The sequence below is a fragment of the Bufo bufo genome, chromosome 7, assembly GCF_905171765.1.
Source record: "Bufo bufo chromosome 7, aBufBuf1.1, whole genome shotgun sequence".
Lineage (NCBI taxonomy): Eukaryota > Metazoa > Chordata > Amphibia > Anura > Bufonidae > Bufo > Bufo bufo.
In genome coordinates this window covers 206,751,460-206,895,638 of record NC_053395.1, presented here as the reverse complement: position 1 = coordinate 206,895,638, position 144,179 = coordinate 206,751,460, and the positions used below count along the sequence as shown (strand labels likewise).

At 44.8% G+C, this 144,179-nt stretch overlaps 2 protein-coding genes and 1 long non-coding RNA gene across 4 annotated transcripts in view; 2 read left to right on the top strand and 1 right to left on the bottom strand.

Moving 5' to 3' along the window:
* EPC2 (enhancer of polycomb homolog 2) overlaps positions 1-50,622 on the top strand; it is a 72,145-nt gene extending 21,523 nt beyond the window's left edge. The window contains exons 2-14 of one of the 2 annotated variants that reach the window (XM_040440712.1): positions 33,715-33,874; positions 35,513-35,658; positions 36,366-36,572; positions 36,698-36,846; positions 36,970-37,102; positions 38,557-38,748; positions 38,831-38,920; positions 40,328-40,464; positions 40,900-41,225; positions 43,958-44,088; positions 45,025-45,187; positions 45,596-45,929; positions 49,503-50,622. In XM_040440712.1, coding sequence (XP_040296646.1) covers positions 33,715-33,874; positions 35,513-35,658; positions 36,366-36,572; positions 36,698-36,846; positions 36,970-37,102; positions 38,557-38,748; positions 38,831-38,920; positions 40,328-40,464; positions 40,900-41,225; positions 43,958-44,088; positions 45,025-45,187; positions 45,596-45,929; positions 49,503-49,575 — 2,241 coding nt within the window. In that variant the 3' untranslated portion in view covers positions 49,576-50,622. Of the gene's footprint in view, positions 1-33,714; positions 33,875-35,512; positions 35,659-36,365; positions 36,573-36,697; positions 36,847-36,969; positions 37,103-38,556; positions 38,749-38,830; positions 38,921-40,327; positions 40,465-40,899; positions 41,226-43,951; positions 44,089-45,024; positions 45,188-45,595; positions 45,930-49,502 lie in introns of both variants that reach the window. The other variant, XM_040440711.1, reaches the window with a different exon arrangement.
* A 201-nt stretch (positions 50,623-50,823) lies between these two features.
* On the bottom strand, positions 50,824-52,719 carry LOC121008208. The gene is made up of 2 exons (XR_005780529.1): positions 52,045-52,719; positions 50,824-51,869 (listed from the first exon to the last, which is right to left on the bottom strand). It is a non-coding gene; the product is annotated as an uncharacterized LOC121008208 (long non-coding RNA).
* An 8,361-nt stretch (positions 52,720-61,080) lies between these two features.
* Positions 61,081-130,823, top strand: KIF5C (kinesin family member 5C). Its single transcript, XM_040441378.1, has 26 exons — positions 61,081-61,206; positions 77,206-77,296; positions 87,609-87,682; positions 88,356-88,460; positions 91,313-91,361; positions 91,554-91,609; positions 95,458-95,545; positions 96,938-97,062; positions 97,578-97,682; positions 98,134-98,282; positions 98,360-98,508; positions 101,826-102,001; positions 106,082-106,150; positions 109,407-109,613; positions 110,361-110,507; positions 111,048-111,236; positions 111,674-111,791; positions 113,815-113,891; positions 115,155-115,264; positions 119,089-119,190; positions 120,332-120,392; positions 122,445-122,516; positions 123,172-123,276; positions 124,153-124,369; positions 124,729-124,842; positions 129,649-130,823. Exons 1-25 carry the CDS (start codon positions 61,081-61,083, stop codon positions 124,833-124,835), a joined length of 2,874 nt encoding a protein of 957 aa, XP_040297312.1. The 3' UTR covers positions 124,836-124,842; positions 129,649-130,823.
* Positions 130,824-144,179: the final 13,356 nt, after the last annotated feature.

Here is a 144,179-nt window from a genome sequence, read left to right as displayed (position 1 = left end):
TGCGTTTTTCACGCAGCCCTGGCCCCATAGAAGTGAATGGGGCTGCGTGAAAAACGCATTGCATCCGCAAGCAAGTGCGGGTGCAATGCGTTTTTCACTGATGGTTGCTAAGAGATGTTGTTTGTAAACCTTCAGTTTTTTATCACGCGCGTGAAAAAAAGCATCAAAACGCATTGCACCCGCGCGGAAAAAACTGAACAACTGAATATAATCGCAGACAAAACTGACTGAACTTACTTGCAAAGTGGTGCGAGTTTCACTGAACGCACCCTGAACGCATCCGGCCCCAATCCGCAACGCCCGTGTGAAAGGGGCCTTAAACCGGAACCAAAGTGACCACGGTGCTGGTGTCTGGTGGCATATATGGAACTCCTAGTGTACCCTATTGTTGGGTTCCCTGCCTATCGGAGGGCTAGGGGCTGTTCTGCACACCTGCCTAACAGACACAGAGCACCCGCCCCTGGTGGTAGAATCGGCCATTAAATAGGAAATAGTTCCTTTTCAATGAGAACTCAAGTAATTCAAGCACAAAAGCATTATGTGCCCGAAAATGTCTTCCCCTTGTGGATAGAAAGTAGGACACTGCATGTAATCCCCACTTGTGTGGGATAGCGGCGTGCGTTCCACAGGCAATGATGGGCACTTGCGCCTTTACAGACAGGTGAGATGGGTGATTAGGGGGGCGTAAACCCACTGAAGGTGGGGTAATATAAGGAGGCGGAGTAACAATTACTAGTTGCTCACCCAAATCACCACCATTTGAGGTGAGACACAGGCTACCATGGGACACTTCCCATGATATGGATAAGACTAAGGCTACTTTCACACTTGCGGCAGAGAGATCCGGCAAGCAGTTCCGTCGCCGGAACTGCCTGCCGGATCAGGCAAAATGTATGCTAACTGATGGCATTAGTAAGACTGATCAGGATCCTGATCAGTCTTAAAAATGCCTGATCAGTCGAAAAAATGCATTGAAATGCCGGATCCGTCTTTCCGGTGTCATCCGGCAAAAACGGATCCGGCATTTATTTTTTCACCTTTTTTTCAGTCTGCGCATGTGCATACCGGAAGGACGGATCCGGCATTCCGGTATTCTGAATGCCGGATCCGGCACTAATACATTCCTATGGGAAAAAATGCCTGATCCGGCATTCAGGCAAGTCTTCAGTTTTTTTAGCCGGAGATAAAACCGTAGCATGCTACGGTTTTCTCTTTTGCCTGATCAGTCAAAACGACTGAACTGAAGACATCCTGATGCAAACTGAACGGATGACTCTCCATTCAAAATGCATGGGGACATACCTGATCAGTTCTTTTCCGGTATAGAGCCCCTGTGACGGAACTCTATGCCGGAAAAGAACAACGCAAGTGTGAAAGTAGCCTTAGGCCTCTTTCACACTTGCGTTGTTGGGATCCGGCATGCACTTCCGTTGCCGGAGGTGCCTGCCGGATCCGTAACAACGCAAGTGTACTGAAAGCATTTGAAGACGGAACCGTCTTCCAAATGCTTTCAGTGTTACTATGGCACCCAGGACGCTATTAAAGTCCTGGTTGCCATAGTAGGAGCGGGGAGCGGGGGAGCGGTATACTTACAGTCCGTGCGGCTCCCCGGGCGCTCCAGAATGACGTCAGAGCGCCCCATGCGCATGGATGACGTGATCCATGTGATCACGTCACCCATGCGCGTGGGGCGCCCTGACGTCACTCTGGAGCGCCCGGGGAGCCGCACGGACGGCAAGTATACTGCTCCCCACTGCACTTTACCATGGCTGCCAGGACTTTAGCGTCCCGGCAGCCATGGTAACCATTCAGAAAAAGCTAAATGTCGGCTCCGGCAATGCGCCGAAACGACGTTTAGCTTAAGGCCGGATCCGGATCAATGCCTTTCAATGGGCATTGATCCCGGATCCGGCCTTGCGGCAAGTCTTCAGGATTTTTGGCCGGAGCAAAAAGCGCAGCATGCTGCGGTATTTTCTCCGGCCAAAAAACGTTCCGTACCGGAACTGAAGACATCCTGATGCATCCTGAACGGATTACTCTCCATTCAGAATGCATTAGGATAATCCTGATCAGTATTCTTCCGGCATAGAGTCCCGACGACGGAACTCTATGCCGGAAGACAATAACGCAAGTGTGAAAGAGCCCTTACCTACTATCTTCATCTTTCAGTAAGTAATCAATCTGAGTTTCTTTTTTGCTGATTAACATCTGGCACTCGGTAGTTTACATGTGACCAATACTTAGTGTATGTTTGTAATTTGTTTCTAGTGATACCTGAATACTTTTGTGAAGTCCCCTGATGATGTCTGACAAACAAGACTGAAACATGGCATGTAGGGCTTTGTAATTGGGGTTAAGTGTAGTACTAGGCCCATACTAAGGGAAAGGTTCCGTATGGGGTCGCCCCTGTCGGGGCGGGTGCTCTGTGTCTGTTAGGCAGGTGTGCAGAACAGCCCCTAGCCCTCCGATAGGCAGGGAACCCAACAATAGGGTATACTAGGAGTTCCATATATACCACCAGACACAAGCACCGTGGTCACTTTGGTTCCGGTTTAAACCAACTACCAGGACCTTCCTTCACTGGATGTGGAACCCACAAGACGTGGTAAGATCCACCCTTTATCTTCACTGATATGTGACTTTGAAATAGTGGAGTTGAACATTTTTGTTGTGTCTCACCGAGTGGTACTATATATATTTAAAATAATTTAGTAAAAGTTATGTTTTAAGAAACCCAGTTCACATATCAATTCTGCTGTATAGAGGATTGACTGTATTGTCAGGGAGATCGACGTACCAGCGGATTACTCCTCACTTAATAGTCGGTGACTGTCCTTTTACCTGGTTTTCAGCAGAAAGTGAAATCGCGTTTTACAGGTGGTTACCGGGTGCGTTCGTCCACGGCGTCTGTCGGTATCTGGTCACTTTGCATACATCCGAGGTCGGGCAGGGACATGCAGTGTTATAAATCAATATAATGGCGCAGTGTCCGTAACTGAATATCGCGCTGCCACACGGAACATACCTCCCTCAGTGGACACACTCGTCTGAAATTAGCCTTAGGCTACATTCACGCGACCATGCCGAGCTTTGCGGATTGCAGGATCTGCACAACACTGATGCCGCCCATGTGCGTTCCGCAACTTACGGAACCGGCGGCCCATTTTAGAAATGCCTATTCTTGTCCACAGACAAGAATAGGACATGTTCTATTCTTTTTGCAGAGCAACGGACGCGGACAGCACAGGGAGTGGGACACGCCACGCGGACAGCACACGGAGTGGGACACGCCCCAACTGGTAACAGCCAGTTAGTTTCTTAAGAAAACTACTGGGAGGGATAACAGAGGAACGGGACACAGTAAAACGGACCCAACTCTGGAGGATCATTTCTTAGTTATAAATTATGATGACAGATCCTCTTCATAGGGTGTCATATACGCAGCAGTGTGCATGGTGGACTTGTCGTTCCATTTGTGGGGGGACGGGGGGCACGTGACCCCCGCTGTTATGAAGACCCCTATAAAGCTTCATGTCTACTTCACATGGTATACGTCCACAATCAGCTGCACCTTTTATTCAATGTTTGTGACCTTCAGAAAAACCATGGTGTTATACATTACCAGCAAAGCGGTTTACCGAATCCGAGGTGCGATTTCACTCCGTTTTTGACCTGCTGTGAAAATTTTGACATCTGCAGTATGTCATTTCTTTCTGCAGATTTTTAGTGCGGATTTCACTCTTTGCAATGCAGAGATTGGGGCAAAATCTGCAAGTAACATGTGTGGATTTGTCTCGGAAAAGCTGAGAAATTCGCACTGAAATTCTGTTGGTAAATCTGCATCGGTGTGCACACGAGTGCATGTGAACATAAGATCCGTTGCAGATTTATGTGCATTTCTCCATCAAAAATCCACAATTTCTAATTGCAGATTTCATGCAGTTTTGCTGGAGATTTCGCCCTTCATTAGGAAAGGGTAAAATAATTGACATGCCGCAGATCTGGAAATCCACACAGCAGGTCAGTTTAGGCATAGAAAAAAATCCACAAAGTACAGGAGGTTTAGTGTAATGCTGGGGCTGCTCTACACGGCAACAACCACATGTATTCTGCAAGGTGCCGGCGTCCTGAGCGGCTGGACATGAATCGCTGGCAGATTTTAGCTGTGTGAACGCTCTGAGTAAAGTCACTGCGGTTTTTGATGCTTTTTTGCAACAAAATAAGAAAAAAATAAAAATTCACAATATTACATGGGCTTTTGCTGCAGAGGATGACACCTGCCATATAGGGCTGCAGCAAACGATTATTTTAGTAATGGAGTATTCTTCTACCCATTATTTTTACGATTATTATAGTACTAGAATAAGAAACAGAATTAATAGACTGTTTTCCTTTATAAAAACTCATCAGACCCCCTGCCATCAGCCCCCCCCCCCCACCCCCACCTTCAGCGCACTTCGCTCGACGATGCCATTACCTGTAGTCCGCTCGCGCAGGATTTCAAACAGGCTCTTGAATATATTATATTAGAGGCGGTGCTGGGCACCGGACCGAGGGGTGCTTCTGGGCACCAAGTTAGGAAAGGACATCCCCTCGGGCACCTTATGTAAGTCATTAGCATATCACTAAAATCGATTTTATAAAGAAATAAATAAAGACTATTGGTTAATAAGGGCATCATTTAATACAGCTCAGGGACACCTACAAGTAGCTATGTTTTACTGTAGGGGGTAAAATGTGGTGACAGAATCCCTTTAAGTAATAGAAAGCTCTTCACTCACACTCTGTGGTCACATGGCACAAACGAATCTTCGATTCGAGGATTTTTTGTGTCGAGTTAATCGATTTAATTTGAGTAATTGTTTCAGCCCTACTGCCATATAAATTGCTAAACTGCAAATTTCAAATCAGCAGTACCGCAGCTTTTCTGCTGTATTTATTTATTATAATATATATCTCCTTCACAGTAATATATATATATATATATATATATATATATATATATATATATAATATATAAAATCTCGATCCCTCGTCCTCATACTGTGAAGGAGATCGCTCTATGTAAATGCGCGGTCTCCTTCATTTAATGAGCAGCCGACTGTCAGGAATGAACACTGTTACATTGTGCGGTGTAAACCCACCTTAACTGTACATAACCACTTATTTAAGCCACGTTCTTTCAGTGAGATGAGACCAGAGCTGTAAGGCTACTTTCACACCAGTGTTTTTGCTGGATCCGGCAGGGCTCAGCTAAAAACGCTTCCATTACTGATAATACAACCATCTACATCGTTATGAACGGATCCAATTGTGTTCTCTTTAACATACCCAAGACGGAACCATTTTCTATTGACAGAGAAAACTGATCCCTCCCCATTGACTTGCATTGTGGGTCATGCTGTCTTGCTCCGCATCCCATGACGGAAAGCAAACCGCAGCATGCTGCGGTTAGCTCTCCGGTATGAGAATGGAACGGAATGCATTTTGGAGCATTCCGTTCTGTTCAGTTACGTTTTGTCCCCATTGACAATGAATGGGGACAAAAAGGAAGCTTTTTTTTTTTTTTTTTTCTTTTTTTCTTTCTTCGGTATTGAGACCCAATGACGGATCTCAATACCGGAAAATATTAACGCTGGTGTGAAAGTAGCCTATGAGTGTTTATAAAGGGCCGTTTTACACAGGCCAAGAATCACATAGATCATCACTAACTAGTGTTCATTGTAACGCTTGTTAGCGATGACCTGGCAGTGTAAAATTACCGCCGATGAGTGAAACCCTCATTCATCAGGTAATTGGATGGTTTGTGCGAACACAAAAAAAAAATCCTTGTTCCCTGACAGCAGATTGTGCCTGTAAACATGACCTCCTCCCGGGAAACATGGGGAAGAGCGATGGCATCCGCTATCGTTGCTCCCCATACTCGGGAGGAGATGGCTGCATGTAAATGCAGAGGTCTCCTCCACCAGCAAGCAGCAGATTGATGGGAACGAACGCTTCCTTCTCATCAATCTGCTTTAATATCGTCCTGTGTAAAGGGACCTTAAGTCAGTTGAGCTGCCTGACAGAACACAGTGCCTGCTTCTAGAGAATCTCAAGGCTGTACAGAGAAAGGGACTAAAAATGTTTAATAAAGACCAATTGAAAACATGATTTTTAGCTCAAAGCGAGTAAGCAGTAATACAAAAATGACACCAGAGATGTACATGGTCCTTAGAGTGTTTATCCCTTATTTACAGGCTTAGTAAATCTGCCTGTATGTGTGGCAGCAGTCTGAGGAATCTTCCTTCATGAAGTTTTCTTTGGGCTTTCCAGTGTCCACCTTCTGCATTTCCGAGGCTTTCTCATCAAAAAAGCATTTTCAGACGTTTTCTCCGAAGCATTGTGCGTAACCCACGAGTCACTTTGACCCAGGACATGATAAACCCGCAGTGATCAGGCAGGTAAAGTAATGGTTATTATGAAGAGAGGAAAATTGCATTTAAAGAAAATATCTCAGAAATGAAGCTTCGTGTCGGTTATGGCCAAAGCATCAGAAGATTTTTATTTTTTATTTTTTTTTCTCTGCTTTTATAAACTGCTGCAGTTTTGCATCTTTTATGATTCATGCACATGGTCACATTACAGATCCATAGTAGAGTGCTCCCATGACCACGTTACGGATTAGTGACGTATGGATCCATAGAGCGCCCTTTTAGGCTTCGTGCACATGGCCACGTTACGGATTAGTGGCGTACGGATTCATAGTAGTGCTCTCGTTGACTGCTGTGGGCCCATACTGCATGTCTATGTGCCTTCGCCATGTTCTACATGGTTGCACAGGGAGTAATGTTCCATCACGTGCCATATTATAGGGGTAGTCTCCCCCAGGATTTTGCTGAAAACCACAACTATTTCCACTGCAAAATCCTCTTAGAATTTGAAGCCGTGAAAGTGTGTTACGTGGATTAGAAAATTTGCAGCATGTTGTTTTGCACGGCATGTCAGTGGGTTGTTGAAAACCACATCTACCACTTTTGGACACCCTAAGGCCAGGGTCACACATCACTGCGTAGCTGCGAATTTGCCGTCTCAGATTTTTGTGCGGCAAATCCGCCATGTTGTACTGCACCAGCAAAGTGGATGAGAATGTCAGATTTTTCATCCACACTTTGCAATGAATAGGGTGAAGCCCGCTGGGTTTTCTGCGGCTAAAAATGCATGTAATACAAGCAGTTTTATTAGTTTCAAACCTGCCGCATTTTCACTTGTGAAACCAGCCGAAAACTGCCTGGTGTTGGACAGGGCTGTGTCGTGTCCTTCCACGCTGTGACACAGACTGCAGATAATCTGTAGAATGTCAGCATTTGGGATCACGCACGCCGTTGCCGTTTTTGCAGTCTGCAAATTCTGGATCTGCAGAAAAATGTAAACTGGCTGGTCCCCTATAGAAGTGTCCTAACCTGGTCCGTTTTGCAGAAAAGAATAGGACCTGTTATATATTTTTGCGGGGCAGCGGATCGGACATACGGATGCGGACAGCATACGGGACCTGCAAAAAATGCGGCTTGGATGCGGGCCAAAAAACCTTCCTGTGCATGAGCCCTTTATGAAAGGGGCAGGCCTCCAGTAATAACGGATCTATTGCTGCTAGCGGCTATGGGGTGTTCCTGATAGGTCAGGTCCCACAGATGATCCGCTGATAAAATGTTGTGCAAAGTTTCATAGGGCGGGTTTAAGGGCTCATGCACACGACCGTCGGATGTTTTGCGGTTCACACAACACTGATATCTGCTGTGCATTCCATATTTTCCCTAATAGAACAGTCCTTTCCTTGTCCGTAATGCGGACAATAATAGGATATGTTCTGTTTTTTTGCAGAACGGCCATGCAGACATACGGAAACAGAATGCACATGGAGTCATTTCTGTTTTTTTTGCGGCCCCATTGAAGTGAATGTTTCCGTATATGGGCCACAACAAAAAATGGAACGGACAGGGATAATTTTTATATATATTTTTTTATTAAATTTTCTTTCTGGCATCGTTATTGGGGTTAAGCGGTGTATGGTGCATTTTTTTGAGGAGAAATGGCCTTTTAATGATTTGAGGAAAAATAAAAATAAAATCACAGCATGCTGTTGGTCTAGCGTTTTCATGTTGTAGAGGTGCCATAAAAAAAAATTTAAAAAAACACTGACACATTTTTCCTGCAGGGGCTAAAAACCAGTAGATTTCTATTAGCGCTTGGTCAGGGAGCTTTTGATGGCTAGTTTTGGATGGAGCCAGAATCTGAGTCCAATGTACCAACTGACTGCAGATTAAAATATTATAAATTTTGTGTAATTTAGTAACTTTCATATAAATATAAAAATGTTAATCATACTTATTATTTATGTTCTATCAGTCTAAGGGCTCTTTCACACTTGCGTTGTCCGGATCCGTCGTGTACTCCATTTGCCGGAGGTGCCCGCCGGATCCGTAACACCGCAAGTGAACTGAAAGCATTTGAAGACGGATCTGTCCTTAAAATGCCTTCAGTGTTACTATGGCAGCCAGGACGCTATTAAAGTCCTGGTTGCCATAGTAGTAGTGGGGATCGGGGGAGCAGTATACTTACCGTCCGTGCGGCTCCCCGGGCGCTCCAGAATGACGTCAGAGCGCCCCATGCGCATGGATGACTTGATCCATGTGATCACGTCATCCATGCGCGTGGGGTGCCCTGACGTCATTCTGGAGCGCCCGGGGAGCCGCACGGACGGTAAGTATACTGCTCCCCACTACACTTTACCATGGCAAACAGGACTTTAGCGTCCTGGCAGCCATGGTAACCATTCAGAAAAAGCTAAACTTCGGATCCGGTAATGCGCCGAAAGGACGTTTAGCTTAAGGCTGGATCCGGATTAATGCCTTTCAATGGGCATTAATTCCGGATCCGGCCTTGCGGCAAGTGTTCAGGATTTTTGGCCGGAGCAAAAAGCGCAGCATGCTGCAGTATTTTCTCCGGCCAAGAAACGTTCCGGTCCTGAACTGAAGACATCCTGATGCATCCTGAACGGATTTCTCTCCATTCAGAATGCATTAGGATAAAACTGATCAGGATTTTTCCGGCATAGAGCCCCGACGACAGAACTCTATGCCGGAAGTAAAGAACGCAGGTGTGAAAGAGCCCTAAGGCCCTTATTTATGAAAATGAGTTGATAAGCAGGGTGTTCTAGTGATGATAGACAATCAGTTCTCGCCTCTCCTATGTTCTCTCCTGTCCTTTAGGCCTTATGCAAAAACGGATCTTCAAAAAAATACGGATGTCGTCTGTGTGTATTCCGTTTGCAGAACAGCTGGCTTCTAATAGAGCAGTACTATCCTTGTCTGTAATGCAGACAATAATATAACATGATCTAATAATTTTTTATATTTTTTTTTAAACTGAATAGACACGGAATGAAAATGCATTCGTGTGTATGAGGCCTTATACTATAATAAGTGATGAGCAGGATGTTCTAGTGGTGATAGACAATCAGTTCTCATCTCTCCTGTCCATTATACTGGGTATCTTTGTGCTGCTCCAAGGCCCCTGAGTTACAATGCCTGAAACTGTGCTGCACATGCGCAGTAGTAAGTTTATGGGGCAGATTATTGTGACTTCACTCCGGAATTTTGGCTTCACAAATCGCAAAATAAGGCTTTTGCGACTTTGCACTCGCTGGCGCAAAAATATTTGCATTTCAAACCACTCCAGTTTTGTAATGTTGGTGGAAAAGTGGTTGTGGTCAGCTATGGCAATCTCGCTCCAGGAGGAGGGTGGAGTAGGAAAACTGGAGGAGCTTTTCTAGAGAAAAGTGTTAGGTTTAAGGCGGCTTTCAGACAAGTGAGTGTCGCGCTGTGGACTCACAGCGAAGCTCCCGTCCTGACCTTCCAGCACTGCCGGGGTCGCATAGCAATATATTGATTTATGATGCAATGTAACCCTTACAGTTCTGGAATATATTGTATAACAGTGACTTAATGCTGTGCAGCCCAGGAATAAGTAACTTTTCACGGGAGCCCGCAGCCTGCCTCTTCTATGGAAAGAGTCATATACTTGCCTGCTCCCCAATGATCTGATTCTTTCCATAGCGGAGGCTGCAGGCACCTGTAAAAAGCGATTTTATTCCCAGACGACCCTTTCATGACAGCCCTGAATCTAGCGGCTGCACTACAGGTTTCTTTTATTTCCACTTAGACTTGCACAGGATTCTCTGCATTTCCAGGACATTCATAGATTTCTTACAATAAGGCTCCATTCACACGTCCGCACTTTATTATGCAGAACGGGTGCGGACCCATTCATTTTCAATGGGGACAGAAAAGATGCGGACAGCACACAGTCTGCTGCCCGCATCCGCATTTCCGGTCCGCGGCTCTGCAAACAAATAGAACATGTCCACAGCTGCGGACAAGAATAGGCATTTCTATTGGGGTGCCGGCCAGGTGTATTGCCGATCCGCAAAACACTGTGGACGTGTGAATGGACCCTTAAGTGTATAACGGTTATTAAATGAATTGTACGTTGCATATTTACTTACAGGAACTTGGAGAATTTTAGGAATTTCAGAAATTGCATTCCAATAAATATGGTTTAAGTTCTATCTAAGTAGAAATGAAAAGCCCAATGTCAGCTTTTTACTGCAGTAAATTATTGGCCATTGATGGAGTTGGCGTCTGCTAAAATGCGGAACTTTGCGTCCCCTGTCCCCAGGAATCCCTTGAGTTACGGTATCCCCGGATATACATGGTATGTGTGTATAGATCCATGTTGGATAGTCTTCTGCACTTTCCAGTTGGCCACAGCAAAAATGCATGCACTGTGTGATATCCCCTTCTAACATGGCCGCCTACGTATGTGACATATGTTGTGGAGGGATTGGTAGGTTATTCCAGGTTATACGCAGCACATAAAGGGAAGCGCATGTGACCAGAAAATCATTTAAAGGGGTTATCCCATGTAGGGCTTGAAACGATTACTTGATTGAATCGAGTAATTCGACACACAAAAAATCCTCCATGCAAATTTTTTTGCATCGAGGATTTGTTTGTGTCATGTGACCACGGAGCGTGAGTGAAGCGCACTCCATGGTCGCCCGCTCTGCACTTTCCTCCTCACACATCATTAGGACATAGTGCAGCGCACTGAGAAGAAGATGGACGAGCTGTGGAGCGGCGCCCCTACAGGAGAGGTAAGTATTTTATCTCACTGGTGCTGGGGACATGGCTAGGAGGGGGAGATGGTGGCACTGGGTGGAAGCTGATGGCACTAGGTGGGGCCTGATGGCATGGGGGGCAGCTGATGGCGGGGGGGGGGGGGGAATGATTTTATTTTTTATAAAGAGAAACGTTCTTTTAGTAAGTTTTTTGTTATTAGAGTACTCGATTAATTGATAGAATACTAGAAAAGAAAAACAGTCGATAGCTGCAGCCCTAATCCCATGATAATGTGTAAAAATAAAAATAAAATTAAAAATATAGAGATTCAGACATCATATAGTACAGGGATCAGAAACCTTCGGCACTCCAGGGCTCCAGATGCAACTTAGAATTAGCCGTCACCCGACCTCTATGACAGGGAGCTGCGATCAGCGGCAGTTAACCCTTCAGGTGCGGTACCTGAGGGATTAACTGCAGCTGATCGCAGCTCCCTGTCATAGAGGTCAGGTGCCGGCTATTTGATTCCGGCACCCGCCTCCTGTATTTGTATTAACAGGTCAGTTATCTTCATTGGTGGCGCAGTGCCCCAACACCCCAGTATAATAAACATTGGTGGCGCAGTGCCCCAACACCCCAGTATAATAAACATTGGTGGCGCAGTGCCAATGAGGGTTTAAAAATAAAATAAAAAATTAACTCGCCTCCTCCAATTGATCGCGTAGCTGCCGGTCTCCTGTTCTTTCTTCAGGACCTGTCAAAGGACCTGTGGTGACATCACTGAGCTCATCACATGGTCCATTACCATGGTGATGGATCATGTGATGAGCACAGTGATGTCACCACAGGTCCTGAAGAAAGAACAGGAGACCGGCAGCTACGCGATCAATTGGAGGAGGTGAGTTCATATTTCCCTTTTCTTTTTTTTTTATACCCTCAATTGACCTTCTACTAAGCATTCTGTATTAAGAATGCTATTATTTTCCCTTATAACAATGTTATAAGGGAAAATAACACAGTGAATAGACTTTCATCCTAGCAACCATGCGTGAAAATCGCACCGCATCCGCACTTGCTTGCGATTTTCACGAAGCCCCATTAACTTCTATGGGGCCTGCGTTGCGTGAAAAACGCACACATCATAGACCATGCTGCGATTTTCACGCAACGCACAAATGATGCGTGAAAATCACCGCTCATGTACACAGCCCCATAGAATTGAATGGGTCCGGATTCAGTGCGGGTGCAATGCATTCACCTCACGCATTGCACCCACGCAGAAATCTCACCCATGTGAAAGGGGCCTAAGGGTGAATAGGACAAGGGTTCCAGCCCCTAAGGGGGCTGATAGTAAGAAAAAAAACACAAACACTAAGGTTACTTTCACACTTGCGGCAGTGTGATCCGTCAAGCCGTTCCGTCGTCGGATGTGACTGAAAGCATTTGTGAGACTCATCCGGATCCATCTCACAAATGCATTGCAAGAACGAATCCATCTCTCCGCTTGTCATGCGGACAGACGGACCCGTCTTGTATCTTTTTACACATTTTTACCGCTCTGCAGAAGGACGGATCCGGCACTAATACATTCCTGAGGGGAAGTCTTCAGTATTTTTCACCGGAGATAAAACCGTAGCATGCTGCGGTTTGCTCTCTGTCCTGATCAGTCAAAATGACTGAACTGAAGACATCCTGATGCATCCTGAACGGATTACTCTCCATTCAGAATGCATGGGGATATGCCTGGTCAGTTATTTTCCGGTACTGAGCCCCTGTGACGGAAATGAAAAACGCTAGTGTGAAAGTTCCCTAAAATATTAAGTTTAAATTCCCCCTTTCTCAATTTTATATATAAACTATAAATAAATAAACATATTACATAGCGCTGCGTCCGAAAAGTCAAAACTATTAAATTATTAAAAAATATCTCCTATGCGGTAAGCGCCGTAACAGAAATAAATAAATAAAAAACCATGCGGTTCGCCTTTTTTTAGTCACCTTGTCACCCCAAAAAATAGGATAGGACTGTCCCCTATTATGGGCCGAACGTTTCATAAAATGTGAAATGCACGCGGCTTTTTTTTTTTTTTTGCGTGGTATTGAGTATCGCAATACTTTTTTATGGTGACGAAAGCTAATCCAAATTTTGGTATCGAAACAACCCTACGCCGATCTGGTCGGCGTAGTGTTGTCATGATACCAAAAAAAAATTCGGTTTCGATTTGGCGCCTAAAAATTTAATTTGGCGACTAAATTTTTCAGTTCAGGAGCCAATAGCTACTAGGTATTTTTTATTTTATTTTTTTGTCTGGAGCACTGCACTCCAGCTGTGGTGAAACTACGACTCCCAGCATGCACGCTTACTTGTCTGTTCTTGAATCTCTCATAGAAGGGAAAGGAGGATTCTGTGAGTTGTAGTTTCAGAACAGCTGGAGTGCCGGAGGTTGCTGATCCCTGATATAGCACATGACGATCTTTCTAACAAAGCTAGAACCAGCCCTGCACCTCACATGGATCCAGAGATCTCCACATTCATTGCTCTGAGATTTATATCAAGCAGACAGCTCAGAGGTGTCTTTGCTGCTGCAGCTCAGGGGGCGTGTCCTTCCTGCTGCAGCTCTATCACAGTTCGGGGGGGTGTCCTTCCTGCTGCAGCTCTTTTCCCTCATGGCTCAGGAGGCAGTTGAAGGATTGAACTAAGCATGTGCATCCACCTAGGCAAAGTGAACTGAGAAATAAGAAATAGCAGGTGGCGCTATACAGATACTGTACATTTTATTGAATAGCTCACTGGCTATAGTACATTTTTAATTACATGCAATTACAATAGTATTCAGATCCAGGGGCTGGTTTGAAAACTGCAGAATATTTCTCATGGGACACTCACTTTAACGGTCGCTTGCACCCATTGGCCTAATGTATTAGGTGCTTATATGCCTATGCTCTGTACTTACCTGCCTTATATTTTTGACGCCCTTTTCTTGACTTTATGCTTATCGTAAAGAGAAAGTCTGGCACATGGCAGGGGAGTTAATGTACAGGTGCATCTGCATTCTTCAGATACATAAATGAAAAAAGGAAACTAAAACAAGGAATTACCAAATTAAAAACAAAAGAAAGAAGGAATATGGAAGAAGATAAAGTACTAGCTGACTGCCTCAATGAATACTTCTGTTCAGTTTTTACTAAGGAAAATGAAGGAGAAGGACCTCAGTTAGGAAGGAAGACTAATGAATCTTTTGATGCATGTGTCTTTACAGAGGAAGAGGTTCTAAGTCAACTGTCTAAAATTAATACAAATAAGTCACAGGGGCCTGATGGGATACACCCAAAGCTATTAAAAGAGCTCAGCGGTGAACTAGCAAAACCATTAACAGATTTATTTAACCAATCACTGGCAACAGGAGTCGTCCCAGAAGATTGGAAATTAGCAAATGTGCCCATTCACAAGAAATGTAGTAGCGAAGGAATCGGGCAACTATTGGCCAGTAAGCCTGACATCAATAGTGGGGAAATTAATGGAAACCATACTTAAGGAGAGGATTGTGGAACATCTAAAATCCCATGGATTGAAAGATGAAAAACAGCATGGGTTTACTTCAGGGAGATCATGTCAATAATCTTATAAAGAAAATGTGATTGGGTGACTAAAATAATAGATGGAGGAGGTGCAGTAGACATCGCTTATCTAGACTTTAGTAAGGCTTTTGATACCGTCCCACATAGAAGGCTTATCAATAAATTGCAGTCTTTGGGCTTGGACTCCCATATTGGTGAATGGATTAGGCAGTGGCTGAGGGACAGACAACAGAGGGTTGTAGTCAATGGAGTATATTCAGACCAAAGTCTTGTTACCAGTGGGGTACCTCAGGGATCTGTTCTGGGACCCATATTGTTTAATATCTTTATCAGCGAAATTGCAGAAGGCCTCGATGGTAAGGTGTGTCTTTTTGCTGATGACACAAAGATTTGTAACAGGGTTGATGTTCCTGGAGGGATACACCAAATGGGAAAGGATTTAGGAAAACTAGAGGAATGGTCAAAAATCTGGCAACTAAAATTTAATGTTGATAAGTGCAAGATAATGCACCTGGGGCGTAAAAACCCAAGAGCAGAATATAAAATCAGTGATACAGTCCTAACCTCAGTATCTGAGGAAAGAGATTTAGGGGTCATAATTTCAGAAGACTTAAAGGTAGGCAGACAATGTCAGGCTACTTTCACACTAGCGTTCGGAGCGGATCCGTCTGCATTAAAACTTAGAAAATTTTCTAAGTGTGAAAGTTGTCTGAGCGGATCCGTTCAGACTTTACATTGAAAGTCAATGGGGAACGGATCCGTTTGAAGATTGAGCCATATAGTGTCATCTTCAAGCGGATCCGTCCCCATTGACTTACATTGTAAGTGTGGACGGATCCGCTCGCCTCCGCACGGCCAGGCGGACACCCGAACGCTGCAAGCAGCGTTCAGGTGTCCGCTCACTGAGCGGAGCGGAGGCTGAGCGCTGGCAGGCGGATGCATTCTCAGTGGATCCGCCTCCACTGAGAATGCATTGGGGCCAGACGGATGCGTTCGGGGCCGCTCGTGAGCCCCTTCAAACGGTGCGCACGAGCGGACACATGAACGCTAGTGTGAAAGTAGCCTCATAGAGCAGCAGGATATGCTATCAGAATGCTTGGGTGTATAGGGAGAGGAATTACCAGTAGACAGAGGGAGGTGCTCCTGCCGCTCTACAGAGCACTAGTGAGACCTCATTTGGAGTATTGTGCTCAGTACTGGAGGCCATATCTCCAGAAGGATATCGATACTTTGGAGAGAGTTCAGAGAAGAGCTACTAAACTGGTACATGGATTGCAGGATAAAACTTACCAGGAAAGATTAAAGGACCTTAACATGTATAGCTTGGAAGAAAGACGAGACAGAGGGGATATGATAGAAACTTTTAAATACATAAAGGGAATCAACAAGGTAAAAGAGAGAATATTTAAAAGAAGAAAAACTGCTACAAGAGGACATAGTTTTAAATTAGAGGGGCAAAGGTTTAAAAGTAACATCAGGAAGTATTACTTTACTGAGAGAGTAGTGGATGCATGGAATAGCCTTCCTGCAGAAGTGGTAGCTGCAAATACAGTGGAGGAGTTTAAGCATGCATGGGATAGGCATAAGGCCATCCTTCATATAATATAGGGCCAGGGGCTATCCATAGTATTCAGTATATTGGGCAGACTAGATGGGCCGAATGGTTCTTATCTGCCGACACATTCTATGTTTCTATCTGCTTATGGAATTGACCATCCACGTATTAATAGTGATTTATTTGGTGGAGCAATCAATCAGATGTGCATTATTCATCGTCCACCTCCCCCTCCGAGAAACCACGCTGTATATGAATGAGACCTGACTCCAGGCCGAGCCCGCAGGATCTCCCTGCCTTGGGATTAGTGTTCATTAGTACAAATGCTAATTTCGATTTTTCTTTCTCCATTAGTCTTCTCGGCACCTGAAAGGTCATTTTGACGCGGCATCTTATTACCAGCCCTTCGAGGAGCGCAGCTGCTGCTGCTGCCTGTTGTTTAAGGGGGGATCGTGGATGAGGACTTAGGATTCCTACCGATCATATTGATTATCATTGTCTTCTTATTTAGTGGATCCACGTTGTTTGTTTTTTTTTTTTTTGGGGTCCCTGGGAGTCGGATTATCACATGATCCGTATTGCGTTATTTGAGCGTGTCTTTTCTGTTTGTACAGCCCATATGACTTCTTTCTGTTTACTCCAAAGGCCAGATACATCTGTTTCCTCGTGGGGGGAAATTTTAATTAAATTTCATGCTTCATCCGTTGTGGAAATTGTTCCTTGTCTGTTTCACTTCATTTACATTTTATTTATTTTATTACTTTTATATTATGGAAAGGCCCAGGGCAGGCGTAGGAGTTGTATTAATGGCAGAGCGGAGCCTGTACGTGGCACGTGGAGTCCCTGCGGCGGCGGCATACTATGGTGCTGTAGTGACTCCGTGTAGAATACAGGGGTGGCCCTGGAAAAAAAACTAAAAGTGGCACTATTGTGTAGTGGGGCCCAAAATGACAGAAGACATGCTGAACACATATTGTGGCACATTATCCATGGCACTTACCACCCCAGCAGAGCCAAATACCCAGCAGAGCCCTTCTGTGGTGGTCAGTGGCCACGTGCTGTCCTCCTACTCCAGTTGCCTTAGGATGGCAATATAGTTAAATTCAGGAGGGGATAGTTAGATCATTACTTACCACGACGGGCGGCTGTGAGGAGGGCTCAGGTGGCCCCCTGTGCATTGGCCCGCCGGGAAATTTCCCTGTAGGGTTTATGGCCAATCCGCCCCTGGTAGAATACCTCAGTAAGACGCCATTTGATGGATCAAACTTGCGCCATCGATCATCTACCTTAGGTCTCATGCACACGACCGTTCTTGTGTTACGTCCCGCAAAATGGCGTTCCGTTGTTCCGTGATCCGTTTCCGTTTTTGTATGCGTGTGTCTTCCTTTATTTTTGGAGGATCACCAGACATAAAGGAAAGTAAAAAAAAGTCTGACAGGTTTGCCATGCAAATGACAGGAAAAAAGCGGACGCGGATGACAATCTTGTATGCCTCCGCGTTTTTTTTTGTTTGTTTTTTAGCGGTCCCATTGACTTGAATGGGTCCGCAAACCGTTTTCCGCGAAAATAATAGGACAGGTTATATTTTTGTGACGGACTGGAATCACGGACACGGATGGCAAACTGTGCATTAGCCGAGTTTTCAACGGACCCTTTAAAAAACAATGGGTTCGCAGAAAATCACGAAAAACGGTGCAACGGACACTGAATAAAACAACGGTTGTGTGCATGAGGCCTTACTCTACCGCATTCCTCTGATCTCTATACAGGCAGAAAGAGAGAGTAGGGCCCTATATCATTTTGGGGGGCTTTACTATGGCCGTGTACAACCCTGGGCTTCTACATCTACAAAATGGGGCACGACGCAGGAATACAGGGATCACGACATCTTATAACAGGGCGGGATAAGTCACAGGTGCCACGTTGTCAATGCAACTTAACAGGGTGTTCCAGCTCGATTGAAAAGAGTTCCCTCGGGCAGCAAGTTAAAGGAAACCTGTCATCACTTTCTAAGCCTATTCATCCACTCCCTTTTCTATAAATACTTTTTAATACACTAAGGCTACATGCACACGACCGTATGAGTTTTGCGGTCTGTAAATTGCAGATCCACAAAAAACGGATGATATCTGTGCCTTCGTTTTGTTTTTTTCTGTTTGTTTTTTGCAGATCCATTGTAACAATGCCTAAAACGGACAAGAATAGGACATGTTATATTTTTTCCCACCCCTTCTCTTCCAAGTCACGCAGCTGGGCAGTAGGGATCGACCGATATTGATTTTTTTTTTAGGGCCGATACCGATAATTAGTGAACTTTCAGGCCAATAGCCGATAATTTATACCGATATTCTGGGATATTTTTTTTTTATTTTTGAGGGGAAAAAAAATCCTACACAAATCTGCTGAAAATTAATGTTTATTGTTAACGTGTATTTTTTTTTTTTGTAAATCTTTTTCATTTATACTTAATATTTTTGTGGTTTTTTTTTACTAACTTTTAGCCTCCTTAGGGACTAGAATCCTTGTCCTATTCACCCTGATAGATCTCTATTAGGGTGAATAGGAGCTCACACTGTCCCTGCTGCCCTGGGCTTTGTGCACACAGCAGCATGGAGCTGAACATAGCAGCCAGGGCTTCAATAGCGTCCTGGCTGCCATGGTAACCGATCGGAGCCCCAGGCTTACACTGCTGGGGCTCCAATCAGAGGAGGAGCAGGGGAGAGGGGATCCTGTGGCCACTGCCACCAATGATTAATACTGGGTGGGGGGGCATACTGCGCCACCTATGTTTTTACTATTGGGATGGGGGTGGGGGGTGCACTGCGCCACCAATGAAGATAAGTCTCTCAATTATTCATATACAGAGCTGGCTGCAGAATCACATAGCCGGCTCCCGACCTCTGAGCGTTAGCTGCGATCCGCGGCACCTAAGGGGTTAACTACCGCGGACCGCAGCTACCGTTCATAGAGGTCGGGAGCCGCCTATGTGATTCCAGCTCCCGCCTCCTGTATATGAATTAATGAAAGACTTATCTTCATTGGTGGCGCAGCGGCCACAGCCCCTCCCCTTCTCTTGTCCTCCCTCCTCTCATTGGCGGCAGCAGCAGCAGCACAGGGGGAGGGAGACACTGCTTCCTTCTCCCCTGTGCTGCTGAGGGAACACGGAGAGCGCTGAGAGCAGCGCGTTCTGTTTTCCCAATACGTTATCGGTATATCGGCAAAATAGATACCGATAACGTTCAAAATCCTGAATATCGGCCGATAATATCGGTAAAACCGATAATCGGTCGATCCCTACTGCGCAGTATACATTATATGATCAGCGTGAGATGAGGAGTAGTGTTGATCGCAAATATTCTAATCGCAATTTTTTTTTTTATAGCAAATATCAGCACTTTGTGAAGATGTAGAATATAGTGCTATATCTTCGTAATCTCGAATATTATAGATTTTTTCATCAGTAGTGAGGTGACTGGTTCTGCACATGTGCGAGATCTGGGACGTGAGTTCGGGAGGAGGGTAGGACCTTTAGATTCCGTCACTCTTTTATAACGGAAGGTGGGGTTAGGTATGGGAAGTGATGAGGTAAGCGTTTAATTTATATACTGTGAAAGAAGTACTTGGAGGTGTTTAAAAAACAGACAAAAAAAAAAACAGGATGATGAGGGTGGGGGAGAACTATCTCAGGATGCCGATGATTCTTATGGTTACAAACCGGTGACAGGTTCCCTTTATTAGGGGAAAAAAAAAGTTCTTATCCTGACAATCTACTGCTGCTGCCAGTCTGATGGCACCAGGGTCTCTGCTGCTCGTCACTTCCGTCTCCTATCCTGACATGGCCGGGATAGCCAATCACTGGATGAGGCGGGTCTTCACCGCAGCAGGTGATTGGCTGAGTGGCAGTCCCAGTTTTTTCCTGCCATGTTGAGATAGGAGTCAGAAGTGGCGCACAGTGTGGCCCCCAGCACCATCAGTATATGCTTTTAGTTTGTGGAGGTATATCTCCTGTCCGACCTAGCTTTCTAACGGGACTCCCAGGACATTCCTCTGGTTGCCATATAGTAGGTCCCAATCATTAACTTCTGTTATATATTTAAAAATATATCAGTTAGGGCTCATGCACACGAACGTATTTACTTTCCGCTTCCGTTTTATTTGCCAACTGTATGCAGAACCATTCACTTCAATGGGGCTGTAGAAAATACAGAAGTTACTCCGTGTGCATTCCGTTTGTCCGCATGGCCATTCTGAAAAAAAAAAAATAGTGCATGTCCTATTGTCCGCAAATCACAGTCCGAGGCCCCATTCATGTCAATGGGTCCACAAAAAATTCGGAACACATCCGTATTTTGCGGATCCGTACTGTAGAAATGCTATGCCCAGCCCATATTGCTCATGTGTTTGGTGATTTAATAAGTTACTGTTTCTGTTTCCGATCCGCAAAAAAAGGATCAAATACGGAAACCCTACGGATATGTTTTGTGCAATAACTGAACGGAAGAGGACTTGAATCAGAGGGGGGGAAAAACTCGCATGCGGAACAACGGACCCGTGAAAAACTGACCACAAAACAATGGTCGTGTGCATGAGCCCCTAGGGCTCGTTCACAGGACCGTGCCGTGGCCCAGCCGCATGGGGATTGTGGACCCAATAACTTGAATGGGTCTGCAATCCCTCCGTTCTGCAAAAAGACAGAACATGCTCTATCTTTTTGTGGTGCAAAGGCCACGGAACGGAACCCCACGAAGCACTCCGTAGTGTTCCGTTCCGCATCTCCGGATTTGCGGACCCATTGAAGTGAATGGGTCCGCCTCCGTGATGCGGAATGCACACGGAACGGTGCCCGTGTATTGCGAGCCCGCAATACGGCAACGGGCAGCACACGTTCGTGTGAACGAGCCCTTACTTATATCAGACTATTATTTCCCATGCTCTCTGGCCGACCAATGTGAGGCTCCAGGTATAGCGAGCGCAGGGCCCATGGACACAGGAGCTTTGCTAGCGCAGACCTTGCCTGTGAAGTAAGAAGTGGACGTAGCCAAATTTACACCAACTTCCATCGGAGACCTGACCTGATGGACATCAGGGCTTGTAGACACTGAGGTTCTGTGGAGAAAACCCCGAGGCCGTAACATCTCCTGAAGACCTCATATGAAGCCTTTATGTCCACTTCGGTGGCATCACTCTGGGTGGCGGTTCAGTTTTTGCAGTCGGGCAGTGATGAAGCTTCGTTCTTCACCAGGACTGCGACGTGTGAATGCTCCCCTTACGTAAAGATCCGCTGATATTTCTTATGTTCTCGGGGTGGGTGTAAGGGTCTTGTGCGCTGTGTATTTTGCATCGGCTCCCATGCAGATTTTTGGCCAATTTTAGGCTTTATAAATGTCACGATTGTGAATTTAGCAGCACCAACAGTGAGCGCACAGCCGGCCGTCCTCTGTTCTGGTCCTGAAAATGGGATCTTGGCAGCATTACCAGTCTACGGTCACAAGATAGGACCTCTTACGCTGGCCGAAGCCGTCGTCTCAGCCCGGCTTCTGTCTTTATACAGCACTTCTAGTTTGGCGTCATTTTTCTAGCTTTTAACTATAAATCGGAGCAGGTATCGCTCATAAGCAGATGGGGAAATGCGAGGCTGTAATGGGAGTACCATCATTGTGTTCCAGCCTTAACGCCAGCCGGTCATTTAGTCCTAAAACAACAAAAGTCCTTAATCTCAATGAGGAAAAACTACAATTGTGACATTTTCACAAGGAATTGCGATGCCGTTCTGTGACTGATCCGACGGTGAAATTGCTGCTTGTTCTGCGAGGCCCTCAGATCCGTGGTGTCAGGGTGGGGGATGGGGCCGCTACGTGCTGGGATTGAAGAATAGCTTATTTAACTAGAAGCCAGCGCTCTGATGCCGGCTCCTGCGGGGGGAACGCGGCTGCACAAATCCAATCGCTCGGTCCGCAGGGCTTAGCTTTTCAGTAGATCTGGACGATGGGGGTTGTGTGTAAAGTGCCTTTTCCTCTTCAGCTTTGGACGTAGATGAAATGGTGCAGATCCGTCTGTGCGGCTCCAATCCCTCTGATGCTCTGCACGTGGACATGTCTCGCACATTGCCAAATATTCCATAGGAATTGTATGTAATGTATAGGTGAAGGGCGCTAGTAGTAACGCTTTCATGGTACCGCAGAGCATTGCATTGTGGGAGCTGAGATAACCGCCACCTGCTCCGTACACCGTCTCCCTGAGGCGTACCATTCTTCACGGCTTCAAGGAGAGAGAATTCCTCCATAATGTGACGTTTCTCGAAATCTATGCAAAACCACAAAAACCAACTTGTGGGGGCTATCTCCTCTCAGACAGTGGTGGCGTTTCGCTAGGCTATGCCCCCAATGTCGGATAGGTCACACCTCTGAGACCTGCTCCTATGTCCTGAACTGGCTCCCCCGAGCAAGCGCAGCCACCCTGCATTCACTTCTATGGGACTTCAGAAAATAGCCGAGCGCACTCGCTTGGCTATTTTCGGAAATCCCATAGAAGCGAATGGAGAGGGCACTGCGCATGTTCACTCACTTAGATATTTTCGGAAATGCCATAGAAGTGAACGTATGGGACCACCCACTCCTATTGGACATTGGTGGCATATTTTAGCCATAGGCCACCAGTGTGTTAGAGGACACAACCCCTTTTAATCCCACAAATTGGTAATACTGTATGAATGTGTTCATATTGTCTAAAAATATAAAGGGGGGGCCCCCCCCCCCCCAGAAATGGCGCCATATCTGTCCATTGGTTGTGGCTGGTATTGCAGCATTCAGACTAATCTTGAACAGTTATAAAGCAAAAAACCCCATCGCTGTTGCCTGAATTATTTCCTGGCCGACCACTTCCCTTCGCAGCAGTATTTGTCCGGCTGCCTCTCTTCATATTTGCCGTGCTGCGACCGCATGTCCGTCGGCCTTCAGGCAGCGCACGGTAGTTACGGATCCAGCAGGGTATTCCCCTGCCGAAATGAGTAATGCCAGTGAGAAACAGGCCTTGGCCAAGCATGCAGGTGCTCTCAATAGGGAAAGGAAGCCATTGTCAGTCACCCCTGGTGGCAGCTTGTCTCTCTTGTCGCCCCTGGTGGCATGTTGAGATCCAAGATGTTCAATCCCTCTTTCCCCCCCATATCTGCCATCGGAGGAGAGTAGGGAGACCCCTATACGCACCATAATAATTGGGCTTATAACGATCTAAAATCTCCACGTAAAAATAAAATTGCCAAATGCATCGTCGCTATCTGGTGTCAGCCATTGTGTCAGGTGCAGCAGGAATGTGCTGCCATACGTCGCCTCCATGCAAATAAATCAGAAGAAACCCTGGCGCCTGCAGTAATTGATCTTGCCGCTGGCGGTTGGATCGCCATGTTGGTTGCCCTCATGTATTTCTAGCACATCAGTAGGTCTACATTTATATTGCTGTGGTGATAGGGGACGCCGTGCCTGCGCATAGAGGCAGCTGATTAGGAAGAGGGAAGTCGATACTGATGTCATTTATCTGCTCTGAAATGGGGTTTTCTCTGTTTACTGAAGAAATTGAGTTGTATTTTTTTCAGGAATGGAGGCGTTTGCAATAATATGTGGTCAGGTTTTTTTTTTTTTTTTGTGTATGCATGTTTTTTCCAATATATATGAAGCCAATTTAACAAATCTAGAGACGACAGAATGCGTAGTGGCTCTGCAAAAAGATTTACACTTCTTTAGAAAACATCACAAAAATACAAAATATATATATATCTAAAATCTCAAAAATCAGGGCTGCACACCTTATTTCTCCGTAGTGATAAACCTAAAATAGGAAAACACCGCAGCACATCCAAATGGTGACAAATGTGTGCTCCGTTATTCACCCATGCAACGTTTCAGTCCGCTTGCTGGGACCGTTCTCAAGCAGTGCGCCTCTTATTTTCCAGCCCCGACACTGGTTATTTAGGCCTCGTTCACACAGCCATGTCCGCTTTTCGGTCTGCATACCACAGATACACAGAATACAGATGCCTCGTGTGAGCATTGCACATTTTTCTCACTTCCATCAATAGAAATTGCTTTTCTCGTCCGCAGTCCTGACTAGAACAGGAACATCTGCAGAACGGCCACACTGATCGATATAAAAATGCGGACGTGTGCATGGCCTCATGGAAATCGATAGGTCAATGTGCTGTCCCCAAAAAAATGCATGTAGCACTTGAATGAGACCTTTAGGCCCCTTTCACACGAGCGAGTATTCCTCGCGGATGCGATGCGGGAGGTGAACGCATTGCACCCGCACTGAATACTGACCCATTCATTTCTATGGGGCTGTGCACACGAGCGGTGATTTTCACGCATCACTTGTGCGTTGCGTGAAAATCGCAGCATGCTCCTCTTTGTGCGTTTTTCACGCATGGTTGCTAGGGGACAGTCTATAAACTGTATTATTTTCCCTTATAACATGGTTATAAGGGAAAATAATAGCATTCTGAATACAGAATGCATAGTAGGTGATCAATTGAGGGTTAAAAAAAATAAAAAAATTAACTCACCTTCTCCTCTTGTTCGCGTAGCTCCCGGTCTATTCTTTACTTCTCAAAAGATGAACTATCGGCTAGGACCTGTGGTGACGTCAGATTACATGCTCCAATCACATGGTCCATCACCACGGTCATGTACCATGTGATTGGAGCATGTGATCTGATGTCACCACAGGTCCTAGCTGATAGTTCATCTTTTGAGAAGTAAAGAATAGACCGGGAGCTACGCGAACAAGAGGAGAAGGTGAGTTAATTTTTTTATTTTTTTTAACCCTCAATTGATCACCTACTATGCATGCTGTATTCAGAATGCTATTTCCCTTATAACCATGTTATAAGGGAAAATAATAACATCTACACTAGGGATCGACCGATTATCGGTTTGGCCGATATTGAGGATTTTGAACGTTATCGGCATCTATTTTGCCGATATACCGATAACATATTGGGAACACAGAACGCGCTGCTCTCAGCGCTCTCTGTGTTCCCTCCGCAGCACAGGGGAGAAGGAAGCAGTGTCTCCCTCCCCCTGTGCTGCTGCCGCTGCCGCCAATGAGAGGAGAGAAGAGAAGGGGAGGGGCTGTGGCCGCTGCGCCACCAATGAAGATAAGCCTTTCAATCATTCATATACAGGAGGCGGGAGCTGGCTGCAGAATCACATAGCCGGCTCCCGGCCTCTATGAGCGGTAGCTGCGGTCCGCGGTAGTTAACTCCTCAGGTGCCGCGGATCGCATGCTACCGCTCATAGAGGTCGGGAGCCGGCTATGTGATTCTGCAGCCAGCTCCCGCCTCCTGTATATGAATGATTGAGAGACTTATCTTCATTGGTGGCGCAGTGCGCCCCCCCCCCAAGCCCCCCAGTATTAATCATTGGTGGCGCAGTGCGCCCCCCCCCACCCCAATCCCGGCCAATAGTAAAAACATTGGTGGCGCAGTGCGCCCCCCTCCCCCACCCAGTATTACTCTTGGTGGCGCAGTGCGCCCCCCTCCCCCACCCAGTATTACTCATTGGTGGCAGTGGCCACAGGATCCCCTCTCCCCTGCTCCTCCGATCGGAGCCCCAGCTGTGTAAGCCTGGGGCTCCGATCGGTTACCATGGCAGCCAGGACGCTATTGAAGCCCTGGCTGCTATGTTCAGCTCCATGCTGCTGTGTGCACAAAGCACAGAGCAGCAGGGACAGTGTGAGCTCCTATTCACCCTGATAGAGATCTATCAGGGGGAATAGGACAAGGGTTCTAGTCCCTAAGGGGGCTAAAAGTTAGTAAAAAAAAAAAAACACAAAAATATTAAGTATAAATGAAAAAGACTTATAAAAAAAAAATACACATTAACAATAAACAAAAAAATACACATTAACAATAAACATAAATTTTCAGCAGATTTGTGTAGGAATTTTTTTTTTTTTCTCAAAAATGAAAATTCCCAGAATATCGGTATAAATTATCGGCTATCGGCCTGAAAGTTCACAAATTATCGGTATCGGTATCGGCCCTAAAAAAATCAATATCGGTCGATCCCTAATCTACACAACACCTAACCCAAGCCCGAACTTCTGTGAAGAAGTTCGGGTTTGGGTACCAAACATGCGTGATTTTTCTCACGCGAGTGCAAAACGCATTACAATGTTTTGCACTCGCGCGGAAAAATCGCGGGTGTTCCCGCAACGCACCCGCACCTTTTCCCGCAACGCCCGTGTGAAAGAGGCCTTATACATAGAAATTTGCAACTGGATATTTTTTTTAAATTATTTTTAGGCAGGGCGCTGAATCTCCTTAACCACTTCACATCCGGGCCATTTCCCCCTTCCTGACCGATTATGTGGTAATCATTTTGGAACGCTTTTACTAAGGGTACTTTCACACTTGCGGCACAGGATTCTGGCAATCCGGACGCAAACTGATGGCATTTGTCAGACGGATCCGGATGCGGATCCGTCTGACAAATGCATTGAAATACCGGATCCGTCTCTCCGGTGTCATCCGGAAAAACAGATCTGGTATTTATTTATTTATTTTTTCTTCATTTTTAAAGGTCTGCGCAGACCGGAAAGCCGGGTCCGTTTTGCTTGAAAACTTAATGCCGGATCTGGCACTAATACACTTCAATGTAAATTCATGCCAGATCCAGCATTCCGGTAAGTGTTCAGTATTTTTGGCCGGAGAGAAAACTGCAGCATGCTCTGGTATTTTCTCCGTCCAAAAAACGTAAGAGAGTGAACTGGTGCATCCTGAACGGATCGCTCTCCATTCAGAATGCATTAGGATAAAACTGATCAGTTGGTGTGAAAGTTCCCTTATCCAGGCCATTCTGAGATTGTTTTCTCGTGACACGAACCATCTCACCAGCCCCACCTTTTGGAAGTAGCTCCCTATGAGTCAAGATCCAGCATTTCAACAAGCCTTGGGATTTCACAAGAGAATATAGCTAAGCCAGATACCCTTCCGTAGACATCGGTTTCTGGATCCTTGTCCCTGGTCAGTGCGGAGTAGGATTCTGGCTGGCTCCGTGCGATGCCTTGGCCTAGTCAGGGTGCTGAATCTACTTATGGCTTGTTGTGTTCCCTTGTCAAATCCCGAGGCTTGTTGGAAAGTCGGATCTTCACTCATAAGGAGTCACTTCCAATAGGTGGCGCTGATGAGGTGGTTCTCTTCCTTGGGAGATACCTCCTTTGCATGTTCTTATTTTTGTAGTTTTGCGTTCGCCGAGTAAAATAGTAATTGGACTTGTAAATAGTCCTGTGTTTTTTTTGTTTTGTTTTTTTTTTCTCCCCACCCTTAGGTCTCATGCACACGACCGTATGTATTTTGCGGTCCGCAAAAAATACAAATGACATGCGTGTGCCATCCATATTTTGCGGAACGGAACAGCTGGCCCCTAATAGAACAGTCCTATCCTTGTCCGTAATGCGGACAATAATAGGACATGTTCTATCCTTTTGTGGAACGGACATACGGAAACGGAATGCACACAGAGTAACTTTCGTTAGTTTTTTTTTTTTTTGCAAACCCATTGAAATGAACCGCATACGGTCTGCAAATAAGAACGCATTTTCTTTCCGTGTCCCTTCCGTGTGCACGAGCCCTTAGCCTGTACAAGCTTTTAGTGGCTTTAGGATTGAATCAAGTGCATCTGGCCACACTACCCCTGGCACATGCCAGAAAGAAGCTGAGACGGTTAATGTATACACTTCTTCTCCTCCACGTTGAAATTCCAGCACCAGGAAGGACGAACCGTAATGTTATGCAAATTGAGGACGTAGCGGGGGTCGCCAAGATCTGCTAAATTTTCAAGCTCCAATCTGAGCCATGTAGGAGGGCCATAAAAGCCAGATTGAGAACAAAGTTTTTAAGCCACATGAAACCTCAGAAATCTGATCAAGTCAAGTGGGATGATTGTGTGATGCCTCCTGTTTATTGACCTACCAGTTATCGCCACTTGTGCCAGTTGTCACATACTGGGAGAGACAGAGTCCTTGAACTGAGAGACCTTGGTTTATCAGTCTGGCAGATTAGATGCCGGCTCTGTTCAGTGTTGCGTGTCCCGATGGCTGGGCGGACAACAACAAACTAGAGTGACAGCAAGAGGTGCACAGAGGACAACCTCAGCATGGGACGTATTGCCCGGTTAGAAGAATGGCGCGTAGTGATCCATTCTGTACTGCAAGTGAAATTGGTCTACACCAACCATCCGAAGGTGTCTGTACGACATTGGACTACAAGTCAGATGTCTAGTTACAGGTGTTCCTTCACCTGACGCCACCGCTTTCAAAGGCTATAATGGTGCATAGCAAGATGGCAATAGAGGCTTGAATGAGGGTCTATCCTCCTCAGCGATCCCACACAGTGATTGGTCTAGAGACCACATGGGCAACGCCATGAAGTGGCCTTCACAAGGGAACGTCACACTGGTCCTACTCCTGAGACTATGGTGTGGGGTGACATAATGTACAGTAGCCAGACCTCTCTAATCTTCATTTCATGACTAACAGCTCAGCATTAGATTGATTTGGTCGTGAGACCAGTGGTACGGCCATTTCTCCAAAGTGTCCCAGGAGATGTTTTTCAACAGTGCAACACCAGGCCACATGTTGCTCTTGCTACTGTGAGCAGCCTGCGTGGCCTAAACGCTCTACCTTGGCCCCCAATGTCCCCGGACTTGTCTGCCATCGAGCACATCTGGGACGTCATTGGTCAGGAGTTGCAAAGGAAGTTGCCAGCAGCAGATCTTGATGATTCGCGTGCCCAAGTGCATTCAGCGTGGCAGAACATTCCTCAGACGACCATTAATGACCTGATTGAAAGCAGCCAAGGTGTGTACATGTGTGTATGAGCGAGGCGTTCGTACTACATACTGAATACACAGATTTATATTTAGTTTCTCTTTATTTTTTATATTGATTTGCATGTACACATCGAATCGATCCTGTTATTTTAGTAATTCCACTACTTTTCGTTCTTTGTTGCAATTTCAGTGTTGAGAGGAGTGAAGCTTTTGTAGTAAAAGATTCAGTATAACGTGTCATTTGCTGATCAAAAGCTCGGCTCATTTTGGCCTTAGTAGCGCAGTGGGTGGTCCTGGTCCCATCAGTGATAGGCTTTCCTGTATCCGTGTGCATAGGGGCAAGGGTTGAGTGATTGCTTCATTTAAAAACTTTGTTAACCCCTTCAGGACCCTGCCGTTTTTCACCTTAAGGACCAGGCCATTTTTTTGCAAATCTGACATGTCCATTTATGTGGTGATAACTTTAAAATGCTTTTACTTATCCAGGCCATTCTTAGACTGTTTTCTCGTCACATATTGTACTTCATGACAGTAGTAAATTTGAGTCAAAATATTTTATTTTTAGTTATAAAAAAAATACCAAATTTACAAAAATAATAGAAAAATTAGCAATTTTCAAAATTTACATTTCTCTGCTTTTAAACTAGATAGTGATCTCTCCCAAAATAGTTATTACTGTACATTCCCCATATTTCTACTTCATGTTTGGATCATTTTGTAAATGACATTTACTTTGTTTAAATGTTAGAAGGCTTATAAGTTTAGAAGCAAATCTTAAAGTTTTTAAGAAAATTTTTAAGGACCAGTTCAGTTATGATGGCCCAATTTTAGACACTACACCCCTTAAGGTATTCAAAACTGATTTTACAAACTTTGTTAACTCTTTAGGTGTTCTACAAGAATTAATGTAGATTAAGTTTCCGAATTTCACTTTTTTGTCAGATTTTACATTTTAATCCATTTTTTCCAGTAACAAAGCAAGGGTTAACAGCCAAACAAAACACTATATTTATTGCCCTGATTCTGTAGTTTACAGAAACACCCCACATGTGGTCGTAAACTGCTGTACGGGCATACGGCAGAGCGCAGAAGGAAAGGAACGCCATATGGTTTTTGGAAGGCAGATTTCACTGGGTATGTTACATTGCCATGTTGCATTTGAAGACCCCCTGATGCAGCCCTAGAGTAGAAACTAAAATAAAAAAAATTACCCCATTTTGGAAACTACGGGATAAGGTGGTAGTTTTGTTGGTACGATTTTTGGTTGCTCTATATTACACTTTTTGTGAGGCAAGGTAACAAAAAATAGCTTTTTTGGCACAGTTTTTTTTATTTTTAGTTTTTTACAATGTTCTTCTGACAGATTAGATCATGTGGTATTTTTATAGAGCAGGTTGTTACGGACGTGACAATACAAAATTTGACTGTTTCTTTGTTTGTTTCAGTTTTCCATAATAAAGCATTTATGGGGGGGAAAAAAAGCCATATTTCTTTGTTTTGTTTTTTTGGGCGACTGTCTTATGTAGGGGCTCACTTTTTTCGGTATGGGATGACTGTTTGGCACTATTTTAGGGTGCATATGACTTTTTGATCGCTTGCTATTACACTTTCTGTGATGTAAGCTGACAAAAAAATGGCTTTTTTTTTACACCGCTTTTATTTTAATTTTTTTACGGTGTTCACCTGAGGGGTTAGATCTTGTGATATTTTTATAGAGCAGGTTCTTACGGACGCAGCGATACCTAATACTTTTTATTTATTTATGTTTTACACAATAACAGCATTTTTGAAACAAAAAATCTTGTTTTAGTGTCTCCATATTCTGAGAGCCATAGTTTGGTTTTTTCGCCTGACTGTTTTATGTAGGGTCTCATTTTTTGCAGGATGAGACTGCTTAATGGGTACTATTTTGGGGGGCATACGCTTTTTTGATCGCTTGGTGTTGCATTTTGTGATGTAAGGTGACAAAAAAAAAATATTGTTTTAGCAGTTTTTAATTAATTTTTTTAGACGGCGTTCAGGTGAGTGGGTGGATCATGTGATATTTTTGTAGAGCTAGTCTTTACGGACGTGGCAAAAACTATATATATATATATATATGTTTTTTTACAATTTTTTTTTTATGTGATTTTATTTTGGGAAATTTAATGTTTTTACTTAAAACTTACCGTAATAACTTTTTATAATGAAAAACTTTTTTTAACTTTTTATTTTTGTCCCACTCTGGGGCCTGATCCCCTCTGCAATGCATTACAATACAACCTGTATTGTAATGCATTGGCTGTCAGCTTTTATGCCGACTGCCTGTGAGGCCCAGCCTAAGGCCTCTTTTACAAGAACGATACAGATTAGCTCTGGGTGCATTCATGGAAACTCGCACCATTTTGCAAGCAAGTTCAGTCAGTTTTATCTGCGATTGCGTTCAGTTGTTCAGAGTTTTCCGTGTAGGGGCAATGCGTTTTGATGCGTTTTTCACGCGTGTGATAAAAAAACTGAAGGTTTACAAACATCTTTTAGCAACCGTCAGCGAAAAACCTTGCTTCCGGATGCAATGCGTTTTTCACGCAGCCCCATCCACTTCTATGGGGCCAAGGCTACGTGAAAAACGCAGAATATAGAACATGCTGAGATTTTCTGGCAACGCACAAGTGATGCGTGAAAAACAACGCTCATGTGCACAGACTTTTTGAAATGAATGGGTCAGGATTCCGTGCAGGTGCTATGCGTTCACATCACGCATTGCACCCGCGCGGGAAAACTCGCTCATGTGAAAGTGGCCTAAGGGCTGGATCTCACAGGCTTCCGTAGAAGGCAAGCTCCGATGCCTATGGAAGGCTTGCCTTCTCTGCCATCGGGTCCAGCGCGGTGAAGCGTAGGGCACCCGTTACTTTTGCATGCTGCAGTCACCTTTTGACCGTTTTCATCGATGCCGCGGTATGCAGCAGGATCCCGGCTGTCAGTGACTGCCGGGTACGTGCCGCTGATTGGGCGGGCGCAGCTCCTGCACCCACCTGGTTAACCCGCCTTACATGTACGGCGCAGGTCTTTAAGCGGTTAATAATATGGGCTTCATTTTACTGTAAGATGTATGACCTCCGCGGAGGAGTCTGGTTCGGATACAGTAATCTGAGCCCAATTGGCTTAACCCTAACAGAGACGGATGTCAGTCACTGGGTAGGATCGCCCTCTGGACCCATCAGGAAAAGATAAGTTATACTGAATCTCTGCCCACAACATTACACATCGATCTGCTCCGCTCCTCCTGCTCTGTAACCTGCGGATTGAGCAGCATGTGGAACATGACAGGTTCCCTTTAAAAGGGGGTGCCCGCTCTCACACCCAATCTGATGTAGGCTGTGGAGAGACACTGTGTCACAGTTGCCATGGCAACCATCTGATGCCCAGCTACTTCTGTGCATGTGTTTTATACCAATTAGGGCTCATTCAGACGGCCGTATGCTGTCCGCAAAAATACTGAATGCTATCCGTTTTTTTGCGGATCCGCAAAAAAACGGATCTGCAAAAAAACGGATAGCATTCAGTATTTTTGTGGACCCATAGACTTCAATGGGGCCATGTCCTGATTTTCACGGACAAGTATAGGACATGTTTCATTTTTTTTGCGGATCCGCAAAAAAACGGATAGCATTCAGTATTTTTGCGGACAGCATACGGCCGTCTGAATGAGCCCTTAAAAGGATTTTCCTCTGGATAGATCATCAGTATCTGATTGGTGGGGGGTCTGGGACCACTGCCGATCAGCTGCTTGTGAAGGCACCAACGCTGCTGTAAACCCTGTGACCGTCTCTCTGCTAACCAGTCACGGCGCCCGTACATTGTATGGCGGCTGTGCTTTGTATCCTGCTCGGCCCCATTGACTTCTATGGGGCTGAGCTGCTCCTTGGCCACATGACTGATAAACGTGACGTCACATGGCTTAGGGCTACTGCGAGCTGATCAACGGGGGTCCCAGGTGTCGGACCCCCACCAGTCAGATACTGATGACCTATCCTGAGGATGGGTCCTTAGTATTAAAGTCTCGGAAAACCCCTTTAATAAACCTCGGACTGCCCTGGTTCACATTAGAGCATTGTACCGATGCCCTACCTAATAACAGGATCACACATGTCTGGCCACTTGTGTTCCTCCCCTCTGATTTCCAAAATGGTTAGCTGCATGCCACAGATTTATGCGGTCTAATATGTGGGGGTCTCCTAACTTTATTTTATTTTTATTGGATTTCATTATGTCCAGCCTTTCCTCCCCTCTCTAAATACTCTCCCAGCCGGCAGCAGTCATCGAACTGAGCCCAGATGGATCCCCCAACATGATTATTTCCGGCCTCGAAATGGAGGCGGGGGAGGGGGAGAGCGTGCTTCTTCAGGCAGGTAGTGCCGAACGAGCCATAATTCAGCATTGATGGGTGATGGTGACTGGTTTCGGGCTCTTTTGTCCTATGCTCGGAGAGGAGATTTTTGAGTTGTCCTCTGCAGGATATTTATGTGAAGTGATGAGCTTTGCTGGTTACTTTAGCATTGCATTACACGTTGGTTTATCATTCCTCTAAATCTTCGCTTCTGTCCGTTCTCGTTTGCAGGAACATCACTTACAGCGCGCTATCTCGGCACAGCAAGTTTTTAGAGAAAAGAAAGAAACCATGGTCATTCCTGTCCCCGAAGCCGAGAGCAATGTCGTCTACTACAGTCGCCTGTACAAAGGAGAATTTAAACAGCCCAAGCAGTTCATTCACATTCAGCGTAAGTAAATCCCTTAAAGTGGCGGTGCGCCCTCCTTGTCACCCGTCCAGTTATCACACTGCTGCATCTGTTGCTTCTGAGCTCGTGAGCCACCTGGCCGCTGACACAGGAAGCCAAGTCTCAATGCCCTCTGTATAGACGCCGATCAGTTACTGACTCTTCACAATCTAGTCTCGTCCGTTTCCCCAGTTTCTGTGTAATATTATACCGTGCCATCCAGATGAAGAGCAACTTTGAACGCTCATTTGATGTGCCAACTCTGCAAAAATGTTGTCACTGGGTTTTTTGCTAAGCTAGACCCTTCATAAGGATTTCCTAAAAGATTTAACTATTATTTATGATGATGTCGGAGGACCCACCATGAGAAATTCAGAAAATGGCCAAAGCCTTCCTGCTTGCACCTTGCCTCGCTTCCTCCGCACATCCTTTTGTTCTTTAATCTTCCTCCTTAGTTTTCTTTTTTTCTTTAGTGACTTTTTGCATCACCCATGTACGTTCAAGATGGAGGATGAATGGAGAGAGTGGCCTCCTTAACTCTCATAGAAGTGAATAAAGAGCCATGTGCCTATACGGCCGCCTCTCCATTTACTCCTTGCCTGGATGCAGCGGCTGCATCTCCAAAAGGGATCGGGGGCTTCCACATAGGTGCGGGTCCTTAAAGAGGTTTTCCCGTGATAATTACGTTTTATCTAATGCCCGCAGCCTGATACAGATGGAGATAGTGGAGGATCGGAGCGGCGGGGAGCAGGGCCTTATATAAAGTGCAATTATTACAGGAAACCCCATTTTTAAGGCGGGACTCACATCTATCAGACATTTTATAACCCGTCCTTAATTGTCCGAGGCGGGAATAACCCTTTAATGGCAATTTAGATATGTGTATTTTTAAAGGCGATATACCGGTAATCTCTTTTACTATGTTTGAGGTGGAGAATCGGAGCACTTTCCCTGCGCTGTAGCGCGCAGGACAAGGACTGTTTGTTTACTGCTGTTGACGTCCCCGGCTTATTCTCAGTATGCTAGGCAGAGGCTTCTGCCTAGCAGTGATCACGGTGACGTCCCCTGCACTAATGGGGGTTCTCTAGCCCTGCCCTAACCTGTAAACCAGCCTAGCGCAGCGCTAAAGACCGCCCATTTGTGCCTTTGACGTCACCAGGCTTACTGCTAGGTGGAAGTCTCCACCTAGCATACCCATGTGAAGCCCGAAAATGAAGGGCAGCTTTTGTCCGGGTTCAGCTCTGAACCTGACAACCTCTTTAAGTTAGTATAAGGGTGCATTCACACAACCGTATTTTTGGCTCCGCATCCGTTCCGCAATTTTGCAGACAAGAATAGGCATTTCTATCATGGGGCCGGCTACATTCACGCGGCCGGTATCCGTGTTTTGCGGATCCGCAATTTGCAGACCGCAAAACGCATACGGTCGTGTGAATGTAGCCTAAGACAGTCTGGTCATTGTAATAGACCTGTGCCATTATATATATTGAGTAGCACAAAATTAAAATCCTAATAATCAAAATAATTTACCCAGTTACAAATGTTTTTTTTTTTTTGTTATAAATATTTTGCACCTCCTGTTAGTTTCGCCATTTTGTTTTAGTATTATATTAACCCCTTTCCATTCATTTTAACTTGTAGCGTTTAATCTGGACAATGAGCAGCCAGATTATGATATGGACTCGGAAGATGAGACGTTGCTTAACCGACTCAACAGGAAGATGGAAATCAAACCACTGCAGTTTGAAACTATGATTGATAGGCTGGAAAAGGCAAGCTCCAATCAGGTAATTGGGGGAAACAGTACACCATTGGTATTAGAGGTCATCTTCACGGGCGTGCCAAACGTATCAAAACCGGAGCAATCCAAGGGGTTTCCTATGATATGTATCAGTTACATATCGAAAAGATATAGCAGATTGGTAGAGGTCTGACCACAAGTTTCTCTCCTGATGCCTAGAACAAAGGAGCCGTGGTCCCTTCTGTTTTTTTTTTTATTTCCAAACCAGGGCCAGTTTTTACCAGCCACGGTTTTGGGAATTGCAACATAACCCAATCTAAAGGGTTTTTCTGAAGGAAGGGAAGCTATCGGTATAATATTTTATACTTTCTGTCCTGAAGCACTTCCCACCGTCCCATTGTCCTGACTACAGCAGTGATGTTTCCGTATACCACATGTGACCTCTGCAGCCAATCACTGTGCTGGAATCAGTGATGGGCTGCAGCAGTCACATGTGGTATATCACTGCCCCAGCTAAAACATTACACTATGGGTGCCGGACCGGAGGGGGCTCCAGGAGGTAAACATGGTTTCTTTATTCCGATATCTTGCCTTCATTTAGAAATCGATCTGATAACCCCTCTACCCTTTTAATTGACACAGAAATGGTTTGGGATAATTACTGGGGGGGAGGGGTGGCTGTAGTGAAATTTGTATAATATCATTTTACTGCTTATATATAATAACTTCTTTATATTTGCATTACGATTTCAGCTTGTCACTCTTCAGGAAGCAAAGTTGCTGCTAAACGAGGATGATTACCTTATCAAATCTGTGTATGACTACTGGGTAAGAAAACGGAAAAACTGCAGGGGGCCTTCCCTCATTCCCCAAATCAAACAAGAGAAGCGCGACGGGTCCACCAACAATGACCCGTATGTTGCATTCCGGCGGAGAACTGAGAAGATGCAGACGCGGAAGGTCAGTTTTTGCCACAAGAGCCTCTTCCTTGTCATTCTGAATTATGGGTTGTCTGTTGTCATTCCTGTTTTTCCGATCTGTACAGTTTCTGTTTTAATGTAAAATATTTGTACAATTTCCTGCAGAATCGGAAGAACGATGAAGCCTCTTATGAGAAGATGTTGAAGCTCAGGAGGGAGTTTAGCCGAGCCATTACTATTTTGGAAATGATCAAAAGAAGAGAGAAGACAAAGCGGGAATTGTTGCATTTGACATTGGAAGTGGTTGAGAAAAGGTGAAATCTACCTTCTTTTTCTGATTACTACATCATGCCATATGCAACCAAAGAGCCAACTATACCCGCCCACTCTGCTGTTCACCGTAATTTCTTATATTTTCCTTACCTTTTCTATGATAGGTATAATTTGGGCGACTTTGGAGGTGAAATTTTGAATGAAATTAAAATTCCGAAAGTCGAGAGGGAGGTTCATCCCATTCCAACATCTCTTCACAATGGCAACCATCACCGAGTTTCTGAAAGCAAATCTAAGGTATGTCATGAAGAAATGTTACTTTCCCACCAGTATTAAACAGGGCTGTGGAGTCGGTAGATAAATACTCCGACTCCTCAGTTTTATGTACTTCCGACTCCTCTGTATTAATATGCGAATGTATTTTATACATTACTTGAGGGAAAGAAACGCAACCTACCACAGGACTACTGGCTGGGAAGCCAACAGTCTACTGTATTGCACAGTTTAAGCATAGACAAACACAATGAAAACAAAGGAGGATCCAGGAAGGGGCATTTATTCTAAAACATGATTTTCCTAGGAGAATCCCATAGTCCTGTTTAAAGTTTAAGCTAACAATCAGAGTTTACAAGTTTTTCTAGCCTTAGCTGAATGACAGCAGTTTTTCCAATGGTTTACAGCTTCAGTCTTGAACTATTGGCCCTCCATTCCCTTCACTTATACAAGTGTCTCACTCTCTAGTCCTGCAAAAAACATATTTATTTAATCCCTTATCAGTGAGAGGCTAGGTTACACATGGACGCTGCGTTCCCTGTAAAAGCAGAACACAACATTATGGAAAGTATAAGTATTGCAGCTCCTAATTGTGCGTTGCGTGCCATATAGTGAAGCGCATGAAAAGCATGCTTCTTCACGGTCACTTAACGTGTTCGTTTTGCGGTTACGTGAGGCACTGCATGCATTGGTCTTTATTCTTACAGTAGAGAAGTCATTAATTATAACTTTTTGTGAATTGGGACATTTAAACTTGCTTTTTTTTATTTTTTTTTATTCCAATCTAAATTTAGTCGGAGTCGGTGCATTGTTTGCCGACTCCGACTCCAGGTACCCAAAATTTCCCCCGACTCCGACTCCACAGCCCTGGTATTAAATCACCTGCATCCTTCCATTTTGCACCATTTTATTTTCTCAAAGATTGCTTTATTGATTAAAGGGATTGTCCCATTAAGACAATGTATCCCCTATTCACAGAATAGGGGATGAGTGTCTGATCAGCAGAGATCTGACCACTAGGGCCTCCACCTATCACAAGAATGGGAGTCCATCCGCCATTTGAACAGGTCATGTTTGTGATCTTTTGAGACATTCAAACAGGGAGCAGCACTGCAGAGACTAGCTCAGTCTACTATAAAATGGATGGAGCTGTCTGCTTCCAGCACCGGACCTATTGCCGAACAGTCAATCGGTGGGGGTGCAGGGTGTCTGACCCATGCCGATCAACTAGTGATGGCCTATGCTGAGGATCGATCATAACTTAATAAAAGATGGACAACCTCTTAAAATAATGCGCTGTGATAGTCACCCCCAAAGGTGCACAACCCCTTTAGGACGCAAATAGTTATGCAGAATTTTTGGTTGGATATGAAGAGTTCATGTAAATGCTGTTCAATGCTTTGGCTGTGATGCAGAAGTTTTGTTCATTGTTGCAAAGGGGTTTTGGTTGCTATTAATTGTGCAAATTTATTTTTTAGAATAATCATCATCCTTCTGTGAAAGAGGATGTAGAAGTAGTCAGGATAAAGAAGAAATACCCAAAGAAGCCAAAAGCAGAGCCCATTGTGACCCCTCTGCCACAACCAGCCTCAGAGCCATTGCCAGTAATTAACAAGAGCGATATCAAGCAGTATGACTTCCTCAGCTCCGATGATGAGGAGTTTCCACAGGTTGGTCTTATTGCAGGGGTTATAATCTTTCAGATGGAGATCTGCAAGGCAAGAGCTGCTCTAATGTATGTGCATTCTTCAGGTACCCTCTCCAGTGTCTGAGCTGGAAGAAGAGAATGACCCCGATGGGCCATTTGCCTTCCGGAGAAGAACTGGATGCCAGTATTATGCCGTAAGACTGTCAATTTATTTCAAAATGTAGGAAGCTGAAATGTGACATTTTTGCCATTGTTTAGTTAGCAAATGCAAGGAAATAAAAAGTTCTGCAATGTTTAGTCTTTCCACCATGGTCTCAGGCTGTCCATGGGCTTTGTGCTAGTTTTGCAGCTTTGCTGTATTCAACCTGACACACATCCTTTTACATGTGTCAACGTGTGTTCTGCTAGTCAGTACTCCCTCTAAGCCTCTGTAGCAAATGAGTGGGAAAGTTCGGGCCATGGGCAGTGTTCCCTCTAAGCTGGATAATACAGCTTCCTAATAATTAGCATCTAAAGGGGTTTTTCCATCACCTACAATGGGGGCATAATGCTAGGATTTGGCCCAATTGTCTGATAGGTGTGGGTCCCACCTCTGGGACCTGCACCTACAAGGAGAAAGGAGCGGAGAGAGCTGTGGCTGAAGGACCCCAGGTTTCCCGGGGTCGGTCCACCACCAAGCGCTGCTCCCATACAAGTGAATAGGAGCGGCCCCTGCTCTCATTCATTTCTATGGGGCAGACAGAAATGGCCGAGCCAGCACTCGGCTATTTTCGGCGGCCCCATCGAAATGAATGGAGGGTGGCTGTGCAGTGCACCCTCCATTCATTTCCCCGCTCCATTCATGTTGTAGGTGCGGGTCCCAGAGGTGGGACCTGCACCTATCAGACAATGGGGGCATAGCCTAGCGATATGCCCCCATTGTATGTGATGGTAAAACCCCTTTAAGCAGTCAGATATACAGGGCCACATAGAATACAAGCAAATAGTACTACACAACATCCTGGTCTAGCACGGTTTAGATTGTATATACCTCTGGTGGTGTAGGGCAGTGAAGGGGCTAGTGTCTGTACCCATGGTGGTCTGTGACACTAGGTGTTCGTGTCAGCATCCCTGGTGATCTATGGCAAAGAAAATGTTATTGTCAATGTTGTTGGTGATCTAGGACAGCGAAGAGGTTAATGGCAGTATACCTGGAGGTCTAGGGCTTTGAGGGTTACTGACAATATCTTTGGTGCTTTAAGGGAGAGAAGGATGTTAATACTAAATACCTAGGGTCCAGTAGTTACTTGCCTCTCCAGGCTCAACATGGCCCTGGTTGTAACAAGAGCCAGAACACTAGAGAGCGAGAGAGGACTGTGTAGCTGTAGCTGTACCTCCGCACAGTTTCCTCTTTGTACAGGCAGATCGATTCGGGTGCATTGTACAGTCAGGTCTGCTGAGGAACACAGGTTCTCTGAGTAGGGGTAATTTCTGAGCTGCACAGTTTGTAGGGAACTGTGCTTCCAGTATATGGTCAAACAGAGTTAATGTTGAGGCTTTTTTTTTTTTGTATTTTTAATTTATATACTATATACTTATTGTTGGTCTGTGTTCTTCTTTAGCCACGATTGGACCAAATTGATGATCCTTCCGATTTGTCAGGATTGGCTAGGCTTCGGTATAAGCATTGCTTAACCACTCTTACAGTCCCCAGACGGTGTATAGGGTTTGCAAGAAGACGACTGGGCCGAGGTGGAAGGTAAATTATTTAAAAGTTAGTTCAGGGTGGTTAAAGAGGTATTCCAATGATGGATATGACCTTGTTTTACGATCAGTGGGGGGTCTGACCTCTTGGTCCCTCATCGATCCTGAGAATAAAGGTGTCGCAGCACTGCGTCCCTTCTAAGTTTTCCCTGCTCGGTGGCACCCGGACCACCCAACTGAATTTGGCTGTGCTGCAGTTCCCAGCACGGCTGGTGGCTGGTGCGCCGATGTGCAGGAAGAACTTAGAAGTAGACACGGCTCTGCAGCCCTTCATTCTCCCAGGCTGGATAAGTGATGGCTTATTCTACCCATTATAAGATGGGAATAACCATTTAGCCTGTGTGGCTTTATCTAAAATATCTCATCACTTTGAAAGAATTCACAAATGCACAGAATTAAAGCATTATTATGCTCTCTCATTGCGTTTCAGGGTTGTAATGGACCGGTTATCCACACAGCACGACTCCACCCTAACGCAGCTTGACCCCGAAATGTTGTCTACTTTTTCAAGCTCTTCCGAAATTGCACATTCGCCTCCCGATATCTCATGGACCAATGCTTCCGATAACCATTGTGAAAACAGACTGTCTCTATCTGAAATCTTAAGCAATATTAAGTCGTGTCGACTGCAGTGTTTCCAGCCAAGGCGAATACATTTTCAAGACGGCGATAGCGAAGAATGTACCTCAAGGCTAGTAGGACATGCCATGAGCATTAAGCGAGCGTTACTGAGCACCAGCAAGAACGGCCTGACAGGTAAAACTCTGTCCTTTCTGTTTCACATGGAGCTCTGTCGTGTTAGCTCAATGCTGATGGATAGTAATGTGGTCAGTGATTCCTGTCACTATAGATAGAGCCCATGTAACACGGTCGATCAGTTTTGCTGGGAAAATGTTGCATTTTAGTGCAGCCGTATGAACGAGGATGTCTTCAATGGTTATAGAAGCAGTTAGATGGAACACGTGTGTGTGTGCAGCCTGGGTCACTACTGGGGTACCTGCACGCAGTTGCGGGCTGTCAAGAGGAGAATCTACGATTTCTGTGTGTTTCAGCACCAAAAAATGCATTTGTTACTTTTGGTTTTTGGTGCAGATTTGTTGCTGACTTTCCGCAGATCTTACCCTTGCATTGGAAAGGGTGAAATCTGCACCAATAAAAAAGCAAATATAATGACATGCTTTGGATTTCTACATCTGTACAGCAGGTCAGTTTCCGCACAGAAAAAAAAAAAAGCAAAGTGTACATGAGAATTGTCAAATTCTGTTCAGTTTGCTGGTACTGTATTAGGCCTCCGGCACACGACAGTATTTTTTCACGGTCCGCAAAACGGGGTTCCATTGGTCCGTGATCCGTGACCGTTTTTTCGTTCGTGGGTCTTCCTTGATTTTTGGAGGATCCACGGACATGAAAAATGGAAAAAAAATCTAAGTCAAGTTTGCCATTGAAATGATAGGAAAAAACGGACACGGATCACGGACGCGGATGACAATCTTGTGTGCATCCGTGATTTTTCACGGACCCATTGACTTGAATGGGTCCGCGAACCGTTGACCGTGAAAAAAATAGGACAGGTCTTATTTTTTTCACTGCCAGGAAACACGGATCATGGATGCGGCTGCCAAACGGTGCATTTTCCGATTTTTTTTTTTTTTTTTTTTTTTTTTTTTTATTTATTTTTTTTTTTTTGAATTTTTTTTTTTTCCACGGACCCGAAAAAAAACGGAACCGCGGATGCACACAACGGTCGTGTGCAGGAGGCCGTACACTGTGGTTTTTCCTCTTAAGAATTCACATGGAAAAAAGACGCATAATCCGCAATGTGCGCAGGTAGCCTTAGGCCTCTTTCACACGGGCGAGATTTCCGCGCGGGTGCAATGCGTGAGGTGAACGCATTGCACCCGGACCCATTCATTTCCATGGGGCTGTGCACATGAGCGGTGATTTTCACGCATCACTTGTGCGTTGCGTGAAAATCGCAGCATGCTCTATTTTGTGCCTTTTTTTTCACGCAACGCAGGCCCCATAGAAGTGAAAATCGCAAGCAAGTGCAGATGCGGTGTGATTTTCACGCACGGTTGCTAGGAGACTATCGGGATGGGGACCCGATCATTATTATTTTCCCTTATAACATGGTTATAAGGGAAAATAATAGCATTCTTAATACAGAATGCTTAGTAAAATAGGGCTGGAGGGGTTAAAAATTTTTTTTTTAACTCCCCTTATTCCACTTGTTCGCGCAGCCCGGCTTCTCTTCTGTCGTCTTCTGTGAGGAAAAGGACCTGTGGTGATGGATCATGTGATGAGCGCAGTGATGTCATCAAAGGTCCTTTACCCAGGTCCAGAAGAAAGAAGAGAAGCCGGGCTGCGCGAACAAGTGGATTAAGTTCAGTTAAATTATTTTTTATTTTATTTTTAACCCCTCCAGCCCTATTGTACTATGCGTTCTGTATTAAGAATGCTATTATTTTCCCTTATAACCATGTTATAAGGGAAAATAATTACATCTACACAACCTTGAACCCAAACTTCTTCACTGAAGTTCAGGTTTGGGTCTTGGTACCACATTCAGTTTTTTATCACACGCGTGCAAAACGCAATCGCTGTCAAAACTGACTGCAATTGCGTACCTACTCGCGCGGGTTTTCCGCAATGCACCCGGGACGCATCCTGAGCCAAAACGTGACTCCCGTGTGAAAGAGACCTTTTGGGTATACTCGCATGCGGCAGATAGGTTGCAGAAAAGTCTGCAACTGTCCTATGGGCTTGCAGAAATCCAAATGCTTGCCACCAAAACAACTTCTTTCAGATGTAAGGAACGGATTTGCAGTTCAATATAACCTTTTAAAAAGGGTTTTCGAGGCCGTAAGTAATATAGACATTCTATGCATAGGAGCGGGTGAATTAAGTAGTTAAAGGCTATGTCACACCTTTCGGGACTTTTTATTATTGCACTGTACTCATTTTGAGCTTAAAAAAAAATAATTCGATTGAACCTTATTAAAAATGTAAAGCTTAAATAAGTGTTTATGACCTTTTTAAAAATGTAGAGATAAGGTTTATGAAATGACTGGCACAAAGAGAACACGCAGCTCGACAGCTAATCCTTTGTGACAGATTGGCTCACTTTTTTCTTTTTTTCTTTTTTTTATAAAGTTCAATTAAAGAATTTTTTTTTTAGCCCAAAATGAGTAAAATGCAGTCATTAAAAAAAATGCTCAGAAGGTGTACATAGCCTTTTATGCAGAATTGGTTAAGTAAAGTATAAAGATTATTACAAAAAATGTTAGTAAATGGAAAAAGTAAATAAAAACTACAGCTCTTCCCACAAAAACAAAGCCTTCATACAGCTTTGATAAGTTATGGCCCAAAATAAGCTGGACCATAAGATGCTCAATAGAATCCGGCCTGCGCATTCCCTGGCTATGACTGTCGTGATATCACTTCCTGACTTTTCATGAAGCCTTATTTCCATTGTTTTGCAGTCACAGGGGGCATCACAGAAGAACAGTTCCAGACGCATCAGCAGCAGTTAGTACAGATGCAAAAACAGCAGCTGGCGCAGCTCCAACAGAAGCAGCAATCCCAGCAGTCCTCACAGCAGATCAATCCAAACGCACAGGTACCGTAGCGCTCGGGTTCCCTGTGCTGTGCCTGAAGCATGGTTCTACTTCTCAGCACTAACCTGTTTGTGATGCATCTTGAACAGAAGGGGCGTCTTGACAGATCTCCTATCCCTCGTGGAGGCTGACCGAAGGGACGCTAACGAGCAATGGCTGCATTTAATACTAAATTTCCCTTGTAGCGGTCGCTGCAGAAAAAAAAAGTTGCAGACAGCACCTTCCCCCAGTAAAATGAGTGGTTGGTTTGTTTGACATAACACATTTCACCTAGAAAGTTAGAAATTACATTTTCAGTGATAACTCCCACCTCCCCCACCCCCACACACTCTTTAAAGGGAATCGGTCACCATGAAATTCACTGTCAAGTCAGGACCAGTGCATTGTAGGACCAATTTTAATTTGTATGAAAATGTGCAGTGAAGTGCACCGAAGGCAGGCCCAAGCCTCTCCATGCACCTATGCTCTTCCTGCTTCTTCTGCCAGCTCCTCCTTCTCCATTGACAGGCCGGGTTCCTGCATGGTCATCCTGCCTGCCCTGTCAATCAAGGGGAGGGAGGAGGAGCAAGGGTGCACAGAGTGCATTTAACTACAAATTTGCATATGGATTAAATGGTGCATATGGTTTAAAAGTACTTTTTCTTCAGAATTCAGGTATGCTAGCCCTAAAGGCATAGCGCCTTGTTTTAACAGTGAGTTTCCTGGTGACAGACTCCCTTTTGTAGTTTATGAATATTTGAAAACCGTTAATTGTGGTGGTAACATCCCTTTTGTGCACTGAATTGAGAATTCAAACAAGGTCTCGCTAGCACCATCTACAGGTCATCAGATGTACTATGCTTGATTTTAAAAGGGAACAGGGAGAGTTCAGTATAGAATGTACAATACATGAGGTCCCTTTTTTATTTGATTCCAAAAACTGATTTTATCATCCTTAGGGCTTTGGTAATTCTGACTGCATGTCCAAGACACTGGACTCCGCTAGTGCCCACTTTGCTGCATCCGCCGTTATTAATTCGCCTGCACCAGGACGCAGTGAAGTGAACAAGGATCAAAGTACCAGCCACAGCAACCTGAACGGCGTCGTACAACATCCAGGAGGTAAGCGTAGGCCACGGTGAAAGCTGTTTTCAAAATGTGGTCAGCTGTTTGTCTGCAAGCCATCACCTGCTTGTTGATGGTCTCCCAACAATCTACTTTTTAAAATCTATTTTTATTCTTTGTTGCATATAATAACCATATAATTTCCTGCAGTAGCAATGTATGTTTTCCATGTACCTAATTACATCAGGGTATAGAATTAGTAGTATTTTTTTTTAATGGCTTATTGTCATTGCGCAGTTGGTACTTTTTTGATCTGTATTCTGGGGGTGCTCTCCAGGTTTATGTTCAGTACATGGATGTAAACGGAGTCTCATCCTGTTCTTTAGAAATCCATGTTCCTAAAAATGATGTGTGTATCTCTGTCTAGTCTTTATGCTTACCAGATGCTATTCTTATGTTTTCCAGGGGCTAACAAAACGCTGTACTCTGCAAACGTGGCGCTATCATCCAGCCCAGGGATCTCCACCGTTCAGCTTGTTCGGACAGTTGGACACCCCACCTCTAACCACTTAATCCCAACATTGTGCACAAGTAGTCCCCAGACTCTTCCTATGAGTAACTCCTGCCTAACGAACACCGTTCACTTCAACAACCTCAGTGTTGTGTCACCTGTCAATGTGCATATCAATACAAGGACTTCTGCACCATCTCCCACAGCCTTAAAACTCGCCACAGTTGCTGCCAGCATGGATCGAGTGCCAAAGGTTACTCCGAGCAGTGCCATCAGCAGCATAGCCAGGTGTGTGTTGTGAGCTGAACTTGCTTTTGCCCCCTTATGACCAGTAAATGTAAGGCTCTGTTAACACTGCCATCTTTTTTTCTTCAGGAGTTCTGGTTCTCTAACAGCAATAGTAATGCCGTCCACATTGCCATTCTCGTCGCCAGGAAATGTAGCTGACCCCCACTACACATTAAAGGGGTTGTCTGAGACTTTTATCCAGAAGATAGTTCATCAGTATAAAAGTCTTGATAACCCCCTTTAAGTCCGTGGGTCACATCAGGACTCATCGGGTGTCTAGCTTGTCATGGATTTGCTATAAATACTCTAGGGTCAACAGAGCCTTAAAGGGAATGTGTCTTTAGAAAATGACCTATTGTTTAAATCACATTTTTGCTAAAGAATTTTTGTTGCCAATATTTATATTTAAATAAAAACCTGCAGTTTTCACACTGGCCAATAAGCCTAATAATAGGCGCCACTTGCTGTTCTGTACAAATCCCTTTTCTGCAGTTATCTCCTTATTACAGGCTGGATTAGAATGACAGATATCACCTCTGTGTATGGATAAGACGGTCCTCCATTCGCAATCGGTGATATCACAGCTTATCTACTACCTACTGACCTCTGCACAGGTCACAGAGCATGCCTAGAAAACTCCCATGGAAGTCACTGAGGTCCCCTCCAAACCATTGTGTCTATAAACCATGGGGCTGCCGTAAAGCAATTCTCTAAATGCCGTTAAAAACAGCTCAGGCAAGACGGCCACCTCCATAATCATGTTCAGGAAATAAAAAAATAAAAAAAACTGTAGTAAGAAAATATGTTAAAATCTGGTTGTAACTGGCAGAAAAGTAATTTTTGGTGACACATTTCCTTTGACTTCTGCTGCGGGTTTGCAGTTAATTGCTGCCGCAGGCCCATACACAGATTAGCCCTAGACAATGTGGCTGGTCCGCGTGTGGCCACCTGCTGTGAGTTCCTAGTGGAAATTGTGGTAAAAAGGGGTCCGCATCCGTATGTCCATTCCGTTGCATCCGCAAAAACATAGAACATATCCCGTTCTTGTCCGCATTATGGACAAGGATAGGAATGTTCTATTATGGGACGTTCCGTTCCGCCGAATGCATACGGCTGGTATCCTTGTTTTGCGGAATGCAAAACGGGCAACGTTCGCGTGCATGAGCCCTTAGAAAAATGGCTACTTTCCTACAAAAACAGCGCGACCCCTGGGTACTGGTTGTGTCGGCCCCATTCACTTCCATAAAGCCAAGCTGCAATTCCAGACAGCCGCTAACCCCAGACCAGTGTGGCTTATTCCATTCTCCTGCCTGGTTAGACCATGGAGCAGATTTAAGGAGACTGACATTTTGGAGCCCAGTCTTTGGTAAACAGTTTAGTGGAGTAAGATGCACCAAATGTAATAAGAAGCAGGCTCTTTAATAAATCTGGCACACCTTTGGGCTGTCTGCGCACCAGAAACGTCTATTCTGTCAGCTTTTAGTCCTACTTTACACCAGGATCGTTGTGGCCCTTTATACTAATCCACGCCATAATCTGTGAAAAAAGTCACCCTCTTATACACAAATGAGAGCTTGTGCCAAAAAGTTGCAACTTTGACACCAGATGACTGGCCCATGGAGAAATGAAGGGGCCACGCTGGGTGGTCCAATACCTGTGGGGTCTGTGGTTGCCTCGGCAATGAGAAGGATGACTGTGCTATACTGGTGCTTTTAATGGGATTATGATTTTGCTCCTTGCTGCCCCGTTCCTCTGGGGGGCGCTCTCCTTGCACTTATGTGTTCTGTCTGTATATTTTTTTTGTATCTATGATTACGGTTGGTGTATGTGAACCTGTAATTGCATTTATTTCTTGTCTTCACAGTTTATTTTTATTTATTTTTTTTAGTTGTGTTTTTTTTTTTTTTTTTATAAAAATAAAAAATGATTCATCAGATGTTTTGTATTCAGTTTGTTGGTCAGTGGGGTGCCGCGCTCCGCATGCTTTCTGTATAGATCATCTTAAGACTGTATGTAAGGGTTTGCAGGGAAGAGGGGGCCCTGAAAAGCATTAGTATAGCATGAGAATGCAGGACGCCCCCTATAGTCTTCTATGCAGCCATTCAGCTTCTCAGACCAGCGTGACCTCTTCTTTTTTTTGTTTTGTTTTTTATAGCTTTGTCAATTTTGGGTTGCTATATTAAACTTGAAAGGCAATGCAACTGCAATATTCCTCTTTGCTTATTTGTACTTGGCCCAGGGGAAGGCAGTCCTAGGGGACTTGAACATGCGATCATCTGGGCATTACCATTGCAGTCTATGGGAGTTTGCTATGTTCCTGTAGAGCCCTGCAGGTCTCCATAGGGACATTGCAGTGGCAGGCCTCGGATCCTTTAGAGCAGTGTTCCTCAACTCTAGTCCTCAGGGCCCACCTGCCGGTCATGATTGGAGAAGATCCCACAGAATGAATACCTCCAAAAGATTCAGTAAAACTTGTAAGTCATTTAAATTCTTGCTCATTCTGGGCTTTGAAGTCCAGGATTTGGTCCTATCAGTGATTGACAGCTCTCTGTGTATACGCAGTCGTAGAGGGAAGGCTGTCAATCACTGATAGGACCGCCTCCTTCACTTTAAAACCCAGAATGAGCAGGAATTTAAAGGGGTTTTCCAGGATTTTAATATTGATGGCCTATCAATATCAGATTGGCAGGGGTCCTACACCTGGCACCCCCGCCGCAGCCTTCCCTTCATTGTTTACCTGCTCACCGTTGACATTACAGGCCGTCCCATTCACCTTCTTTGGAACGGCTCTGTAGTTTACACTTGAATAGGAAGGAGCCGTCGCATAGAAGTGAATGGGACAGATTGTAATTACACCTGTACACGGAGCATAGCCTTCTATTCAACCAGCTGATCGGCGGGGGTGCCAGATGTCGGACCCCCACCAATCTGATATTGATGACCTGTCCTGAGGATAGGTCATTAGCATAACAAATCCTGGAAAACCCCTTTTAAATGACTGAAATATAGGTTATACTGAATATTTTCCCACAAAACTATATATCTGTCTGCCCGGCTCCTCCTGCTCTAGAACATCAACACTTCAGCTCAGACATCATGTTCAACCTGACGGGTTCCCTTTTTAAAGGGGTTGCCTGAGTCTTTTAACCCATTACTGACATGTACATTGCATTTCGGGTCTTTAAAGATGGCACACGTTCAGCAGGCACCACATACCCCCGGGTGCCTGCTGTTTTACACAAGACACCTGGAACAGTCGCTCTATTCATTTCTATGGGAGTTCCAGAGAGTACAGCTTTTGGCTATCTCCGGGATTCCCATAGAAGTGAATGGCCATGGGCATCTGCGACCAGCCGCTCCGTTCATTCTCATGATCGGTGGGGGTCTCAGCAGTAGGGCCCCCTCCAATCTAATAGTTATAATAACTTGAAACAACCGGAATACCCCTTTTAATTCTGCAAGAGCAACAGAATCTGCGTCAGTCTCCTACCCAGATGTGAACAGAGCCTGAAGAGATTATCTCAGAAGCATAGCCTTGAAGACCATACTAACAGCCTTTCCTTTCCATTGCAGAGAGAACCATGAACCAGAGAGGTTGGGCCTGAATGGAATCGCAGACACAACAGTAGCAATGGAGGTGACATAACTTCAGACCATGGACTTGACCTGACCTTTTTTTCAGACTTTATTTTTTATTTTTTTTCCCCCCTCCACCGAAATGCAACCTGCAATGCTCTTTGGACCAGAGCGTGCTTACCATGGACCTAAATGGACTCTCGAAGTGTATGGGATGTTTTCCCGATATACTATTCTGTGTACATTTTGTAAAATTGGAAGAAAGAAAATCACTACCTTGTAAAATAGTTTATTTGTATCATTCATATTATTTCTGTTACTTGAATAGTACATATTCATCATCATGCTTTTGCACTTGAATTTGCAACTGAATGGATATAAAAAAAACAAAAAACAATCTTTAATGGGATCATGAGCATGAAACGGGGTCCTGCATCACTTGTTTTAACTATTTATTTGCCATGTTTACATTTTGTATCTTGTACAAATAAATCTGACTTTTGTGTCTAAAAAGTTAAAGTGCCCCCGTCGCCTATGCCGAGTGTATTTGCAGGCCGGGCCGGGCCAAGGTTTGGCGCCCCTACCCAAAAGCCAATGACGTTAGGGAGGCGCCTTGACGAGTTTCAGCTCTGATGGCTGCCTCCGCCTATGGCAAAGCGATGGGTCCACTTTAAAGATTCATAGGTAGAAAATTCTTGTACTTTTTTTTTTTCTAAAGGAAATGTAAAGTTTTCACATTGTTCATTTTGCTTCACAATTTGGCTTTTTTTTTTTCTTTTTTTTTTTTCTCGTTAATAGTGGCACTTCACTGTCAGACATGAAATTTGAGGCAAAATGGTATTTTCTACAAACTGCGCAAGGGAGGGATGGATCCAGACAGCGGAAATACAATTTATGTAGAAACTCACTTTTTCCATATATTTTGAATGTATATTTCTATTTATAATTCCAGTTTATAAGAGCAATCTACACAAAGTCTATGAAAGGAGAAGGAAAACAATGCATCCGGCGCCTGAGCGGGACGACCATTTATTATTTTTTTCCTTCGGAATTAAATATTTTATTCGGCTTTAGGGTCCATTCACACATCCGTAGAATGTGTCCGCACTCGTTCCATTCATTCTCTATGGGGCAGGAATGGATGCGGACAGCACAGTGTGCTATCCGCATCCGCATTTCCGGAGCATGGCCCCGACCTTCCGGTCCGCGGCTCCGGAAAAAAAATAGAACATGTCCTATTCTTGTCCGCAATTGTCCGATGTGTGAATGGACCCTTAACAACAGTCTTGAGAGATTTTTTTTTTTTTTGGGGGGAGGGGGGGGGGGTGTATTGCATTACATAGAATTGCAATAATCCGAGGTTCCCTATTGAGCCGTCCCTGGAGGGGGTCATGCTGGGAGGTTCCCTGTAATAACAAGGCAAGTAACGGGTCTGAAATAGTCTGAATCTTAGCTGTTGGACATTTTGCTAATGTTTAGTGGTTATTTTTTTTATACATTTTTTTATTTGACCTTTTTTGTATTTTTTATACCATTTTCCTGTACATGAGATGTGTAGTTCTCCTCTCTATCAGATTGTTCGTCGTCGCACTAGTTCAGACAGTTTTCCCTGTTACTTGTTCTTGATGAGTAAAAACTGCAGGGAAATAAAAAAGGAAAAAAAACAAATCTCGGCTACTTTGCACAAATATTTTATTCCACGGTGTAAAACCTTAAGGGGTTGTCCAGGATTAGAAAAACATGTCTGCTATCTTCTAGAAATCGGCATAATCCTGGACCTACCCCTTTGATTGGGTCACAATAAAAAGGAAAATAAAAAAGACTGAACTGAAGATTAAAGGGGATGTTCCAGGATTTGAACGTATTACCTATCCACAGGACGGATCACGAGATCCCACCTATGAATGGAGCGGTGGTCGAGCATGGACGCTGCCGCTCCATCCATCTCTATAGGTGTAGAAGAGAAGCAGAGCATAGCCCTCAGGTATCTCGGTCAGTCCCATACAGATGAATGGAGCAGCATTGCGCCTGCCTAACCATTGTACCATTCATATGGAGGCGGGAAGGAGGACCATCATTATCAAGGTCAGTGCTGGTCCGAGAAGTTGCCCCCCACGATCAGACACTTAGCACCTATCCTGTGAATAGGGGATATGTTTAAATCTTGGGAAATCCCTTTTAAGGCTAGGGCTACACGGTGAATCGTGACCGCACAACATAAGATCGCCATCTTGTCCTGTTTTGTCGCAGCGAACGGTGAATGTTGTTGCGTTGCTACCCGCAGTTTATTGCGTTTACAGTAGTGGGCAGAGATACAAACCTGCTGGATCTCACTGCAACCACATTCACAATGATTAGTCGCAGCTTTAGCTGTGGGATATTTGCCTCTTCTCACGTGCAGCCACAAGTCGCCATTTTGCTGTAGCCTTTAAGGGGTTGTTGATCTTCTGGGGGTCTATCGACAACCCACACCTTGCATGCTTACCTGCTCCTTCGCCCTCCCGTCGCCGCTGCAGTGCTCAGGTCCCCAGCTGTCAACATCTTGTTTGACACCTCTGCAGGCAATGACTGGCTGCAGCAGTGACCTGCTCCCCTTGCGTCATAGCGGTGGGAGAGCGAAGCTGGTAGGGAAGTATGCTTCCCTCTGTGTGTTGATGGCAGGACATGTGCCGAGAGCCCCCCAGAAAACCCCTTTAAGTTTATTTTATTTTTTTTCCACTAAAGTATATTCATTGTGCTATGAAAAGTTTTGCAACCTTTCCTCATATCTTTGCTTGCTGTCATTGTATGGAAACGTATTTTACATCAGAACTCCTGCCCTGATCAAGTCCAACTGGCACAGCTGCAGAGCTCTTTTCTAATGAGCTGTGCACCTTAACATTTACTGACAGCTGTCAGAGATCTGTGGCAGATTGCAGTGCTTTAAAAGAGTTGTGTAAGATGAGACAAAGGGTATATATTTTTTTTTTTAACCCCTCTAGAAACGGCACCGCTCTTGTCCAGTGGCTGAGGCTGGTATTGCTGCTCATCCCCAGTCAAGTGAGTGAGGCTGAGCCTCCATACCAAGCACTGCCCATGGAGAACAGTGGTGCTGTTTCTGGAAAAATAATAGACCCTTTGTCAAATCTTATACAATCCTTATTTACATAAAATCGGGAAAACCCTTTTAAAGGCTATGGACACCTTTGGGGGGCATTTTGTATTGTACTTTACTCATTTTGGGCAAAGAAAAAAATTTCCATAGGCTTTTATTAAAAATGTTCAGCTGTTTCTGAGATACAAGGATTAAAAATCGGTCTGTATTCAGCAAGCTGTCACTTTCCGTTTTCTTTGAATCCCGTCACCTGAGGGCTCATGTATACCTCTTATCTCCTGACCTCATAAGAATATGGATTAAATAAGTGCTTATCACTTTGATAAGAATTGAGCCATAATGAGTGCTTTGTTCGAGGTCAGGAGATCAGAGATGAAAGCGACACATGAGCCGTGAGATAACTGGATTCAAAGAAAACACATTGACAGTTTGCAAACAGTTGGCAAATTTTTAACCCTTGTGTTTGCAAACTGTCAGTGTGTTTTCTTTGAATCCAGTTATCTCACGGCTCATGTGTCGCTTTCATCTCTGATCTCCTGACCTCAAACAAAGCACTCATTATGGCTCAATTCTTATCAAAGTGATAAGCACTTATTTAATCCATATTCTTATGAGGTCAGGAGATAAGAGGTATACATGAGCCCTCAGATGACGGGATTCAAAGAAAACAAAGTGACAGCTTGCTGAATACAGACTGATTTTTTTTAATCCTTGTTCTCAGAAATGGCTGAACATTTTTAATAAAAGCCAATTGAAAAAAATTATTTTTAGGCCAAAATGAGTAAAATGCAATCCTAAAAAAAAAAAACTGGCTCCAAGGTGTCCACAGCCTTTAAAATTTTTTGCATCTTCTCTAGAACTGTACGCTGGGAATTTACATATAACCCAATGAAATAATTAGTCTGTAAAAGTGGAGTGACTCTTATACAAGGTTGCTACCAGGTCTGCGGGTTATGATGGCAAATACTCCACCAGTGAGAAAATGGCACCAGCCCTGCCCACTCTCCTTTTTGGCACAGAATTGGTCACAACCAATCATATTTTTTTTATGAATAAGTGATATCGCCAACGTGGCAGCAACGATTTTGTCAGCTTCTTCTTTTAGACTTGTGGGTCACTATTCTGCAACCTCTTGACCAGCCGATGGGGGTTGTAGCTTGACAGATGTAGAACCACAGGCTGCAAACCTTGGCCCGTGTCCTAAAGTAAAGGGGTTTTCCGGGACTTTGATATTGATGGCTGATCCTCAGGATAGGTGATCAATATCTGATCAGTGGGGGTCCAAAACCCAGTGCCCCAACTGATCACCTGTTTAACCCACCAGAAGCAGAAGACTCTGTGTCATGCCGGCGTACTGCAGCTCAGCTCCCATTCAAGTGAATAGGAGATAAGCTACAGTGCACTAGCTCTGGACGGAGCCCTCTGCTTCTGGCTCCAGTGTGTGTGTGTGGGGGGGGGGGGGGGTTAGGTGTCAGACCCCCCCCCACCCACTGATCTGCTATTGATGACTTATCCCAAGGCTTATATCGGTATTTAAGTACTGGAAAATCCCTTTAAGGTGAATATTTGACAAAGATGTTCTTGCTCATATGACCATTAGGGGGCACTGTTTCATTAAGGTTCTACATATCCATCTGCTGAACAAGCACCAGTTATAAAAGAAGTCCCCCAGGGGTCAAGTAATTCCTACGCAGACCATCTAGTGAAATTAAAAATCTGAACGTCACACTGCTCGTATATTTTCCCATTTAATGCCGGGTTATGAAAGATGAACATGAACTTCTTTTCCAGAACTATTTTAATAAAACAAATCCTGTCTGAATAATGCAGCTGGGACCTCTGTGTTATTATCTGTGCTGATGTCTACAGGCTCCGAACAGCTGAAAATAACAATTACGGGAAGTTCTCCCCGAGCTTCAGCCGCAATAGATTTTCCAAAGAAAGAAAAAAAAGGCCATGTCATAGGTTCCTAATACATTTGATATGGGGGGAGGGGAGGGAGAAGAGATTGTGCAGGCAGCCTAAGGGCTCATTCACACGACCATATCTGTTTTGGCGGATCCACAACACACGATACTGGCCGTGTGTGTTCCGCATTTTGCAGAAGGGCCAGCCCTATGATTGAAATGTCTATTCTTGTCCGCACTTGTGTACAAAAAATAGGACATGTTCTATCTTTTTCTTTTTGGGCCACGGAACAGAAGTACGGATGTAGACCGCGCACGGTGTGCTGTGTCTGCATCTTTTCTGGCCCCATTAAAATGAATGGGTCCGCATCCATTCCGCAATATTGCAGAACGGTTACGGACTGAAATATACAGTGGTGTGAATGGGCCCTTATTTTGTTCTAGCAAAGAAAAACACCACCTCTGTGGACCCCATTATAATTCAGAGGGGTCAGTTGGTGCCTTAAAGGGGTTGTGCCAAGTGATCACCTATCCACAGGATTCAGCATAACTAACTCGGGGCGTGACTGCTGGGACCCCTCAGAGGGTCCCGGTCCCCCTGATCTGATGAAGCGGCTGCTCATGTGTGCACCCGGCCGTGCCTTTCACTCTCTGTGGGTGCGCCAAGTTTTGTACTCTATCTCTGGCAGTCGGATAGAGAATGAATGGAGCTGCAGGGCACATGCCCGACGTGTCGTGCCATCAGATCGGGGGAATGGGACCTTTTTGTTTTTGGGATTGTTCAGACCCCTAGCAATCAGTTATGTCCAATCCCGTGGATCGAGAAAACTTCAAAACTTGGCAAAACGCCTTTAACATCATAGAGAAATAGCCACCATCCTTTTTGCTATTGCCTTTAACATCATGGATCTGACAAAGCAGATGTGAATTCAGCCTTGGGGGGGGGGGGGGGGGGGGTTTCACACGTGTTTTGCAGTTTCCATTAGAGGTATAGGGTAAGTGGGGGATTTTCTGACATGCATCCAGATCTCACCCATAGGCTTGCATGTTAAAAACAAAATGTATGTGGAATAGTGCAGCAGCCGGTATACTCAGGGGGCAAAAGGGTATACCAGCCCAACAGAACTGAAAGCGCGTTAGTTTTCCAGATAAATTCTAGGTCTGCGTTACTCAGATGTGGCACAGCTTGCCTGCGGGTTTCACTGACTTGAACTCACAGCATGTAGAAATTTCTATGATGCTGTGAGTTTGGGCCAGTTAAACCCATGGTCGAGGCGAAGCACATCCATGCAATATGGACCTATAATTCCGGCCTACTTGGATGCTGATGGATCCGTTGGACTTCTGTACTAGAAGCTTTCCCTATTCGTGTTTCAAAGGTCATTTATTGAAATTTTGAAACAGTAGATCACAAAATACAACAAAAGAAAAATTAATGGGTAACATTCCAATGAGTGTACAGATAAGAGTACATAGAAAAATATTGGGGTTACAGTCACGTAAAAGCGTTCCCTGTTTATACCACGCAGCCCAAGGCACGGGTCCAGTATTATGGCTCCATACGGCCTCTGAGTTGTAGCACTTTTGGGCCCTGCTGTACTTTATGCCTTTTGACTTCACATGAAAAAGTACGTGCTTTCAGACGCCATATTACAGAGATTTTCTGAAATACAGCGCCATAGGCAACATACACACACGGTACCTAAGTGCTGTCGTTATGGAGCTGCGCCTTACAGATCCTGCATACAACCCTCTCATCAGGATGGAATCTTATCAGATGGTGAGAAACTGGAAATACCGGGTTTTTACATTTTGGCAAATTTTGTTTTTAAATTCATGATTGTTGTTGTGTTTGTCAATAATGATGGCCCTAATAAAACAGTATCACAACCCCAATTTAAAGGGGTATTCCCACCGTAGACAATTTTATGGTAGATATGCATTTTTCAGACCTGTACTTATCTCCAGAACTGGTGCCAACCGTGAGGGAGCTACTAGATCCATGCAGAGAACAAATGGAGAAGTGACTGCCCAGGTGCCCGCCTCTCTCCATTCATTTCTATCGCAGTCACAAAAACAGTGGATTAAGGACTTATGCACATGACCGTATTTTGCATCCATGTCTGATCCGCATTTTTTGAGGATGCCACACGGACCTATTCATTTCTACGGGTTTGCAACAAAAATAAATAATTGAATAAATAGAAATGTCTGTATGGTGTACGCATCCGTATGTCCGTTCCGCGAATTATACAACATGAGAAAAATGCAGAGGGTATATATATATATATATATATATAGTACAGATCTATGGTTTGCAGACTGCAATATGATCAGGTATCTCACTTAGGCCTCATGCACATGACCGTTTTTCAGGTCCGCATCTGAGCCGCAGTTTTTGCGGCTCAGGTGTGAACCCATTCACTTCAATGGGGCCGCAAAAGATGCAGACAGCGCTTCGTGTGCTGTCCGCATCCGTTGCTCCGGTCCCGCAAAAAAAATATAGCATGTCCTATTCTTGTTCATTTTGCGGACAAGAATAGGCATGTCTACAATGGGCCGCCCGTTCCGTTCCGCAAATTGCGGAAGGCACACGGGCGGCTTTCGTTTTTTGCGGACTGCAAAAAACGGAACGGTCGTGTGCATGAGGCCTTATGCAAACAACCAGTGGTCCATACAGCAGTCCTTAAGGCCGAATGCACACGGCCGTGTTCAGTGGTATGCCGGACTGGATTCCTGTTCAGAGCAGGAGCGCACGGCGTCATTGGTTGCTATGACGCCGAGCGATTCATGCCGCCGCTGCTGTACAGTAATACACTCGTATAGTGTATTACTGTACAGCGGCGGCATGAAGCGCACTGCGTCATAGCAACCAATGACGCCGTGCGCTCCTGCTCTGAACAGGAATCCAGCCCGGCATACCACGGACCGCTCTCGGCCGCGGAACACGGCCGTGTGCATTTGGCCTAAAGCTGCTGTAGTAGGTATAAGAGCGCCACACGCAGAAATACATGCACTTACCATATTTTTCAGAGTATATGATGCACAGCCCCCCGCCCCTGTGCATGAGGCTGATGGAGGTTGGGGGGGTTTGATCTGAGGCTGATGGAGGTTGAAAGGTGTGATCTGAGGCTGATGGAGGTTGTGGGGGGGGGGGGGGGTTTGATCTGAGGCTGATGGAGGTTGGGGGGGTAATCTGAGGCTGATGGAGGTTGGGGGGGTTTGATCTGAGGCTGATGGAGGTTGAAAGGTGTGATCTGAGGCTGATAGAGGTTGTGGGGGGGGGGGGGTTTGATCTGAGGCTGATGGAGGTTGGGGGGGGTTTGATATGAGGCTGATGGAGGTTGGGGGGGTAATCTGAGGCTGATGGAGGTTGGGGGGGTTTGATCTGAGGCTGATGGAGGTTGAAAGGTGTGATCTGAGGCTGATGGAGGTTGTGGGGGGGGGGGTTGATCTGAGGCTGATGGAGGTTGGGGGGGTAATCTGAGGCTGATGGAGGTTGGGGGGGTTTGATCTGAGGCTGATGGAGGTTGGGGGTGTGATCTGAGGCTGATGGCGGTTGGGGGGTTTGATCTGAGGCTGATGGAGGTTGAAAGGTGTGATCTGAGGCTGATGGAGGTTGTGGGGGGGGGTTTGATCTGAGGCTGATGGAGGTTGGGGGGGTAATCTGAGGCTGATGGAGGTTGGGGGGGGTTTGATCTGAGGCTGATGGAGGTTGGGGGGGTAATCTGAGGCTGATGGAGGTTGGGGGGGGTTTGATCTGAGGCTGATGGAGGTTGGGGGTGTGATCTGAGGCTGATGGCGGTTGGGGGTTTGATCTGAGGCTGATGGAGGTTGAAAGGTTTGATCTGAGGCTGATGGAGGTTGGGGGTGTGATCTGAGGCTGATGGAGGTTGGGGGGGGGGGATCTGAGGCTGATGGAGGTTGTGTGGGGGGGTTTGATCTGAGGCTGATGGAGGTTGGGGGGGTTTGATCTGAGGCTGATGGAGGTTGAAAGGTGTGATCTGAGGCTGATGGAGGTTGTGGGGGGGGGTTGATCTGAGGCTGATGGAGGTTGGGGGGGTGATCTGAGGCTGATGGAGGTTGTGGGGGGGGTTTGATCTGAGGCTGATGGAGGTTGTGGGGGGGGGGTTGATCTGAGGCTGATGGAGGTTGTAGGGGGGGGTTTGATCTGAGGCTGATGGACGTTGTGGGGGGGGGTGATCTGAGGCTGATGGAGGTTGGGGGTCTGCTCTGAGGTCTGATGGAAAATATATTTTTTCTTATTTTCCTACTTCAAATCCTAGGTCTTAGGCCTCATGCACACGACCGTTGCTATGTTACGTTCCGCAAAATGGGGTTCCGTTGTTGCGTGATCCGTTTCCGTTTCCGTGTGTCTTCCTTTATTTTTGGAGGATCACCAGACATGAAGGAAAGTAAAAAAAAATCTAAGACAGGTTTGCCATGCAAATGATAGGAAAAAAACGGACGCGGACGATAATCTTGTGTGCCTCCGTGTTTTTTAGCAGTCCCATTGACTTGAATGGGTCCGCGACCCGTTTTCCGCCAAAAAAATAGGACAGGTTATATTTTTTTGACGGACTGGAACCACGGACGCGGATGAGAAACGGTGCATTAGCCGAGTTTTCAACTGACCCATTGAAAGTCAATGGGTCCGCAGAAAATCACGAAAAACGGCACAACGGACACGGAACACAACAACGGTCGTGTGCATAAGGCCTAATAGTGTAAAAAATTCAGTACATGCCTTGCCATGCTATCAATGGGGTTAATAAAGGGAACCTGTCACTGTGACAATGCAATATAACCAGCCAGCAGAATGTTTTGGAGCAGGAGGAGCTGAGCACCTGATATATGGTTTTATGGGGGAAGATTCAATATAACCTGTATTTCATTCATTTAAATTCCTGCTTATTCTGGCCTTTGCTGTAAAGGAGATGCTCCTGTCAGTGACTGACCGCGGTCTCTGTATGCACTCCGTGCCCCTTGCTCATTAATTTCTACAAAATACCTGTGGTATCAAAATGCTGACTCTACTCCTTAATACCTTGAGGGGAGGAGTGTCCAAAATGAGGTCCCTCCTAGGAACCCTGCAAAGAAGAAATCACATTTTTCATTTTCACAGTGGAATGTTTCTGAATTCTATTGTGTCAAAGTACTCACTACACCCTTTAAAAATCCCTTAAGAGGTGTAGTTTCCAAAATGGGGTCACTGTTTGGGGCTTTCCACTGTAGAGGTACCCCAGGGTCTCTTCAAAAGCTACATGGTGCCCAAAACCAATTCCAGCAACATCTACCCCACAAAAGCCAAATGCTGCTCCTTCCCTTCTGAGCCCTGCCATGTGCCCATACAGCAGTTTATGACCACACATGGGGTGTTGCTGTATTCAGGAAAAAAAAATTAACAAATTATGAATTTCTAATTATGAATTTTTATTGGAAATATGTAATTTTTCCTTTTCACAGCCAAGGGTATCTAAAACACCTGCTGGGTCAAAGTGCTCGCTACACCCCTCTATAAATTCCTTGAGGGGTATAGTTTCCAAAATGGGGTTTTACACTGTACTGGTAACTCAGGCACCTGAAAAACTATTCTGTAAAATCTGCCTTCCAAAATTTGGCGTAGGTTGTCCACGCACACAGTCAAACTGTCAGTGACTTTGGATTTCCTCAGTCTTCTCCCGTTCTCTGTCTTGCACCCTATTGTGTACTTTTGACGGGCATCTGGAATGGCGCAGGGTATTTCCAAAATATGTGGGCACCTAAGGTTATATACACGACAGGGCCCTGTGTAGGAGGCGGTATGGCGGCATTAAAAGACTTGCTTAGCTCTGTACTATACTAGCCGCACTAGGATTTCCTTCACAGCGGGTAAAGGTTCACTTTACTGCCCTAGTCATGTATCTAAATACCCTGGCATGTTGGCACCCCCCTTGCACCATGGGACCACGGGGGCTTGCGCTGCAGTAAGATGAGGTGTTGGAGATATTGTCTTTATATGCCTGCCGATGGAGCCACAACCCACATGAAACAGCCCTGCCACCTTGCACCTCTATGGGTGCCCTTATATATAGGGCAGTGGGTGCCAGTGGAAAGAATAGACCCCTCTTTAGAATAAATTACAGCAGTTGCCCCCATTTGGTGCTGTAATGGTGGCCCTATATCCCTACTTAGGGTGAGGGTGCCCAAGTAAAGTTGGCGAACTAGGGGCATACTGCTTGGCATGTGCCCTGGGTGCCAGGTTCAAAAGCCAATAACCCCTCTGAGGAAATGGATTTAACAAGCACAAAAATTAAAATGATCATACATTAAATTCTGAGGAGAACGAGAGGCATGATGAGAGTTGCAGTCTTCTACCTGGTGGGCAGCCTCAGCCTGGTCACTCAGAGAACTACACTTCCCATCATCCCGTTGGGGGGGGGGGGGGAGGCGCTGTGGGCGGCCGCTGATGCAGAGAGGACGAGGAGCGGGCGGCTGGTGCTGATGCAGGATGCCTGAGCTGGAGCCCGCACACAGGGGCAGGCGCTGAGCGGGAGCCCGGACATATTGATGCGGTAATTGACTCTCAGGGAAGATGGCAGATCCCGCTGAGTGCAGCATCAAGGTGATGTGCCGCTTCCGGCCTCTGAACAGCTCCGAGATCCAGAGGGGCGACAAGTTCATCCCCCTCTTCAAGGGAGACGACACCGTGGTGGTCGGGGTGAGTGCCGCCATCATCACCTGTGTGTGCGGAGGGGGGAAGGGCGCACCTGTCTGTGGAGGGGACGGATACAATGTGTATATATATATATATGACTGTATACAGGAATATAGGGTGGGTAGAATCAGGTGCTGGATCAGGGAGGGGTGCGGACTGCAGGGCCTGGGCTGTCTATGGGAGGGGGCAGTCATCAGGCTGTAGTGTAAATCAGGGTGGGTGCTATATAATGATGGCTGTGTGTGTATATATATATATATATAGGTGCAAAATGTATAATCTCAGGGTCTGTGCTGTATAAAGCAGGGGGCCATGACCTATACACAATATACAGTAGATGGCATGTGCATCAGGGACCTGCAGATTACATCCTCAGACAGATTGATGGAGACATATCTAGATAAGTATATAGATATCACTATTATCCAACAGACAATATACAGCAGCCATGTGCATCCGGGCCTGTGCTGTGTGAGGGAGGGGTGCGGACCATATATAAAGGGAGGAACACAATGTATATACGGGATGCAGGCATCTTCACAATATACATGGGCTGTATGTATAAGGAAGGTGCAGTGCAGACCTAATGCAATTGTCTATACAGGGATGGTATCTATCTATCTATCTATCTATCTATCTATCTATTATTCTATTATCTATCTATCTATCTATCTATCTATCTATTATTCTATTATCTATCTATCTATCTATCTCATATCTATCTATCTATCTATCTATCTATCTATCTATCTATCTATCTATCTATCTATCATCTATATCTATCTATCTATCTATCTATCTATCTATCTATCTATCTATCTATCTATCTATCTAGTATATATGTATCTATTGTTGGGGGGTGTAGTCATCAGGTTCACCTAAATACATATAACGGCCCAGTAGGCTGTAGGATACGTGTCATCGGAGCTGCAGTGTTAATGCACCTGTATATATAGGGATGGATACTTTGGGGGGAATTTATCATTTGCTGTGTTTGTTTGGCGTCCGTTTTAAGTCTGTCTTTGCATTGCTAAGTTGCGCCAAATGTATTTAATGGCGCGCACAGTAATAATATATTTGGCCCACGTTCAATGTAATGTAGACCTGTGTCTGTGAAAGTACACCAGGGGGCTGCCCGGTGTGGAGATGTGACTTTTCTGCGACTTTTAAAAATGTCACAAATAGTAAATGCGCCAAAACACGAAACATCTACTAAAACGTAGACTACCTTGAAAAGTGGCTAAGTATGGTGTAAGAGCGGTAAATGTCACAGAATTGTGCAGACAAAAGAGGACAAAGGTGCATAGAAGGATAAATGGCCCCCTTTGTAGATGCATCATGGCCTGCGCTGTGCAGGGTCCAGGCACAATCACCAGATACATAAGTAACATTCTGCCATATGCAAAGAGACATGTGGCAAATGTTATACATTAGTAGATACATGAAAATGATGGAATATGGAGAGGGATATAGGGTTCATTGGTTTATATAAGGACTGAGTACAGATACATCTGCATAGGGCAATTATATAACCTGCATGGTGTCCTGTTATATAAGGGGAAGGGGTTTTAGGCCCCTGTATATGAAGCTGTGTATGCAGTGTATATACCTCCTGTATGAATGTCTGTGATAACATAAAGCACAGGGAGCTGGGGGTGCAGGTTATATCAGAGGAGGGGGCTGTTTTTTCCCATTTCTTGTATTGATTATACTGGGGTGGGGGGTATTCTCTGGCTTCTTCAGCAGATGACAGTGGGGGTAGGGGGAAATAACCTGTGGATGGGGGAGGGCATGGACAGATCTCAGGGGGTGCTGCTGTGTAAATGGGGCTGGGAGCATTGTTTGGACATCACCAGAAATCTGGGGCCTGACCTGTTGACTGGTCGTTCATTCATTGCAATGAGAAGGCCAGATAGATCGCCTGCCGCCTGATAAAACCAGAATCTGGGGATGCACACCTTGTGATTGCAGCTCTGGGGCCACATGCATCATCATTGATATTAGGACACCATGACCTTTGCTGGGAATGATAGAATTTATTTAGCATTGTGCATCCTGTCATCTGCCCTGTCTCCATCATCATCATCATCCTGGGTGCCTGCGTCAGGGGTCAGACTGTCGGCCATTGTGTGCCGAGCTGCTCCTCCTCATCAGATTATTCCCTGGCAGCCGGGGACATTCTGGCTGTTTCTGCTGCAGCCTCAGGATGAAGTCATAGAGCTGTGGGCATGCTCAGTGCAGCTCCTGCGGAGGACCAGCTGATAGATGCATTTCTACCAGCATGTTGGCTCCTTCCTGGTTTTCCTGATTATTTAGGCCACAAATATCAATAATGCAAATAACCTATAACATGATGTGTAGAAATCGTCACAATCCTTTCCTATGTCATGGAAGTATCTGTGCGCAGTGAGTGCACAGTGTGGACAGGCAGCAGAGGTAGTATGCTTGGCTGTACAGCTAGGGGTATAACCAGTAGGAAGAAAGAGATTGTGATCGCGCTGTCTAGAGCGCTAGCGAGACCACATCTGGAATAATGTCTCAAATCTTCCATGTTTCTATGTTTCTTAAGCCCCATTCACACAACCTACAAAGTGCTTCCGTGAGATTTCTGGTCCATGCCTTGATACCACAAAAGATGAGACATGTCCCATGTTTTGTTGTATTTTGCGGATCGCGGACCCATTCAGGTCAATGCGTCCGCATCTTCACAAGGAGTGCTCACTGCCTGTGCATTGCAGACCACTATTAGGGATCATGCCCACAAACGTATTTTTTTTTCTGTGTCTTTTCCGTTCACTTCAATGGGGCCACATCAGAATCGGAAATGACTCCGTCTGCATTCCGTGTTCGTATGTCTGCATGGCTGTTCCGCCAAAAAATAGAACATGTCCTATTGTTGTCCGGAGTACAGATCAGGATAGGACTGTTCTATTAGGGGCAGCCATTCCTTTCTGCAAAATGAGGAAGGCCCACAGCCGCCGGTATCTGTGTTTTGTGGATCCGCAATTTGCAAACCGCAAAACATCCAACGGTCGTTTGCACGAGCCTTACTGACAAGTTTCAACTTTCTAATTGACTTTGTCTCAATTCCTCACAATTTTCACGATCTTTATTCCAATAGGGACAGAGTTTATATAGATACAGTTGAAACCAGAAGTTTACATACATTATATGTATATTATATAAAAAGACACATATTCATGTTTTTCTCAATATCTGACATGAAATCAGAACAAACCTTTCCTGTTTTTGGTCAATTAGATTACCATAATTATTATTATTTGCCAAATGCCAGAATAATGAGAGAGAGAGAGAATGGTTTAGGGCATGTTTATTACTTTCTGCAATGTCAAAAGTTTACGTACACTAAGATTACTATGCCTTTAAACAATTATGGACTGCCCATATGATGATGTCATGTGTTTTTTGGCAACATCTGAGTAAATTAGAGACACTCCTGTGGATGTATTTATGTTTCAAAGGTATTTATTAAAGTTTTACACAATAATAAGATACAGATCACATTGTGCATAAAATAAAGGACAAATTGTCCAGTCAAATAGGCAATCCAGACAAATAAAATAAAAGACATAAAGACAGAAAACAAATTATACAAAAATAAAAAGAATAGCATAAAGTCAGGGTTAGCAATCATGCAGTTCTGCATCTATTGGGCTTAATCTCAGGTGGCGAACAATGAAGAGAAGACCCACAATCTCATCCATCTCCTAGTTGCGTATAAAATATACTGTATCCTATCAAAGTTCAGGGTAGAGAGAAAGATTGGCAGAATGGGGGGAGGACGACCAAGGCTCCCAGACTCCTTCAAATAAGGTAAATGTATCCGAACGGATAGCTGACAACCGTTCAAATTGGTAAATCTTGTTGATCCTATCAATCACCGCTTGGTAGTTCAGTGATAGGGAACGCCACTGGGAAGCAATATGGAGCCTAGCAGCAAGCAAGATAAATTGGGCCAATTTAAATTTAGCGTTTGTTAATTTTGATGGCTTGTCACCAAGAAGAAAGACAGAGGGTGTAGGGGGGAGGGTGTGCCCCAACAAGGATAAGAGCAGATCGCAATGCGACCCCACAACCTGGAGGCTATGGGACATGTCTACCAGGTATGAAACATCGTGCCCTCCTCTCCACAACCCCGGAAACAAGTAGAAGGGACCTCTGGGTAGAAGTGATGTAGTTTGGCCGGCACCAGATATGTCCGGTGAAGGATCTTAATTGAGGTTTCCGCCAGAGTGGTTTGCCACGACCCCTTGGAGAGTGTCTGGGAGCGTTGGTGCCATCTAGATACACTGGATTCCTCTAATAGATCAGCCTCCCACTCCAACATATAACGAAGCTTAGAGTCCTCTGGGGGTGCAGTGAGGGTAGAATAAATCCGGGACAGTAGACCCTGCTTATATAGAGAGAAAGACATTAGCCTTTCAAAAGGGGTATAGTCAATTTTATGGGAACCATTCTTAAAGGGAGTGGAGAAAGGAGAAAACTCTCCGGACATTAAACTGCTCAGGAACTGGTGGAGTGAATTTCTCAATGAAATCTGGCATAGTTAGGATTTTACCCCGCACTAGGAAAGCCCGGAGGGAGCAAATTTTTTTTTCAACCCACCACGAAAAGGCCCCAGACTGAAGCCCAGGGGAGAAAGCCGGATTACCCAGAAGGTATTCTAAGGGGGACGGTCTAGATTGGAGAGAGCGCTTGAACCTACTGGATCTCCATAGGAGCAAAGCGTAATAGGAGAGCAGGGATTTGGTACGGATTGAAGAGGGTAACGAGGAGGAGGTCCAAATAAGGGCTCTCCAGGAGTACGGTTTTAACAATGATTGCTCAAGGGTAACCCATATAGGTTGAGCTCGTGCAGAGAGATGCATCAGAAGCAGTTGGGCCAATCTGGCTGCCATGTAATAATGTGCTAAGTCCGGCACTGAAAGGCCTCCATGAGCCTTGTGGCGACACATGACAAGTTTAGAAATGCGAGATCGTTTATGAGCCCAAATAAATTTAAGGATGTCAGCCTGGAGAGCCCTTAGGTCAGACTCTGGGACTGGGATCGGAAGGGTGCGAAATAGGTATAGTAGCCGCGGAAGAACCACCATCCTCACTATGTGTATCTTACCCACCCAGGACACCGGGAGGAATTCCCATGCCTGCAGGTCTTTCCGTATCTGAGTGAACATGGGGGGATAATTATATTTATATAGGGTGTTGAGTGTCTTGGTTAGCGATATGCCCAAGTATGGTAAGAAGTGCGGGTTGTGTTGAAATGGGAACCCGTCCCGAAGGGTCTCACAGATCCGAGAAGTGACATTACTCAACAAAAGCTCAGATTTGGATTGGTTAACTTGTAGGCCTGACGCAGCTGAGAAAGACTTGAGAAGGGACAAAAGGGAGGGGAATGAAATGATAGGGTTGGTGAGTGTTAGCAAAAGGTCATCAGCAAAAAGGCTCAATTTATACTCCACACCCCCAGCCGAGAACCCTGTTATATCTGGATGGGATCTAATCTTTATCGCTAATGGTTCCATAGCTAAAGCAAAAAGGGCTGGGGAGAGAGGGCAACCTTGGTGTGTTCCTCTAAAAATTGGTATAGACGAAAGATGCGAGGAAGGTAATTTGAGGCTAGCTTGAGGCGAAGAGTACAGAGCTTGAATAGTGGAGAGGAAAGGGCCTCTAATGTTGAAATGAGAGAGAGTCCGCCAGAGATAGGCCCAGGAGACTGTGTCGAAGGCCTTCTCTATATCCAGCGCTAATAAAGCTACTGGAGTTGCAGTCCTGTTCGCCTCATGAACTAGGCCCAAGACCCTCCGTATGTTATCCGGGGCTTCCCTGCTGGGTATAAAGCCAACCTGATCTTTGTGTATCAGGTCAGGGAGAATTCTATTAAGTCTACGCGCCAGGATGGAGGTGAATAACTTATTATCTAGGCTCAGGAGTGAGATGGGTCTATAGTTGGAGGGCAGGAGAGGGTCTTTATGTGGTTTGGGGATCACTGTGATTTTGGCCGCTAAAAACTCGGGTGGGGGTGTGGAGCCTTGTAGCAAATGATTACAGTATTGGGTAATGAAGGGGGTTAGCTGGTCGGCAAATTTCTTAAAGTAAAGTGCTGTATAGCCATCCGGGCCTGGGGCCTTTCCTAGTTTCAGGGCTTTAATTGAGTAAGTCACCTCTTCTGCCGTGATAGGACTATTGAGTTCCTCTAGCGCTGCAGATGAGACCCTTGGGAGGGAAGCAGAGGATAGGAAGTCATCTGCCTTATTGCTGGGGTCGCCATTTTGTACCGAGTATAGATGTTTGTAGAAGGATTGGAAGGTGGTGTATATGGTGTCTCGGTGAGTGGTGGTTCTACCGGATCGTGTACGGATTTGATAGACTTGATTAAGTCTCTGTGTGGCCTTGAGTTGGCGAGCCAACATCTTATATGGTTTATTGGCGTATTTGTAATAGTAAGAGGACGTCCAGCGGAGGGCTTTTTCTGTATTGTTTGAGAGTAGGGCATTCAATTGAGTTTTGGTGTCTTTTATTTCCTTCAATAAGTATAGGGTCGGGGTTTGCTGATGGGCTCTCACCAATTTAGCCAATTTAGACTCTAGTGTAACCTGAGCTAAAGATCTGTCTTTTTTGAGTCTTGAGGCCACCTGGATGAGTTTGCCCCGCATGAAAGCCTTGTGAGTCAACCACAGGGTCATAGGATCAGTGTCCGGAGTGTTATTCAACCCAAAAAAATTTTAAGTTTGTCTAGTAACGTATTAAACACAACCGGTCGGGTCAGCAATGATTCGTTCAGGCGCCAAGTAAAAGGGACATTAGAGCTACTGACTAGTACAAAATCAGCTATGACCATGTCATGGTCCGATAAAGAGGACACAACATGTCTGGAGTAGGCTAGGGAGGGAAGGCAAGAGGAGGAAGCTAAGATTAGATCAATTCGGGTGTATAGTTGATGGGAAGGGGAATAGTAAGTATATCCCCTCTGGGGGCCATTGTGCTCCCTCCAGGTATCCCCCAAGGACAGGGATTCCATCACTTGTTTAACTTTGACGTTGTGGGACGATGGGCGCATTTGAGCCGGGGGGGTGGAACGGTCAAGCACTGGGTTAGGTACAAAATTAAAGTCACCACACCACAGTAGTTTGTGGTAGGTGAGGGGTGCAATAATGGAATGCATAGAAACAAAAAAGGCAATAGGATCCTCAGTGGGTGCGTACACGTTTACAATACATAGGGTTTCTTCCCTGTAAGTGCCCAGGAGAATTACATATCTCCCGTTAGGGTCTATTATGGAGCGTAGGAGTGTAAAAGGGAAGGAGTTACGCAGTAGGATGATAGCCCCCCTGCTTTTAGAAACATAAGTAGAGGAATAGAAACGTGTGTATTGTGGATGAAAGTATTTAGGGTGAGAAGTGGGCGTGAAGTGGGACTCCTGTAGGCAGATCACATCGGGTGTATGTTTGATATACGTAGAAAAAGCAGACTTACGCTTTCTGGGGGAGTTAAGTCCCCTTACGTTGTGTGATAGTAACTTACACATGGTAGGATGACAAGGAGTATGTAGGAAGGGCGGAGTGTGCCCATGCGATCCGCCTCAGGAGCGCCACCTCAAGCCGCCACCTATACACCAAAGCAATATGAGCAATTCCCCTGATATGGACAAAGACAAAAAAAGGAAAAAAAACAATAAGTTGAGAACATACAAAACAGTATAGAACTAAGCCTAAGTAGGCCTGAGAAAAATAGGTGGGTGCAATAGGGTGGGGTTTGGACTCAAACAAAGTCTCCCAACCCAGCCTAAAGAGCCCAAACATGGGCTGTGGATGTATTTAAATGCACACCTGAAAGACACTGCTTCTTTGTTTAGCATCATGGCAAAGTCTAAAGAAATCAGCCAAGATATCAGGAAGAGAATTGTGGACTTGCACAAGTCTGGCTGAACATCGGGTGCAATTTCAAGATACCTGAAGGTGCCTCGTTCATCTGTGCAAACAATTATACGCAAGTACAAACAAGATGGGAATGTCCAGTCATCATACTGCTCAGGAAGGAGACGGGTTCTGTGTCCCAGAGATGAACGTGCTTTGGTCCGACATGTGCATATCAACCCAAGAACAAAAGCAAAAGGCCTTGTCAAGATGATGGCGGAAGCTGGTAAGATGGTGTCAATATCCACAGTGAAACGAGGACTGTATCAGCATGGGCTGAAAGGCCTCTCTGCCAGGAAGAAGCCATTACTCCAAAAGAAACAGAAAAAAGGCAGATTATTGTTTACAAATGCACACAGGAACAAAGACTTACATATTTGGAGACCTGTCCTGTGGTCTGACGAAACTAAAATTGAACTTTTTGGCCATAATGACCATCAATACGTTTGGAGGAAAAAGGGAGAAGCTTGGAAGCCTAAGAACACCACCCCAACTGTGAAACACGGAGTGGCAGCGTCATGTTTTGTTGCAGGAGGGACTGGTGCGTCTCACAAAATAGATGCCATCATGAGGAAAGAAGAATATGTGGAAATACTGAAGCAACATCTCAAGACATCAGCCAGGAAGTTAAAGCTTGGGCGGGATAGGTCTTCCAAATGGTCAATGACCAGAAGCATACTGTCAAACTGGCTTAAGGATAACAAAGTCAATGTTTTGGAGCGGCCACCACAAAGCCCTGATCTCAATCCTATTGAAAATGTATGGGCAAAGCTGAAAAGGCAGGTGTGAACAAGGCGACCAACAAACATGGCTTAGTTACACCAGACAGGAGGAATGGGCTAAATTCCGACCAACTATTGTGAGAAGCTTGGTGGAAGGATATCCAAAACGTTTGACCCAAGTCATATTGTTTAAGGGCAATGGTACCAAATATTAATGAAATGTATGTAAACTTTTGACTTTGCAGAAAGTAATAAAAATGCCTTAAACCATTCTCTCTCTCTCTCATTATTCTGGCATTTGGCAAATAATAATAATTATGGTAATCTAATTGACCAAAAACAGGAAAGGTTTATTCAGATTTCATGTCAGATATTGAGAAAAACATGAATATGTGTCTTTTTATATAGTGTATGTAAACTATTGGTTTCAACTGTATGTGCAGCCTGGAGCAACCCATACATACTGTATGTTTCCAGTCTATAGAAGCCTCTATGAGCTGGACTCCAGATGTACTCCATACATTTTACCTAAACTAGAAGGACATAGATTGTAAGCTCTTGTGAGCAGGGCCCACATTCCTTTTGTTTAATTGTTGACACTTTTGTTGCAATGTTATTTCTGACTCTATTTGTACATGAACTCCTTCATTGTAAAGCACTGCAAAATATGTTGGTGCTATATAAGTAAATATTATTATTATTATTATTATTAAGGACAGTAAAGAGACTTGTGTTGCAGAGGGTGCAGAGAGAGCAGAGCCTGTAGGTGTAACAGCAACGCCCCCATTGCTCCTAGAGGCTCAGTTGCATATATTAAAACCTCATTTTTCTCAGCAATGCGGACACATATGAACATGGGACCAACACAGATGCCTTCAGCTGCCAAGCGCACATGCAATAGGTCTGCCAATTTCATAGGTACAAAACTGCTGACAGATGCCCTTTAACAGTTTGAAAAAGCATCAACTTGCTGTGGTTGTCAGGCAGCTGGCTGCTGCACTATGGCCTCTGTATGTGGACTCACCCTTAGGGTCCATTCACACGTCCGCAATTTCGTTCCGCATTTTGCGGAACGGAATTGCGGACCCATTCATTTCTATGGGGCAGCACGATTGCGGATCCGCACTTCCGGGTCCGCAAATCCGATCCCGAAAAATATAGAACATGTCCTATTCTTGTCCGCGATTGCGGACAAGAATAGGCATTTTCTATTAAGTGCCGGCGATGTGCGGTCCGCAAAATGCGGAACGCACATCGTCGATGTCCGTGTTTTGCGGATACACGGATCCGTGGATCCGCAAAACACACACGGATGTGTGAATGGACCCTTAGGCCTCTTTCACATGAGCGATACAGTTTGTATCAGGATCTGTTCAGGAAAAAACTGATAGTTTTGCACTTAAGTTCTATATTTTTTTTTCTGCGTTCCTGGTTTTTATTTTTTCTGTCCGGATTGTATCCGATTTGTATGCGCTTTTCACGTGCGTTTAAAGAAAAACTGAAGTATAACACTCCAACATCTCTAGCAACCATCAGTGAATAATGCATTGTATCCGGATGCCTTCTGTTTTTTTAACCCAAGTCCCATTCATTTCTATGGAGCCAGGGCTGCGTGAAAAACAGACAATATAGAAAATGCAGCAATTTTTCCTGCACGGACAGATGGTCAGAGAAAAACAAGGCTTGTGTGTATAAGCCTATTGAAATGAATGGGTCAGAATTCTAGATGCTGTATGGATGCATACACAGTGGCAGATTTGGCCTTTCAGAGGCCCTAAGCAAAGTTACATCTGGCGGCCTCCATTGAACTGCTAAGGTCTTCCTCGAGAAGACCTATACTTAACAGTGCAGCATGGGCACTTCTGCTACTAGTCTACAGATGGGAAAGCCCCCTCCATCCCCGGACCCCAAGTGTGGACTCTGGACCTGAACATATATTGCAGACTTTAAGCTACTTGCATTGTTGTTTTCCGGTATTGAAATGCAGCAGAGGATCTCAATACCGGGGGAAAAAAATGGTTCCGTTTTTTCCCCATGCATTCTGAGTGGAAAGAGATCAGTTCAGGATGCATCAGGATGTCTTCCATTCCGGAAGCATTCCTTTTGTGACCAGACACAAAACCACTGCAAGCTGCGATTTCGTGTCCGGTCATAAAAACAGGAAAAAAAAAAACGGATCCGGCAGTGAAAACAATGTAAGTCAATGGTGACGAATCCTTTTTTTTAGGAACCGCATCATAACAGAACGGATGCATCCTGATGTGCAAAATCAAAACGGATCCGTTTAATTCTGGTATTGAGATCCTCTGCTGGATCTTAATACCGGAATTACAAACCCAAGTGTGAAACTAGGCTGATGCACCAAAATCCACAGGAAAATATGCACGATTTGGTGCAGATATTGGACAGGTACACTGTGGATTTTCTGCTGCAGAATTGCCGGTGGAAAATCCGCAGCATATTACAGTACCAGCAAAGTGGCTGCGATTTTACAAAAACTCATCCGCAAGCAGCAAAGAAAAAATTGCGAAGGAAATTGACCCGCGGCGTGGATTCCACATCATGTTAGTTTATGCTGTGGATTTGCAGTACAGATTCCATCCTTTGCAATGCACATGTAATACATGTGGATTTTGCATTATATTCACAACTGATTTTTCGCCACGGAATCACGGCAAAATTTATGGCAGAAATTAAATCTTATGTGGCCGTAACCTGTTCAGTATCTACTTAGGGTGTGCTAGTAGATGACATTACTGGGGACTGTGCTGGGTAATAGTAAGGCCTCTTGCACACGACCGTGTGCCCCCCATGGCCGTATTGTGGCCCGCATACGGCGGGTCCGCAATACACAGGGCACCGGCCGTGTGCATTCCGCCTCACGGATGCGGACCTATTTACTTGAATGGGTCCGCAAATCCGGAGATGTGGAACGGAAGCACGGAATGAAACCCTACGGAAGCACAACCGGACCCACTGTAAAAAAGCCTATTCTTGTCTGCAAAATGGATAAGAACAGGACAGGTTCTGTAATTTGCAGCCCGGCTGCACAGATTTGAGAAGCACATGGATGACATCCGTGTTCTGTTCGGTTTTTTTATTTTTATTTTTGCGGACCCATAGAAATGATTGGGTCTGTGTGCAGTCCACTGAAAATGCGGATCAGACACGGACCAAAAATATTGTTGTGTGCATGAGCCCTAAGTGAGGCTCATCTCCTTCCTCCATTGACAGAACACAGGTGCCGGCTATGACTCCGGGGGGAGCAGATGTGAGGAAGCTGATTTCCTGTGTCCTGGGATTTGTGAAGGATGCAATTTCTATAATTTCTGCAAAGTCTATAATTCGTAAAGGACAATTCCTTTAAACCTGCATTAAACAACTGAGTCCGATGGGTAGCGAATGGTCAGATATTCTGGATTTTAGGTCATAGGAAAGTATCTAAAATATACTTTTAGGGTGTATTCACACAGTGCAGTAAAATGGTGTTTGTTTTTTTGCTATGATTTTCAGGGGTTAAAAAAACCTACAAGGTCACAATTCAGGACTATAGAAAAAAGAAGCCGTCAAATGTAGGCCAGATGGACAGTCTTATAACGTACAATGGCCCCAAAGAGACCTAGAGAAATGTCATCGCACACACACATATATATATATATATATATACCTGTCAGGAGTGCAGCCCAGACATGGTGTGAACAGAGACTGAGACTTTTCGGGTTTATATACATATGGAGCCAGATTCTGCTGATTTACGTGCAAATTGTTGGAAAAATTGAGGCAAAAAGCACAAAATGGCCGCCCTGTGTGAAAACCAAAGCAAACTGCACCATAGGGGAGGAGGACAATAAAATCCATGTCTTTGGTGGACGCACACATTAGAGGAATATCAGTCGAACCTGACACATTGTTGTGGGACTGGCTGATATATAACTAATATAACTGATGTATATTATGGTGCCCTGACTATCCCACAATTGCAGATGTCACAGGAGAGAAGGATTGGGCATGTTTAATTTCTATGCCTGATCCTTAGTTCTCAACGAATATGTCACCACAGGAGTCTGGCAGCAGATAGCTCCTCTTCCTCCTTGAGAACACATCCATGCTCTGCCTAGCTGAGTGTGCATGTGTATGGGGGTTTTGTAAGGAATACCGTATTTTCCAGCATATAAGACGACTGGGCGTATAAGACGACCACCAACTTTTCCAGTTAAAATATAGGGTTTTGGCTATACTCGCCGTATAAGACTACACTACCCCTCCAGCGCAACCTACTTTGGCATCAAGATCTGCAGGTAATTGTTGTGCAATTTTTGTCTTTTGCCTCAGCACCATATTATGCCTTTCCAGGACTCCAGTACACCAGGATACAGGGGCCTTACATCTGTCGCTGTGATCTGGGTTAGATTTGGCCACTGAAGTGCAAACAAACGTATTTTATTTTGTGTCACTACATAACCGTTTTGGCGATGCTCATTCACAATGTCATGTTTTTCGAGTTCTGGCCAATGTGGGGCCCCTCTTAATGCACACTTACCCCTTGGCATACTCTTTAATGCTTTTTCATTTGCTTTCCAGTCCCGAACCATCTTTTCTGTTACTCCGTATTGTCTTGCAGCAGCGCAGTTATTATGTTCCATGGCAAAGTTTACAACTTTAAATTTGAAACTGGCTTCATATTTCTTTCTTCTTGCTGGTAGAGCCATGATGGGGTCTTGACTGTCAGCCATTTGTATACTGTACTGTATGTACTGGTGCTGTACTGTATGTACTGGTGCTGTACTGTATGAACCGGTACAGATACTGGTGCTGTACTGTATGTACAGATACTGGTGCTGTACTGTATGTACTGGTGCTGTACTGTATGAACCGGTACAGATACTGGTGCTGTACTGTATGTACAGATACTGGTGCTGTACTGTATGTACAGATACTGGTGCTGTACTGTATGAACCGGTACAGATACTGGTGCTGTACTGTATGTACTGGTGCTGTACTGTATGAACCGGTACAGATACTGGTGCTGTACTGTATGTACAGATACTGGTGCTGTACTGTATGTACTGGTGCTGTACTGTATGAACCGGTACAGATACTGGTGCTGTACTGTATGTACAGATACTGGTGCTGTACTGTATGTACAGATACTGGTGCTTGTAACTGTATGAACCGGTACAGATACTGGTGCTGTACTGTATGTACTGGTGCTGTACTGTATGAACCGGTACAGATACTGGTGCTGTACTGTATGTACTGGTGCTGTACTGTATGAACCGGTACAGATACTGGTGCTGTACTGTATGTACAGATACTGGTGCTGTACTGTATGTACTGGTGCTGTACTGTATGAACCGGTACAGATACTGGTGCTGTACTGTATGTACAGATACTGGTGCTGTACTGTATGTACAGATACTGGTGCTGTACTGTATGAACCGGTACAGATATTGGTGCTGTACTGTATGTACAGATACTGGTGCTGTACTGTATGTACTGGTGCTGTACTGTATGTACAGATACTGGTGCTGTACTGTATTCACCACCACATGTATCTGCTCCCCAGATAGACTCTGTTTTTTCACCACAGATAAGATGCACACCAAACTTCATTAGAGATCCGCCGTTCCAACATTAGAATTGGCTGAATTGCAGATGTTCCTGCTTCCCCTTGCCTTCCCTCAGAATCGCCAATCCAACCCAGTATACAACAACCAGCCAATCACGGCAAGCGATGTACCGGTATTTTCTGTGCACACTGCATACCAAGCCTGCTTGGATTGGGTGGGTCAGCTCTCCCTGTCTTCTAGACGATCTGAACGGTAGTACGCAATGTAATACTGCCGGCATGAGAAAACCACTGAGAGCAGGGAGAGGGGGCTGCTTCAGGAGCGGCTGGCCAGGATGCAGCGCACGGTGGCTCAGCTAGCCTCCAGTCCGGCTAGGAAGTAAGTTTCAGCACGCCGTATACCGACATATAAGACGACACCTGGCGTATAAGATGACCCCCGACTTTTGAGAAGATAAATTATACGCAGGAAAATACAGAAGTTGCCGCCTGAATGAGCAATCGGACGACCACTAGAGTGTCAGCCTTTAGGGTCTGTTCACACACTGGAGGACATATATCAACTGGCTTAGTTGCCCATAGCAACCAATCGGATTCCGCCGTTCATTTTCCAAAGGAGCTGTGAAAAATGAAAGGTAGAATCTGATTGGCTGCTATGGGCAACTAAGCAAATTTTACTGCTTTTAGCTGCTTTAGGAATTGAAAGGTGGAATCTGATTTGTTGCTATGGGCAACTAAGCCAATTTTTCTTTGCACCAGTTTTAATAACTCTCCCCCACTGTGTTATGTACAAAGAAACGTAATATGACTGGTACATGTGAATACACCCCAAGGGAAGTCAAATTGTTACCCCCTCAGAATCTAATTAGAAAACATCTATAAGGCCTCCTGCACATGAACGTGTGCTACCCTTTGCCGTATTGCGGACCGCATTTACGTTCCGTGGGCATTCCGCATCACGGATGCGGACCCATTTACTTCAATGGGTCCGCAAATCCGGAGATACGGAATGGTGCGGAACAGAAGCACAGAACGGAAACCCATGGAAGCACTACGGAGTGCTTCCGTGGGGTTTCGTCCCGTACTTCCGTTCCCGCAAAAAGATAGAATATGTTATATCTTTTTGCGGAACAGGCGGATCACGGACCCATTAAATTGAATCGGTCCGCGATCCGCTGCGGCTGCCCCACGGTCGGTGTTCGTGCAATTTGCGGGCTGCTGCACGGCCACAGGGCGCACACGTTCGTGTGCAGGAGGCCTAAGAGGGTTTTGTCTGCACCCTTTTTAAAATGCACTTTATGGGTATTGTGAAGTAAATTAGGTACTATGATCGGGCCCCCTTTAGAGCCGCAGATGGGAGGAGGGTCTCAGCTGCGGAGTCTAAGTGAAGAGTACCCACTAAAAAATAAAGGGGGAGATTTATCAAAACTGGTGTAAAGGGAAACTGAGTTAGTTGCCCATAGCAACCAATCAGATTCCACCTTTCATTTTTAAGAGTTCCTTTGGAAAATGAAAGGCGGAATCTGATTGGTTGGAATTGGTTTTCCTTTACAACTGTTTGATAGACCTCCCCCATGTGCCGGGTTTCGATGCTGGTCTCCATTCTTGGAGCGAGGACTTTGCTGGCCTCAGCTGTTTTTCCCTCATGCTTTTGTGACTGTGTTTGAGCCGGGGCTGGAAAGATTAATGCTGCACAATAGGAATGTACTGGAGCTGGCCGACTCCTTTTTGTTTCATTTATGCTTAATGTGTTATTATTAATTTTTTTTCTTTTCAGCAATCAAAGCCATATATCTACGATAAAGTTTTACCTCCTAACTCAACCCAGGAGCAAGTATATAACGCCTGCGCGAAACAGATTGTCAAAGGTAAGCCCCTGCCATCAAACGCTAAACTTGTGCTTTAAAGAGGACCTTTTCCTGACATGTCTGGTTTAGTCACAACTTGCATCCCCCATGTAATAATGATTCTAGAGCATCTATTCTTATGACTGTATGTCGTGCCATTCCTTTATTATTCCTCCTAGAAGTTATGAATAAGTTACTAACAGGTTGCAACAAAGCTCCAGATGGGCGTTATTGGTTGGGAGCGTGTCCCTGCACAGTCTGACGCTATCCAATCAGGGCTTCCAATGTCAGACTATAGCACAGGTTGCAACAAATGTCCAGATGGGCGTTACTAGTTGGGAGCGTGTCCCTGCACAGTCTGACACTATCCAATCAGTGCTGCCAGTGGCATTCTGTAGCACTGAGAGGTATACTGACTAGAGATGAGCGAACTTCAATCATGGCCATTATTGATTCCGCTACCACGGACCACAACGTAATTCGGAATCCATATCGGGATCCTCCGCTAACCGGAAGCCGAACTTTAGACGCCGAACTTAAAACAGAAGTTCGCTCATCTCTAATACTGACATATATCCAGGGCCGATTTTAGACAAAATATGGCCCTGGGCAAAATCAAAAGGGGGGGTCCACATCTTGTAATAATGTGCTAAAATCACAGTCCGTTGTCCGACACCCCCGCCAATCAGCTGTTTGAGGAGACGGCGCGTGCTGTTCACTGCTGCTGTCCCATAGACATACAGCAGCACAGTAGGAAGAGAGGAGGGAGACGACACGGGCCCACAGTGCATGCTGTCTCCTCAAAGAGCTGATCGTCGGGAGTGCTGGGTGTCAGACCCCCGCAGATCTATTATTGATACACCAGGATAGGCCATTAATATGAAAAAACTCAGAGAACCTCTTGAAGCTACCCCCAATACTGTGCCTGTTCTGCCCCCCCCCATGTCCACAAACACTGTACTATATACTATACACCCAGACTGCCCTCATTAGTAATGGTGCCCCCAATAGGGATAATACACTCCAAGATAGCCCCCATTAGTAGCAATGCCCTCCATATTGCGTCAAATAATAATAACGCCCCTACAGTACTTTAGTAGTAATAATATAACCATAATGCTCCCAGTGGCTCTAATGTCCCCCTGTAGTGCCCCCCACTAGTTCCAATATATAATGCTTCCCCCCATAGTGCCAATATTTATATATAATGTTCCACCGTAGTGCCAATATGTATATAATGCTCCTTCATTCCTCCCCAGTAGTGCCAAGTATATATAATGATCTCCTTTCCCCCCCCATCCCTGGCGCCCCCCCCCCCCCCCCCCCCCGCCCCCCCCGATGCAGACCAGTTTTATCTGTGGCTTGTCTTGCTGCGTTCTGATGCATGCGGTCCCAATGACATCACCACTCCTGCTCCGGGTCTCACATGTCGCATGTCCTAGCTATATCGAAAACGGAGCCCCGAAAGTGAAGGAGAGCGCACTGCGCATGCGCAGCCGCCCTCCTTTAATTTCTATGGGGCTGCCAAAAATAGCCGAGTGCTGGCTCAGCTATTGCTGTCTCCCCAATAGAAATGAATGGGAGCATGGGCCGCGCATGCGCAGTGCGCTCTCCTTCACTTCTATGGAAGAGGCGGGGATTAGCTCTTGGTGGTGGACGGACTCCAGGAAATCTGGGGTCCTCCAGCCACAGCGCTCCCCGCTCCGTTCTCGATATAGGTGCGGGTCCCAACGGTGAGACCTGCACCTATCAGTCAATGGGGGCACGTCCTAGGGATATGCCCCCATTGTCTAAGATGGGAATACCCCTTTAATATCAGAGCAAATTACAGGGGGACGTATAAGAGGATGGGACTACAACTCCCAGCATGTCCAAGCCGTTATTATGTAATATCAGAGTACATTACAAGAAGAGGTATAAGAGTAGACTACAACTCCCAGCATGTCCAAGCAGTTATTATGTAATATCAGAGTACATTACAGGAGGAGGTATACAACTCCCAGCATATCCAGGGTGTTGTAATGTACCCTGATATTATATAATAATGGCCTGGACATGCTGAGAGTTGTAGTCCTCTCCTCTTATACCTCCTCTTATAATGTACTCTGATATTACATAACAAGCTGGACATGTTGGGAGTTGTAGTCCTCTCCTCATACCTCCTCTTGTAATGTACTTTGATGTTACATAACAGGAGGTATAAGAGGAGAGGACTACAACTCCCAGCATTTCCCTGTCACTTACATTGAATCCATACTTCTTCACATGCGTGGCTGGTCTTCATTACTTTACTGCACTGCTGAGCTCCGCAGACAGTAACTCCGCTTCCTGTTCTGGTCACATGATGGTGAGGTCATCGCAGGTCCTTCATCACCTCTTCTCTGCTGAGCTCCGCCTCCTTCATCTGACATTATCGCAGGTCCTGTCAGCACTGTGGTAATGATTTATATTATATGTGAGGGAGGAGACCGTACAGTGTAGCTGTTCAGCTGTCCGCCGGTTTGCTTCCTCGGACGTTCAGCTGAACAGCAGCACTGAAGCAGGGGGCCCCCTAGACAATGGGGGTCCTGGGCAATTGCCCAGTTTCCCCCCCCCCCCCCCCTCCTGCATATACCGATCCATTAGACACCAAAAGGACATTACTTTGGCCTCTGTTCGGTTGAATGGGGGCCTATGGGTACGTTTGATGTATAGGCCGAGACCTGACATGGCGCATACGCCAAACGTACGCTAAAAACACAATGGAAATGCATCCTGAACCGCATTTTACAAAGCTGAACTTCTAACAAGTTAGAGAAAAAGAGAGATTCGCTGTAATTAAAGGGCTTCTCTGCTTAAAGGTGGTTGCCTAGCAACCCCCGAGCTTCTCGTCGCAGTTACTATTGATATGGATACTATAGCGCGGCAGTAGTCGGGGGAAGCCTTGTGCAGGATAATTTCCCAGCAGTAAACCGCATCTCTACGTCAGTGTTTATGGCCGGAGTCTTATATTAGCGAAGTGCTTTCAGGGTTGCTAGGCAACAGTCTTTTATGTAGAGACGCCCTGTAAGGCTCAGTTTCTGGTTATTTTGATGCAGTTTTTAACCCCTTAAGTAAAGACCAGGCCAATTTTAATTATTTCGTGTTTTTTTTCCTACCCGCCTTCCAAGAGCCTTAACTGTTTTACTTTTCTGGATGAGGGCTTTTTTTTATTTTATTTTTTTGCAGGACAAGTTGTACATTCTGATCGCTCCATTTAATATTTCATACAATGTATTGGGAAGCTGGAAAAAAATAATTAATGGGGTAGAAGTGGGAAAACAACACAATTCCGCCATTGTTTTATGGGTTTCAAAAGTGAACGTTACCTTTATTTTTCGGGTCAGTGCAGTTACAGGAATACCAATTTTATATAGTTTTTGTTTTAATGGTTTTAGGAAAATAAAATATTTTGGAATAAAAAATTCTTTGCGCTCCTATAACATTATTATATTTACATCTACGGAGCTATATAAGGGTTCATTTTTATTCATTTATTTTTTTAGTTGTTAAATGCTGAAAGGCAGTGATTTAAAAAAAATTATTCTTATTATTTTTAGTCCCCATTGGGGACTTGAACATGTTATGGTTAGATCGCTTCTAGAATAGACTGCAGTGGTTTTCAGTCTATGGTAAAATTGCTGTCTCCCTGTAAAGAAGTGTTGAGCGAATCGAACTTCACAAAAATTTGATTCGCCGCAAAGCCGAATTTCCTCATGCTTTTGTGGTAATGAATCAATTTTCCCTAAAATGGCGGTAATAGAAAAAAAAAAATCATACTCACCTCATCCATTTGTGTGCAAAGCGTCCGCCGCGGCCATCTTGTTTGAAATCTTGTGCGCGGGGACATAAGACGTCACCAATCTATCCTGCGTGATCATGTCGTCACGCACCACGTGAGATTTTGCGCTGGATCTTTAATCAAGATGGTCACGGCGGACTCTTCATGATCAAATGGACAATCATCGACTGTTGCTCCACCTGTAGTATACCACGACCTGATTCAGAACCTCCCTCAGGCTCCACAGTTATATCCACATAATCCACTCAGTCGTATTAGTCTTGTTTAAAAGGTTATTTGTGGGGTATAAATAATACTCGCTCTTTTGAAGCTTTGCTTGTATTTTTTCAGTCCTTTTTTTTTCCATATAAATAAATCGCTATAATGCACAGTAATCCTGAGAGCGCTGAACTGATTGTATTTAAAGCGCATGGTTGCAACCCACAAGCACGCATTATTAAGGGGGCGTGACCCCCGAAACGTCGCGCAGCATGGGTGGCAATCAGTTCAGCGCTCTCAGGATTATTATAGCGATTTATTTATATGAAAAATAAAAGGACTGAAAAAATACAAGCAAAGCTTCAAAAGAGCGAGTATTATTTGTACCCCACGAATAACCTTTTAAACAAGACTAATACGACCGAGTGGATTATGTGGATGTGAGTATTTTAATTTTTTTTTTTTTTTTTTTACAGATTAAGGCCTCTTTCACATGAACGATACGGATTAGGTCCGGATGCGTTCAGGGTGCGTTCAGTGAAACTCGCACCATTTTGCAAGCAAGTTCAGTCAGTTTTGTCTGCGATTGCGTTCAGTTGTTCAGTTTTTTCCACGCGGGTGCAATGCGTTTTGATGCGTTTTTCACGCGCGCGATGAAAAACTGAAGGTTTACAAATCTCTTAGCAACCATCAGTGAAAAACTTTCACATGAGCGAGTTTTCCGCGCGGGTGCAATGCATGGCGTGAACGCATAGCACCCGCACTGGGTTTGGGTACATGAGCATTTTTTTTTTCACACATCAGTTCTGCGTTGCGTGAAAAACGCAGCATGTTCTATATTCTGCGTTTTTCACGCAGCCCTGGCCCCATAGAAGTGAATGAAGCTTCAGTGAAAAATGCATCGCATCTGGAAGCAGGTGCCTGTCCCTCATTGGCTGCTATGTTTTGTCTTGAGCGAACAGTAGTAATTAGGAGGGTTTTATCACTGAGCCTCATGCACACGACCGTTGTTTAGGTCCGCATCTGAGCTGCATTTTTTGCGGCTTGGATGCGGACCCATTCACTTCAATGGGGCCGTGTGCTGTCCGCATCCGTTGCTCCGTTCTGTGGCCCCCGCAAAAAAATAAATTAATAGAACATGTCCTATTCTTGTCTGTTTTATGGACAAGAATAGGCATTTCTTTTATGGGCGGCCCGTTCCGTTCTGCAAATTGCGGAACGCACATGGGCGGCATCCGTGTTTTGCGGATTCGCAAAACACGGCAAGGTCGTGTGCATGTAGCCTTATGCTGTATAATCAGGGGCGAGGGGCACGGTGAGAAATTGATGGGGTGACCCCTAGCAATCATACAGGTATCACTTTAAAGTGATGGTGTACATGCGGTAATCTGACCAAGAATGTCACATAACCACTATATGTGCATGGTGAGAGTAGTAGTCCCCAAACTGTGGCCCTCCAGCTGTTGTGGAACTACAATTCTAATTCTAACTAAAATATAAAATAATCCCCACAAATGCTGAGAGTAATGATCCCCAACGAACAACTCCCCAACTGCTCCAGAACTATAAGGTTAGGTTCACATCTGCAGGGAAGTTCCGCCATATGTCGGCCCGTGTCAGCACTTGATGGATCCCATTGACTATATTGTGGTCTGGATACCGTAATTTTGCTGAAATCTGCAACACAGGCGCCTGCCGGAACCTCCTGTGAACCTAGCCATACTCCCAGTATGTCCTGTAAGCACTAGACTCTCAAGGAATGCTTGGAGTTGTAGTTCTGCCATAGGCGGGAGACGACTGCTAAGTAAGCAGAGATCATCAGGAGGATTATTTGGCGACTATTTGATTCATTACACCGTAATGAGAACAATTTCTGCTGTTTGTATCCTCGAAGGATAGCTCGGCGGCGTCCGTAGGACATTGATAAGGACATGTCTGTATATGGGGGAGGGGATCTTTGTGTGGTCCCAGTTTTTACTTCTCCTTCGTTGTCTTCTAAATCTGCTGTATAATGCGTTTCTCCAGTGCTTGCTCGCTAAATGTGAATTATTTATGTGTACAGCCGCTCTTCCTCTCACTGCTGACAGAGCTGCTGGTGGTTATCCCTCTCCATCATCTCGTAGTCATTTTTTAAATTTTTTTCTATTTTACACCACTTTGCAAAAGATAATAGGCCCCTAAACCGTATTTTGTGTAAATCTGTATTTTGTAGGGGTGGAGGAAATTTATGCGCATTTTATTTTGTCTGATGCGGCCATTATTGAACATCACCCAAGCTTCCACTCGAGGGAGCGACTTCTGTGGATGCAGGACCTCCACATTAAATGCTGCGGGTGGGGGTGGGGGCGTTTCTTGGCTCGTGGATCTGATTTTCCAGTGATGGTTGCACTTGGCTGTAAATCAATAAGCCAGAAACGCCGCTCTTTGTTCCTTGAGATTTTCAGGAGACGTCGATACCAAAGATGGTGACTGGCGGCTGAAAACGTACATAGAGGGTATAGATTCCTGCACCAGTCGGGAAGGAGGGTGGAGGGGGTGACAATGTGAAATGAGGTGGGCATTGTGCTGCACGGTCCAAGCCACGTGGTTGGTGTAAGTGGTAACTTGGCCCTCACTACCCCCAAATAATACCCTAGGGCAGGGATGGCCAACCTGAGGCCCTCCAGCTGTTGCAAAACTACAACTCCCAGCATGCTTAGATTGTCTACAGCCATCAGCCTACAGCAGGGCATGGTGGGAGTTGTAGTTTTACAACAGCTGGAGAGCCGCAGGTTGGCCATGCCTGCCCTAGGGGCTAAAAAGTGTTACCTGCTGAATACTGTATCTGGTTACTTCCCGTGCCCGCTTATTATTAAAGTGGTGTATACACGTCTCATCCAAGGATGCTTTTTCATTGTATAATTATATCATTATATGCTTTATATATCAATTTGTTACAGATTGCAAGATTTTTGATTGCTGTCACTGAATAGGAACCATTGTCTTTTGCCAGAGCATAAAATTCAGTCTTGGTCGTGTGATGATCACACAGGTGAAACGTCCACGTGATTGCCTGACCAGGACTGACTTTCATCATTCTGAACTTAAAAGGGGTAATCTAATAATTAAGGGGGAAAAAATAAAATCAGACATCATATAGTACATGACAATCTCTTTCTAACAAAGCTAGAACCAGCCCTGCACCTCACATGGATCCAGAGATTTCCCCATTCAATGCTTCAATTGCTCTGCTAGAGGGGCATGTCCTTTCTGCTGCAGCTGAGGGGGCGTGGCTCTTCTCAGGGGTGTGTCCTTTTTGCTGCAGCTGAGGGGGCATGTCTCTTCTCAGGGGTGTGTCCTTTCTGCTGCAGCTCTCTCCCTGTAACTGAATAAGATCGAGCACGTCAAGAAGGATCCAATAAAAAATTCTGTCTTAATTATCCCTAGGTTAAAAACTCCAGTTTGAGTCACGATATAATCTTAACATTTTAGATGTTTTTTAAACAATTATTAATCGGAGCAATAAAAAAATGTCTGGAAAACTGTCACAGGTTCTGGCTGGTGGCAGCTGAATGATGGAACTAAGCACGCGTGACCACCTCAACGATGTCACTGAGGTGGACAGAGAAGTAAGGAAAAAACACACAACCGGCGGCGGTATACAAATTTTTAGTTACATCCAATTACAGAAGTATTAAGATCCAGGCACTGGTTTGAAAAATGTAGAATAGTTAACCCTTTAACTAAATCTTCCCAGATGTTGACATTTGCCAGGAATTGATGACTGCCACAAATTATTTTAGAAAATTTAATAACTTTACATTATACAGTGAATATGCTGTACTTAGTAAAATTAGACATCCCCTTTTAGGGTGGTTTCACAAAATGCTTTTCTTTTTTTTTTAAAGGGAACCTGTCACCAGGATTTTGTGTATAGAGCTGAGGACATGGGTTGCTAGATGGCCGCTAGCACCTCCCGCAATACCCAGTCCTCATAGCTCTGGGTGCTTTTATTGTGTAAAAAAAACGATTTGATACATATGCAAATAACCTGAGATGAGTCCTGTACATGAGATGCAGTCAGGGACAGGGACTCATCTCAGTTAATTTGCATATGTATCAAATGTTTGTTTTTTTTACACAATAAAAGCACACAGAGCTATGGGGACTGGTATTGCGGATGTGCTAGCGGCCATCTAGCAACCCATGTCCCTCAGCTCTATACATCAAATCCCGGGTGAAGGTTCCCTTTAACTCATTGAAAGCGGTGAGGCAGTTTTTAGATCTAGTGGATCCAGCAGGAAGGAGATATGTAAGTTAATTCTTGCTTTTGAATCCACTTCTGGTTTTGGCAAAAAAAAAAATGCATGGAGGACTGAAACAAAAACTGTGGTGTTTAAGAAAAAAAAAAAAAAAGCGCTGTGTGAAGCCACTCTTAAAGGGGTTGTGTCATCAGAGAGAACACCTATCAGAATGAGGCTCCTAGGGTGAATATCTTTAGAGATGACATTCCTGGCAACCACAGGTGACCACAGCCAGGCAGGCATTTTCCCTACAGCGGCCACTGCAGGGGAAATGTAGTATTACATGGTGACCATTCAGATGGATGGTTGTTCTTGTAATACAAGGACGGATGTCTGTTCTGGCTTATAAAGAGGGGTCCTAAGCAGTGGACACACATTAGGATAAGGGATGTCTTTATGAGACAACAGGGATGTCTGTGTGAGACAGACCCACGCAGGCTCGGAGATCTGGGGCCTACTGCAAAGGATCCTAACAAATTATTTGAAGGAATTGTAACATAACAGAGAAATGCATCAATCTGTGAAAAGTTGCTTCGTCGATGGATGAATTTTGTATTCCGGAGCCATATTTCCCTGATATGAGACAATGCAGGTAGAAATGTCGTACAACTGATTCCTGTTTCAGCCTCTGTCTCATATGGGTGATTATGGCTGCAGGATAGAACATTAACCCAAAGGAAACACATCAGCATTGAAGCAATTTAGTAATAATCTCACTGGTTTGGTGTCTATTGTTATTCTACAGCAGGCATGCTCAACCTGCGGCCCTCCAGCTGTTGCAGAACTACAACTCCCAGCATGCCCCTACAGCTATCAGCCTACAGCAGGGCATTGTGGGAGTTGTAGTTTTACAACAGCTGGAGAGCCGCAGGTTGAGCATGCCTGTTCTACAGCGTTTCATTGATCCTAATGACAGGCGGAGCTGTGACAACCACTGTAGGTCGTCACCTGTACTTTTTGGTGTTGGCAGGGGAGGACTGAGAACTTAAAGTGGCCCAGAAAAATATAAAAATGGGCTCCATGCAGTAGGCAGGTCCAAACTGATAGAAGGCAGGGCGACACAAGTAGATCAGCAGAGAGCCACTGGCCTAGTAATATTCTGGGTGATGGGTGTCTTAGCTGTAGTCCCTCACCTTACAGCAGTGTCTTCAAATGCTGGACGTAGCTGTTCAAAAATACTGCACGTTGCTGTCTATCTTCTCAAGGATTCACTTGAGGCTTAGGATAAGGTTGACTTCTCTAGAGAACCTGCAGCAGGAGCCTAGACAGGTGCTTCCTCTCCTTTCTGTAGCAGCAATTCCACCCCTTCCGGCAGGAAGCAGGACCATCCCACTCCTACCAAGAAGGGAGGAACAGGGTGAATAGCCCTGTTCCTAGTTAACCCTTTCCATTCATAACCTTACTGTTAGATTCTGCCAAATAATAAAAAATACATAACAATACAATATAAAATACAATGCATACCTGTATACAATGGTAGTACCCCCAGGTCTGGGGTACTACAGAGGGATCCAACACAAGAAGGCATTGTCAGCAATACCATAGAGCAAGGATGCTCAACCTGCGGCTCTCCAGCTGTTGTAAAACTACAACTCCCATCATGCTCGGCTGTAGGCTGATAGCTGTAGGCTTTCCAGGCATGCTGGGAGTTGTAGTTTTGCCACAGCTGGAGGGCAGCAGGTTGAGCATCCCTGCCATAGAGCAACACAAAAACTGGTCTCTTGTAGGATCGACATCCCTCATCGTGACCCACGGTGGTGCTCAGCTGATAAAGCATATACAATCTCCAAACAGAACAGAATAAGCCGCACTCACCAATCTTTAAGCAGCTTTATTGCCAACATTGTCCGTAAAAACATTGTGGATGCGGCGGGTACAGCACAGGCAACAGCCGTTCCTCAGGCCTCACGTGAGGTTCACATAAGCTTTACAATTCACTACGAAAATGGGGGCTGTAGGTATGTTAATTATATGTATTGTTTATAAAGTTTTTGTTTTTTTTAACTAATGCCTTTACCTTTATTGCTTTCAGATGTTTTGGATGGTTATAATGGAACCATTTTTGCCTACGGTCAGACATCGTCTGGAAAAACACACACGATGGAGGTGAGAGTCCTCTGATTGAAGGAGGATAAGTCACAACCTCTTAAACGGAATCTGTCACCAGGAAATGAATGCCTTGTACAGCTAGCTCAGATAAATATAATGATACCTTCCACTTTATGGAGAAAAAGGACTTTTAATGAGCTGTTAAGTGCACCGAGGGCGGGCCCAAGCTCCTCTGTGTCCTTTTGCTCCTCCTCCTCCCTCTGCCAGCCCCTCCCTCTTCTTGATTGACAGGGCCAGGTTCTTGCATGGTCATCTTGCCTGGCTCGGTCAATGAAGAAGGAGAAGGAGGGGCACAGAGGGACATTTTTGGCTTCCATTGGGTCAATGGAAAGGAATTGCTGAAGATGGGATATCCTTGCTAGGCATATGGACAATTTATGGTGTGTGATTATAACCAATAGTTATTACGGTATTTTAGAGTATCTTATATGTAATGTAATATATGGATATATAAGCAGATTCTAGATCAGTGTGTTTTTCTGTCTGTACCTCCTACACCCAAGGCTGCGATCGTACACTGTACCTCACCTTGTAAAAGATCAGCATGAGGCACAGTGTGAATATCGCCTGGCACAGCCGTGGCATGTTCCCAACTAGACCTAAGGACCAGGCATGTAGGTTTCTTCTGTATTGGCTGGTTTTGGTCATGTCCCATTTATTCTCTCCACAGGGGAAGCTACACGATTCTCAGCTTATGGGGATCATCCCAAGGATTGCACGGGACATATTTGATCACATCTATTCAATGGACGAAAACCTAGAATTTCATATAAAGGTAAATGTAATGTCGTTTGCTATCGGGTCGCAGTGTCCACACACATACAACTTTCACTAAAAGATTGGGGAGATTTATTAAACTACACAAATTTTGTGGTGTAGAAAAGTTGCATATTATGGTTCACTATGGTGCGTGGCCTCCGCAGATTTGCTAGAACTTACCCCAGAAACTGTGGTAAATGATAGCTCCGTCTAAGGGCTCATGCACACGACCGTATGTATTTTGCAGTCCGCATAAACGGATCCGCAAAAAATACGGATGACATCCGTGTGCATTCCGTATTTTGTGGAACGGAACAGCTGGCCCTTTATAGAACAGTCCTATCCTTGTCCATAATGCGGACAATATTAGGACATATTCTATTTTTTTTTTTGTGGAACGGAAATACGGACATACGGAAATCGAATGCACACAGAGTAACTTACGTTTTTTTTGCGGACCCATTGAAGTGAATGGTTCCGCATATGGTCTGCAAAAAAACCCGGAACGGACACGGAAAGAAAATACGTTCATGTGCATGAGCCCTAAGATTGACCCTAGCTGGCGTAGGTTTGACTTTCTGATGTATGGAGGCCCAGAGATTAACCTAATATACGGAGAGGCATTAGGTGCATCTCGCTTCTGCTCACAGTGGATCAGGACTGGTACAGGAAGCATGAGTCCTGATAAATCTCCCCCAATGCGTTTTAAGGGCTTTTTTTCACAACCAATTAAAATATTCTACATTTTCCCACTTAGGGGATATATTCCTATTTTTGGTGAATTTAAAAAAAAATTTAATGCAGGCCTCAAATACAACCACAAGAACAAAGAAAAAAAAATAGGAACCTTGTAATGCTTCATTTCACCTGTGGGGGTGCTGCAGGGTAACTGAACACTTACTGTCGTATGCTTCTACAGACTACAGGTGATCACAGGGAATTCCAGGAGCGGAGGCTCTGTAACTACCTTATCATTGGGTAACCCATCTAACGCAAAGGGATTTGCTAAAGCCAAAAACGCCTTTTAATGCGTATAAAACAATTAATTAGATTTAGAGGTGTTTATTATATGAACTTTTAGTTCTGAGAAATGCCAACATAGAGGATTCCTGACTGGTAGCCAAATTGTTTTGGCCCTTCTTGATAGGCCTGGTCAGTACTGCAGACAGTGGGGTATTGCTGCTGCAAAGCTAGGATGCAGGTATTCATCCCTCCTCCGCTTTTCTGATTCCATGGTCATGGTTTTTAAGTGGAGTCAGTGCTGGTGGAGGGAGATTGGCCCACACAAGGGGTTTTCCACTTGGTTAGATAGAGGACTTGTAACCTCTCCAGACTTGTCTGTTTTAGTAACTACTTTCATCCCCATGTACTAAAAATTCTGGAGCATCTATTCTTATGACTCTATAATGTCCTTTCCCTTTATTATTCCTGTTAGAAGTTATGAATAAAGTACTAGCAGTTTCCCGTGAAGTTGGAGATGGGTGTTACCCCCTAGGGAGATGTCCCTGCACAATCTGACACTATCCAATCAGACTGTACAGGGACACACGCCCAACTGGTAACACCCATCTGGACCTTCCTTGCAAATTGCTTCATAACTTCTAGCAGGAATAATAAAGGAATGGCACAACATGGAGTCATAAGAAAAGATGCTCCAGAATTGTTATTACATGGGGAATGCAAGTAGTTACAAAAACAGACATGTCAGGAGAGGGTTAATTGCTTTTTAAGGGCACAAATTGGGTGATTTTGAATGATCACCAGTAAGACCTCTTTCAAACGGGCGTCCAGATGCATCCCGGGTGCCTTGCGGGAAACCCGCGCGAGTGCACACACAATTTCAGTCAGTTTTGACTGCGATTGTGTTGCGTTGTTCAGTTTTCTTTTCCACGTGAGTGCAATGCATTTTGCACGCGCGTGATAAAAAAACTTAATGTGGTACTCAGACCTGGACTTTTTCACTGAAGTTCGGGTTTGGGATCGGTGTTGTGTATTTTCCCTTATGACATGGTTATACAGGGAAAATAATAGCATTCTTAATACAGAATGCTTACTAAAATGTTGCTTGAGGGGTTAAAAAAAATAAAAATAATTAACTCTCCTCATCCACTTGATCGCGCAGCCGGCATCGTCTTCTTTCTTCTTCTTTGAGGACCTGCAAAAGGACCGTTGATGACGTAATCGCGCTCACTATGTGGTGAGCGTGGTGACGTCAGCGCAGATCCCGCTGCGCGATCAGGTGGATGAGGTGAGTTGATTTTTTTTTTTTTTTAACCCCTCAAGCAACATTTTAGTACAGTGAATAGAGGTTGCTCACCCCTATCATCTCCTAGCAACCATGCGTGAAAATCGCACCGCATCCACACTTGCTTGCGATTTTCACGCACCCCAATTCATTTCTATGGGGCCTGCGTTGCATGAAAAACATGCAGAATAAAGAGCATGCTGCGATTTTGATGCAACGTACAAGTGAGGCGGGAAAATCACCACTCATCTGCACAGCCCTAATTGAAGTGAATGGGCCCGGATTCAGTGTGGGTGCAATGCGTTCACCTCACGCATTGCACCCGCGCTGAATTCTCGCCCGTGTGAAAGGGGCCTAAGTGTCCAGTTTCCCTGCAGCGCCACCACAGTCAAAATGAAGCATTACACTGCAATCGTACAAAGAAATGAGTTGCCTCTGTAACCTAGGACAGGACAGGTCCGCGAGAGAACGAGACGCTCTTTGTAACGACGCTATGCCTATTAACTCTGAATCCCCTAGTAACATGTACTGTATTAGGACTAGCAATTTAAAGCAGTAATACATTGATAAGTGATATAACCTTATAACTGCCGGCTGTGATATATCCTTTCTTTCTCTTGCAGGTCTCTTACTTTGAAATTTATTTAGACAAAATCCGGGATTTGCTGGACGGTAAGAAGCTTATCTGTGTGGACTATGAAAAATGTTATCTGTGCAGTGATGGTTGTGCTGATGTGGGTCAGCGCTGATGAGTGAGTGGGAATGAAAGGATCCAGAATTTCGGAAAATACTGATAATGATTAAATAATAGAAATTTCACAATGTATTCATATTTTACTTCTGTTTCTGTATAATCCCTCACAGTATCTAAAACAAACCTGGCCGTGCACGAAGATAAAAATCGTGTCCCCTATGTGAAGGTACGTGTTCATTCAGTCGGCTCCACCTTTGGAATAGCTCAACAGTTTCTCATGGGTCTCCTTCTAAAGGCTTACTAGCAGGGACACTGACCAGATTGCTCATTTCCATATATTTTTCTAGATCATTTACATATTAAGGCTATAGCAGAGCTGGGTTTGTCATTTACATGTTGGTTTTGTGCCCTTTGGAAAATGGGTAAAGATGGAGAAGTAGATTTACTTGTAGCACTACTTTATCACGTGTCACAAATTTAAATCTCGGCGCTGCTTCATCCATATATATCCATTTTGCTACCTATGGAGTTACATAATGCTGATCATAATCCATGCCCTGGAGGGAAATGTGTCGGAAGCCCATAGTGCCGGTCCGGGTTTTGGCAGCACCAGGCTGTCCTGAAATAGGCAGCTGGGCTCAGCAGAGATGTCTCTGTTTTTTTGGGATCTAAGGCTTTGTGCCCTGGTAGAGGGCTGAGAGCCGCATGCTGGGGAAACAGGCCCCCTCAAGCCTGCTGTGGACTACTGGAGGCAGAACTGCCAGCAAGGTGACTTGTGTTATATAAACTTTCCATTGTGTGTGAATTAACACCAAGACTGCAAAGTTACGTGCTGTTTTGTGCAATTGCCTCAAGTGTGAATAAACACTGACGTTTTGAGTTAAAAGGGTTGTCTGGGTTCAAAGCTGAACCCGGACATACCCTTATTTTCACCCAGGCAGCCCCCCTGAGGATAGCATCGGGGCATCTCATGCTCTGATGCGCTCCCTTGCCCTGTGCTAAATCGCGCAGGGCACAGGCTCTTTCGTTTGTTCGGTGACATCGACGGCTCTGATGGGCGGGCTTTAGCGCTGCCCTAGCCGTTTTACTGGCTGGGGCAGCGCTAAATCCCGCCCATCATTACGGGCTTCCTGGCCCGGGGTTTGACGGACTTGGACTTATCTGCATGTTATCTATCCCCTTTCCTCCATCAATCAGAAAGCATACTTAAAGGTGAAACTCGAAAAATTAGAATATTTTGCAAAGTTAATTTATTTCAGTAATGCAACTTAAAAGGTGAAACTAACATATGAGACTCATTACATGCAAAGCGAGATATTTCAAGCCTTTATTTGTTATAATTCGGATGATTATGGCTTACAGCTTATGAAACCTCAAAGTCACAATTTTGAGGTACCCTTTGCTCAGGGGGTATGGGTTAATTAGCTGACTAGAGTGTGACACTTTGAGCTTAGAATATTGAACCTTTTCACAAAATTCTAATTTTAAGCTGCATTAATGCAATTCCTTTTAATTTGCATTTCTGAAATAAATGGACTTTTGCACAATATTAAAATTTTTCGAGTTTTACCTGTACTCTCTGATTGTAACATATGAGGCTCTTTTTATCCAGGAAAGGAGTGAGAAGATGAGCTCTTACTCATCTAATCACCTTTGTGTCAAAATAGGCCACTTATTGATGCCATGACCCAGACTTTTATCAGCGTCTAGAGAACAGGATCAAATAAGTCACCCTTGTACCCCACGCCACAAACATGAATAAAGTTTATATTTTACACTGTCCATATTCTATCGTACTAGACCCACAGAATAAAGTTATTATATCACTTATACCACACAGAGGACGCCATAAATCCCACTAAATAATGTTAAAATTGCTGTGTCCCCCTCCCTAAAAATAACATCATAAAAGTTATTTAATACTTTATATGTACCCCTAACTGGTTAAAAAAAACTATACCGTATTTTTCGCCCCATAAGACGCACTTCCCCCCCCCCCCCCCCCAAAAGTGGGGGGAAAATGCCTCTGCGTCTTATGGGGCGAATGCTGCCATTTTACATCGCAGTCTGCGATGCTGCAGCATCGCAGACTGCGATGTATCAGCTGGACGGGGGAGGGAGGAGGGGCCGGTGTCATGCAAATGCGGCGGGGCCGATGCGGTCACAGTACTCCGGCCCCACCGCTCACTCACTTCCTTAATGCCTAAACATTTTATAATAATAGCTTTAATTGACGTTCCGATCCCCAGCCCCATCTGTAATTACTAAATGTCCTGTAGCAGGTGGCACAGGCACGTCGCGTGATATCAGTGAGTGCCGGCCGGCCGCCCTGCTCTGCCTGCTACAGGACATTTAGTAAGTACGGTAGTACAGATGGGGCTGGGGATCGGAACATCAATTAAAGCTATTAATATTAAATGTTTAGGCATTAAAGGGTTTCTGTCACCCCACAAAACTCATTTTTTTTTTTGGGATAGTTAGATTCCTTATAGCGCGATATAGGAGAATATAATAGTCTTACTTACTTTCATGCGGCCGATTCTTTAGAAAACGAAGTTTTATAATATGTAAATCAGGGCTCTACCAGCAAGTAGGGCGTCTACTTGCTGGTAGCCGCAGCAGAAATCCGCCCCCTCGCCGTGTTGATTGACAGGGCCAGCCGTGATCTTCTCCTCCGGCCGGCCCTGTCAGTATTTCAAAAATCGCGCGCCTCTGTTCATTCGGCGCAGGCGCTCTGAGATGAGGAGGCTCGTCTCCTCAGCACTCCCTCATCTCAGAGCGCCTGCGCCGAATGACCAGAGGCGCGCGATTTTTGAAATACTGACAGGGCCAGCCGGAGGAGGAGATCCCGGCTGGCCCTGTCAATCAACACGGCGAGGGTGCGGATTTCTGCTGCGGCTACCAGCAAGTAGACGCCCTACTTGCTGGTAGAGCCCTGATTTACATATTATAAAACTTCGTTTTCTAAAGAATCGGCCGCATGAAAGTAAGTAAGAGCATTATATTCTGCTATATTGCGCTATAAGGAATCTAACTATCCAAAAAAAAAAATAAGAGTTTTGTGGGGTGACAGAAACCCTTTAAGGAAGTGAGTGAGCGGTGGGGCCGGAGTACAGTGACCGCATCGGCCCCGCCGCATTTGCATGACACCTGCCCCTCCTCCCTCCCTGTCCCACAGGTTTAGCTATGGTATATTAGGGCATCTGTGGATGCCACTATTATGGGGTGGGGGATATGTAGATGGCACTGTTATGGGGTGGGGGATCTGTGGGTGACACATATATAGCAGTGCCATCCACAGATCCACCCCCCATAACAGTGTCATCCACAGACCCCCATAACAGTGTCATCCACAGACCCCCATAACAGTGCCATCCACAGATCCACCCCCCATAACAGTGTCATCCACAGATGCCCCCATAACAGTGCCATCCACAGATCCCCCCATAACAGTGCCATCCACAGATCCCCTCCATAACAGTGCGTCATCCACAGATCCCCCATAATAGTGTCATGCACAGACCACCATTAGTTCAAAACCCACCAAAAGCACACCTTTGGTTAAAAATATATTTTTTCTTATTTTCCTCCTCAAAAACCTAGGTGCGTCTTATAGGGCGAAAAATACGGTAACTCATCCCGCAAAATTCAAGGCCTCATATAGCTAAATTAAAGAACAATACTGGAACACAGAGGGGGGGAAATGTTACCGATCCTTACAGCTAAAATTAGTTTTGTCACCAAGTTAAAATGCACTTTAGTCATATATAATTGAAACATAATTAAAATATTAATAATAATCTTTACTTATATAGCGCCAACATATTCCGCAGTGCTTTAATTGAAAATATATTTTTGGAAGGGCCTTTTCCCATTTTAATGTGACTGTTGGGTGGATTAAAGGGAATGTGTCATTGTTATTTATTTATTTTACTGTTTTTCACGTGACATTACTCCGGTCATACCTTTTGTATTGTCAAGTCCTCGTTTTCAGTAATAAACATCTTGTCTGTTGTATAGTGCAGAGATTGATATGTGTGTATTTCATTTTTTTGCATTTTCGTGTATGTTTAGGGCTGTACAGAGAGGTTTGTATCCAGTCCAGAGGAAGTGATGGACGTTATAGATGACGGGAAGGCAAACAGACACGTTGCAGTCACAAGTAAGTTACTGATGACCCATAATTCTTAAAGCGGCACTGAGCTTTCAACAAACTTTGCATCAATCGATAGTACACTGCGTGAGGAATTACACTATTTCTGGCCATCACATGTACCTGGCATCTTTTAGCAGTTTTCCTCTGTTTGCTGAACATCTGTCTTGCAGTTCTCTCAGGCATGGCAGATGGAGACTAGTTGCCATCCACAGCATGCAGAAAGTAAAGGAAAAGCTCCTTTCTAACTATCTCACAGTCACTCAGAAGCTGCCCTAGGATAATGGAGGACATTACAGAAAAGTACTGACTTTTTTGGTGACTGAAGCACCTGTTATGAGCTATAACCTTCCTATGTAGCTGTGCAGTCTCTCCGGCTGTGTGTATCTCAGTCATTTCCTGCTTACTCCTCCCCCTCCGTAGACTTGCATTGACATGTGTAAAATGATCCTCCTGAAGAGATGATGTCGTCCTAGACAGGAAAAAGGGAGAAGGGTAAACAGCTAATAAACTGAGAACTAGACATTTCACACTGAGAAAATATATTACAAGGTTTCTTGTAGTCGCTTTCACTATTGATTTATGCAACGTTTTGTGAAAAGTTAGTGATCATTTAAGTATATGAAGTAAAACTGTCCCCAGACTAAAGGGATTTGTGTGAGATTTAAAAAAAATTGCCTGATTTCCAAAAAACAGTCACTGTTGTCTACGGACTGAATTTGCTATAATGGGGGCTAAGCTGCAATATAAGGATGAGCTGACGGACAAGACTGATGCTGTGTCTGGAGGGAGATGGGTAGGGGTTGTAGAAGACCCTTTAACTATTCTCATACAAACCCCTTTAATTGTAGGATGGCTTGGTGGATCTAATGGATAAGCCACTTGTGCAGTCATTTGGGTTTCAGTCTGCTTCCTACAACCACCATGCTATATATATATATAATCCATGATGTCCTCCGGATATGACCTGGTGTTATATATCATTGATGAACACTTACAAAGTCATTCCTTCCTTCACCATGAAAACTGTCGCTTGGGAGGAGGACGTGCAAAAAAAACCCCAAAAAGCAGGCAGTGTATAGATATTTTACTTAATCGAGTTACGGCAAGATCTACATTACAGATCCAAACATTGCCTACCCTCAGCTCCAACTATATTGCTCAAATCCAAGAGTGCCCATTTCAAGGGGTTGTCCAAGGAAACGACTGCTCAGTCAATTACCGGCTAAGGTTGGTCACCACTGAGGACAGTAGTGATTGGCTGAGTAGTCATTACCTGTGCACTGAGAACTATTGGGAAGTGTTGGAGCGTTAGCTGCAGGGGATCAATCAGGTGAGTATGACTGGTTTAAAAATACATGAATTACCTAGACTAAATTTTACATTTTCTTCCATTCACAGATATGAACGAGCACAGCTCCAGAAGTCACAGTATTTTCCTCATCAACATAAAGCAAGAAAACATTGAGACTGAGAAGAAACTCTGTGGGAAGCTCTACCTGGTCGATCTGGCGGGAAGTGAAAAGGTGAGGATCTGTCTACTGTGAGTGGCTGGATAGGGATCTACCCATCTGGTTAGGTTTAAAGGGGTTCTCCAGTATTTACACATTGATGACCTGTCCTCAGGATATGTCTCCAATATGAGATCAGCTGGGGTCCGACTCCCGGCACCCCCACCGATCAGCTGTACGAAGAGGTTGAGCGCTTAGGCCTCTTCCTAGGCCAGCGACGTCACGTTCATCGGTCACACGGCCTAGGTGCAGCTCAGCTGCAACACCAAGCACAGCCACTATACAATGTACCACTCTGTGGTTGGTAAGCCGTGAGGAGGCCGCGGCACTCGCGGAATCACCGCTGCTTCTCAAACAGCTGATCGGCAGGGGTGCCTGATGTCGGACCACCCCCAATCTCATATCGATGACCTATCCTGAGGATAGGTTATCAGTATGTAAATCCCGGAGAACCCCTTTAACCTCCACTATATGAATGGAAATATCTAGATAGTTTTCTTAAACTTGCATTGTTCTGTCATCCCTTTTAGGTCAGCAAAACTGGAGCAGAGGGAGCAGTTTTGGATGAAGCGAAAAACATTAATAAGTCTTTATCTGCACTGGGCAACGTCATCTCCGCGCTGGCTGAGGGAACGGTGAGTACCAGGTGTTTTATTCCTTGGTCATCTGCAGCCATATTTCCAAGAGGACCACAATATTCGTCACTAGGGCACGCTTGCTATCCCGGACTGTAGGAAAGCTAGGTGTTTTGGCCTCTGGGTGCCCAACTGATCCAGCAAATGAAAGGGATGCAGTTCTTATTTTTCCCTGCAGAGCTGCGCTCTCAACCACCTGGCTGTGCAGGGATCTGCAGATGGTCTCATTCACTTGCCTGGTGCTGCACTGCAATTCCCTGTACAGCAAGTAGCAGGGGGGCTCTGTGCAGGGGGAAATCAGAAAAGGGAATGGCACATTAATCCAGAGATTGGGCAGACCCCTAAAGTGGTAGCAATATGCCACTACTTTATAAGATCAGAATACTTACTGTTACACTATATCCCCCAGGATGGTTTTAAGTTGTTCGGTCTTGTCTTTTTTGCTTCCTAGAAAAGCCATGTTCCATACAGAGACAGTAAGATGACCAGGATACTTCAGGACTCCCTTGGCGGGAACTGTCGGACAACCATCATAATCTGCTGCTCCCCATCCATCTTCAATGAGGCTGAAACAAAAACCACGCTCATGTTCGGCCAGCGGTAAATCCATTTCCGTACAGCGCTTACACCCCAGCGTGGCTCTTGTACCTGTCGTTAATGAGAGCATCTCTTACCAGGGCCAAGACTATCAAGAACACCGTGTCTGTGAATCTGGAGCTGACGGCTGAGGAGTGGAAGAAGAAATATGAAAAAGAAAAAGAGAAAAACAAGTCACTTAAGAACATCATTCAGCATCTGGAGATGGAATTGAACCGATGGAGAGGCGGTAAGGAAATTGCTTTTAAAGTGGATAACGGATAAGTGTTAAGACATTTCAGAAAGTGACAGTATGATCGTGCCGTCATATGGAATATTCCTAGTATGGATGTAAACTTTGGAGAGACAGGTCTGTTTTAGTAACAACTTGCATTCCCCGTGTAATAACAGTTCTGGAGCCTCTATTTTTGTGGCGTGTTATTACATTATTATTCCTACTAGAAGTTGAATGAATGAATTGCTAGCAGTGTCATTGAAGGTCCAGATGGGTGATACCAGTTTAGCGCTGCCAGTGTCAGACTCTGCAGGGACAAGTGATGGTGCTGTAATAGTACATCGCTGAGCAGTATCTACTTGCAGCGACGTACTATTGTACCGCTGAGCATTAAGGGACTAAACACTATGTCTACCTTCCCAATTTTCTTATTGTCCCAGGGAACCTAAAATGAAAAATTTCCTACGGTTTAGTTACTACAGCTCCTATGCAGACCTATGTATCTCCATGGTAACAGACAACAAACAAACTTTATGTAGTCTGATTCTTCCTTCTTTCTGTCCTCTACTTTTGGCTAACCTATCAAATGCACATTATCCCGAAGTATGGGACAAATGGAAGACAGTATGAGACTGCAAGACTGCAGGATCAGACTACAGAGTTTGTTTGCTGTCTGTTACCGTGGAGATGCCTAGTCAGCACAGGAGCTGTAAAAACTAAATGATTTTTGCATTTATAATTAAAGGGGTTCTCCGGAAACAAGGACATTTTAGCAAGTGCCCACAGCCTGGCTCTCTAAGCTGAAGAGTCATGCTTACCTGCTCCCTGCCATTCCGGTCCTCCCTCCTGCCTCTGCTGTGTCCATGTTCCGTTTTTTGCAGTGTTTACATCCGGCACAGCATGGACATGGTCACATGCTCTGCTGCAGCCAATGAATGGCTTCTGTCGTGATGTGGCCATTAAAGAGACATGAGATTAAATTCGAGGACCCAGCAGCATCAAAAATTGTAGTTCTTTCCTACAATATATTTGATAAGAGGACGATGATTATATCTTTGGTACTGAGTCGTGTTTTCCTGGTTCCCCTATGCACGTACTTTGGAAAATGTCAGCTGCTTGTAGCCCCCACTAGATGGCGATCTGGTACACCAGCTGCATACTGCCCCAATTGACTACATGGGAGCCTCTTTGAGATAAATCTTCCCCCCAGGAAACGGAGAAAATAAAGTTGTACCAACAATTTCACTTTTTTATAGAGATTCTCCCACCGTAGAGCAGCTTTTCATAAAATGTCGTGGACCAAGTAGTTATATTCATCGCTGTCGTTTATTTCTGTGCACATTGTGTTGGCGTCTAGCGGCTGCAAACACGACTACAGCGGCAGCCATGACAACCTACTCGGCTCCTCTCTCAATAAAAGCACTCACTTCAGCGCCTCCTTGTGTCAGGCGGCTAAGAGAAATAACACGTGATAGAGTAATGTATATGCAGGTGCATGGCTGGCGCATTGACATTCAGGGCCCCTTAAATAACCACAGATCTTTTGTTGACTGCATTACCTTCCTGAATTTCCAGGCTCGCTCTGTCTCAGGGGTTTCTCAGACTGTATTGCGGCGGATCATTATTTCCGATTAGAGCGGTGTCGTTGCCATGGCGACGGCGAGGTCTGGAGATTGCTGAGAATATTACTCACAAATGTGATGACGGGTTCAGCAGGGACTCGAGCAGGCTTTCAGGGCTTCTGTGACAAAGCAAAGAGAATTTGCATGAAGTAGCATCTGTGAGCAAGTTACGGAGGGATCCTATGTAAATGGAAGACGTAAAATTTTATTTTTTTTCCTTCGTTGCTATCCCTTCCACCCCTTCCTCTCCCTGAAGAAAAGAATAAAAAAGCCCACCTTTTTCAGACCCCTGAATGACAGTTTTACATAGTTATTTGCTGAATAAATAGATCTGCCTTTCAAGGGTCCAAGAAAGCTGTTTTGGAACCATATTGGTTGTCACCACCCAAGCAGATGCCTGCATTTAAAGGGGTTGTCCAGCGGAATTAAATTGTTTATATATGTGGCAGAATAAGTTAAAAAGGAAAAACATTACTCACCCTCACTGATTCCCCTCACCGCCGCTGTTGAGTGCTTACCAGGTTCTGCACTACTCTTCACTTCCTGCTCTAAGCTCGGGAGACAGGAAATGATGGATCAGCTGATCACTAGCTGCAGAGAGACAGGAAGTGGAGGTGGGCAAAAGGATTAGCAACTAAGGGGCTTTAAAGAAAATCTGAGGGCAGCATAAAATGGTGACAGATGCCCTTATCATAGTGGTGTGCCACTTACTGGTTAACATGAAGTAGTTTTCATGCAAGGGCACTTTATAAGATCCTCTCAATGATATGCAGGAGCTCAGGAGTCCCCTGGCATATCATCAAAGTCAGATAGGCGAGGGTCCCACCTCTGAGACTCGGACCTATCTTCAGAATGGGCTCCAAAAATGAAAAAGAGCGCATGGAGCATTCCCAGCATGCTCTCTATTCATTTCTATGGGAGTTTCGAAAATAGCTGAGCAAGTGCTCTTGGCTATTTTTGGAAGTACCATAGAAATGAATGGAGAGCTCACTGCGCAAGAGCGGCCACTGCTCCATTCACTTCTAAGGGATGGCCAGAGATAGCTGAGCCAGTGCTTGGTTATTTTTGGCAGTTCCATACAAATGAATGGAGGGTGGCCAGGTATGTGTGGCTGCTGCTCTTTGGAGGTCACGTTCTGGAGATAGGTATGGGTCCTAGAGGTGGAACCAGTCCCTATCTGACATTGGTGGCATACCCTAGCAATATGCCACCAATGTTTAAGATGAGAAAACCCGCCGCTGCACTACAGTAATACACTCGTATAATCTATGCGAGTGCATTACTGTAGTGCAGCGGCGGCATGAAGCGCACGATGTCATAGCAACCAATGACGCCGTGCGCTCCTGCTCTCAGCAGGAATCCAAGTTCGGGATTGGGCACCAAACATGCCGATTTTTCTCACGCGAGTGCAAAACGCATTACAATGTTTTGCACTCGCGCGGAAAAACTCGCACATGTTCCCGCAACGCACTCGCACCTTTTCCCACAACGCCCGTGTGAAAGAGGCCTAACTCTATGGTGGTGTGTAGATAAATTGCAGATTAGGAGTTCTGTAACAAACAAGAAGCTGAGCTCCAGATCCTATACAGATATGATTTTTTTAGCCTAGAGTTTTATACTGGAGATCTCAGTGGGTTGATGGTATTTTTTCTTCCTTTGCAGCATTTTCTGGTGCTATTTATTGTTTTTTTTTATACATTTTTGTGATAGGGGAAGCAGTGCCAGTAGATGAACAAATCAGTTCAAAGGATCAAAAGACCCTGGAGCCATGTGACAACACACCTATCATTGACAACTTGCCCCCAGCTGCTGCCTGCATCTCTTCTGAGGAAAAGAAGAAATACGATGAAGATATCGCCTCTTTGTACCATCAGTTGGATGACAAGGTTGTAACTAAGTGGCGTTACTCAGTGTCTTGTCTTTTCTGCAAAATCTTCTTAAGAAATGCATCTCTCAGAAAGTTCTATAAATAAAATCCACTTATTAGACAAAGGGAGAACCGTTGTGAGATTCACCCTGCCTTTCCTTTAAGGGGTGGCTGAAGTGGTAGTGAAGGTATGAAATACCTAGTTGGGCATCTCTATGCAATATCTGTACAAGGGCACCACCTAGTGGCACCATCTGCCGGCAGCGCGACTCAGGAACCAGCCATTAGGTTTTATGAGATACTCCTTAAAAGGGGTTTTCTCGTGAACCACACTTATCCCCTATTCACAGTATAGGAAATAAATGTCTGATAACTGGTCGGACCCCCAGCAATTACAAAACTGAGAATGGAGCAGTGGTGCGCCTGTGTGACTACCAAATTTTTAATTTTTAACGGTCACTAGGACCAAGCGTATTTTTGCAACTCCTCCGACTAATATTGTAAAAAACTAAATTTTATTATAATCATTTTAAAACCAAAATATCACTTGGGAACAAAAAGGGGGTTAAAACTATCAGGAGTGACAGTTACAGAGTCAGTGACCAGTGTTCATGTGTATAACTAGTATCCAGGCTTTGTGGATTTACCTAGTTGTTTATATCAATCAGTGGTATAGAATCTCATATTCCAGAGACCTATCCATATCACTCTGTCTTACTCCTGCCTAAAAATCAGCGTCCTGAGTCCCTACATGTTTCGCCGAGCCTGTCGGCGTCTTCAGGGGAAACTAACAGGTTAGTTGGTTAGTTTCCCCTGAAGACGCCGACAGGCTCGGCGAAACATGTAGGGACTCAGGACGCTGATTTTTAGGCAGGAGTAAGACAGAGTGATATGGATAGGTCTCTGGAATATGAGATTCTATACCACTGATTGATATAAACAACTAGGTAAATCCACAAAGCCTGGATACTAGTTATACACATGAACACTGGTCACTGACTCTGTAACTGTCACTCCTGATAGTTTTAACCCCCTTTTTGTTCCCAAGTGATATTTTGGTTTTAAAATGATTATAATAAAATTTAGTTTTTTACAATATTAGTCGGAGGAGTTGCAAAAATACGCTTGGTCCTAGTGACCGTTAAAAATTAAAAATTTGGGAAATAATTGCGTAGCAACCCCTTTGAGGGACTTCTTTGTTTGTTAATTTGCCTGTGTGACTACCACTCCAGACGAATGGAGCGAGGACCGCTGCTCCATTCATATGGGGAGACACCGGGCTCCTGTTCTTGGGATCAGTGGAGGTCTGACCGCAGGGATAGGGGGTAAGGGCTACGTTTAAAACTTGGTACAGTCCCTTTAAAGGGGCTGTTTTTCGAAACACTTTTTTTAACAAAAATACCCTATTAGAGATTTCTCTATTAAAACAGGGGTGGAGAACGACAACAAAGTGCCTTTCTTGGTCAAGAGGACCAGTTCATTGATTTTTGATAAGCTGAGTGTAATGCTATATTTCACCTAGGATGGCGCTGCAGGGAGTTGTAACACTTTTGCCAATTGCTGGGGGTCACAGCAGTAGGGCACCTTCGCAGATTTTTAGTATATTGGTTGTATCTGTACGACCCGTTACTTCACACTCTGTGGCCCCAGTATCTGTGCTCGAGAAGCTGCACATTATCTTAGCGGCATTTACTCTCCATCTTTTTTTTTTGTTCCAGGGCTATAATTAGTAATAATGGTCCGCTGCTTCCTAATTATGTGTTTTTACTGCATGGTAATTGTTGCCATTTGCAGATCCCTTTGGTGAATACAGAGACAATATCTTCAGCTTCTATTGTATCACTCGTAATACTAATTGGTAAAAACTCTAATTAAAAGGCAATTTTTTTTGTTTTTGTAGAGCCTGATTTTTACTATACAGCTGTGTTATACTATACTTTATTGCATTTTACTAAAGCCTCTTTCACACGACCGTATGGCTTTTTCAGAATTTTGCGGTCCGTTTTTCACGGATCCGTTGTTCCGTTTTCTGTTTCCGTTTCTGTTCCGTTTTTCCGTGTGGCATATACAGTAATTACATAGAAAAAATTGGGCTGAGCATAAAATTTTCAATAGATGGTTCCGCAAAAACGGAACGGATACGGAAGACATACAGATGCATTTCCGTATGTGTTCTGTTTTTTTTTTGCGGACCCATTGACTTGAATGGAGCCACGGAACGTGATTTGCGGGCAATAATAGGACATGTTCTATCTTTCAACGGAATGGAAAAACAGAAATACGGAAACGGAATGCATACGGAGTACATTCCGTTTTTTTTTTGCGGAACCATTGAAATGAATGGTTCCGTATACGGACCATATACGGAACGCAAAACACGGTCGTGTGAAAGAGGCCTAATTCTGGGCTAAATTTTTTTTTTTTCAATTGGTCTTTATTAAATATTTTCATCCGCTTTTGAGATACAGGGGTTAAAAATCTGTCTGTTTACAAGCTGTCATCTGAGGGCTCATGTGTGTAGCTCTTTTCTCTGATCTCCTGACCTCATAAATACTTATTTAATCCATACTCTTATCAGTTTGAGCTGAGAACTGAGATATTATGAGTGTTTATAAGGTCAGGACATCAGAGATAGGAGTTAGGCTACTTTCACACCAGCGTTTTTACTGGATCCGGCAGGGTTCAGAAAAAACGCTTCCATTACTGATAATACAACCGTCTGCATCCGTTATGAATGGATCTGGTTGTATTATCTTTAACATTGCCAAGATGGATCCGTCCCCATTGACTTGCATTGTGGGTCCGTCTTGTTCCGCATCCCAGGAAATTCTGTTAATCACATTAAGGGACTATTACACTTTTGACTTTTTGTACCTGCCAATGCAATAAAAAAGTTTTTCACGTAACGCAGGCCCCATAGAAATGAATGGGGTTGCGTGAAAATCGCAAGCATCCGCAAGCAAGTGCGGATGCGGTGCGATTTTCACGCACGGTTGCTAGGTGACGATCGGGATGGGGACCCGATCATTATTATTTCCCCTTATAACATGGTTATAAGGGAAATAATAGCATTCTGAATACAGAATGCATAGTAAAACATCGCTGGAGGGGTTAAAAAAAAAGTCCAAAAAATTTAACTAACCTTAATCCACTTATCTTCTGTCTTTATCTGTGAGCAATAGGACCTTTGATGACGTCACTACGCTCATCACATGATTCATCGCCATGGTGATGGATCATGTGATGGATCATGTGATGAACGCAGTGACGTCATCAAAGGTCCTATTGCTCACAGATGAAGACAGAAGAGATGTCGGCTGCGCGAACAAGTGGATTAAGGTGAGTTAAATTATTTTTATTTATTTTTTAACCCCTCCAGCGCTATTGTACTATGCAGTCTGTATTCAGAATGCTATTATTTTCCATTATAACCATGTTATAAGGGAAAATAATACAATCTACACAACACCTAACCCAAACCTGAACTTCTGTAAAGACGTTCGGGTCTGGGTACCACAGTCGGTTTTTTATCACGCGCGTGCAAAACACATTGCACCCGCGCGATAAAAACTGAACATCGGAACGCAATCGCAGTCAAAACTGACTGCAATTGCGTACCTACTCGCGCGGGTTTTCCGCAATGCACCGGGACGCATCCGGACCTAATCCGGACATGCCCGTGTGAAAGAGGCCTTAGTCTTCAGTGAAAAAAGGACGCACCACAGATGCCATATGTTTTATAGCCATGATTTTTACAGACCCATAGACTTCATTGGGCATGTATGGTCCACATCACGGACCAAAGTGGTGCATGTCTCCATGATTTTTTTTTACTGACCCACGGTGAGTAACAAAATACAGATGTGTGAGCAGACACCTTCAAATCAATGGGTACGTGACTGTGCTGTCCGCAGAAAATGGGGATAACACGCGTAAGTGAAAAACGGAAATGTGGACGAGGCCTTATAAAAGCATCTATTGCCTACATCCAGCTGCCCTATGATTCTCTGACCAGAACAGTACACCAGGCAATGCTATGGTGGCCGGTCACGCAGTGTATGGACGTAGCTCTTAATATTTCTCCTTGATTTATTCATAGGATGATGAAATCAATCAACAGAGTCAGCTCGCTGAAACACTGAAGCAGCAAATGCTTGATCAAGACGAGGTACATTTTATGTTACTTGCAATGTAGTTAAAATGAGCAGGTGGGTTGTGTGACGTCCAAATATCTGCAGATTTCCCCTGTCTATATGCCGCACTATTAGGCCATATGGATCTGCAACGGGCGGCTCCCCCTAAGGCCCTCTATGTAGTGCGACCCAGATTTAGGAATTGCCGAGTGGTATAGTGCGGCCCAAGATGTCCCTTTATATGTGTCACGGTGCTCCTACCTGGATACGGCTGAACCCCAGGCGTTGGCTCCGAAGCAATAAATAGGGGGAATAATTGAGGGATATGAAAGAAAGATTGAGTCCAGACGTTGTATGTAGTTCAACATCAGCTTTACATGCACACGACCGTTGATGTGTTTCGTGTCCGTTGTGCCGTTTTTCCTGATTTTCTGCGGACCCATTGACTTTCAATGGGTCCGTTGAAAACTCGGCTAATGCACCGTTTGCCATCCGCGTCCGTGATCCGTGGTTCCAGTCAAAAAAATATAAACTGTCCTATAATTTTTTAACGGAAAACGGTTCGCGGACCCATTCAAGTCAATGGGACCGCTAAAAAACACGGAGGCACACAAGATTGTCGTCCGCGTCCGTTTTTTTCCCTATCATTTGCATGGCAAACCTATCTTAGACTTTTTTTTACTTTTCATTATGTCTGGTGGTCCTCCAAAAATAAAGGAAGACACACGGAAACAAAAACGGAAACGGATCACGGAACAATGGAACCCCATTTTGTGGAACGGAACACAACAACGGTCGTGTGCATGAGGCCTTACTTGAATAATCGTTCATCAGAAACAGTCTTCAAGCTTTATCTTGGTCCCAGCAGGTTTTAGCATTAAAACTGGCAGGCAAACTCATCTCTGCTACATCTGTTTCTCTCTAGCACTACTGTACTGACAGGCTGACTGTATGACTCTGCTTCTGCGGTATGCTGCATTTCTTTCTTTGTAGTCTGTCTCTAGATTAGGCCAAGGAACTGTCCTCTTGGCTCCTGAGGCTTTAAGCTTTGGCCTCCATGGCCAGCAGAGCTGAGGGTGCTCTGGCAGGTGTGGGCACATCCAGCAGAGACGTGCCCCTACACACCTTCCCCAAGCAGGGGGTAAGCTAGACTAACTCTCACTGGTCCCCACCCTTCCTGCAGGAAGTGGGACTCGCCCACTTCTCCACAGAGAGGGGGGCAGAATGGAATTGGAAGGTTCCATTCTATCTAAGTACAGCTCTGTCATGTTTGCTGCCACCTGCTGGTGAACCAGGCACATTACATTTGAACATAACAGTTACAAACATTAGAAATGCACAGTGTTTAGAACCTGAACAAAATACATAAGATGACGGTTTGTTAGCTCAATAAAGACAGTAGCAGGGTGCAGCAGTGGTAACATCACTCTGGGGTGTTACAGATCCCCCTCCTGTAATGAGCCCAGTAGCTGCAAGCAGCTTGATTCCTGTGATTTAAAGGGAATGTGTCATCAGAAAATCATGTTTTTGTGTTAAACACATTTTTCTTTAGAAATGCTGATGAGTTTTTTTTGTTTGTTTTAATTTTTCATGTCACTATCTATATTTAATAAAAATGTATATAATCCTGCAATTCTCTCACTGGCCACTAGGTCTAATATTATGTAATGATTTCCTTTTCTGTACAGGTAACTTTTCAGTAGTTATATCATTATCATCACAGGAAGGATTGCAATAACAGATATCACCTCTGTATAGATAACACAAGATCCATCATTCACAATAGCACATATCACAGCTTATCTGCTCCCTCCTGACCTCTGCACAGGTCACAGAGCATGCCTAAAAAACTCTCCCTTAGAAGTCAGTGGGATCCCCTCCTGACCATTGTGTCTATGGCCCATAGCTGCTGTCAAACAACAGGACGTGTTAACATATTTTAGGCCTAGTGTCCAGTGTGAAAATTGCAGGATTGTATACATTTTTTAAATCTAAAAAGTGACACGGAAAATGTAAATAATAACGAAAAATACACCAAAAATACTAAAAACTTAGATTTGATCACTAGGTTATTTTCTGATGACACATTGTCTTCAACGCTGAAGATTCGGACCTCTTGCTGCAATAAATATCATTCAATGAATGTGAACAACATTTTGGCCCCATTCAGATAAAATACAAAATGCTTATTAGTGATGAGCGAAGTGTTGGAAAATTCGATCCGACTGCTTCGCCGAATTGTCAATTTTTTTTAACTTTATGACGAATTACTTTGTCATGAGGCACATTTCTTTGGGCCCCCTGTCATTGTACCCCTTAGATGCTGCATTTATACATAATCGCGGCATCTGATGTACATAACAAGGTGTAAAATAAAAAAAAGAACAATAAAAAATACTTACCTGATCCATTTGCTCGCGACGGGCCAGCCACCGCCATCTTACTTGAAGATCTGGCACGAAATCTCATCACCGCGCGTCACCGCGCATGGGATTTCGGCCGAGATCTTCAAGCAAGATGGCGGTGGCCGGCCCGTCGCGAGCAAATGGATCAGGTAAGTATTATTTTTATTTTTTTTGCACTTTTTTCAGGTTAAATTGATTCACTATCATGAAGCACAAGTGGACTTTGTGTCGCTCAACACTGGTGCTTATATTGCAAGAGCAAAAAGATAGGCTAAGCTAGAAGCAATATCCCCTTTTATGTATATTCATTTCTTGCTTGTTGGCTCTGATTTAAAGGGACCCTGTCACCAGGAAATTCACTGTAAAACCAATTACAATGCCGTGTAGGGCTCGCTCAGCTGGATGTAATGATACCTTTCATTTAGAGTTCTGTTGCTTGATTCTGAAGTATTTTTAGTCTACATGCAAATGAGCAGTTAAGTGCACCGAGGGCGGGTCCAAGCCACTCTGTGCACACTTGATCCTCCGCCTACCTCTTCCAGCCACTCCCTTTTCTTCTTGATTGACACAACCAGGTCAGATGATTATACAGGAACCTGGCCCTGCCAATCAGGAAGGAGAAGGAGGGGCTGGCAGAGGAAGCAGGAGGAGCGAGGGTGCACAGGAAGGCTTGGGTCCGCCCTCAGTGCACTTAACTGCCCAAGTGAAAATCCAACAAATACAGCAAGTATATAGATATAGAATAATACAGAAGGCTGATGCATAACTACCTGCACCATTGATAGGAGATTAATTTGCAATCAACGCCGAGTTGTGCTGGGATAAAAGGTCAAAAGACAAGACCGTCTTTTTTTGATTCGCTTTTTTTTTTTTTTCGCTCTGACAGCTCCTGGCATCAACCCGCAGAGATTATGAGAAAATCCAAGAGGAATTGACCCGGCTTCAGATTGAGAACGACGCTGCCAAGGATGAAGTCAAGGAAGTTCTCCAGGCCCTGGAGGAGCTGGCTGTAAATTATGACCAGAAGTCTCAGGAGGTGGAGGACAAGACCAAGGCCAACGAGCAGCTGACAGATGAACTGACACAAAAAACGGTAGAAGCCTGATCATCGGGGTTTTTGTCTTTTGAATGCAGGTGACCCTTGGGCTATGCTATGTATCTCACTGGCTGCAGGATCCATTGCACTTCTGCCACTGAAAATCAGTTCCATTTACCTATGAGATGAGAAAAAAATCATTCTATATTGTTCTCAAATTACGCTATTCCTATGGCATTTATTTGCTGTTGCTGCGCAGCCCCACGAATAAATGGGCTGCAGCGTTCATTTAGCACTGCGCCCCATCTAAATTTTCTGTGCACAAGAGGTGATCCCGGGTATCTGGCTGTGCAGGGAACTGCAGTCAACCTCATTCACTGAAATGGGGCTCCGCTGCAGTTCCCTGCCTAGTTGGGTGCAAGGAAAAACAGAGAAGGGAGGCCCTTGCATTCTCAAGATCACTGTTAATCCCAAAACCTTGAACTGTCCATAAAGTGCAATCGCCTTACAAGATGTGAATACCCCTCTCAGCATGCTCTTCTGCAGTGTCAGTTTGGCTTGGCCAGGACAGGTTTTCAGTCTCTGGATGCAAACAAGAATGGTTTCCTTTCATTGACTGCAAACAGAGATTTTGAAAACTGTGTACAGTAAAAACGTGCAGTAAATCAGAAAGTTGCAGAACATTTCTTTATGGGTTGGACATTTTTTAAAGCTCTGCTCTAGTTGCCGACCAGTCTTTAAGCTTCATGCACACGACCGTATCCGGAAAATCCTAAGCGTTGGCGTGATTTTCTCTCTTCAAAGACCAGTCTGATTACAACACAGCGTGAACTTCATCAGCTGCAGGAACTCAGCAGCCACCAGAAGAAGAGGGCGAACGAGATCCTAAATCTGCTGCTGAAGGACCTGGGCGAGATCGGGGGCATTATTGGCACAAATGATGTCAAAACAGTAAGTTTTCTTTTTTTTCCCACTGACAATGAGCTCTCGTAGGCTTGTGCCTCACTTATTCATACCTATAAACATTAGAGGGGTTGTCCGGATCTAGAAAAACATGGCTGCTTTCTTACAAGAAAAATGGAGTGAAGCTGTAATACCAGACAGAACCTAAATGTGGCGCTGTTTTTGGAAGAAATCTGCCATTTTTATTTTTAATCCTGGACAGCCCCTTTCAGGCTCCAGAATCTCATTTTTGAGACTTTATACGAACAGGGGGAACACATAGCAGCGGCTCCGGTTAGTTAATGCCGACACGATTTTGGTGTTAATACCGCAGTTTTACCCTCAAAGCCACACAATACTAACAGTCATGTTAAAGGCTGCACAGTTTTGCAGGTGCTACTTCCAAAATTGTGTGGCAATGAACTACTAGATTTAAAGCTGCACCCGCCGCGTTTCGGCGCGGCTCATGGTGGCAGCGGCTGTCGCGTCCCGTGCAGCAGTTCACTTGTAGCAGTATGTTTTATACCATATTTAACCCTTTGTTTGTAGCTGGCGGATGTGAATGGCGTCATTGAAGAGGAGTTCACCATGGCCCGTCTGTACATTAGCAAAATGAAGTCTGAAGTCAAGTCTCTTGCAAACCGCAGCAAACAGCTGGAGACAGCGCAGATTGAGGGGAACCGCAAAATAAATGCCACCGAAAAGGAGCTTGCAGCCTGCCAGCTCCTCAGCTCCCAGGTAGGTGACTTTATTCATTGGAGTGAAGAATTCAGAAAGGTTAGAGATGAGGGTCAAAATGTCCAGCCTGTGTATAGAGGCTTTATTTGACTCCATGTAGCCTGGCTGTTTATATCTATGAACTAATGTAGATTTAATTTTTTCAAGAGCTTCCTCATAAAATACCATGACGATGTATAGATTGTTTCTGTAGCACTCCCGCTGGCTGTGAGTGGTATTGCAGTCATTATACATATCTTAAAATCCAAGTGAAATTGTTTTGGGGAGTTTATAGACTTTGTGACTTTGACACTTTTTATATAGCTGGCCATATAGTAGGCCTTTTTCTTTTTCTTCTTTCTCTGCCAGAGATCATTCATAATTTTAGGGAACGATTAATGACTTTGGAGATTTTTCGATTTTTACCTTTTTGTTCTTTTCTTTTTTTTTTTTGCTAGCATGAAGCAAAGATCAAATCCCTGACCGATTACATGCAGAACATGGAGCAGCGGCGCCGACAGCTGGAAGAGGCCCAGGATTCTCTTAATGAGGAGCTGGCAAAACTCCACGCACAAGGTAATCAGTCGTCTCCAATTATAACTCATTAAGGTAGAACATTATTTTATTACAGTTTTGTATTATGCACGACCTCTCTACACAAGATGCACGCTTTCCCTTGAGATTAGGATTTAGCAATTTCCATACATGGAAATGATGGAATTCCATTTTCTACCATTATTTACTTATAGACTCGGTGCAAAAGGGAAAACTATTTACAGAACCAGTCGGGATTTCCGAAGACAAATAGCTGCTTCTCACATTGTTATTTCCCCACACATGAATGGTGCTGTTTTTGGGACTGGTCACCATGGTGCCTTCATTAGGCTAATCATGGAGGTCTTGGGAGTTGGTACCCTATAGATCAATTGAGTGCCCCATTTGAATAGTTATTCTAGTTCTAATGATTAAATGGATTGATCGAGTGGTAAAAATAATTTAGAAAAGCCTCAGTATTCTGACAAAAACAAAAATCCTTCTTGCCTCACCAACCCCCTGCTGGTTCCATTTCAACGTTCCCTGGTCCCCCACCAGTCTTTACCTCCTGATGCCGCTGACAAGCAGGAAATTGCCTGCACAGCCAATCACTGGCCACAGGGGTGACCAGCTTCAGACAGTGGTTGGCTGACCGGATGTTGCTTGGGTGACAACAACTAGTGAATGACCGGGGAGCATCAAGAATGGGAATCGGTGCAGTTTTCCATAAGCCCTGTCAGTACATATGGATCTAATAGAGGGGATCTGGCTGACTTGGTACATCTGTGCCATACGTGCAGTACTCCAGACCTGCTTGTATTATTGTGTTGTAATGTCATGTTATGTTCTGCAGTGCATTCCAGCAAGAGGCGCATGGTTGGCAGGAACAGGGTTAACCAATCTGTTCCTCCCTCTTGGTAGGAGTGGGCTGGTCCTCCTTCCTGCCAGGAGGAGGAGTTCCAGAGTAGAGAGTGTGGAGGAAGAAGGCACATGCTTGCGCTCCGACTCCATGAGCCTGATACTATTCTCCTGTGAGAACCTTACTCCAGGAAGATTGAGAGAGTCAAGATATAGCTTTCCAAAAAGTTGCAGAGGATATAGTCAGCAGAGTGACCAGCAAGAATCAGCTTCACAGACCCTGCTGCCGATGAGGGAAAACGGGTCAGACACCCATCACCTAGAATCAGGGGCGTAGCTAAAGGCTCATGGGGCCTGGTGCAAGAGCTCAGCTTGGGCCCCTCTTCCCTCATTGCTTTGTGACCAGGGAAGCACATAGCCTTTGTGCTGCCTGAGGCAAAAATTTAAACAGCACCTCCCCCTCATGCCAAATTCTCAACCTAACCCCTTCCCTCCAGCCAGAGGTGTAACTTAACCAGCTTGCACTTTCTATAATACTGGTGTCTTCTTATATGGCACAAGGGTCTTTGGGTCCCCTCATTCTCCTGGGCCCGGTGCAAACTGCTACCTCTGTACCCCCTATAGCTACGCCCCTGCCTAGAATAAGCACCAGGCCATACTAACTTCAAGCCTGTAGATTGTATCACACAGTGGACCCATATATCCACAAGTGCCTGTACGTGCCACACAACCAGCCACCATACCTCCACATCTGGTGCCAGAGAAACTGCACTTTGTACCTACTACTGCTGGATGTGCCACACATGATATTTTGCACTAAATAAGAGACTTTTATACTTTTACTTCTGGCCCGATTCTTCAGACCACCTTTTCACTACACCGATCCCCAGGGAGCAATGGCCTAAGGGAGTACACCGTGACACAACACCTCATCAGGGCCACTACCACTCCCATCCTCTGCAACGGCTACTCTTGGGCTCACCACACATGTACTGTACATGCCTGTATGCAGAACCCTTGTGGATTTCTACCACTACTACTGCTGACAAGCTATAATAAAAGTCTTGCAAAAATGAAAACATTTTAATATTTTTAAAGGGTGACTGGCAATAGCAAACCATTAAAAAAGAAACAGTCTAAAACGTGCCAAAATGTCTGTGGAAAGTTCTAATGATCAATCGAATGAATGATGTTTATTCATTTGCAGAAAAAATGCATGAAGTCTCCTTCAAGGATAAGGAGAAAGAGCACCTGACCCGTCTCCAAGATGCCGAGGAGATGAAGGTAGGAGATAATTACATGCAGCAATGAACCATACATTGTGTGCCATCCCTGTTCAGTAAGGCCCCTTTCACACGGGGCAAGATTTCCTACTCGCGCGGGTTTGCCGCAATGCACCCGGGACGCATCCGGAGCCAAAACGTGACGCCCGTGTGAACCCAGCCTAAGGGTATAGCTGGAGCAACAGATCAACACCTTCTTTCAGCACCTTTCGGCAGGCAACATAGCCTATGTCCGTCTCAGCAAGCAGTTTCTTTTTTTTTATTGCTCCAATGCATGTAAAATGAAAAAAATAATGCAACTTTGCATATAAATGTTGTACCATTTTGCAGCTGCTGTGCAGAGCTATGCATCACCATGGTAACAGATTACAAACAAACCCTGCGTAGTCCGATCCTGCAGTCATACTCCCTTTAATCTGTCCTCTACTTCTTTGCAATCTATTAAATGTAGGTTAGGAAGAGGTTTGGGAAAAATGGAAGGGAATATACCTGCAGGTTCAAACTACACAAGGTTAGTTGTCTGTTGGAGACACATAGGTTTGCATAGCACCTGTAGACACATAACACTGCAAAATTATTTGCAAAGTTGCTTTATTTTAGAAGTGCTGGAGCAATAAAAAAAATGGTATGGTTCTGTAAACTTTAGTTTTCCATTCTTTTCCCCAGATAAGAATAAACATGATACCAAGAGAGCTCTGGTCATGAAAGCGACCCTCCAGTTCAAGAAAAAAAAAATTCACATTAACTGGGGAAAGAAATGAACACTTACCTGATGACCTTCTTTTCATTTTTTCAACTGCAGATCCGCCAATTCCAGGCTCCTTTTCTGCCATCCAAGATGGCCGCACCACTCCTTAGATGATGCACACTGTGCATTTTGTAGTCCAAGACACTTCCTGCTGGCCTGGGATTGGTCAGCGCTGCTCAGTTCGAGAGAAGGGTTGGACAAGCAGGAAGTCTCAAATGTGCAGTGTGCATCAGGTTGTCTGAGAAGCAGTGCGGCCATCTTGGATGGCAGAAGAGGAGTCCAAAAATCAACGGATCTGCGGCTGAGAAAATGAAAAGGAGGTCACCAGGTAATTGTTCTAATGGTTCCCCGGTTAATAGGAATATATTTTTTTCTTGAACCGGAGGGTCGCTTTATTCTACTTGATGTGATGACACGATAAATAGATTGCTATCATGCACAGTGCCTGCATCTTCTGGGGAGTCTACCATAGGTTGGTGATAACCGCTGTAATGTTCTTGTGTCACCATTGAGTAGACAACACTGGAGCAGCAGATGGAAAGTCACAGAGAAGCGCATCAGAAGCAGCTGTCTCGCCTACGTGATGAGATAGAGGAGAAGCAGAAGATGATCGATGACCTCAAAGAGTAAGTATGGGGATGGCTGCACCGCTACTTATCTCATTCTGCCTGTATAGGTGCCAGCAGTTTGCGGCATTGCTGTTTTTGGTCTGTGGAGATAGAGCGGCTCTGTCACCAGGATCAACTTTATTAAACCAGACACATTGCCGGGTGGGGTTCATCTAGCTGAGTAAAATGATACCTGTATTTTTTTTGTAGTTGCCGACACTTTTATTTTTATGCAAATGAGCCATAGGAGCACCAAGAGGTGGACTTATATGGTTTGAGCACCGCTCCAGCAATGCCCCTGGTGCTTCAAACATGTTCCCTCCCTTTAGATAGACAGGACTAGACTTCACATCTAGCACTGAGTTCTGGCGCCTGTGCGATCATTGGCTTAGGCTACTTTCACACTAGCGTTTTGGCTTTCCGTTTCTGAGATCCGTCATGGGCTCTCACAAGCGTCCAAAACGGATCAGTTTTGCCCTAATGCATTCCGAATGGATAAGGATCCGCTCAGAATGCATCAGTTTTCCTCCGTTCAGTCACCATTCCGCTCTGGAGGCGTACACCAAAACGCTGCCTGTCCGCCTGACGAAGCAGAGCCAAAGGGATCCGTCCTGGCACACAATATAAGTCAATGGGACGGATTCTCTGACACAATAGAAAACGGATTCGTCCCCCATTGACTTTGAATGGTGTTCATGACGGATCCGTAATGGCTATAGAAGACATAATACAACCGGATCCGTTCATGACGGATGCATGTGGTTGTATTATTGTAACGGAATCGTTTTTGCAGATCCATGACGGATTCGCAAAAAAGGCTCATGTGAAAGTAGCCTAACACAGCGCGTGCCAAGCAGGAAAGATGTTCAGTGCACATGCGCTGTTAACGTCATTCCACTCGGAAGTGGAGGCACCATTGGCTTCATCTGCCGTCACCTCCACTTCCGTCAATGACGCATGCGCATTGTATGTCTTGCTCTTAGCTGACGAGTGCGCAGACACAAGAACTTAGAGCTAGATGTGAAATTTAGCGCTTTCAATCTAAGGGGAGGGGGGCGTTTTTAGAGCACCAGGGGCATTGCTGGAGTGGTGCTCAAACTGCATAAGCCCGCCTCTTGGTGCTCCAATGGCTGATACAGGTAACGTTTTACTCAGCTACATCAACCCTATCAGACTATATGTGTGATTTAATAGGATTGATCCTGGTGGCAGAGCCTCTTTAAGGCAGTATTCCATGCAATATAAGGTCAGTATTGTGTATAAGACACTAAAGGAGTTTTCTAGGAGTAGAGTATGGATGTCCTGTTCACTTGCATGTGCCTGAGCTTTAATACCAGCCATGGCCCTTGGACATAAATGGAGCTGTTTCAATAGAAAAAAATGCAGACCTTCTTTATTTTTTCCTAATCTAACACAACCCCATTGAATACGCTGGGCCATAAGCTACTTTTACTCAAAATTTTAATTTTAGCAATTATTCTAGCTCCGATTCCTGCTTGGATTGTTTTTTTTTACCTCATTTGCAGTTTTCTCTTAGCCCCCATGCTTAAATCTTACTTCCTGGTTTATTATGTGCCTGCTGGTCCATCATGCCTTAGGTCAGTGAGATTCGCAAAAAAGGCTCATGAGAAAGTAGCCTAACACAGCACGTGCCAAGCAGGAAAGATGTTCAGTGCACATGCGCTGTTAACGTCATTCTACTCGGAAGTGGAGGCACCATTGGCTTCATCTGCCGTCGCCTCCACTTCCGTCAATGACGCATGCGCATTGTATGTCTTGCTCCTAGCTGACGAGTGCGCAGACACAAGAACTTAGAGCTAGATGTGAAATCTAGCGCTTTCAATCCAAGGGGAGGGGGCGTGTTTAGAGCACCAGGGGCATTGCTGGAGTGGTGCTCAAACTGCATAAGCCCGCCTCTTGGTGCTCCAATGGCTGATACAGGTAACGTTTTACTCAGCTACATCAACCCTATCAGACTATATGTGTGATTTAATAGGATTGATCCTGGTGGCAGAGCCTAATTAAGGCAGTATTCCATGCAATATAAGGTCAGTATTGTGTATAAGACACTAAAGGAGTTTTCTAGGAGTAGAGTATGGATGTCCTGTTCACTTGCAGGTGCCTGAGCTTTAATACCAGCCATGGCCCTTGGACATAAATGGAGCTGTTTCAATAGAAAAAAATGCAGACCTTCTTTTTTTTTCCTAATCTAACACAACCCCATTGAATACGCTGGGCCATAAGCTACTTTTACTCTAAATTTTAATTTTAGCAATTATTCTAGCTTATTTTACCTCATTTGCAGTTTTCTCTTAGCCCCCATGCTTGAATCCTACTTCCTGGTTTATTATGTGCCTGCTGGTCCATCATGCCTTAGGTCAGTGAGATGTGTCCTGACATCACTGATCGTGTGACACTAACCTTGCTCTTACCAATGAGGCTTCCTACATCCTACATTATAAGGCTCCAATGCAGGACATAACCTACAGCAACTGAAAATCAAAACAGATATACCACAGGGTTGGCTAATCACTTTAGAATAAGGCAGTTTTGATAAATGGTGGTATTTAGGGAAAGTGATATAACAGCGATATCTGTTGTGGGGGGGGGGGGATACATGTATATTAGCGGCACAACCCCTTTAATATATTTCCTGTATAGTCAGTGATCCTGAGAGCACAAAGACTTCTTTTCTTGTTCGTGGCACATCTAATTAGCTTCTAAGAGAAATGGCTGTCAAATTTCTGTAATGGTAAGTTCAGACACAAATAGGCAGCAATTTACTGGACAGTACAAGCGGCTAGGGCTTCCAAAGCCTCATCTGCAAGAAAATCAGTGCATGCTGTGGATTTTCAATGCCACAGCTTTCACCTTCTGTAATGAAATCTGCCACGTACTAACTGTTATTGTATACATTTGTGACACCCCCGAGTGGTGCTGCCACTCCTACACCCTGCTACTGTCCTTATTGGGCTAACCTCATGTCATCTTATGCATTTATTTCCAGGTCACTCAACACTGTGCATTTATAATAATGTTATGTAACTGTTCATGTAATGTGCCTGGTTCACCAGCAGGTGGCAGTAAACACGGCAGAGCTATAGTTGGAGAGAATGGAACTTGCCATTCCATTCTAACCCCCCCTCTGGAGAGAACTGGGCTTGTCCTATTTCCTGCAGGAAGGGTGGGGACCAGTTAGTTCCAGTCTAGCTAGAAGAGTGTACAGGGGCACAGCTCTGCTGGAAGTGCCCACACCAGCCAGAGCACCCTAAGCTCTGCTGGCCATGGAGGCCAAAGCTTGAAGCCTCAGGAGCCAGGAGAAAAGTTCCCTGGCATAACCTAGAGTCAGACTACATAGTGAAGTGCAGCATACAGAAGAAGCGGAGTTATACGGCCAGCCTGTCAATACAGCAGAGTCAGAGAGAAACAGATATAGCAGAATGGAGTTTTCCTGCCAGTTTCATGCTAAAGCCTGCTGGAACCAAGACAAAGCCTGTAAACCATTTTGGAGAACGTTTATGCAAAGTAAAGCTGCCATTGAACTTTATCTCAAGGTCTGGACTCCAGTTATTCTTTTATCCCTCAGTTATTCCCCCTATTTATTGCTTCAGAGCCAAAGCCTGGGGTCCAGCGGTATCCAGGTAGGAGCACCGTGATACATAAAGAGACATTTTAGGCCGCACTATACCACTCAGCATTCCTACACCTGGGACGCGCGACATAGAGGCCCTAGGGGGAGGCCGCCCGTTGCACATTGTTGCACTGGTGTTTTATATGTTGCCATGAGCTGGGGTTTAGTCTTCTTATTCTGTTTTTTATTACTTTTTGCATAATTTTTAAAGCCTCAACCAGAAGCTGCAGCTCCAGAAAGACAAACTGACCTCCGATTATGAGAAGCTGAAGGCCGAAGATGAGCAGAGGGAGATGGAACTGCAGGAACTTATGTAAGTGCCCCCTGAGCATTGTATCCACTGGTGTTTGGGGGAATTCAGGAGGATTGCAGCTCCTGACAAGACTTGCACTAGTGCCGGGCATGCAATTTTTTATTGTTTCAATGCCTCTAAAATTAATAAATTTAAAAAAATCCTATCATTTTGATTCACAGCTCCTATGCAAACCAATGCATCACCATGGCAACAGACAACAAACAACCCCTGTGTAGTCAAATCCAGTCATATTCCTTTACCTTTGTCCCCTAACTGATATTAACATATGGTTGGTAAGTTAGCAAGGACTAAAGTACAGATGGAAGGGTGTGTGACTCCAGGATCAGACTGGATGAAGAGTTTGTTTTCTGTTACCATGGAGACAGCTAGGTATTTATGGTAGCTCTAGAAACAAAACTGTGGGAAATTTTTAACTAGAATTTACTGCAAAGTTATAGGTTCACTGAGAGAAAATATGGGTGCGATGGTGGACCTAGCCTTTATAAAATCCTGTCTTCCCATAGCCACCACTAGGGGGAGCTGACTGCATTGAACTCAGTAATAAAACCAATATGCAGTAAGCCATACTCATGACCACAGATGGAAGGTGCGAAGTAAACTCCTGCCATCAGTATAGCATCAAATAGGTTACCTGCCTATATCAGGCTTAGGCCTCTTGCAGACGAACGTAAGGACTCCGTGCTGCAGTCTGCAATGCACGGGCACAGACCCTGGGCCAGCCGCATGCGGATCACGACCCTAATCACTTGAATGGGGTCCGCGATCCGTCCTTTCACAAAAAAGATAGGACAAGTTCTATCTTTTTGCGCAACGGAAGCACGGAACAGAACATCACTCTGTAGTGCTTCCGTTCTGTTGTTCCGTTCCGTTCCGCACCACATCTCCGGATTTGTGGACCCATTCAAGTGAATGGGTCTGCATACGTGATGCGGAATGCACACGGCCGGTGTCCAGTGTATTGCGGACCCGCCGTATGCGGGCCGCAATACGGCCACGGGGGACACACCGTCGTGTGCAAGAGGCCTTATACATTATCTAATAACGTTTCAAAATGTTGGGAAGTTTGGCTCTTTCATGTAGGATATAATTGTATTGTGTAATATAGACTGGTTTATTTGCCTGTGTCTTATGTTGGCAGGCAGCTTAATGAGAAGAGGGAGCAATCACGGGAGGATCTCAAAGGCCTTGAGGAGACAGTGGTATGTACGTGGCAAGAGCTATGATGTTATGGGAAGCGTAGAAATATATTGTGACCTAGTAATATCTCTGTTAATATCAATTGGTGAGCAGACCCCAACCTCCCCAGTGCAGGCCCTCAATTAGCCAGATCAGGCCGCTCCCAATTTCTCCAGTCCAAGCCTTAGGTCGTTTCCCCATTAGTCACATCAGGGCCCTTCTCCGTTCCAGGTCCTTCATCACTTTCCCGATTAGTCACATCCACGGTCCACGTCCCATGTCACTTGCCTTATTAATAATATCAGAGCTTCTCACCACTTCCCCAGTCTTGGCACTAGGGTTGTCACGATACAAAAATTTTGATTAGATTTCGATACCATAAAAAAGCATTGCGATACCCGATACTATTCGATACCACGCAAAAAATAAATAAAACACCATAAAAGCTGCGTGCATTACTCATTTTATGGAACGTCCAGCCCATAATAGAACAGTCCAATCCTATTTTTTGGAGGGGACAAGGTGATTAAAAAAAGGGGAATCACACATTTTATTGTATTCTTTCTGTTACGGCGTTCACCGCAAAGGAGATATTTTTAAATATTTTAATAGTTCTGACTTTTTCGGACTCGGCGAATATGTTTATTTTTTTATTGTTTATATATTTTATATGTAAAATTGGGAAAGGGGGGGATTTAAACTTTTAATATTTTGGTGTTTTTCTCCTCTCCTCCTCACTACTATGCTTTCATTGGTGGCAGCAGCAGCCACGTCACAGTGGGGAGGAAGGGCGCGTGCCATGTTCACTAACTGATACTAGGCTGTGCAGTAGCCCAGCCTAGTATTGGAAAAAAGTAAATCTTGTTATAGGATCGATCCGGGTCTAAAAGTATTTCAATACTTCAATACCCGGGGCAACCCTAATTAGCACCATATCACTTCCCCCATTAATCCCATCAGGACCCCTCCCCACAACTCCAACCTAAACCCTACGTCACATTTCCCATTAGTCACATCAGGGGCCCTCCCTTCATGCCCAGTCTAGGCCCAGTATCACTTGAACCATTAAAAGTTTGTCCACAATTAGAAAAACATGGCTGCTTTCTTCCAAAAACAGCACCACACCTGTCCATGGCTTGTGTCTGGTATTGTAGCTATTCTCCATTGGAGTCAAGGGGGCAGATCTGTAGTACCGGACACAACTTGTGGACAAGGGTGGTGCTGTTTTTTTAGAAAAAAGCAGCCATGTTTTTTCTTATCCTGGACAACTTCTTAGTCATATAAGACTCCCTCCTACTTCCCCAGCCTAGAACATATGTCACTTTCCCTATTAGTCACATCAGGGCCCCTCCCCACATCCCCAGTCTAGGACCTATGTCACTTTCCCTATTAGTCACATCAGGGCCCCTCTCCACATCCCCAGTCTAGGCCTTATGTCACTTTCCCTATTAGTCACATCAGGGCCCCTCCCCACATCCCCAGTCTAGGCCCTATGTACTTTCCCTATTAGTCACATCAGGGCCCCTCCCCACATCTCCAGTCTAGGCTCTATGTCACTTTCCCTATTAGTCACATCAGGGCCCCTCCCCACATCCCCAGTCTAGGCCCTATGTCACTTTCCCTATTAGTCACATCAGGGCCCCTCCCCACATCTCCAGTCTAGGCCCTATGTACTTTCCCTATTAGTCACATCAGGGCCCCTCCCCACATCCCCAGTCTAGGCCCTATGTCACTTTCCCTATTAGTCACATCAGGGCCCCTCCCCACATCCCCAGTCTAGGCCCTATGTACTTTCCCTATTAGTCACATCAGGGCCCCTCCCCACATCCCCAGTCTAGGCCCTATGTCACTTTCCCTATTAGTCACATCAGGGCCCCTCCACACATCCCCAGTCTAGGCTCTATGTCACTTTCCCTATTAGTCACATCAGGGCCACTTCTCCTGTCCATGTCCTTCTTAACTTCCTCCTTGAATACATCAGGGCCACTCTCTATTTCCCCAGTTGTTTGTGATAGATATAGATATATTTTTAATATCTAATAATCCTAAAATCTCTCAATCTTTGTCTGGTGTAGGCCCGGGAACTTCAGACTTTACACAACCTGCGCAGACTCTTTGTTCAGGATCTCACCACCAGAGTGAAGAAGGTTTGTGTGTTCTTCTATGATTCTATAGTAAATGTCGACAGAAGGGTTGGGGACTTACCATTTGTGCTCAGTGCTCAATACAGTGGGTTATAGCTGCAATCTAAGGCCTCATGCACACGAACGTTGTTTGTTTCCGTGTCCGTTCCGTTTTTTTTGCAGATAGGATGCGGACCCATTAATTTCAATGGGTCTGCAAATAATACGGACAGCACACCGTGTGCTGTCCGCATCAGTATGTCTGTTCCGTCGCCCCGCAAAAAAAAATAGAACATGTTCTATTCTTGTCTGTTTTAGGCATTGTTACAATGGATCCGCAAAAAAAAACAAATGGCATATGGATGCCATCCGTTTTTTTTTTGCGGATCCGCAATTTGAGGACCGCAAAACACATACAGTCTTGTGCATGTAGCCTAAATCTAATGTCAAAACCACACAGAATCCTAATACCATAGGGTACTGTGTCAGTTGACAAACACTACTCTGCTGCATGTACAAACTGAGCACTGCTACTACTGTACGCACTGTACTGTGCAGGAGCTTTCTTACATGACAGCTGTATTTTTCTGGCTGTGGAAAGGGTATCCATCGTGTCAGATATGAGTGTTTGTTTCCTTGTCCTTTATTCCCCTGGATTAAGCTCTCGATGTGTTTGCAGAGTGTGGAATTGGACAGTGATGACGCCGGGGGAAGCGCAGCGCACAAACAGAAGATCTCCTTCTTGGAAAACAACCTGGAGCAGCTGACAAAAGTTCACAAACAGGTGAGGCCTGACTCGCCTGAGCCCTGCTGACTGATGGGCTGTTATGTGCAGTGATCCGCAGCAGAACACATCTATGTGTAAGTTTATAGAATGTCCACTAGGTGTCACTAGTCCATAAAGAAATACAGATCAGACTCACTGTGATCCCTAAAGTCTGAATCTGCACCCCTAGGTGCTCATTATATCACTTCTCCATGGAACGTAGCTTGTACCGCCAAGTTCTTAATTCAGCTATATCATTGAAATGTGCCTCATAAATTAGTTATCGGGGGGTCTGACCTGTGTTATCTTTGTATGGAGATCGGTAGGAGATGCACACCATCATCAGCCATTAAGATTTTAGGGTAAATCAGAATTAATTCTGAATACTAACAATCATGGCTAGGCTGTAAAATGAAAAAGCAGATAATACAGCCAGAATACATACAGGATAGGAGAAGACAGCTATTGACTGCACAAGACGAGTCACGAATAGCCAGCGAGAAGTCGCAGAGGTCTGTAGTTGTACTACATGTGATGTGGGGTGGGTGGGAGGTGAGCTCTGACCCTAATGTGGACTTCAGACAGCCATAATGTGCAGCGGGCTGCCCCCCAGGGGAGATGGGGTCCCAGTGTTTAGGAATGCCGAATGGTATGTTGTGGCTCTAATAGTTTGTGTCACGGTGCTCCTACATGGATACTAATAAAATTTCTGTGTGATACCAGGATACTGTCGTTCCCGGGGCTAGGCTCCGTAGCAACAAAGGAGTTGCTAGCCATTAGAGACAGTAGCTAGGTGTAGGAATGGTAGTGCCCCCTCTGGGGTACTACAAATTCTGTATGTGTGCCCCCCTACGTTGCAGATGTCCCCCTGATTTTTTCGTGGCTTTCTTTCAGCTTGTCCGGGATAACGCAGATCTGCGATGTGAACTTCCTAAACTGGAGAAACGTCTTCGAGCTACTGCTGAGCGAGTCAAGGCTTTGGAAGGCGCTCTTAAGGAAGCCAAAGAGAACGCCATGAGGGACCGTAAACGCTACCAGCAAGAGGTTGATCGCATCAAGGAAGCTGTGAGAGCAAAGAACATGGCACGGAGGGTGCACACTGCCCAGATTGGTGAGCACTGGGGCTACAAAGCTTTACCACTGTCACCCCCAACCCATCATAGTAATATACATTCATATGTTAGCTAAAAGAAGTATCAGCAATATATTTTATACTCGAGTGTAGATTGCAAACCCTTGGTACTTTTCGAGGTTGTAAGGGAAGGTTCACACTATCGTTCACCGAATGCGGCATTGAAGTCCCAGAAAACCCTATTAGTATAAGTCCATGTACAGCGAATCCACAGCAAAATCCACCTGTGTTACCTTGTGCTGCAATCCTCTGCAGATTTTACCTGTGCTAATCCTCAAGTCAAAATCACCACGTGTGAATGCGCTCTAGTCATTACAGTCTTTTCTGTTTTAATCTAGCAAAACCAATTCGCCCCGGACATTACTCAGTATCCTCTCCTACAGCTGCACATGTCATCCGAGGAGGGGGATCTGTGCATTCATCCTACTACCACAATACAAAATAATTGAGAGGTAAGTGTATGCGTCTGTTCTCACTTTTCTCCGTCAGTTCTATCTTAACCTCTAGAAATGAGCTAATTTCTTTAAAAGTTCAATTCGGCTGATTTGCCGAATTTCACCCAAAAATTCGATAGCGCCGCCCCGTCATTGTACCCCTCAGATATCGCGTTCATACATGATCTCAGCATCTGAGTGTAAAATTAACACTAAAAAAAAAATTACCGTATTTTTTGCCCCATAAGACGCACCTAGGTTTTAGAGGAGGAAAATAAGAAAAAAAATGTTTTCATTACACCTTAGGTCAGACCATCAATCAGACCCCCAATATTAATCAGACCTCAGCTCACAGCCCCAATCAGATCCCCAATGTTAGTAAGACCTCAGATCAGACCTCAGAATAAAGAAGACCCCAAATCAGACCTCAGATGAAACCTCAATGCCTCATATCAGTCCTCCATGCCTCATATCAGTCCTCCATGCCTCATATCAGTCCTCCATGCCTCATATCAGTCCTCCATGCCTCATATCAGCCCCCAGCCATATGTTAATCAGCCCCCAGCCTTATATAATTCAGCCCCCAGCCATATGTAATTCAGCCGCCAGCCATAATTCAGCCCCCAGAAATAATTCAGCCCCCAGACATAATGCAGCCCCCAGACATATGTGATTAGCCCCCAGCCATATGTGATTAGCCCCCAGCCATATGTGATTAGCCCCCAGCCATATGTGATTAGCCCCCAGCCATATGTGAATCAGCCCCCAGTCATATGTGAATCAACCCCCAGTTATATATAATTCAGCCCCCAGTCATATATAATTCAGCCCCCAGTCATATATAATGCAGCCCCCAGCCATAATGCAGAAGCCCCCAGCCTCAGATCACAAAATAAATAAAGCACTTACCTCTCCTGCTCCTGGACGCTCCTCACCGCCCGCGATCTTCTTCCTTCTCCTCCGTCGGCTGTGCTGTGAACTGGTGCGTACAGCATAAGGTCACAGAGCACCCTCACGCTGTGCGCAGCCTTCACAGCCGACAACCGAGGACCAGGAAGCCGAGTACAGAGCCTTCACCGCTTCCTGGTACTTCGGAACTAATGAGCGCTTCCATAATGGAAGCGCTCATTAGTATTCGCCCCATAAGACGCAGGGGCATTTCCCCCCCCACTTTGGGGAGAAAAAAAATGGTAATTTAAACTTACCGCCTCCATTTGCTCGCGACGGGCCGGCTGCCGCCATCTTGCTTGAAGATGTCGGCCAAAAACCTGTGCGGCGCGAGATTACGTCATCACACCGGCCGGACTGATCATGTAATCTCGCACCGCACGGGATTTCGGATGAGATCCTCAAGCAAGATGGAGGCTAGCGGCCGTCGCGAGCAAATGGAGCAGGTAAGTTTGAATTTTTTAGTTTTTTATACTATTTTAGGTTAAATTGATTCGCTGACATGAAGCACGAGGAAATTCGCCTTCTAGGCGAATCGAATTTATCCTGAAATTCGGATCGAATTCCACTTCGTGGGATCCGATTCGCTCATCTCTATTCACCTCCATAAATTCTGAAATAGCCATCGCTGAACACTTGGCACCCTCGTGCTGGTCTCCACAGCGTATATACATTGCATTACCTTGTGCTGTATTATAGTCTACAGCTGCATTCACAATTTTGGAGCTTCAGAGCTGTCTGCATTCTGATAAGTGTAGTGTTTTACTGCAGGCACAGAACAGTAATTTCATGTAGGGAAATGAATTCTCTTGCCCTATGCACACCCTGCGTTATAAGAGTTTGGCTATGCAGAATAGTAAGTCCAGCTCTGGACTATAACAAAAGTGTAAAGCTTATTTCACATGAACAATGCGGAATGAGGGCTCATTCATGAACGTAAGGGCTCAATGCCCATATTGCGGACAGTAAGCGGCCGGTCCGCAATATATGGTGATTGGGCATGTGCACTGCGTGCTGCAGATGCTGACCGATTGACTTGAATGGGTCCAGGATTCTCAAGATACAACCGAAGAGAGGACTTGGCCTATCTTTTGCCGAGTGGACGCATGGACTGGAAGACCACGAATGCACTACGAAGCGCTTCCATGGGCTTACAGCTCCGTGCCTCTGTACCGCAAAAAGAGAGAACATGTTCTCTCTTTGGCCATATCTTGCAGATCGCAAGACCCGTTGACTTGAATCGGAGTGGACACGGCCGGTGCCCATTGAAATGAACGGGTCAGGATTCAGTCCCTTCACAACACACATCGCATCCGGGCGGAAAACTCGCTTGTGCAAAAGAGGCCTAAAGCAATGCATTACTCAACTATAGAGCGTCTGCATATCAACTGATAAATAGCGATCATAGGAGGGAATATTTTGGTCATGCTCTGTTACTCCGGATGTTGCCACTAGGCGGCAGTGTTGCTTCAAGCTTTTTCATGTTCCTGTCAGTTGCCTATGTAATATTTTACATACTTTAGATTTAGAGGGTAGTCCAAAGTTATTCCCACCCCACCTCGGAAATTTCCACAGGATATGTCCCAAATATTTGTTAGATGTGGAACCCACACCTGGAGAACAGAGGTCCCCTGAACCCCCAGATGAGGTGGGAGCCATGCTCAGCTGTTTCCCTAGCTCCCATAGGAATGAATTGGGAGAACTGTGCACATGCACCACCTTTCCATTCATTGGGTGCAGTAGTAGTCCCAACCCCTTGGGCACTGGCGGCCCTCATTCTCCACATAGCTGCACATCCCAGAAGTGAGACCCGTATCTGTTAAACATTTATAGCTCATTCTCTGGATATGCCACAAATATTCAAGATGGGAATACCACTTTAGCTTTAAAGGAGGCCACTATTTTTCCATAAACCTCATCAATTTTGTCCATGGGCTGTCTGACATGGCAGCTCAGCCCCAATCACCTGAATGGTCTATAGTATAAATTGTCATACAGTCTTTTCCCTCTTATCTGGATAAGGAGAGGCTGACGGTAGTGATATTTAATGGCATAAAATTCCCTGCGCCATGGTGCACAAGTTTGACATTACATTCCTCATGGCTCGGCAGTACTTGGCAGCCATGTGAACCCGCCTGGTTATGGCTTCCTCCTCCTTTGCTGATGCACTAACCCGTCCTGTAATGAGAGCTATGGAGCTCGTCCATCCCGTGCACATCCCACCTCTCCCTATGGAGGTCATCTTTATTAGACCTCGCTGGGTTAATGAGTTTGGATCTGTAATTGCACATCCTGGGCAAGGAAATGGAGCGGCTCGGATGATTGCACTGGTTAATATTTGCTTGTAATAGCCAAGGAGACGGCTCTTTGCGCTCGGGACATGTAGGAAGGGAGCTTGGGAAATTCGTTTATTATACTACATTCACACGTCAGGTTTTCATGGCCGTTTTTCAGCTATTTGTGGAGCAATTTTGGTTGTCTGTCCATTTTCAATGACTGTTTTGCATCCATTTTTAATGAGCATTAAAACAGGTGAATTCAATTGGCTTTTTTTTTTTTTTTAATCCCAACCCCTGCAGTGCCCTCTGTATACACAAGTGCCCCCTGGGTATCACCAGTATTATGAATGCCCCCTTAGTGGCTCCCAGTATTCCCTCCTTTGGCCTGCATTCTGCTTGTGTAAAAAATAAAAATACAATTGCAATAATACTCCCTCATCCACTTGCACGGGATGCTCATTCTTCACTGGATGCAGCAGGAAAAAGGACCTGCGCTCTTCGGAACATCAGGTCCTGCTGCATCCAGTGAAGAGCGAGCATCCCTGCGTGTGCAAGTGGATGAGGTGAGTAATATTTTTATTTAATTTTTTATTTAAACCCTGAAAGACCAAGTGTACGTGTTTTTAACTGCCATTAGCTGGGTGCACTCCTTTCTAAATGGCCTTTAAAAATGGTCCCATTGATTTCAGTGGGATCCATCTGGCCGTGACAGTGGCCAAAAATAGGACGTCCTATTTTCTGACTGCTGCTATTCCCTGGCCTTAAAAAAATGATAAAGTGAATAGCCCCGTATACTTTATTGATAATACAACCATCTGCAACCGTTATGAACGGATCCGGTTGTATTATCTTTGACATTGCCAAAACGGATCCGTCATGAACTCCATTGAAAGTCAATGGGGGACGGATCCGTTTTCTATTGTGTCAGAGAAAACGGATCCGTCCCATTGACTTGCATTGTGGGTCATGCTCCGCATCCCGGGACGGAAAGAAAACCGCAGCGTGCTGCGGTTTGCTCTCCGGTATGGGAGCGCAACCAAAACGGAACGGAATGCATTTTGGAGCATTCCGTTCTGTTCAGTCCGATATTGAGACCCTATGACGGATCTCAATACCGGAAAAGAGAAACACTTAGCCTTAGCTCATACAACTGATATATCAGTCCAAAATAACCAATAATTTCATATACAGAAAAAATAATCTTTATTAATACATATAGAAATAAAGGCCATCGCAGTGAATAAAAACAATTAAAACCGGAAACAATGATAGGTCATTATGCTGCGAGGATTCGCGCATTATAGCATAATCAACAAAATACACACTGTCCAATTCAAGTAACCAAAAGTCACAAGGGATGTATTTGAGCAAATCACCCTATATGCAATAATATAAAGTGCACGTGCAATAGCCGCAAAAAATATAGAAGGGCTAACCAACAAAAAAAGTATCATAAGATAAAAATACATGTCAAAAAACATCCTAAATAAAGACAGCAAAAAAGGTACAGACCCATGTTGGACCAGCTGCACTACAGCAACAGACAACCAAAGTAATACCCCATCCTTACCTAAACACGCGTCTCTCTCTCCAACAGATTAGAAGATCATCGCTAAGCATGTGGCGCCACCAACTTCACGCTCGCCAGTCGTACACATGTCGATGCAACTTTCTGAGCTCTTTACAGTCATGAAGAAGCAGCCCTGACTCTCGCCTTTCATCCAGCGTCTTCATCAAAAATAAACCATCGATGTGCAGAGTTGTGCTTATCTCAGCCTATGTAATATATGGAACATGATCATCCACTGAATTATGCCGCTGTGACCTCAAGTGACCGGCTGTGCCGCCATGTTGGTGCAGACGTTTTGCTCTGTGTTTGTTCTTGGAGGGGGTAAAATTTCACCCCCCGAAAGGCTCTTTTGGCCTCTCGATCGGATCATTGGTCTGTTACATGTTACACCCCTCTTCTCCTACTTTCCTTTCCGTGGTTACGAGAATGAATGAATAAAAAAAAATAAGAATAAAATAAATATTAATAAAATAAAAGAAAGAATAATAAATAAAAAATATATAAATATCGAATAATAAGAGTAATGCTACACACGTGAAGTCATATATAACTGGAATGTATTTTTATGGATATTATGCAGTGTTAAGGGGAGGACATTGGGATGTTAGTCCTTCTTCTTAGCCCTTAGTTCATTGACTATTTCTGTCTTGAGCTGAAGACTTGAGCAATCAAACCCTGACTGGTTGCTAGGGACTTCCTACATGACTTTATTGAAATGACTATGGTTGCTAGGGAGTGTCTCTCTAGCAACCAGACTGTGAAACATGACATAGCAGTTCCAGTCTACACTGTATTGGCACCTTATGGCCATACTATGTTATTTCACATCTCAGACTGTGATATTAATAATATTTTCCAAAAAATTAGGTGGCAAACATTATATTATAATTGGTCAGCTAGCTCCTTTTGCGCCATGTCATGTACAGTATGTTACAGCAATGGTGTGGGCTCTGGAGTTGGCTGGCACCTGGCTCTCACTACCAGGGTCGGGGCCAACTCCAATCCCGGCAGTTTTACTCCTCAGACCGTGGCAGCCGAGAGGTTAGATAGATGGAGCTTCCTCTGTCCTCCCATTGGCACCACACGAATGCAAACGTGGCCAAGTAGTTGTAATGGCAGCAGTGAGCCTTCTGAAGTCCCCTGAAATATCCCTGCCACTACGACAGGATGCAACAGGCTGCCTGCCAGAATCAATATGCACTGTAATACAGAAGTATTACAGTGCACAGTAAAAAGGACTAAAAAAAAATATGTAAAAAACACTTAAATAGTTTTTAAAAATTTGTAAAAAAAAAAAACATTTTATGAAATTAAAAATTAAAGAAAAAAATAATATATATATACGGTATTTAAGATAATCATAATTGGTATTGAAGTGTCCATAATGACCTACGGTAATCTATTAAATTATTTAACCCACACGGTGGATGATGTGGGGAAAAAAAAATTCCCCAATGCCAGCACTGTTATTTTTTGGTCTCCTCTCCTGTCCAATAGAAAGTGGAATAAAAAATGATCAAAAGTTCACATGCATTCCAAAATGGTATCTCTAAAAACTACAGATTGCCCCACAGGAAAAAGAGCCCGTGCGCAGCTCCGTCTGAAGAAAAATAAAAAGTTATTGGGGTCAGAATAAAATATATAAAAACACCATATAAATTCAACCAGCAGAATAGTGAACACCGTAAAAACAAAACCCTAAGGCCTCATGCACACGACCGTTGTTTTATTCCGTGTCCATTTCGCAGTTTTTCGTGATTTTCTGCGGACCCATTGATTTTTAATGGGTCCGTTGAAAACTCGGCTAATGCACCGTTTGCCATCCACATCCGTGATCCGTGGTTCCAGTCCGTCAAAAGAATATAACCTGTCCTATTATTTTCGCGGAAAACGGTTCGCGGACCCATTCAAGTCAATGGAACCACTAAAAAACGTGGAGGCACACAAGATTGTCATCCGCGTCCGTTTTTTTCCTATCATTTGCATGGCAAACCTGTCTTAAACTTTTTTTTACTTTCCTTTATGTCTGGTGGTCCTCCAAAAATAAAGGAAGACACACGGAAACAAAAACGGATCACGGAACCTCATTTTGCGGAACGGAACACAACAACGGTCGTGTGCATGAGGCCTAAAAACAATAGTGCATTGCTTTGTTTTTCCTGCACTGTCAGACCAAAATATTTTTTTAAAATCTATACAATACAAAATGGTGACCTTAAAAAATACAACTTTGCCATCATACAGCTATGTCATCAGAAAAAAGTTTTGACTTTTGAAAGTAGAAGATTAAAAAAATCCAAATGGATCCTTTGTTCCGTATCTGAGTTTTTTTTCCCTCTGATTAAAATCCTCTTCCATTGCGTTATTGCACAAAACATATCCGTATGGTTTTCGTATTTGATCCATTTTTTGCGGATCGTATACAGAAACAGTAACTTATTAATCACCAAACACATAATATGGGCTGGGCATAGCATTTCTACAGTATGGATCCGCAAAATAAGGATGTGTTCCGTGTGCGTTCCGTATTTTTTGCAGACCCATTGACTTGAATGGGGCCTCGGACCGTGATTTGCGGGCAATAACAGGACATGCGCTACTTTTTTGCGGAACGGCCATGCGGACAAACGGAAACGGAATGCACACGGAGTAACTTCTGTATTTTCTACATTCCCATTGAAGTGAATGGTTCCGCATACGGTCCGCAAATAAACCCGGAACGGAAGCGGAAATAAAATACGTTCGTATGCATGAGCCCTTAGTATGAGAAGATGTAACCCATGTCAGGATCGCGGACGTGTTAACGTGGAGGCTGGCGACATCTTTGTCAGCCAAGCCTGGCATTCGTCTCTAATGTGTTTGGCGGGTATGGAGAAGGGGAGGGGCTAACATCGTAAAGGGGTTCTCCAGGAATAGAAAAACATTACCTCTTTCTTCCACAAACAGCGCCACATAGGTAGCGGCAGGTATTGCAGCTAGGCCTCACTGAACACAACCTGTGGACAGGCGTGGCTCTATTTTATGAAGAAAGCAGCCATGTTTTTTTTAATCCCGGACAACACTTTTAATGTTGACTGGTTATTTATGGAACCTTTAGATTTTCATATGAGGTTCCAGGTCACAGCGGATACATTTTTAAATTATTATTTTTTCATACGCATTGAAAAAGAGATTTAAAATTTTGAATGTATTCAACGAGCCCTGCATCAAAGCGCCCAGGGTAAGCTTGACACCATTTGCAAGGATGACTTTTATGCCTTCTTTATAACCCTTATGTGCCAGTTTAAAAAAAAAAAAGGATAAAAAGTTTCCTCAAGGAGTAACTGCCAGTGTGTAGTCTTAGTGTGTGCATCTTTCTTTACAGAACTTAAGACTTCTATTAGACAATTTGCAGTGAAGGAAATGGAAACTGGAGGAAGGGCCTGTCCTGTACAATATGCTCTTTGTGTACAATATTCTAAGATTTTCTTGGTAGATTATTTATTTTTTGGTAATTTATTTTTTTTTATTTTTTTTGGTGAATCATTTTTGTCGCTTTCAATGTTAATTTATAATGTAAATGAATCTAATATTCCATATAAAGCAGGATCATGCTTACCCCATGACATGTGATAGGGGAGGCAAAAAGAGGAATGTAATGTTTGGAGAGGCGTCATCGTAGAAGAAGACCCCAAATTCAAACAAAATCGATGGCCATCAATATCAAATTGGTGATCAGCTGATTAAAGGACTATGCAGGGATGGCCAACCTGAGGCTCTCTAGCTGTTGCAAAACTACAACTCCCAGCGTGCCCTGACTGACTACAGCTATCAGCCTACAGCAGGGCATGGTGGGAGTTGTAGTTTTACAACAGCTGGAGAGCCGCAGGTTGGCCATCTCTGCACTATGGTATTCCACAGCGCCACACTTTTACTAGTGGCTGTGCCTGGTATTACAGCTGTGTCCTACTCAAGTGGATGGGATTGAGTTGCAATATGAGGCACAGACATTACTCACCGACCCTCCACTGATCTGATATTGATGGCACATCCATAGGATAGCCTATCCGTTTTGTAGTCTTGGAGAATCCCTTTAAAGAAAAAATATCTGATGTATTATAAATTCAAAAATTGTTAAATGTTTTTGCTGCCCCCAAAAATTGGCATAAGGATAGTCTGAGCAGTGATAGGGCCGCAGTTTGGCCTGTGTGCTAGTACAGTCACAAGATCTTACGACACCATAGGTTTTTTGTGACCTAAGATTGATTCATTAAAGCGCAGGGAGAACATCTGAAACCCGACCGATGGATTTGGCCTGTAGGTAACTCCGATTTGTTGGCGTGATGCTAGTATCTGATCAGCCAGTCAGATTTTCTGGCACATTGTGAAATATTTTTTTAAAGTTGGAAATGGAAAGGGGTTGCATTGGTGAAACCTGGTCTTGCTTTCTTCCAAAAACAGCTCCACACCAGTGCAACAGGTTGTCTGAGGTATTGCAGATCGGCCCCATTCAGTTGAATAGAGCTGAGCTGCAATACCCGACACAACCCATGGCGCTGGTTTGGAAAAAAATTCCGCCATATTTTCCTAATCCTGGACTACCCTTTGAGGGTCCATTCACACATCCGTGTGTGTTTTGCGGATCCGCAAAACACGGACAGCGGCAATGTGCGTTACGCATTTTGCGGACCGCACATTGCCGGCACTAAGAGAATATGCCTATTCTTTTCCGCTATTGCGGACAAGAATAGGACATGTTCTATTTTTTTCAGGATCGGAATTGCGGACCCGGAAGTGCGGGTCCGCAATTCCGGATCGGGGCCGCACGTCGGGCGGCCCCATAGAAATGTGTGGGTCCGCAACTCCGTTCCGCAAAATGCGGAATGGAATTGCGGATGTGTGAATGGAGCCTTAAGCAAAGAATTTAATGCTGGTAAAAGGTCACTGAAATCTATTTAAATTAACCTTTTTAATTGTGGTCAACTTTGACAAATATTACAGGAAATTACAGGAAATTATCAGAAACTTCTTAATGGACGTTTCCTCAGGATTTCAAGTAAATGTTTTTGTTATTTTTTTTTTTTTTCAAATGTTTTTAATTAAATTATTTATTAGAAATTGAATCTATTTCAAAAGACTTTATCCACTCACAGCTGTAATTACAAACCTCTGGTTAAAATATGATTAATTTATATTTTTGCGTATTTCATTTTGTAAATGTATATATTTTTTGGTTTTCCTAGAAACAGATATTTCCAATATTCACTGTTGAAACAGCTCTACGTGTTCAATTGTGATTGTGTCCCGTGTCTATGTGTTGTAGCCTTCATCTTAGGAAATAAATAGGAGAAATGTCATTTTCAGATTGAAGATCTAATGTAGAAAACAGCAGAAATTTGCTCCAGAAAGGACTTTTTTTGCCGACAGATTTATCTGTAACATATTTCAAACTCTTTCTCGGCTGCAAAGGGTCTTGCAGGAATCCCCCCCAGGACTCGTCTCCAGCTCTTACTATGACAGATGTATGATACACTGGCAGATTGCATGGTATTTTATCTGAAAATGTCAAACTGAAAAAAGTAAAAAAAATAAAATTGAATTACAGTTTACATCCTGTGTCTGTCCTTTCTTCTAATAAATTATGAGTTGAAAGCACAAAGTGGAAAATTTATGGCCCACGTGAATGTTCCTGGTTATAGTTTTCATACCTTGAAGACTGTAATGTTTTTATTGAGATGACTAGATAAGTCTGGAAAAATCCCCAAGATCACGTCTTTATCCTGAGTAACTCCACTTTGGAGAACCTCCATAAGTCTACGTAGGAGTGAAATTGGACTTTTTTTTATTTTTGTTCTATTATTTTGTACTACTAAGTCTTATTAGACCTTAGTTTTCACATTTACTTTATAAACAAGTCTTAGGTCGTTGCAGTCCCTGAAACACAGTTTGTGTGACGGCCACATTTCCCAGACACACTGATGCTCATTTGAGCTTGGTTGACTGCATCATAGTGATCTACCCAGCTGTGCATTTACTGCCCGCACTCCAATGGTGCTGTGAGTCCGGTACAGTAAACCCACAGTTGTACCTTATGCCCCGCCCATTTCTAAACGAGGCCCAAATTAAAAACAGACCCCAGACCAGACCCTATAATGGAAAACAGACCCCAGACCAGACCCTATAAAGGAAAACACACCCTGGACCAGACCCAATTTTTTTTTAATAGACCCCAAGCCAGATCCCTGAGATGAATACATATCCAAGACCCCCTAGATTAATACATATATTCCAGACCTCCTTCAGTAAAACCGACCCCAGACCAAATCCTATAAAGGAAAACAAACACCAGACCAAACCTCCCATTTCCCAAACTCGGGTTCGGTTCCAAGTGGGAAATGTTTTTTTACAGTACAAATTAATTTATGAAGTTATTACCCGAAGTCACGCGAGACTTCGCAAAGCAATAACTTCAGCTCATCGGAGCCGATACATTCTAATACTGTATGGAGCTCCTGCTCCGTACAGCATTGGAACAAAGTTTTATGCAAATCGACTTTGGATGTTTCATCCAAAGTCCATTCGCTCATCCCTACTCCTAATGTAAACCACACCTCAGACCAGGCCCTCAAAAGTAAAACTGACCCCAGACCAGGCCCCCAAAAGTAAAACACACCCCAGACCAGGCTTCAGACTAGACCCCTAGATTAATATAGATCCCAGACCAGCCTCGATAAAGTAAAACACACCCTGGACCAGACCCCAAAAAGTAAAATAGACCCCAGACCAGACTCACTAAAGTAAAACAGACTTCAGACCAGACTGACTAGATTAATAAAGATCGTAGACCAAACCGTCTAGATTAATACAGACCCCAGACCCCCTAAAGTAAAACAGACCCTAGACCAGATGCCCTAAAGTAAAACAGACCATAGAACAGACTCACTTAAGAAAAACATGTATTTGGGTGAATTCACACGACTGTATGTATTTTGCGGTCCGCAAAACGCGGATCTACAAAAAAAAATACGGATGACATCCGTGTGGCGTCCGTGTTGCATCTTTTAGCGGACCCATTAAAACAATGCCTATTGTCAACGTAACGGACAAGTTCTATCAGAGTTCTGTCCTAGTAATAGGACATGTTCTATCTTTTTTGTGAAACTGCAGAATGGATAAACGGATGCAGGCAGCACATGGTGTGCTGTCCGTGTTTTTTTTTTTGTTTTGTTTTTAGATAGGACCACATCCAATCTTCAAAAAATGCGGATCGAATGCAGACCAAAAATACGGTCGTGTGAATGGGTCCTTAGGGTGCATTCACGCAACCATATTTTGCAATCTGTAAAATGTGGATCCGCAAAAAATATGGATGACGTCCGTGTTGCGTTTTTTTTTTTTTGAAGATCCATAGTAGCAATGCCTATCCTTGTCCGCAATACGGACAAGAATAGGACATGTTCTATCTTTTCTGCAGGGCTACGGAATGGATATACGGATGCGGACAGCACATGGCGTGCCTTTTTTGCAGACCAATTGAAATTAAAGGGTCCTCATCCTATCCACAAAAAATGTGAATTGGATGCTGACCAAAAACACGGTTGTGTGAATGGGGCCTTATAGTATACTGCACAAGAAAATATTTATATAAAAAAAAGTGGAATAGCGTTGTAGGCTAAGCATATACTTTTTAGTGCACCTGCCATATGGCGAGTGGAATTGCTGGTGAACCACTTACTATTGGGGCTCATGCACACGACCATATGTATTTTGCTGTCTTGAAAACACGGATCCGCAAAAAAAAAATGTATGACGTCTGTGTGCATTCCGTATTTTGCGGAACAGAAGAGCTGGTCCCTAATAGAACAGTCCTATCCTTGTCCGTAAGGCGAACAATAATAGGACATGTTCTATTTTTTGGTGGAACGGGCATACGGACATACAGAAACGGAATGCACATGGAGTAACTTCTGTTTTTTTTGCAGACCCATTGAAATGAATGGTTCCATATATGGTCCACAAAAAAACACAAAAAAAAAACCCAGAATGGACACGGAAAGAAAATACGGTACGCCTGATGAAAACTAAAAGCATGAGGATTGTTCAGATTGCACACGTCCTGCTGCATTAGAAGGTGTGCTGCCGACCGGCCACCATTTTAATGCCCACAGTCGGCCAACAAATGGCCAGTTGCTGATTTCGTGGCTGATCGCTGCCCTATTAACACCGGGCAGTCATTGTCCCATGTAACACAACCCTTACTTTTCTTGCTTTTATGTATTTGTCCGCACAGGTTTACAGCTTGTGAAAATGTATAGAGAAATGGCCAGCTGCAGCGTTCGGGTGTCCGCCTGGCCGTGCGGAGCCAAACGGATCCGTCCAGACTTTACAATGCAAGTCAATGGGGACGGATCCGTTTGAAGTTGACACAATATGGTGCAATTTCAAACGGATCCGTCCCCCATTGACTTTCAATGTAAAGTCTGGACGGATCCGTCTGAACTAACTTTAACACTTAGAATTTTTTCGGAACTATAATGCAGACGGATCCGTTCTGAACGGATCCCAACGTTTGCATTATAGGAGCGGATCCGTCTGTGCAGACACCAGACGGATCCTCTCTGAACGCAAGTGTGAAAGTAGCCTTACCCGGATCATGTAACATGCATGTTGTACAGCACGGATGTCCGTACGTTTGACGTGTTTTAACTACGATTTGATAACGGTGGACATTTACATTGGTTACTTCTTTTTTCCTTTGTTTATAGCTTTTATGTTATTTTTTCTGACCGTTTCTACATTGACAAGTTCATGATGAATGCAGCTCCATTCCCTCTCCCAGCTTTCACCTGCCATGAGCCACTTCTCTTATCTCTGAAATGTCTCTTTGATGGATGGGACAAACCGCAACTTCATTTCCCTTTTTTTCAGGTTTGCTTGTAACTGGTAAAACTTTACAATATTTTCATGCAGACATTTCCTGATGGCTCCCAACAATCGCCTCGTTTCTCGTAAGTGGCGGCTCGGAATAATTACCGGACGGCCGATGCCTTTGGGCCGGTGGCTTTGTGCTGCGAGGCTTGATATCTTATAATTCTGGAGGTAGGCCTCATGTCATCTCTTTGCTTACAGCTCGGCTCTGGTTACCTCTCATCTGTGTCTCGGGTTTCCTGCACAATGTTTTATCTATGTGACTCGTCCGCGGCCTGAGAGATTCACCGAAGAGAAATGAAACGCTTCTTAGTTTATGGGAATAGGAGGTGGAGTAGTTAAAGGGGTTTTATAATAGTACATAATGTTACACCGGCCCCATAGCTGGTGGAGGATCCGCCGGAGTTAGGAAGAGGTGCCGGCCTCTCCATAAGGCCTCCTGCACACGAACGTGTGCGCCCCGTGGCCGTGCTGCGGCCCACAAATTGAGGGTCACAATGCACGAACACCGACCGTGGGGCACCCGGATCGTGGACCCATTCACTTTAATGGGTCCGCGATCCACCCGTTCCGCAAAAAGATAGGACATGTTCTATCTTTTTGCGGAACGAAAGTACGGGACGAAACCCCACGGAAGCACTTTGTAGTGCTTCCGTAGGGTTCTATTCCGTGCTTCCGTTCCACACCATTCCGCATCTCTGGATTTGCGGACCCATTGAAGTGAATGAGTCCGCATCCGTGATGCGGAATGCCCATGGGACAGCGCCCGTGTATTGCGGATCCTACAGTTGTGTGCAATAGGCCTAACTTCGGCGCATCCAGCGCCAGTTCTAAATGTAAGACAGCTTCCGAGCTGTCTTACATTTAGACCATTTTCTACGCCTAAAACAGGAAATGGTTAATGAGACAGGCCTGCCGGGCCTTCCCCGTCCACGCCACGGCCACAATTTTAGACCTGGCGTGAGCGGGGAGAAGTCACTGAAAGTGCGCCTGAAATACACCTAATATAGGCCTATTTCAGTATAATAAATGACCCCCTTGGTGTCTGGACTCTTTTGTTCTTAAAGTGAAAAATACTAGGCTTTTTCTTTTGGGGGGGGGGGGGGGGGTAATTTCTTGCATCTTTATAGCGATCAGAATCTCAAAGGCACGTGATAAAATTCTGTCTGACTGCTGTCACCACTAGAGGGAGCTTTAAGCAATCTTCTGAATTTGGTTGAGTTTAAAGGGGTGTTCTGGTAATGCAAAGCTTATGGGACTGCTGAAGACTGGGACTTATGGGACTGCTGAAGACTGGGACTTATGGGACTGCTGAAGATAGCCATCTTTTCGACAGAGTTTGAATGAAGGACGTGTTAGAGCTTGGTTGATCTGGTTCAATTGTTCATTGAGAGGGAGAAAGTGAAGTGATAAAACATGTGACGCTCACCAATAATCGTCTGGGCGCAGGGGCGTAGCTAGAAATGCATGGGCCCCATAGCAAAAAAAAATTATGGGCCCCCCCCCCCCATAACAGTGTCCCTGACAGTGACTGACCCCCAACAGGGGGTGGAGGCCGACAACTATTGTAAGACGGACCCTGCGTTCCTTATGTAAGTGAGCTTAAAGGGAACCTGTCACCAAAAAATCACTTATTAAGCTGTTAATAGTACCTTTTAGTGCTGCATAGTAGTTTCCTAATGCACTTTTTCTTCATTTAGCCTCCTTGAGAAATCGATGTTTTATTCAGCCGCTGCCCCGTGCTTCAAGTCAGGTTTGAAGTCAAGGGGGCAGCGGCCTAGGCGTCTCCAATCCTGCTCTCCCCGCCTCCCGCCGCCTTTATTGACACGCCGGATCTCAGTGCCGGGACCACGCTCCCAGCCCGCATGCGCAGTAAAGGGCTGCTGTAGCCTGTAGCGCAATCCCGGCTCCGGCTCGTACACTCAGCCGGCTTCAGTTTCGCTACTGCGCATGCGCCCGCCAGCCTTACATACTAGCGCAGTTACAGAAGATGCTGGGCACATGCGCAGTAGCGAAACTGAAGCCGGCTGAGTGTACGAGCCGGAGCCGGGATTGCGCTACAGGCTACAGCAGCCCTTTACTGCGCATGCAGGCTGGGAGCGCGGTCCCGGCACTGAGATCCGGCGTGTCAATAAAGGCGGCGGGGAGAGCAGGATTGGAGACGCCTAGGCCGCTGCCCCCTTGACTTCAAACCTGACTTGAAGCAGGGGGCAGCGGCTGAATAAAACATTGATTTCTCAAGGAGGCTAAATGAAGAAAAAGTGCATTAGGAAACTACTATGCAGCACTAAAAGGTACTACATACTAGTACATACTTTGCACAAGTTTATTAGTTACAACTTAAAGGGAACCTGTCACCAAAAAAATCGCTTATTAAGCTGTTAATAGTATTTTTTGGTGACAGGTTCCCTTTAAGTTGTAACTAATAAACTTGTGCAAAGTATGTACTAGTATGTATACTACTATCTAATAATCCTTATCTATCACTTGACACTTCACTAACTTACTGGGGACAGTCAGGACTCCTCTCCACGCCAGACTTTTTCTTTTTACTGTGGCAGACTGCTGGCAGTGCACAAAAGATCAGAATCCATTCACTTCTGTATTGATGACTGATCCTGAAGATCAATTAGGCACACTGGGCGCGGGGGGGGCGGGCAGGCAGGCTCCCGCTCTTCACATTCAAAATAGGCAGCCGGCGGCAGCGTAACGTGACGTCACTTCACTCCGTCACGCCGCACGTGCATGGCTGGCAGTGCAGGAGGCGGAGCACAGGGGTGTGATTAGGCTGTGCCCAGGCACACCTCGTGCGCACGCCTATGGGTACGCCCCTGTTCCGGCCCCCTCCACCACCTACCTCATCTTCTGCCCCGGGCCCGCCTGCTCCAGTCCTGAGTCCTGACTTGACGCGGCTTCCCCCCAGCCAGGCCTGAGCCGCGGACCGCCCACGCCCCACCCACTACACTGGGCGGGCGGTCGGGCCTGGCTGTCAGTGCCTGTGTGTGTGTTAATAAAAATAAAAAAAAAGAATGCGATCCGGACGGGCCCCCAGTGGCGTAGGGCCCCATAGCCACTGCTATGGTTGCTATGGCGATCCCTACGCCACTGTCTGGGCGGCTGACTAGTCCTGGTGTCCCCCGGCTGTTAGGCCTCATGCACACGACAGTATTTTTTCACGGTCCGCAAAACGGGGTTCTGTTGGTCCGTGATCCGTGACCGTTTTTTCGTCCGTGGGTCTTCCTTGATTTTTGGAGGATCCACGGACATGAAAAAACAGTCGTTTTGGTGTCCGCCTGGCCGTGCGGAGCCAAACGGATCCGTCCTGACTTACAATGCAAGTCAATGGGGACGGATCCGTTTGACGTTGACACAATATGGTGCAATTGCAAACGGATCCGTCCCCCATTGACTTTCAATGTAAAGTCAGGAGTTAATATACCATAGGATCTGAGTTTTCTCCAATCCGATGGTATATTTTAACTTTAAGCGTCCCCATCACCATGGGAACGCCTCTATGTTTGAATATACCATCGAATTTGAGTTAGATCGTGAAACTCATATCCGACAGTATATTCTAACACAGAGGCGTTCCCATAGTGATGGGGACGCTTCAAGTTATAATATACTACGAACTGTATACATGACTGCCCCCTGCTGCCTGGCAGCACCCGATCTCTTACAGGGGGCTATGATACGCACAATTAACCCCTTCAGGTGCCGCACCTGAAGGGGTTAATTGTGCGTATCATAGCCCCCTGTAAGAGATCAGGGGCTGCCAGGCAGCAGGGGGCAGACCCCCCTCGGCCCTCCCTCCCTCCCTCTATTGTATTAATTTCATTGGTGGCCAGTGTGCGGCCCCCCCTGCCCCCCCTCCCTCCCTCTATTGTATTATTTTTATTGGTGGCCAGTGTGCGCCCCCCCCCGGCCCTCCCTCCCTCTATTGTATTAATTTGATTGGTGGCCAGTGTGCGGCCCCCCCGGCCCCCCCTCCCTCCCTCTATTGTATTATTTTCATTGGTGGCACAGTATGCGGCCTCCCCTCTCCCCCCCCGCCCCCGATCATTGGTGGCAGCGGAGAGTTCCGATCGGAGTCCCAGTTTAATCACTGGGGCTCCGATCGGTAACCATGGCAACCAGGACGCTACTGCAGTCCTGGTTGCCATGGTTACTTAGCAATATTAGAAGCATCATACTTACCTGCTGCGCTGTCTGTGACTGGCCGGGAGCTCCTCCTACTGGTAAGTGACAGGTCTGTGCGGCGCATTGCTTAATGATCTGATACTTACCAGTAGGAGGAGCTCCCGGCCGGTCACAGACAGCGCAGCAGGTAAGTATGATGCTTCTAATATTGCTAAGTAAGGGGAGGCCACACACTGGCCACCAATGAAAATAATACAATAGAGGGAGGGAGGGGGGATGGGGGGGCCGCACACTGTGCCACCAATGAAAATAATACAATAGAGGGGGGCCGGGGGGGGCGCACACTGTGCCACCAATGAAAATAATACAATAGAGGGAGGGAGGGGGGTCGGGGGGGGGGGGCCGCACTGGCCACCAATGAAATTAAAACTGGGGAGGGAGGGGGGTCTGCCCCCTGCTGCCTGGCAGCCCCTGATCTCTTATAAGGGGCTATGATATGCACAATTAACCCCTCAGGTGCAGCACCTAAGGGGTTAATTGTGTGGATCACAGCCCCTGTAAGAGATCGGGTGCTGCCAGGCAGCAGGGGGCAGTCATGTACACAGTTCGTAGTATATTCTAACTAGAAGCGTCCCCATCACTATGGGAATGCCTCTGTGTTAGAATATACTGTTGGATATGAGTTTTCACGAAGTGAAAACTCAGCTCTGAAAAAGCTTTTATGCAGACGGATCTTCGGATCCGTCTGTATGAAAGTAACCTACGGCCACGGATCACGGACGCGGATGCCAATCTTGTGTGCATCCGTTGTTCGTCAAAAAAATAGGACAGGTCCTATTTTTTTGACGGACAGGAAACACGGATCACGGATGCGGCTGCAAAACGGTGCATTTTCCGATTTTTCCACGGACCCATTGAAAGTCAATGGGTCCGCGAAAAAAAACGGAAAACGGCACAACGGCCACGGATGCACACAACAGTCGTGTGCATGAGGCCTTAGACTGACATCCCGCTTGCTGGGCACAGCTAGCGCTGACTTCATGCAGTGAGCTCCCTCTAGTGGTGGCTGCAGGCAGTCAGAAAGTTATCATTCTACCTCTATGGCTCTGTGGGAAATTTGGAGCGCAGGAAAAAAAAGCTGTTTTAAGAAATGAATCGGTAGATAATGGATTTTCTAAGGTGCATGTAATAGTGAATGTGGTCGCACAGTAATGCAACTGGTGTGGATTTCTGCAGACTGTCGCATCACTGCTGTAGCAACTTGCATGTGGCAACACAACCCCCTGTCATAGGGTGTGATGTAGCAGCGCAACGCTGTATTCATATAAGGCCTCATGCACACGACCGTTGTTGTGTTCCGTGTCCGTTGTTCCGATTTTCTGCGGACCCATTGACTTTCAATGGGTCAGTTGAAAACTCGGCTACTGCACCGTTTGTCATCCACGTCCGTGATCCGTGGTTCCAGTCCGTCAGAAAAATATAACCTGTCCAATTTTTTTTACGGAAAACGG

What these genes read in the sequence shown, in the direction of transcription:
- KIF5C (XM_040441378.1), top strand. Translation starts at nt 61,081, where the DNA reads ATGGCAGATCCCGCTGAGTGCAGCATCAAGGTGATGTGCCGCTTCCGG. An exon ending in ACGACACCGTGGTGGTCGGG is followed by an intron (nt 61,207 to 77,205) that starts GTGAGTGCCGCC and finishes TTTTCTTTTCAG; the next exon opens with CAATCAAAGCCATATATCTA. An exon ending in AAGATGCCGAGGAGATGAAG is followed by an intron (nt 113,892 to 115,154) that starts GTAGGAGATAAT and finishes ACCATTGAGTAG; the next exon opens with ACAACACTGGAGCAGCAGAT.